The 144,179-nt window shown below is 29.8% G+C and overlaps 3 protein-coding genes and 1 long non-coding RNA gene across 6 annotated transcripts in view; 1 reads left to right on the top strand and 3 right to left on the bottom strand.

The window, feature by feature from the left end:
- Positions 1-1,178: 1,178 nt before the first annotated feature.
- Positions 1,179-8,262, bottom strand: LOC139425387 (protein D3-like). The gene is made up of 4 exons (XM_087164943.1): positions 8,058-8,262; positions 7,261-7,387; positions 5,626-5,769; positions 1,179-1,781 (listed from the first exon to the last, which is right to left on the bottom strand). The coding sequence occupies exons 1-4, from the start codon at positions 8,202-8,204 to the stop codon at positions 1,600-1,602; spliced, it is 600 nt and encodes a 199-aa protein (XP_087021069.1). The 5' UTR covers positions 8,205-8,262; the 3' UTR covers positions 1,179-1,599.
- A 4,667-nt stretch (positions 8,263-12,929) lies between these two features.
- Positions 12,930-21,439, bottom strand: LOC107446177 (26 kDa secreted antigen). The gene is made up of 4 exons (XM_043048028.3): positions 21,190-21,439; positions 18,319-18,445; positions 15,908-16,051; positions 12,930-13,230 (listed from the first exon to the last, which is right to left on the bottom strand). The coding sequence occupies exons 1-4, from the start codon at positions 21,334-21,336 to the stop codon at positions 13,022-13,024; spliced, it is 627 nt and encodes a 208-aa protein (XP_042903962.2). The 5' UTR covers positions 21,337-21,439; the 3' UTR covers positions 12,930-13,021.
- Positions 21,440-33,582: 12,143 nt separating this feature from the next.
- On the bottom strand, positions 33,583-80,184 carry LOC122270490 (uncharacterized). Of its 3 annotated transcripts, XM_087161460.1 has the most exons (5): positions 42,145-42,372; positions 39,066-39,192; positions 36,413-36,550; positions 33,731-33,910; positions 33,583-33,651 (listed from the first exon to the last, which is right to left on the bottom strand). In XM_087161460.1, the coding sequence occupies exons 1-4, from the start codon at positions 42,271-42,273 to the stop codon at positions 33,735-33,737; spliced, it is 570 nt and encodes a 189-aa protein (XP_087017586.1). In that variant the 5' UTR covers positions 42,274-42,372; the 3' UTR covers positions 33,583-33,651; positions 33,731-33,734. The 3 variants fall into 3 exon arrangements, with proteins under 3 accessions (XP_087017586.1, XP_071036134.2, XP_042903944.2); XM_071180033.2 differs by lacking the exon at positions 42,145-42,372 and adding an exon at positions 80,155-80,184 and having other exon boundaries at positions 33,583-33,910; XM_043048010.3 differs by having other exon boundaries at positions 33,583-33,910.
- A 48,928-nt stretch (positions 80,185-129,112) lies between these two features.
- The window catches only part of LOC139425385 (uncharacterized), a 17,214-nt gene continuing 2,147 nt past the window's right edge, over positions 129,113-144,179 (top strand). Inside the window, exons 1-2 of the long non-coding RNA XR_011636626.2 lie at positions 129,113-131,565; positions 136,799-136,982. This is a non-coding gene — a long non-coding RNA (uncharacterized LOC139425385). The remainder of the gene's footprint in view (positions 131,566-136,798; positions 136,983-144,179) is intronic.

Here is a 144,179-nt window from a genome sequence, read left to right on the forward strand (position 1 = left end):
TTCAAACTTACGACTTTTTTTATGATGAGTTTTTATTAATCTTATATTCCCTAGTAACACCTAGTACTAGATTACATCAGTGAGCCAGAAAAATCAAACGCTATCTTGCACAATTTTCGAATATAAGAAAGATAGAAAAGGTCGCTGTTTTATGATTAAGGATTTCTTTAGAGTTTTTCACGAAATAATTTCTAGTTGAAATTATCCTTGAACAATTCAGTTTATTGGAGGATGATGAAGTAAAAATCTTCGTTTATTTCGTAGTAGTTCTAGCCTAAACTTTATGACCGGAATAATTAAAATAACTTTTTAAACAAGGAATTCTTGGGTTAAATGTGTAAAAACACTAAGAATCTGTTTGAAACCATTATTTCAATTGAAAATCATCTTATTTAAATACTCACGAGAAAAAAATGATTAGTGACAGCCGGTTGTAACAATTTCTTAAACACAAAATTTTGAACTTTAAAAATATTTTTCGTTTTTACTGTATTTTTGTTTTAAGTCATTAAAATATTTCTATTTTAGACAAATGCCCCCCCCTCCAAAGATTGTCTAAGTTATTATGTTATAATGAAGAAAATTTTTATAATTCATATTTGTTTATTTTATAAATTTATTTTAACGCATATTTCGTGGATTTACATAAGCCAGTATTGTAGAGTTTTTTTTTTTTCTGCTCTGTTTTGTCATTTGACAACTTTCCAGTTACAAGTTTATATGATTTTATGTATATGGTATTTAGTTATGTGAAATATAATGAAAATTAAGTAAAACCATTTAGTTGTTAATCATTTCATTTTGCAAAAATTATAAATTACGTAAACAAACTTATTCTCTTTTCCAATTTAAATAATTCTTTTTTAATATTAATTCTAGTGAAAAAAAATATTTTTTTATTTTATAACATTTATTCACTCATAAAATACACGTTTGTTTAATTATTTTTAAATGAATAGTTTAAACTAACATTAGTAACAACAGAACAGCTAAATATTTGAACAGAAATAATGTTTTTCTTAACATCGTTTAAATTTTTATTACTTTTAAAAACTTTATAAAAAAAAGAGAGTTAAAAGAGTTCTTTTACCTTTGGAAAAAATTCCCAAAAATCTTTAAGCTTTGTTTATTAATACGAGTAATAAAAATTTTCTAAATACAAAAAAAGCAACACAAAATTTTTTTAAGCAAAATTTTTGTTATCTATTTAAGAAATATTTTATCCAAAGAGATGCATAAAGATAAGATAAGAGAGCAGCTTTAAAAGCATAGATAAGAGAGCAGCTTTAAAACAATGAAAATAAACTTATATTTCCAGATAACTTTTGACAGGGGTGAAAGGGAGACGGAAAAGAGGAAAGGCTGGTAGTAAAACCCTTTCAGTTAGAGCTAGTTTTTGGGAGGAGTTTACTTATTCTTTTTTTAAATTATTCAACAATACCTACCTTATCTTATAAAAGAAGCAGTTTTATATATATACTAAAATTATAAAAGAAATCTTGATAGTTACAGATATTTTATTTTTCTCGAAAAAAATGCTGGAATGAAATGTCTTACGTACCAGTTTTTTCTCTTTTCCGTCTTGCTATACAAGGGCTTTCAGCCGTGCATTTGAATAAAAAAATTGCACGCTACAGGGTTTCCCAAGTTGTGCGACTTCTGGAATTCTTTGGTGTCGAAAAACATTCTATCAAAGATATTCGAAATAACATTTCTTGGAGGTTTTTGCACTGGAACTTCATTAAGTTGGCAAAATGTAAAGAATGTGTATCGATGAGTACCTAAAAAAACAAACTTAATTTCCAAAAATTCTTTTAAGCATTTCGTTGTTGAGAGTTTAATTTTGAATATAGCACAGAAAACATGTTTGCAAAAATGGACGTATATCAAAATATGTGTTTAAGATGGACACAGCTCGAAATACATTTTTACAAAAATGGACTTGCCCATCTCAAAATGCACATTTGTGAAGATGGACAAAGCTCAAAATGCACATTTACACAATGAGCAAAATGCTCATTTTCAAATAAAAATTGCAGCTCAAATGCGCATTTATTAAAATGGACACAGTTCAAAATGTGCATTTACGAAAGAGGGCACAACACTAAATATTTTTTAATGTTTGACCAAAATATATCAACTAAACGAAGAATTTCAAACTTACATTTATACTTACTTACTATTCATCTTTTTATTTTGAGCACAGCACAAAATGCGTGTTTACAAAAATGAACATGCTTCAAAATATGTGCTTAAGATGGACACAGCTCAAAATACATGTTTATAAAAATGATCTTCACACAAAATGTATAGTTACGACAATGGACACAGCTTAAAATGTGCATTTACACAAATGAGCAGATATGGTGATCTCGAATATGCTAATTAATTAGTGCAGACGGTCTTTAAAAGTTACGAAATCAGACACAAAACGTACTTTCTCTGAATAAATATACCTTTTCTTCAACAGATTCGGGTATCTGATTTTTAAAATATAGGGAGTTGTTGCAATCAGGGAAATATGGTCCTCGATCATTGGTTTGGTCAGGAGAGCGATCCAAAATTTGAACCCTTGATTTTTTTGTGTATTTTGTTATATTTCGAGAACTTTTTAAGTGAATAGAAAATTTTTCGCTTAATAATTATAAAATTTATTTACTCAAGGATAATTCCATACTAAAATTAATTTCATAAAATATTTATTATTTTATTTAATAGTTGTCGGAAATTTTTTTTAATTGTAATGTATACATTTTTTTGCATCATTTCAAAGTATTTTATTTTATGTGTCAAAATAATTAATTTAAACTAAATCGGTTCAATAGTTTCTGAAAAATTGAATTTTAAATAAACGACGTTTTCAAAATTCGATTTTTCGGAAACTATTTGACCAATTTCGCTTAAATTTTGTATTTTGCAGTGTTATTTTACGTACTTTAAAATCATATAAAAAATTGCAACCTTTAAAGTTTTCCTACAATTATTAAATAAAGTCATAAAAAATAGTAAATATTTGATAAAAGTTATTTATTGCTTGAAATTGTCTTCGGATAAATAAACTTTACAATTGTATGCAAAAAATTTCAGTACGCATTAAAAGTTCTCGAGATATTGCAAAATATAGAAAAAGTAAAATTGCAATTATGGTATCTAAACTTTGGAACACTCACCTGACTGAAATATGGAGATCCTATTTTCCAGACTGCGGCTACTCTGAGTATTATTGGGGTCAGAAACGTGAATACGTCCAAAAAAATTTATGTTTACTCAGAGAAGGTAAGTTTTGGTGTCTGGTTCATAATTTAAAACATCGTCTGCACTAATTAATTAGCATACTTGTGGTCATCCCTTCGAACCCTTAAAATTGAATCCTAGAACGTGAAGATCTTATCATTAGATCAAAAGTTATTCTGGGTGGTCCCTTTTTTGTGTCACTGCATATTTAAACTAATTTGAAAATCTATGATTTATAGGTCAAATACCATGATTTGTTTCAGGTCGTTTTCTAGATCAGCCCAATTTATTAAAAGTTTATAAGGATTACCCTTAATTAGGGTATATTGTAATAAGCCTAAGGAAAAATTATTGATTGAGTCAATTTGATTGAGTATATCTTCGCACATATTCTTATTAGTCTAAATGCACATGAGATGGTTTAGATATGCCTAAAAACTATCAAATACCTCTGAAAATACTGAAATCTTTTTAAATTTATTAGTTGCATTGAGTAAAGCCAGCGATATTAACAGAGCAACTAATTTTTCAATTACCCTACTACATTATATGGTGTTCCAAAATTTGACCGAGAACGTCATAGGGAAGTTGAAGATTTTACTGAAGTTCATTACAATTAAGCTTCGCTCTTAAAGAAAATTAACGGCTGATAGAGAAATAAGAATGTATAAATTAATTAGCGATGCTTCAAATTTTATGGAAATTTCTTAGAGTATAAGTACTTATATATGGGCAGTTCACTTTATAAAGGTATATTGCTCTAAAACTGTTTAAACATATAATTTTGGGTATAAATGGTTGCATATATACTTAATATAGCGTAAATGAGATAAAAGAGTTCTTTATTTTTACAATTCAGTTCCACGAAGTCAAGCAACGAAGTAGTGTTGCACTTAGCGAAAATTGCTCTTATAAATTTAATACTTAAGAATGTTCTTTTTACCCTGCTAGTGATCATTGCTCTCGATTGAGATAATTAAGATATGCTCTTTAACTTTCAAATAGCCTTGTCATGAGTTTTTGTGCTTAGGTTGAAACCAACACACAACCGATGACAAAAGTAAATAGCTTTTGAGGCTCAGCCTTTCAATTCAAAAAACCTATAATTTTGAAATAAATTGTATTGTATTGTCAAGAAAAACAGTTGCATGAGACACAATGTAATAAGTGCCGTGTATGCGTGCAAGAAGACTGTTGTAGTCTTAGAAGGAAAGGAAAAAAATTCTATTTTTGTAGGTCCATCTTGGGATAACTCTAAAACGGTTTCTGATCATTATTGGTGTTGTTTGCATAATTATAAAAAGTGCTCATTTTAAGTAAAAGGGTAAAAAAGAATGAGCATCAGTTCAATACTAGGGCACTGTCCATTTTTGCAACTAGCATATTGAAACATATAACTAACATGCAATATCATATTAAACAAAACTGTTGAAACAAAAATTATAATAAATTAGTTGGTTAAAAGTTACCGTACTATCTAGCCACTATCTTGTATACACTTATCTATTTACACAAGAAATGATAAGACAGCGTACTTATTATTAAATTTCGAATTATATTATTACAAGAAGTTATCTAAAAACCAATAAGCATTTTACTTTCTAATTTTACACCACTTAACTGTTAAACAAAGAAAAGCATTAACTTGCTTTATATGAAAAGATTATATTATTTTCCTACCTTTACACTATTAGAGTTCCGACTCGTAAAATTTTTATTTACATTTAGTTCTTTGAATCTTTAATGTTTTGCAGTATTCAATAAGTATATGAAATCTCAAAAATATTTTATAAAACTTTTTAAAGAATTTTAAAGTTTAAAAAATCAAAAAAAATTTCACATTTGTTATAATTGAAACCTTTAAATTTTAATTCAAAAAGTTTTGATAAAATTTTAATTAATTAATCTTTTTTATTAATTTTTCTACAGTATTCTCTGCTATAAGTATTTAAAAACATTTATATTTATTTTATAAACTTCAAACAAAATCTGAATATTTTTTGGAATATCCTATAGTTCAGACAACATAACATTCAAAATATTACATTAAAAAATTATTGTTTTCTTCACTAGGTTTTGAGATATATCAGTTTGAAACTGTGAAAAAAAATTAAGTATTTAAGAAAAAACCTACTTAATTTTCAGCATCTGAAAAAGGCTAAATATGGAGAAGGCGCAAATAAGTCTCATATTTTATTCTAATTAAAGCGAAACTATCTATTTGTGCCTTTTTTTATTTATTACTGCACCTTTTTATTACTATTTATTGCACCTTTAAGTTTTTTTAACTTTAGGCGACTTATATTTTGTTGTTATTTAAGAATGTCTATACAAAAGCGTGACAACAAATTTAATTTGCAGTTTAATTTTCGTAAATATTTTTATTAATACCAGTTGAACTTAGAGGCACAATTGGTTGCCATGGGAACTCCCTATAACCTTCATCATCTCCGTGATAACCACGTAATAAAGTTTTAACTGGTATATTCTGCACCACCCAGTGAAGATATGGTCCAATAACATCTGCATCTAAATCTAAAACGAAAAAAAAAACATGAAACAAATAAGTCAATAATGGCGTTTCAAGTTGTTTTGATTTGTTATTATCAGAATAAATGCACTATAAAAAGAGATTTTTAGAAAATTTTTATCTATTAAATGCACCTTCAAAAACTTCGAGATGTATTAAAAAACAGCCTAATATATAATTTTTTTAAATCATTTTTGTAGCTTATAGGAAGTTTTGTATATTCATGTTTTTCATATTAACAAAAACCTGTCAGAAATTGCATATTAGTTGAAATTTTTAATTTTGAGGTGGAATGGAATTTTGAAAAATTCGATTCCACCTTGAATCATGATACGGTGCAAAATTACTATAACTTTAATCGGTGATAAATTGTACCATGCTTCTGTTCATGATGAACAAAAGTATCGTGTAAGTAAGTTTAAAAATTACGATGCTTCAAAAAACAAATTGAAAACATATCAAGTTTCTAAATAGTTGAACAAAATAATTATTTAACGTGTTTCAGCATTTTTAACACTGCAAAGTGTTCAAATCCTAGGAGTTTTTTCTTCAGTCCTTGTCCCTCACACTTTTCTGTATAAATCTTCATTAAAAATTGTTAACCATTACATTAATTAATCAATAATTAATTACATCCCATTTTATTAATCATTATTTTTTAACGTTTATTTAACGCTTCGATCATATTAAGTTGCAAAATACTCCATTATCACTGTCACAAGTTTTGAAGTGCTTTAAACTGTAATATTTTGTGAATTTATTACGATCTGAATACTGTGTAAAATTAACAAAGACTGCCGCAAATTTTTATTCTTAAAATTGATTACCCGATGAACAGAAAAAAAGTTCCGTAAGAAATTACGGTAAAAAGTACTGCCTTCAGGGTGCCAGTACGTTATACCAGTTTAAACGTAAAATTTTACGGAACAAAAATCTAATACACCGTAATTTTGACAGTGATATTTGCTGAATGTAAATATTAGTGCAATTAAATAAATAATACTGTAAAAAAATTATGCTATTAAATTTTTCAATAAAAATGGATTTTACGGATGTTGCATCAGTGTGCCAGTACTTTGTACTGCAACTTTATCCAGAATTTTTTTAAGTGTTGCTTTAACTATAATAAAGACTTGGCTCTATAGAATAACCAATATTAACACATTTACATGCATGCGTATTCCCGAAATCAATGTTTGAGCAGCTGAACACAAGCTCTAAAATTTTTTTATGGAAGCTCAGTATTCGCTAGAAGTTGTTGCTATGGGAAAATAAAATTGATGTCTTATGTGTAGACAAAATCTCGCTGATTAAAATTTTTCGGACATGGTTCAAATTGTAAACTTTATGGTTCAATAATGAAAAAAAAAATTTTAGTGCGTAGTAATTCTTTAGAAATTTTAAATGATATCATAGAAATTCACTTGACTTTTACCCATAGTATCACAAGGATATTAAGAAAGTAGCGTCTTTGCCGGTTAATGTGATTAACTTACCAACCATAATAACAGTTGCATATTTGCCGCATTGAAACAGAGCATCAAAAAATACTTCTGGGGGGTGCATGGTGTCCATTACAGAAACATTACTCCCACAATTCACCTGAGTTTTATCAAAATTCACCTGAAAAATATGAAGAGGAAAACCAAACATTAAAAATATATTCTGGATACTTGCTTTAACTGTAGAAATATATATATATATATATATATATATATATATATATATATATATATATATATATATATATATATATATATATATATATATATATATATATATATATATATATATATATATATATATATATATATATATATATATATATATATATATATATATTACTTTCTATTGAGTGCTTACTTTCTAATATTCAATAAATGTAGTCAAGCCAACAAAATATATTAATACAACACTGTGAGGAATAATCAAAAAAAAAATTTAACGAAAATGGAACATATACGAAATGAAATATATCAAGAGAAAAATAGTAAATAAAATGCAAGAAAACTACAGATCAAAATGCCAAATGTAAATGCAAAGCGAGTAGCGATTTCCAAATGAACTTGTTGGAATATATATGAATGAGCTGAAGTATATAATAAAGTTATTGTTATTTTATTTTTATTAGAATATATAATAAAACTGTCGTTTGTTAACTTGCATAAGATTCTCATTTCTAGTAATATTTAACATAAAACATCTCATATTAATTAATTCAAGTTTGAGAACAATAAAATCATTAAAACATACACTTATAATATTAAAACAATAATAATAATAGTTTTATTACTCGTAATTTGCCTTTACATGAATTGACTACTTCCGGGACAATATCATATCGAATTAATTCTCTATCACAAGCTCGAGCGAAGATGCCAGAAATTGGTAATAGAAGCACAATTATGAATCTCGAGTACATAATGGTGTAGTGACTCATGGTATCATTGCTGCAAAAAGTCGTACTTCAATTCATCAACATTATTTCATCCGAAAAACACGAAGTTATCTCTGTTTTATGGATTTATCAGAGCAAAAGATTTTTTAGATTTGTCCAATGAGTTATAATGAGAGCATATTAAACTATCTAAGCACCTCGATCGAGGTTTTTTTTTCGTGACTATTTAAACCTTAAATCACGAACTTCGTTTCCATGAACTTCACCGATTGTATTGTTTTTCAGATTCCAAAAATTGATGGTTTTGATAAGATAAAAAAGAAGGAAGAAGTAGCTTCGTAATAAAATTTCAAGCCAATTCCTTTATTGTAATAAATGCTGGGGCATTGATTGTTAATAAAATTACAAAAGTAGGCTTGAGGATTTTTTTAAAAGGATTTGTTTTTAAAGAAATTTATTTATAGCTGTATTCAACGAATGGGCATGAACGGGCTGCGACGAATATGGTTTCTAGGTCCATTAAATCGCCCCGCAACTTTTCAAAATATTTTGAAATTAACCTACTATGATTTAAAATTATCCAATTTAGTCTTTAACCTCTCGTTGCTTATCCTTCGATTTCCACGAGCAACGTAGAGTTATCAAAATTTGTGCATTCCACGACTTTTTGGGGATGCAATTTCTTGCATCTATTTAACTGTGCAACCCGTTATTTTCTCATTTATGGGTTCAGTTTGGCTTTTCAGAGATGCTTATTGGATTTTCTCTGGGTTAACAAAGGGCATTAGTTGTCCATATCTCTGTGAAATATGTTCAAGCATGTTGGCATTATTTTGTGAGCTCTCGTCAAATTTTTCTGTTTATTGCGCCCAAAAAATAAAAGAAAGAAACAAGCAAAGAAACGCAAATATGATGGGGTTTTTTTGCATCAAATTTACATTTGTGAGGTCAGGACTCTGCTCCAAGCCTTGTTTCGAAGTTTATCATGCTAAATTTTCATTCTAATAATAGACGCCCGGTGGCTGAGTGGTAGCGCTTTGCACTGCCGTGCCACAGGTCCTTGGTTCGATCCTTGGGCCGGGCAAGGCCGACTCAGCCTTTCATCCCTTCAGTGGGTCGATAAAATGAGTACCAAGCATGCTTGGGAACTAACACTGGGGGTTCCGCGTTCGGCTGACCACCTGACCGGAACATATGCTCCTGTACCCCAGAGCCCAAGGTCAAGAAAACTGAGATGGGCACAGTCGGCCTTGGCCCTCTTAATGGGCTGTCGCGCCACTGAGTTAGAGTTAGTTAAAAGTTTTTTAAGTATTTTACATATTTTTATTAACGTTTTATCTTTGTATTTTATAAAAACAAATCACAATTTTACCAATATTAGTTTTTAAAAATTTTCTTTTAGTCTATTTTTCTTCCATTTCAATTTTTCAGCAAAACTTTTTTGATGATCAAATTCTATACTGAAAAAAATATATTACAGTAGGGAAGCGATTATTCGGAACGATCGGGACCATCGCTATTCCGGATAACTGATTTTTCCGGTTTTCTGAATCGCTACAAAAAGCCGTTTTTTTATTGTTAAACCCAACTAAAAAAAATAATATTTGGAAATAATCTTAAAAAGAAAAAAAAACGAAGTAATACACTAATGATTATTTCCAAAATGATAGTAAGGTAAACATCTTTCCAAAAAGAAAGAAAAATCCTAAAATCTTGTGAGGAAAAAAAACAAAACAAATTTTTTAAAATGGCGGGAAAATTTATCGAATTTCGTTCCGGTTTTTTGGTTTTTCGGTTTTCTGATTTCCGGATAACGGGTTCTGTACTGTACTATAAATACTTGTAAATAATAAATATAAATAGTTTTTTAACATTTGATAAGTAATTTGAATTATAAATAATGTTAAATAATAAAAAACTCAAGGAATTTTAAAAAGAAGAAATTAAGTACATAAAAGTAATTTTCAATATATACGGTATTTAAATGTATAATAAATTATCGAAAGTAAATGAAATTGCTTTTAGTTCCTCAACACATGATTTCGCCCAATTTGGGATAAGTTTACGTTGTTTTAGTTTTTCATCGCAGGACTGTTCAAAGATTCCGACTATCAAAGAAACTATGATAATTGAAAACATAATGTTCTATTGATATCTTCGAAGTTTCCTGAATACTTCAAACGATGTATGACTGAAGCATTAACCGTGAATCACGAGTTTTTTGTAACTTAACTCTTTTCGTTGAAAACTGTTTTTTCAGCTGGGAGCGATATTTTTTTAAAACTGAAGGGAGATCTTCGATAAATAATCTCAATCGATTTCTATGAAAGATATACTCCATGAAATTACCAAGATTACAGATCTATGTAGTTATCTTTTGTGTGAAAAGATGTTTCTTTTTAAATCCAAATATCTTGACTTATACTAATTATAGTGAAATATTGTTTTGTTGTTACTAAATTCCCCCTGATTCCTATTGTTTAAAAATAAGCAGCATAATGGAAATTTCAGTCAAATATATATATATATATATATATATATATATATATATATATATATATATATATATATATATATATATATATATATATATATATATATATATATATATATATATAAGTTCAAAATGAAGATAAAACAAAGGAAAATTACAGACTAATGAAAAAAGGGGGAAAAGGAAAATTAATAAAAATAAAAATAACAAAAACTGGAGGGGGAAAAATCCGAAAAAAAGGATAGAATTCTTTTAAAAAATCCGGAAAATAAAAGATATAATCTTTTCATCAGCCCACACGATTATATCCGCAAGAAAGAGTGCTTTCTAATGTATCAATATAGCCAAAGTTCCTCCAGTTTTTGTTATTTTAGTTTTTATTTTTAATTTTATTTTTCCCCCTTTTTTCATTAGTTTGTAATTTTCCTTTGTTTTATCTTCATTTTGAACTTATTTTATGAGTTCTATTTACTTGCAGCTTATGCGCAATAAATCAAACTTATTGTTTTTCTTAATTTTCTTCGTGTTTTTTTGTACATATATATATTTAAATATATATATTTTATATATATATATATATTTAATATTATATATATATTTAAATATATTAAAATATTATATATATAGTTAAATCTTGAAATTTTGAATGGTGACTTTTAATTGTATTTCCCTTTAATTGAGGATACTCTTTTAATTGTATTTCCCTCTAATTGAGGACACCCTTTTAATTGTATTTCCCTTTAATTTAACACTCTCCACTTCTCTATTTTGTTTGGTGCTACCATCTGTTTATGAATGTATTAACTAAAATAGCCAATGACAAGATTAATATTGTTTTTTGAACTTCCCAATCTGTTAAAAAAATATATATAAATTGACATTATTATTTTATTATTTGCTATCAAACAAAGCCATACATTTTATGTAATTATAGGCTTCTATCTCTTTTATTCTCTTTTTTTTAAATAATATTTTCTTATAAATAATGTCAGTTTTTTAAAGATGTGTAATTGCAAATTCATGTACCATTCCTCTTTACACGCATTCAAACTTACGACTATTTTTATGAAGAGTTTTTATTAATCTTATATTCCCTAGTAACACCTAATACTAGATTACATCAGTGAGCCAGAAAAATCAAACGCTATCTTGCACAATTTTCGAATATAAGAAAGATAGAAAAGGTCGCTGTTTTCTGATTAAGGATTTCTTTAACGTTTTTCACGAAATAATTTCCAGTTGAAATTATCCTTGAACTATTCGGTTTATTGGAGGATGATGAAGTAAAAATCTTCGTTTATTTCGTAGTAGTTCTAGCCTAAACTTTATGACCGGAATAATTAAAATAACTTTTTAAACAAAAAATTCTTGGGATTTAAATGTGAAAGAACACTAAGAATCTGTTTGAAACCATTATTTCAATTAAAAATCATCTTATTTAAATACTCACCAGAAAAAAAAATTATTACTGACAGCTGGTTGTAACAATTTCTTAAACACAAAATTTTGAACTTTTAAAATGTTTTTCGCTTTAACTGCATTTTTATTTTAAGTCATTTAAATATTTCTATTTTAAGCAAATGCGCCCCCCCCCAAAAAAAAAGGATTGTCTAAGCTATTACACATTAATGAAGAAAATTTTTATGATTCGTGTTTGTTTGTTTTTTTAACTTTATTTTAATGCATGTTTCGTGGAATTATATAAGCCAGTATAGTATAGTCTTCTCTTTTTCTCTGCCATGTCATTTGACAACTTCTACATCAAAGCTTGCCAGTTACAAGTTTATATGATGTTATGTATATCAAAATCTAGCATTTATTTATGTAAAATATCATGAAAATTAAGTAAAACCATATAGTTGTTAATCATTTGATTTTGTAAAAATTATAAATTACGTAAACAAACTTATTCTTTTGTCTAATTTAAATAATTCGTTTTCAATTTTAATTCTAGTGAAAAAAATTATTTTATTATTTTATAAGATTTATTCACTCATAAAATACACATAATAACATAAAATATATGTTTATTTAATTATTATAAATAAATAGTTTAAATTAACATTAGTAACAACTGAAAAGTTAAACACTTGAACAGAAATAATAGTTTTCTTAAGATTCGATTAAAATTTTATTACCTTTAAAAACTTTGTTAAAAAAAAGAGACTTAAACAATTTCTATTACATTTGGAAAAAATTCCCAAAAATCTTTAAACTGTGTTTATTAATAAGAGTAATAAAAATTATCTAAATACAGAAAAATCAACACAAAATTATTAAAAAAAACGTTTTATTGTCTATTTAAGAAATATTTTATGTAAAGCAATGATGCAGTTTATATGCAAAGACTTCTTGTCAAGCAGTTTTAAAACAATGAAAATAAACTTATGCTTCCGTATAACGTTTGAATGAAAAAATTGCACGCTACTGGGTCTCCAAAGTTGTGCGACTTCTGGAATTCGGTAGTGTTGAAAAATATTCTGTCAAGGAAAATCGAAAAAATATTTCTTCGAGGTATTTGCTCTGGCACTTCATTATCTTGGCAAAATGTAAAGAATGTGTATCTGTGATTACCTGAAAAACATATTGAGCAAACTTAATTTCAAAAGCATTCTTTTACACTTTTCGTCTAAGCATTCTTTCAAACACCTCTGAAAATACTGAAATCTTTTAAAATTAATTTGCTGCATCGCGAAACACCAGCGATATTTACAGAGCAACTAATTTTTCAATTAGCCTACTACATTACATGGTGTTCCAAAATTTTACCGAGAACGTCATATAGAATTTGAAGGCTCTACTGAACGTCATAGGGAAGTTGAAGGTTTTACTGAAGTTCATTATAATTAAGTTTCGCTCTTAAAGAAAATTAACGGCTAATTGAGAAATAAGAATGTATAAATTAATTAGCAATGCTACGAATTTTATGGAAATTTCTCAGAGTATAAGTACTTATATATGGGCATTTCACTTTATAAAGGTATATTGCTCTAAAACTGTTTAAACATGTAATTTTGGGTATAAATATGGTTGAACATATACTTAATGTAGCGTAAATGAGATGAAAGAGTTCTTTATTTTTGCAATTCCGGACCGCGAAGCCAAGCAACGAAATGATGATACACTTAGCGAAAATTGCTCTTATAAATTTGATACTTAAGAATGTTTTTTTACCATGCTAGTGGTCATAGCTCTCGATTGAAATAATTAAGGTATGCTCTTTAACTTTCAAATAGCCTTGTCATGAGTTTTTGTGCTTAGGTTGAAACCAACACACAACCGATGACAAAAGTAAATAGCTTTTAAAGCTCAGCCTTTCAAATCAAAAAAACTCCTGATAACCTATAATTTTTGAATAAATTGTATTGTATTGTCAAGAAAAACAGTTGCATGTGATACAACGTAATAAGTACCGTGTGTGTCTAGGAAGACTGTTGTGGTCTTAGAAGCAAGAAAAATTCTATTTTTGTATGTCCATCTTGGGATAACTCTAAATAATCTCTCTTTTAATTTTCTACTAAAAGGAATTAATGAGTAATTTTTATTCATCATGGCTAGTCGAGGAGAAGAAAAAGAATATCGAATTACACTGTTTAGGTTAATGTAATTTCGTTCTCCCACCACATTTACGCGTAATCCATCGCCAATTCCAACAGCAATCGCCAAGTTTTCAGTCTATGGTATGGTTTGGCAATTCGTGTGCTGGAAGACTGTTGTGGTCTTAGAAGGAAAGGGAAGGGAAAAAATTCTATTTTTGTGTGTCCATCTTGGGATAACTCTAAAACGGTTTCTGATCTCATTATTGGCGTCGTTTGCATAATTATAAAAAGTGCTCATTTTAAGTAAGAGGGTAAAAAATAATGAGTATCGGTTCCATACTAGGGCACTGTCCATTTTTGAAACTAACATATTGAAACATGTAACTAACATGCAATAACATATTGAAAAGCTTTTAAATATTTATCTGTTGAAACAAAGATTAAAATAATTAAAATGGTTAAAGGTTTCCGTACTTGCGTCACTAGTCACTACCTTGCATACATTTATTTATTTACACAAGAAATGATAAAACAGCGTACTTACAAAAACTTCCACGTTAAAAAGTGCCGATTTATATTAAACTAAACTCAGCGGCGCGACAGCCCTTGAGGGCCAAGGCCTACTGTGCCCATCTCAGTTTTCTCGACCTTGGGCTCTGGGGTGCAGGAGCAGATGTTCCGGTCAGGTGGTCAGCCGAACGCGAAACCCCCAGTGTTTAGTTCCCAAGCACGCTTGGTACTCATTTATCGACCCACTGAAGGGATGAAAGGCTGAGTCAGCCTTTGCCCGGCCCGAGGATCGAACCAGGTTCCTCTGGCACGACAGCGCGAAGCGCTACCGCTCAGCCGATTTATATTATTATAAAAATGCCGATTTATATTATTATGAGAAATTCTCTGAAAGCAAATAAGGATTTTACTTTCTAATTTTACACCACTTAATTATTAAACAACGAAAAACATTAACTTGCTTTAAATTATTTTCCTACCTTCACATTATTGGAGTTCCGACTCATAAAAAAGCATGAAAATTTACATTTATTGCTTCGAATCTTTAATGTTTTGTATTATTCAATAAGTATAAAAAATCTCAAAAATTTTCTATTAAATTTTTTTAAGATTTTTAAAGTTTAAAAAATTAAAAGAAAATTTTAATATTTGTTATAATTGAAACCTTTAAATTTTAATTTAAAAAGTTTTGATGAAATTTTAATTAATTGATCTTTTTTTATTAATTTTTCTACAGCATTCTCTTCCATTAGTATTTAAAAACATTTATAATTATTCTATAAACTTAAAACTTTAAAACAAAATCTAAACGTTTTAAGGAATTTCCTTTAGTTAAGGCAGCATAACATTTAAAATATTACATTCCAAAATTAATGTTTTCTTCACTAGGTTTTAAGATATATCGTTTTAAAACAGTTAAAAAAATTTAATTACTTAAGAAAAAACCTACTTAATTTTCAGCATCTGAAAAAAGCTAAATATGGGACAGACACAAAATAAGTCTCATTTTTTGTTCTAATTAAGGCGAAAATATTACTTTTCAACCTATTTAAAAAAGATTAATTTGTATCTTTTTAGACAAAATCTCTAAGTTTTTAAACTTTATGCGATTTATATGTTGTTGTTGGTTACGAATGTTTTTACATTAACTTGACTACAGTTTAAATTTGCAGTTTAATTTTTGTAAATATTTTTATTCATACCAGTTGGACTTAGAGGCACAAGTGGTTGCCATGGGAACTCCCTGTAACCTTTATCGTCTCCTTGGTAACCGTCTGCTAAAACATTAACTGGTATATTGTACACTCCCCAGTGAAGAAATGGTCCAATAACATATGCATCCAAATCTAAAGCGAAAAAAAAACATGAAACAAGTAAGTAAATAATGACATTTCAAGTTGTTTTGATTTGTTATGACCAGAATAAATGCACTATAAAAAGAGATTTTTAGACAATTTTCGACCAAGGAGGAGTTGTCCGATTGAAACGAAAATTGGTGGATAGGAAGACAATGTACAGAATAGTAAATGACTAAAATTTCAGAACAATTGAATAACTTATTGCAGAGTTACAGTAACAAGTTCAATAAAGTGTTGACCCGCCTCTATCCTGGATACAAGCTGCCACACGGCGTGGCATAGACCGATAGTTCCCGAATGGTCTCTTGGGGTATTTCCTGCCAAATTCGATCCAATTGTCGAATGAGGTCATCAACATTCCGTGTCAGATGCAATCGCCTTCCCTTCATATCCCAGCAATGCTCAATGGGAGAGATATCAGGTGATCTGGCAGACCAAGGAAGAGTTTGACAAGCTTGTAGACAGTTCATAGCAACACGTGCCGTATGTGGTCTGGCATTGTCCTGCTGAAAAACCAACCCAGGGCGCTGCAAAAGGAACTGTAGCAAAACAGGTCTTAGGATGTCATCGACGTACCGCTGTGCAGTAAGTGTACTTCTAATGACGACCAAAGGGGTCCGGCTGACAAAGGAAATGGCACCCCAGACCATAATGCCTTGTTGTTGGCCGGTGTGGTGTGCAATAGGGTAGGCAGGATCTCCCCTCTGCCCTGTGCGTCTCCAAACACGTCTTCGATGATCGTCAGGACACAGTTGGAAGCGGGATTCGTCGCTAAAGACTATATGTCCCCAGTCGGCATCATTCCAGCCTGATCGAGCCATGCACCACTGTAATCTGGCACCAAGAAGCAATCGGTTGATTGCTTCTTGGTGCGTCGATATTTTTGTTATAGAGTGTATTAAATACACCTTCAAAAACTCTCAGATGTATGGGAAAAACTGCCCAAAATTTAATTTGCTTTATCATTTTAGTAACTTTTAAGAAGTTTTGCATTTTCATGTAACTCATATTAAGACAAACCTGTAAGAAATTGCATATTAATTGGAATTTTTAATTTTAAGGTGGAATCGAATTTTTCAAAATTCCATTCCACCTTAAACCATAATACGGTGCAAAATTCCTTTAATGGGTGATAAATTGTACCATGCTTCTGTTTATGGTGAACAAAATTATCATGTAAGTACGTTTAAAAATTATGATAAGTTTAAAAAAACAACTTGAAAACATATTAAGTTTCTAAATAGTTGAAGGATATAATTATTTAACGAGCTTCAACATTTTTAACATTACAAAGTAATCAAATAGTAGGTTCTTTTTTTCAATCCTTGTCCCTTACACATTTTTTGACTAAATATTTAAAAATTGTTAATCATTACATTATTTAATCATTAATTTATTACATCAAATTTTATTAATCATTTATGCTTAACATTTATTTACCGCTTAGATCATGATAAGTTCCAAAATACTACATTAACACTCTTACAAATTTTGAAGTGCTTTAAACTATATTTTACGAATTTATTACCACCTTAATACGGTGTAAAATTAATAAAGACTGCTGCAAAAATTTATCCTTAAAATTGACTACAAGATAAACAGTAAGAAAATTCGTACAAAAATACAGTAATAAATATTGGCATTCAGGGTGCCAGGACGTTTTACCATTTTAATCGTAAAATTTTACGGAACAAAAAAATCTGATACGCCGTAATTTTTACAGTAATATTTGCTTATTGTAAATATTACTAAAATTAAATAAATATTACAGTAAAAAAATACGCAACAAAATTTTTTAAATAAAAATTAATTCTACAGAACATCAGTATCCCAGTACTTTGTAGTGTAATTTTATCCAGAATTTTTTACAGTCTTGACTTAAATAAAATGAAGATTTGACTGAATAGAATACCTTATATTAACATATTTACATGCATACATATTCCCGTCACCACTCTTTGAGCAGCTAAGCACAAACTCTAAAATTTCTTATGAAATCACAGTATTCGCTAGGAATTGGTGCTATGTGAAAATAAAATTGATGTTTAATTAGAACATCGCTATTTAAAATTTTTCGGGCTTCAAATGCTTCAAAGTACAAAAATTATGGTTCAATATCGAAGCAATTTGTTTGAGGGCGTAGTATTTCTTTAAAAATTTTAAATAATATCATATAAGTTGACTTGACGTTTGCTCATAGTATCACAGGAATGCTAAGCAAATAGCGTTTTAACCGGTTAGTGCGATTCACTTACCAACCATAATAACAGTTGCATATTTCTTGCATTGGTCTGTCGCATCAAAAGCCACTACTGGAGATTCCATGGTGTCTATTACAGAAACATTACTCCCGCAATTCACCTGAGTTTTACCAAAAAGCACCTGAGAAATATGAAGAGGAAAACAAAATAATAAAAATATATTCTGGATACTTTACCTTAAATGCGTATAAAAATTGATCCAAATTCTCTCTCTCTCTATCTATCTATCTATCTATCTATCTATCTATTTATATATATATATATATATATATATATATATATATATATATATATATATATATATATATATATATATATATATATATATATATATAGATAGATAGATAGATAGATAGATAGATAGATAATAAGCTATATAGAGAAAACATGGAAAATAATAAATATTAACGAAAAGAGATGAAAAAAAATTATTAAAATAAAATATTTTTAAAAGAAATATAATGTCTTCATCAGCTCACACGATTATATCCTCAAAAAGGAGTGCTTTCTAATATTTTATTAATATAGTGAGAGGAGCACTCAAAAACATTCAAAGAAAATAGAACACATTAAGTAAAAAATATATCACAGAAAGAACAGAAAATAAAATGTAAAGAAAATACGCAACAAAACACAGAACGAAATCTAAAATGCAAGTAGCAAATTCAAATGAGCATACATGTACCGGAATCTTTCAAGAATGATTTAAAATATTTTCGTAATAAGATTGCCAGATTACAAAATATGAAAACAGAAGTATAAGGGTGATTCTCACGAAGCATGACAATTCACTGTCCCTTGCTCCAAGATCTAATACTATAATACTTGAAGAACTTTTTTTTAAAAAAAAATTAATAAATAGTATTGCTGTTAGCATTTTAAAATGACTTTGCACTAGCATTGACTGTTTTGTATACTTAAAAAATTTAATTGAATATCAAAATGTCATTTTCCTGGCATGTCCCAAACAATATTTCCAATAATAACTAGCTTCAAAACTTCCCATACATTTTTCAAAATCTAATTTTTTTACCTTATCCTACGTAAGCATTTCTAGAATATACCCAGAGGGTATTTGTTTACTAAAACTTCGCTTAAAATAATTTTTTCTGTCAATAATTTGTTTGTCCCATGAAAATCTGTCATTTTCCTGGCCTCACTTTTATTAAGTGATTTATAACCAAAATAGATAGCGCCAGGAATCAATATCTTATGTTAATAGATTGATTAGATACCCTCCTATCTGAACATGTCTTGTTGCATGAATAAAGAACCAATTTTCTGGCTAAAAATCTATTTCAAAAATTTTTTCAAGGTGAGTAGGTTTTTATGCTGTCATTTTCCTGGCTTCTTGAAATCATTAATAACAAAAACTACATAAATTTATCTGAGTTATTTTAAGAGATACTGTTGTTTTCTGCAGAATATAAATGTCTTCGGCCAAAAAATAAATTAAAGTTAAGTTATATGCTATAAAATGGCGAATTTGTCATTATCCTGGCTGTCATTTTCCTAGCTTATGAATGCCAGGACATTGAAGTGTTACCAGAAATTCTTTTTAACTGCTAATACTGTAAAGAGGGAAAGCAAATATTTACCTAATACCAAGTTTATGTATGATTGTAATATGCTTGAATATAATTATTTATTATAGTTATTTATTTATTCAATAATTGATTATTATACAAAATTTTATTCTGCACATATCAGCAGCAAAAAATGGTTTGTTTCTTTCTACATTGGATAAAAAGAATTAATTTAAGCAATATATGGCCCATCTAACATAAAGGCTTAAGTTGAGTTACTTACTATTAACTTAAAATGACTGTTTTTTAAACTTCTAAGGTAATATGTCATTTTTCTGGCATTCAAGATTTGGTGAATTTCTATTTTATTTTATTTTTCTTGAGCAAATGTCGATAAACTACACTGCTGTCTATAAGATATTAATAAGTGTAGCTAAAGAAGTATATTAAAAAAATTTAGATTATTTCGAAGACTTTAAATTTGACGAAATTTTTTAGTCCGAATTGTCATGTTTCGTGAGAATCACCCATAAGTGGAGTTATAAGCGTAAATAGAGGAATTTTGCTTTATGCATCTTTATGGCAATTCTCTCTGTACATATATATATATATATATATATATATATATATATATATATATATATATATATATATATATATATATATATATATATATATACATATATATATATATATATATATATATATATATGTATATATATATATATATATATATATATATATATATATATATATATATATATATATATATATATATATATATATATATATATATATATATATATATATATATATATATATATATATATATATATATATATATATATATATATATATATATATATATATATATATATATATATAAAAGCAAAAAGGAGTGCTTTCTTTCTAATATTGAATTAATATAGCCAAAGCAACAAAATATATCGATGCAATACTGTGAGGAGCACCCAAAAGCGACAATAGAACTTATAAAGTAAGAAATATACGAAATAAAACATATCAAGCAAAAAATAGTAAATAAAATGCAAGAAAAATACAGAACAGAATGCCGAATGAAAATATGAAGCGAGTAGCGGTTTCAAATGAATTTACGGGAATATGTATAAATGAGCTGGAATATATAATAAAGTTATTGTTATTTTATCTTTACTAGAATATATAATAAAGCTATTGTTTGTTTTTCTTGCATAAAATTCTTATTTCTAGCAATATTTAACATAAAACATTTCATATTAATTCATTAAGTTTGAAAATATCAAAATCATTAAGACATAAACTTATAATATTAAAATAATGATAATAATAGTTTTATTACTTGTAATTTCCCTTTACATGAATTGACTACGTCAGGGACAATATGATATTGTCTTAATTGTTCATCACAAGATTGGGCGAAGATGCCAGAAATTGGCAATAGAAGCACAATTATGAATCTTGAGTACATGATAGCGTAGTGAAGCATAGTATCATAGCTGCAAAAAGTCGTAATTCAATTCATCAAAATTATTTTATCCGCAAAACACGAAGTTATCTCAGTTTCATGGATTTAGCGATGCAGAGACTTTTAGATTTGTCAATTGAGTGATTATGAGAACATATTAAACAATCAAAACACCTCGAGTGAGGTTTTTTTCGTGACTATTTAAATCTTAAATCACGAACTTTGATTTTATGAACTTCATCGAATGTACTTTTTTTCAGATTTCAAAAATGAATTGTTTTGATAAGAAGTAGCTTCGTAATAAAATTTCAAGTTAATTCATTTTTTTGCAATAAATGCTGTGACATTAATTGTTAATAAAAATTACAAAGAAATGTTTATCGAGTCTTTTAAAAGGGTTGTTTTGAAAGAAATTTTTTTATTGCTAGATTCAAAGAATGGGTATGGACTGGTAGCGATAAATATGGTTTCTAGGACCATCAAATCACCCGGTCACTTCTCAAAATATTTTGAAATTAACCTACTATGATTTAAAATTACCCAAGTTACCAAATTACTAATTGCAGTCTTAACCCTCTCACTGCTTATCCCGTGATTTCCACGGGAGACGTAGAAATATCAAAATTTGTGCAACCCGCCATTTTTGTGGGGATGCGCTTTCTTAAGTCTATTTAACTGTACAACCCGCTCTTTTCTCGTTTATGGTTTCAGTTTGGCTTTTCTGATATGTTTATTTAATTTGTTCCGGGTTAACAAAGTTGTCCATATTTCTGTGAAATACACAAGCACGTTGGCAGCATTTTGTGAGCACTTTTCAAAGTTTTCTGTTTGTTGCTCCTGAAAAATAAAAAACAATGACAAAAAAACGCAAATTTGATGTTTTTTTACATCAAATTTATATTTACATTTGCGAGGTCTCCTCTAAGCCATCTTTCGAAGTTTATCAATCGAAATGTTGATTCTAATAAATGTTTTGTAAGTATTTTGCATATTTTCAAGTTAGTAAAATATATTTCTTTGTATTTCTTAAAAACAAATCATAATTTAACCAATATTAGCTTTCAAATTTTTCCTTTTAGACTATTTTTCTTCAATTTCTATTTTTCGGCAAAACATTCTTGATGATCTAATTCTACATTGAAAAAAAAAAAACTCGTTCGCATAAAAATATTTTTGTATTTTGTAAATCTAAAATATACATAAATTTGAAATATCTAATAAATGAAACATACAAAATCTGACCCTATTTTAATAAGAATAAATAAATAAATGAAAAATGCTACGGCAGGGTGAACATGGAAAAAACGGTTATTGTAGTTGATTTCCTCTTGTGTTTTTACCGTCTTATAATTTTTAGTCAATTTTTCAAATCAGAAGAAAAGAACATAAGAATAGAACATAACATAAGAACATAAAACAGGAACATAAAAATAGTTCATGGCGTCTTAAAGTCGTCTTATAAATATAGACAATCTCAACCAGTGTCTTTTGACAGAGTGTCATTAAGCAAGTAAAATTGCATCGACGCAAAAGCATTTAATGTTATTAATTATGATTTTCCTCAAAATCTCTTCAATGCAAAAGAGAAAAAATTATACTCTTAGAAATTAAAATTCACATGAAACAATTTACTTGGATCTAAATTACATCTCAAAAAATATCATTGAATTATAAAATGCAAATAATATAAAATTAAGCAAAACATCTGAACAATTTCTTAAGTGTAGTTAAATATATTTTTAAATCATTTTTGAAACCCCTAAAAAATCATAAGCCTAATACAACGGCGTTTCATCTGGTCAGTTTTCCCAGGCTTATGTACCTTCTGGCGTGATTGACAAATATCAGGTTTTGTCCTATTGTTCTCATGCATAACATCAATTTCTATATACCCTCTTACGGTCAGGGCATAGAGCGTTCGCCTTCCAATGAGGTGAACCGGGTTCGACTCCCAGCGATGGCTTGTTGATACGAATTCCACTCCCAGCTCCCACAGACCACAGTGCTGGCATAAAATATCTTCAGTGGTAGACGGATCATGCGTTAGAGTCCCCTTGCCACCAGGCTAACCGTGTGAGGTTTTCGTTCTTTTCCTTTCAATATAGCGCAAATGAGGGTTAATTCCATTAAAAAGTCCTCCACGAAGGAAAATTTCCCCGCAATACTTGATCCAGGAGTTTCCTTGTCTTCTGGATCGGGTTCAAAATACAAAAGCTACGGAGCTGAACTTTAATAGTCGTAAACCCAAAATTGGGTCGGCTGTTCAATGACGGTATTAAAATACCCTCTTACGGGCATTGGTATTGAGGTCTCCCTAATTTTTGATAATATTGTTAACGCAAAAATTGTTTTTGTTTCTTAAACTGCGTGGTTTGTGCAACCGCTTTACGTTTTAAAAGATGGAGTAAATCGTGTAATTTTAGAAGTGACCACTATTATTATAATTCTTCTTGACAAAAATTTTGGTTTTTAATTTTCCTGTCGAACAAACAATTAAAATCAGCATTTACTAAATGGTTCTATTTTCTTTGGCCTTGTTATCGTCAAAAATAAAAGTTATAGTGTTTTTTTCATCAATTTTATTGTTTCATTTCATTTTTTTTAAAATAATTTTGTCTCCATTTTTTTCATGTTTTCCATCTTCTTATATTGATTTTTAACCGATTGTTTAACTATTTTTTGAACCATATTTCAACACACAAATAAACATTGTTGTTGTTGTTACTTTGCGTCGCACTAGAGCTGCACAATGGGCTATTGGCGACGGTCTGGGAAGCATCCCGGAGGATGATCCGAAGACATGCCATCACAATTTTGATCCTCTGCGGAAGGGATGGCACCCCCGCTTCGGTAGCCCGACGACCTGCGCGCGAAGTCGAGCACTTTACGGTAGCACAGTTTAACGAGGACCAATACCGCACACCCTCGGTCCCTACGCAGACTGATCCAAGTGGTCACCCACCCGCACTCTGACTGTAGCCAATGATGCTTGACTTCACACATAAATAAACATAAAAACATAATTCTTGCATAAAAGTATATGTATTTGAATTCGGTGTTCTAAAATTAACAATAAACCGGGAGTAAAAAGCTTCACAAGCACTAATTGTTTGTTTTTCTTTTACGATGCCTGAAGCTCACTTTATAAATGGGAATTTAACTCCTTCAGCAACACTAGTATTTGTCAATCAATTGACATTATGTGTATTAAATACTTTATACATGCATTCAAAATGTCTTTTTTTTCATTTATTATTTTTATTTTACGTATTTCAAACTTTCAAATATATGTATTACATTAAATCTGAACTATTGCAGATATTTTGCGTTTTTCGTTAGCTTTTGATTACACAGAGCGATTCACAAATTCTTGGTCAAAATGAAATAACAAATCAGGCATACAAAAAGAACGTGGCATACATATAATTATAAATGATCTCTGAAGTCGCTAAAAGGGGATATAAGGGATTATCAAATTCACTGTCGTATTCTCAGTTTTTGTAAATTTTTATGAGCCCAAAAACATAGCGATTAGAGTAATTGTTTTAATATTAAAAAATTAGGCCACGAGCGTTTTTCATTTTCACAAAACTTTTCTCTATATTGACGTTTTGTGCCATTTTCAAAATAAGCGTAGATATCGCTGGCTTTAGATAGGCTTAACTTGGCGTCATGAGTAACAGTTGCAAACTGACCAGTTATCAGAAAAAATATTAAACTGAAATTTTTTTAAAAAAAAATGCTGTATTGTTTAAAAATTTGTTTTTCCTAAACAAAAAGAGAATGTATCGATGTGTACGTGATACAAAATATAAATAAATTTTATAATTCGAATTTTATTGAGCTCATATCGCAAATTCAAAGAAATTATATAGATGAATAAATAAGTATGTTGCAAAAATATAAAAGATAATAATGCAGACATACTAAGAGCTCCGCGGTACTGAAAATTACAAAAAGTTTTAAAATTGTTCGTCGAATAATGACATTTTGAAATCGAATTAAGTATTTATACCTTTTCCTGCAAGTTAAATTCTATTAATTGTTTTTTTTTATGCATGATAAATTGCATGTTTATCATAAATATGTTTTATATTTTTATTTAATGTATAATAAATAAATAATATCATAAACATACAAATTTATAAACTTATAAAATACATACATATCTAATATAATACAGATTTATCTTTAAAAAGTAGTACATGTTAACCGTAATGTTAATATTTTTTCGAATGTTCATTATTATTTTTTTAACAGTAAGAGATATTAGCAAAAATAATAAATTTAAAGAAAAGAAGAAGAAAAAGATAGAAGCGCTGGCAAATACATTTTCGTATATGGTGGCGCCATCTGTGAATTTCGGTTTCAAATTAATCATTTTGAAACAATTTTTAACTATACATTAAAATGTATTTATTAACCTAGAAGAGTAAGCTTATGCAAAATTCATTAAATGAATAGGACAAATTATTATTATCATTGTTTTGTACTGTGTAATGTATTCTATTTTCTTTTAATCATATTTACAAAACATTGGAATATTATACTTTCGTTTTGTCTCAAATTAATCCAGACCAATATAATGATATAAAATAAGATAATACGATATTTTTTTCATAATTTTTAAATTTATTTATATACAAGTCCTTAAGTATTTATTTTAACAATATATTAAAAGCTTTACCGTGAAAAGCAAGAGGAGGAAAATACCTATACTGGGGATCTCCTATACTTAAACCATTCGTATATCCCTAGTAGTACCCCAGTATCTCTAATATTCGTGTACCCATTCGCTATCAAACCTGCCGGTACATTAAATACAGTCCAATGCTAAAATCCCTTTATGAGTGGCACATCAGGATCTGTAAAAAGAATTCCTTTCGCAGTATACTTTTAAAACTATACTTTTTTAATTAAGTGTCATAATCAGAAAACAGCAAACCCATCAATTGGGTTTTAAGTAGCATTATTCAATTTTGTAAGTTATGTAGCATTTATTCGAAACAATGTTTACCTGTAAAATGATTTAAATGAGGTATTTTAGTGCTGATCTAAGATAAAAATTTTTGCAGCTTCGCTTCTTACCAACAAAATAAATAAATGATAAATTTGCCGATAAATAAAATAAAATGATAAAAAAAAGACTAACTTGAACAAATTTTGATCTAAAAAAGGAAATCTCACGTACTAAGATGTCTGTGATTCGAATTGCATTAATATGCTAGTTTCTTATTACACTGCCTTGCTATAGAAAAAAATAAATTGTTAAGTGATTTGCGATAGATTTAGGAAAATGCGACTTCACATCGATTTTACGAACGCTAAAGTAGAATTTCGAGAAACTGGTAAGAAAATGATTTTTTTTTTAAAAAAAGCAATTAAGCATTACATGAAACTTATCAGACAAAAATGTCAAATAAATAAAAATCTCAATTCTGAATTTTTTTTTTTTTTTTTTTTTTTTTTTTTTTTTTGTTGCTTACTTTTGTCTTTTGCTCTGCAGTACAGATCTTATTTATTGATTTTATAAAAACTGACATACAAAAACATACTTCCACTGAGAAACATTATTTTTTTTCTTCTGTTTTCAGACTCTCAAAATATGCGAGTTAAACTATCATCCAAGTCCCGTGACTGCTTCTCATTCATTATTGAAAATCAATAGGAAAACGCAGTTTGGGTCCAATTTTTTTACAGAAATTACGATTGAATTGCCATTTGTTGTATTTTGAAGATTACTAAGTTTTTGCAATGCAATTACATGAAAAAAATGGGCAATGCTGTAGAAAAACAGTTTCTGTCCGTGTGCTAATTTATTTTTGTCCGTATATGCCAGGCAGTTTTACGTATGATTTCATAGACTTGACATTATTTCCTATTTCTTGATTATTTACTTTTTATTGCATTATACAAACATCAGATATCTAGCAATTATACTTATTTAAAGGTGCTAAGCTGAGTAGAGATGATAAGTCTGATAATATTTGTTCGTTTTTTAGTTCAGGAAATGGTATCTTATATTGTTTCTTAATATGGTAGGGAAATTAATAAATATATGAAATAGGTGCTTGAGTAATTAATTGAATGGACCTACATCTCCCTTTAATATTGACCCATAATATTTAAACTGGACCACGTATTATATTACCGGGTACTAGTGTACCATACCAGAAGAAATAATTATAGGCGTAATAAGGAGCCCACAATGTGGCCCTATAGGTTACTACGCATGTATACATATAATAGTGTGTTGAAAAACGTTAAAATGAAAAAATACAATGTCAATTTTCTGTGGAGAATAGACAAAATATCAATAAATTAACGACAGTTATCAAGTTCTTTCTTTTATCACGTTAAACATTAGCACATACATTATTAGGTTTACTTTAATTTCCAATTAACTCTTTAACCTTAAGCCTTTAGCCAAATTAGTTAAATATATACACGAGATATAATGAGTTTGGCTGAATTGGCTTTCCCTTTGGCAGTTGCCTTGCTCCTTGATACGCTAATAATGGATCACAATATTAAAAAAAATATTTAATAACAGAACACAAACCACGTGTATTCACAAAGAGCGTAAGCAGATGAGCTAAGAGTACGATATACATATCACAAATACATGTATTTGGATAGTACTGATTGACATCTGGTTTGAAATAAACTAACCATCTCCTGTTAGATTAAAAAATAGTCTGATGCAGCCATCTAGAGTGTAAAATTAGAATTAAAAAAATCCGAGGGACAAGATATGAATATATTTAAACTGTTTCGGCTCATTATTTTTGAACACTGTACCCATGAAATATCACGGGCACGAGAAACGGGAGACGAAAGCTCACCCCGTGATTTTGACGGGAGAGAAAGGAAAGGGGTTAATTAAGTAAATTCATTACAATTATCTAAAATAGCGTTGGGTAAACTAAACACATTACCAAATAGTTTAACTCTTTTCTATAAGTAAACGTTTTTAAATCTAGAGCTTACTTTCCTCTGGTTTTATTTTTCAAATCATCTTTCATTTTTAATGATTTCAGAAATACTTTTTGCTGTACCATAAACTATTAGTTAACTGTTAACATTGAAAATTTTGTTTTAATATTCAGAGGTCTTGGGAATGTTCCGTGTTGACCTTTTTTTTAGGACTCCTTCTTTTATAAGGATAAGATAAATAAAGTATTGATTGTTTTCAACTATTATAATGAAAGGAAACGTTTCTGTTCGTGAATATGTGGGAAAGGTTCATGACATTTTGGGCCGGCCATTTCGCAGTTCCAGTAACGTCGTTAATATCGTCATTTCTGTCCCATTGCCATATTGGTCCCATTACCGTTTCGGTCCTGTTGCCATTTCTGTTCATTCCAGATTCAGTCCCGCTACTGATTTGATTTGTCTACTTTGATAGAGATATTCCATTCCATTTCTTACATTTTTTTTAATTACCGTTGTTACGTTTCATTGGCCCCAAATATATTTCTTTTAGTTTATTAAATTATTTATTTATTATTTCCAGTGACAGAAAATCAGGAATTTTAACTGGTTATTAAGAGTTTTAAAATTATTAAGCGAGGAATTAAATGTCTAAATTATTAAGAACATTCACGTGGGAATGCCAGCAATTTTCTACTGAATTCTTGAAAAGTTTCAAAGAAAACTATCCCTTTTTTAGTATTTTATTATTTATGTAATTATGTTTCTTACAGTGTAATAATTTACTATGATTCTAAAGTTTGGTAAATAAATAAATAAATAAATAAGGATTTATGTGTTAATTGCATTCAAGTGATGCAATATGGAAAGTTTTCTGAAAAAAGAAAATGTTTGAAAAGAGGCTAAATGACAGGAGCCATAGATTAATAAAATAGAAATAAGTATCATTAAACAGAATGTTTTGCATATTTGGTATTTTTTTTAAAAATGTCGATGTCTAAAAAAAATAAAACAGAAGTGGCTAAGGAAGAAACGTTAACGGAACCGAAATTGCCGGATCGAAACGGCAATGAAATAGAAACGTCCGGATCAAAACATCCTGCTTCAGTGTGCAGGTGATTCTATAATTAATCAAGAACCGTTCGCCTTCAAATTTTGACAACGAGTGCGAATTCAAATGTATAGCTCCTTTCCCTGAAAGTAGTCTAGCCTGTTTTAAAAGTGAATTTTTCGCTTAGGTTTAGTGCAAAAACTTTAAGTGCTAAAATAAAGAGATTTGAATTAAAATACTGACGCTTTTTCCCCCCAATTATTTTAAAGATAGGATAACTTACTGACAACTTTACTTACAGATTTATTCAATCAAAAATGTTATTTTAGAATAATTGTTTATAACCATTCACGTCAGGTTAGGGCTGAACTAAATCAGTTATTTAAGGCTGTTTTTCAAAGGCTCCGTCGTTATATGAAATGATGCTTTTTTGCGAATAATATGCTATTTTAATAACTGCTGTGAGTTTGCAACTGTTACTCATGACTGTTAGGTCTAGTTTAGTCCATTAAAAGCCAGTACTGTCTGCGCTTATTATGAAAATGGCGCAAAACGTCAATATGGAGAAAAACACTGTTTTGTGATAATGAAAAGCGTTTACTGTCCAATTTTTTCATATTTAAAAACTTACTCTATGTTGCATTACATGGGCTCTTAAAAATTTGCAAAAACTGTGAATAAGACGGTGATTTTGATAATTTTCATTTAGGTAGAAAAATGTTAATTTAGTTATTTGTTGCTCTAAAGCCCATATAATTCTTCACGGCAAGATTATATATCTAGTTTTGAGTGCATTTCACTTCAAGTGTAATGCACTCAAACTATGGCTCCTGAATTTACCTTGATTCGAAAAACAGCATTCTACAACAAGGTGGAGGCTTATTTATGGTGTGGGGAGGATTTGGCCATGCTGCTAAAAATGCAAATGCCATGCAAAAAAAGATGCTTCTGTTAGGAGGGTCACGACCTCTATGTAAACAATGGTTGAAGCTATCTGCTATGCTCAATCAATATTTCTTACTACATATACACAAAGCCAATTTATGAAATGAGATATTTTATTTAAAATATAAAATATTATTTATCATGTTTTAAAATTATTTGCGTCTTTTACGTCAGCATTAAAAAATAACAGGAGAATTTAAAACATAAATTAAAAATATTTTCTTGAATTCCTGTCGTTTTTAATAATGTCTTATTCATCCATACTTATACTTATTATAATGATAAAATGCTCCCATGTTTCCTCTATGCTTATTATAATTATAAAATCAACGAAAACATTAAAAGTAACAAAGAATGTTAGCACCAAATATTGTTTTATTTTTAGATGGTCATTTCTTATTTCAAAGGCACTATATCGTCCTTTAAAACATCGGAATTTATCATTCCAAAACTTCTTTTTAAATCTAATATTTATATGATCTATACGGATTGTACGTACGAAGTAACTAAATTAAAAAAAAATTCTTCAAAAAGACTTCCTAAACATACAGACTTTCACAAAAAAACAATGTTCTTTACAACATTAAAATTTCAATTCATTTAAATTCAAAATATATTTTTATTTAATTTTTCATTGCCAAGGCAACTGAAACAATATTTTTATTTGCCGAAATTTAATGTGCTATGCAAAGAGTAGGACTGGTTTGTTTCACTATATTGTTAGCGCTCCCTGGATTACAATTGTTGATAGATCCCTCTAGATTACAACAGATTAAATTTAAGTTTCGGACAGGCCTGAACTTAGATGGTTACAATCTAGATCAGCCTTGGTCAAGTAAGCTCAATTATTAGTGTGGATGGCATGTGAGGGCTACATTACTGAATTAGTATTTCTAATGTCCTCTGAAACCACGTGCTCATTTTGATTATAATTGGGGAATTTAAAAACTCATAAATAATTAAGATGATTATGCCTAATCATGTAATTTAAATCAGATTTAATTGAATATCTCAATGAAGTTACTCGTATGAGACGAACTTGATTGGCGTCTGTATCGACAAATGCCACGATTAACTTACGATGACGTCACTTGCATTGATTGATTAAATTACTCGTTTGGAAAGTACTTCTATGTTACTAAATAAGTTTATAATGAAATATTGATGAAATAATTGAAAATTAAGTTGTGTACTAAAAAGAAAAATTACTAAAAAAAATTGTCTGATGGTGGTAAATTTTATCATGAAATTGCTTTGACGATCATACTATATAGTATCGTACCGAATGGTTCTGACCTAAATCTTTTTTTTTTAGTTTTTTATTTTATTTCCTACGAGCTGCACAATCAGTCTTTCGATGAGCAGACCTAGTGAGTTCTCCAGAAGTAGTATCCACTCTTTCAGGACCACGACAATGGGTGAGATACCATTGGCCATGTTAATTTGGACGTCTAGTTTCTGCCGCACTAGATGGTAGCACCGAGACTCTATTTGGATGCTAAAGTGCACTAGGAATTTTTAATTTTGCCGAAATGCCAAGAGCCAATAAGGCACTCCAGGGATCTTTTACATGCCGCATAATCATACGACATGGCCGCTGAGGATTTTCTGCATCCCGAAAATCCGGTGTCTGGGCCGAGGATCGAACCCGCAGACTCGGACTCAGAAGGCCGACGACAAACCAACTGCGCTACCCAGCCACCTGACCTAAATCTTTAAAATGATAAATTGGAATCTTAAAAGCATGTTTTGTTGAATTTAATAAGGAAATTCACAGGGAAGGGTTACAAATATTAACAAATTAAATTAATGGAATTATTTTGACTTCAATAATTGTGTCTGTATATGCCGGCAGTTTTGCGTATGATTTCATAGAGTTGATATTATTTCCTATTTCTTGATAATTTACTTTTTATTGCATTATGCAAGCATCAAATATCTAACAATTATACTCATTTACCGGTGCTAGGCTGAGAAGAGATGATAAGTCTGATAATATTTGTTCGTTATTTAGTTCAGAAAATGGCATCTTATATTGTATCTTAATATGGTAGAGAAATTAATAAATATATGAAATAGGTGCTTGAGTAATTAATTGAATTGACCTATATCTCCCTTTAATATTGACCCATAATATTCAAACCGAACCACGTATTATATTACCGGGTACTAATGTACCATGCCAGAAGAAATAATTATAGGCGTAATAAGGAGCCCACAATATGGCCCTATAGGTTACTACGTATGTATACATATAATAGTGTGTTGAATAGCGTTAAAATGAAAAAATACAATGTCAATTTTCTGTGGAGAATAGACAAAATATCAATAAATTAACGATAGTTATCAATAGTTCTTTCTTTTATCACGTTAAACATTAGCATATACACCGAAGAGCCATTACATTATGACCATCTTGCTAATAACATGTAGGACCACCATTAGCCCTCAAAACTGCTAGCACCAGTCGTGGCATTGATTCCACAAGGTGCTGATGGGTAGTCTGAGGTATCTGATACCAAGCGCTCACCAACTGGTCCTGCAATTCCCTCACATTGCGAGGGGGTAGCATGGCAGCACGAATTTGGTTTTCCAAGTAGGACCACAAATGCTCTATTGGATTAAGGTCAGGTGAATTTGGGGGCTAAGACATGACTTGAAAGTCACTGGAATGTTCCTCGAACCAATCCATGACGATTCGACCCTTGTGACATGGTGCTTTATCCTGTTGGTAAACACCTTCCCCCGCAGGAAAAACTGTTGCCAGGAATGGGTGAACCTGGTCTGCAACTATGTTCAAGTAGCTTGCAGACGTCAGGGATTGTTCTATGAGGATTATGGGTCCTAATGTGCCCCATGAAAACATTGTTCCTGGGCGAGAAACCATGAAAACCTGGGCGAGCCCATTGTTATAGATGGAGGGTGATCATAATGTAATGTCTCTTCGGTGTACATTATTAGGTTTACTTTAATTTCCAAATGACTATTTTGCCTTAAATCTTTAGCCAAATTATTTAAATATATACATGAGATGTAATGAGTTTGGCTGAATTGGCTTTCCCTTTGGCAGTGGCCTTGTTCTACAATAGGCTAATAATGGATCTCTTCCGGGCTATGAAGCGTTGATTAAATACCACTTTCAATTTGGTATTTAATTATGCAGGTCATGGGGGATTCATATAAGCAAAATTTAAGATTCTACCTGATATGTCTCTTAGATAAGAATATTCTTTTTACTTTTCAACTCGAGATTTTAAACATAATAAACACTTTTATTATAATTTACATCCTGCTTTTCCTCAGGTACTTCAGTTAGTGAATCCACACTTACTACTACATATTTTCCATAATTTTATTTGGTGATTCACAATACAAACATTGGTTCAATTACATTATTAGGAAATGACCTAAAAATATCAAAAATAAAAAATTATTCAGATTCTTCAATGTGTACAATAATTATTTGAAATTTATTTAGTTATTTACTTTTTTAAGTGAGTGTTACTTCCATAAAATTGCAAGCAAGAGGATTTTGAAATTTATGCTTGATCTGGAATTGGGTTGCATTAAAAAACATCCTGCTCACACCTGATTCATATTTATTTTCTGGCTCCACCACCATTTTATTCTTTTGGCAAAATAACAAAAACACATATCTGTGGGTATCTGGAAAAAAATGAATCAGTTTAAATTACATAATTTTACAAAAAAGAAAAAACTAGATTGAGAAAAAAGTCTACCAGAATATAGTAAAATTTAACATGTTTTTTTGCTCAATGAAAATACTTGATAATGATTAGATTAATATTACCAAACAAAACAATTCAGTTTTATAATCATTGTGTTCGATAATAAATTTGGTAAGATTAAAGTCAACAGTACTAAACAGTAAATTTTATAAATTAACCCTAAATTTACCATGTCTAACCATGAACTTAAATGCCCATCTTTCTAAAACCTCCTGGCTTTTAAAAAATTTTTAATATTTGCAAAAAAAAATTGGATAGAACTATAGAAAATATTTAAAATAAGCATTTTTTTTTATTCTCCAATTTCACCCTTTTTTACTTTGAATTTTATTTCCATCACGCTACTTGTTCTTGGTATTAAAGTATAACTTCTCTGAGCATCGATTTATCAGTGATCCAAATATTATTTGTCTCGGTCAAATGGTTCAGGAATCTGTAAAGGACAAACAGGCAAATATTCATTTTTATGTAGAGGGATTTTTTTTAACTGTCAAAATTTGATATTGCTCTAACTGTCATAAATTATCAGGTAGTAATTAAAGGTCAGGTATCGAGGCCTTTTCTTATTCTTAAAAATATAAATCAAATGTTTCATTAGTTGAGTCCTTATTGCTGATGCTGCTTCCACCATCAGAAAATATTAAATATAATAATTAAATAATCAAGTTTTAAGAACTTTCCTAAACTATGAAGAGAAATGTTTTATTTGTCGAATCTTTTTAACAACTTCAACTATTATAAAGTCAGTGATTAAATAACCGGTGTCCAAGAGCTCATTGTTTCTTAACAATGAAAATTTAGTGTTCAATTTGAAATGAATAATCAAAAGAAACTGAAACGGAAAGGTATACTAGTTCATGGAAAAAATTTCCATAGCGTCGAAAAATTGCAATGGAAAAGACGACATGTTTTAAACTCTCAAAACAAGGCAATTATTCTCATTACCCACTGCAAATGAATATGGTGCAATGATTAGATTTTTAACTTCCGTTCGCTTTCTTCTATGGATATCACCCTTCTATGATTGATTTAACCCAGTGTTCCCCAACCTCCGGTCCGTGGATCAATTGGTACCTGACCGCCCATTTCATTGAAACTGAGTTTAAATTCCTGGCTTTATTCCCCAAATTAAAAATATCTGTGCTCCATTAAAATTTTATTTATTTAGAAAAAGGAGCCCCCGAAGGTAGTGATATAAATTTTTTAATGTTTCAAAATTAAAAAAAAATTAAAAACACCGCAACTATTTTCTCTTTCAATAAATTTTTAAAAAATCATCATAACTGTAAATATCATAAATGAAACACGAAAGCGCGACTCGAAATTTACATTGGAACTAATGAAGAACAGTAACAGAAACCAAAACAAAGCAACGGAAAAAACTGGACGTAAGCAACACACTTCGGGTGTCATTGTCTCCGATTACCCCTAGATGGAACCGTCTCATTGCAAAGAAACAAGCTCAGGGTTCTCATTGATTTAACGTTCTAGTAAAGTTAAAATGTTACATCACTTTATATTTATTCTTTGGTGTAACTGTATTTCATTTTGGGGGCATGTTTAAACACTATTAAATTAAAATTAATAAACCAAAATAATCTAAAATATAAATAATCAACGTCCCCCGATAGTACCGATAATCGATTATTGGTTCTAAAAATCGATAATCGATTGAATCGAATCGATATCGGATAGATTATCAGTGATAGGTAAAAATTGAATACATACCTTTTCAATGCATTCCCAGCTCCATTCGAAAAATCTGAAGTGCTGTGCAAAATTTAAAGTAAGGGAATACCACATGTAAGTCCGTCAGAAAGAATATAATAAATTATTTACTGTTGCACATCGTCGGAACCTTGGACATAAACTTAAATTAGATCATGCCAAAACACCCAAACCTGTCACAGAAGTTCATAACGTGATGTTGTGAAATTTTGTTTCATTTGAATGCTGATTGCTTATAGATCAGTGGTTTCCAACTTACACGAGGCAGTGGGCCGCAATTAAAAACACTAGTCAAATGGCGGGTTGCAATTTTATCAGAACTTTATATATGTATCTTTTAAATTTAAAAGAACATTAAATATAATTATCGGAATTTTATCAAGTTGTATGAAACAAAAGTATTGTATTACGAATTAAAATAAGAAGTAGATTTTTAAAAAGATTTTTTTTTCTATTTTTCACGTTGCTTAATCTGTCGAGTTTTTATACGATTTCAACTTCCACAATCACTATAAAACATTAAAAACAACAATTAAATAACCAACGGACTGGAGCGTCCATTACTCCTGATCAGTCAAATTGATAATGGCCAATAGGTCCGAGAAAATGGTCTGTTATTAATTGCCAATAAAAGAATTTTTGTAGAATTATAGTTAGGAGTCGGAGTTCATAGACATAGAAGATTTCTTACTTATAGGAGCAATAGGAGGCACATATGAAAATTTTGTATCACCCATGTTGCCTTTTTCCCAACCATTTTCCATTTGGCTGGTAGGTATGTTGTGAACTATCCAATGAGCAAAGCCTTGCAGCATTGCCAAATCAGGATCTAAATAAGTATTAATTTCTGATAAATATGAATTTAAACACAGAAATGCAAAGTGAAACATAAATTATAACTGCTATTTATATAATAATATGCGTTATTGATTACGATTAGTGTGCTAAGAAGAATATTGATACATGATTGAGGTACCTTGTAAATCAAATGTACAGTGCACCAAAAAAAAATTTAAAAAAAATAGAAAAATAAATAGAAAAATAAATAAGAAAATAAAAAAATAACGGACCACTCTGAATAACTTTTGATTTAATGATTGGATCTTCACGCTTTAGGACTCAATCTTAATGGTTCGAGGGGGGCGGGACTTCAAATATGCTAACTTTTAAGTGCAGACGATATTTTAGATATTTAGAAGACATTTTAACTTGCGAAATCAGACACAAAAACGTACTTTCTTTGAATAAATATTCCTTTTTTTAATGAATTCGGAATTCTGAACCCCAAAATATAGTTTATAGCCGCTATCAGAGAAATATGGCCCCAATAGTTTGGTCAGGAGAGTTCTCCAAAGTTCGTACTCCTTAATATTAATTTTTCTTTTTGCGTATTTCGTTATATTTCGAAAAAATTTTAAGCAAATCCAAAAATTTTTGCCCGCAATTATAACATTCATTTATTCAAAGACAATTCCATGCAAAAAATGACTTTTATTAGATATTTATTATTTCGTTATTTTATTTGATAATGGTCAAAAAAAATTTTTATTGAAAAATGTACAATTTTCTTCATAATTTGAAAAAATATCATTTTACATGGCAAAATACAAAATTCGATCAAATTTTTATTTCAATAGTTCCTAAGAAATTGAATTTAAAAAAAGTCAGATATTTCAAATTCGATTTCTCAGTAACTATTAGACCGAATTTTCTCAAATTTTGTATTTTCCCTTGTAAAATTATATTCTTTAAAATGATAGAAAAATTTGTGTACCTTACTATTCAAGATTTTTTCGACCATTATTAAATAAAATAATAAAAAATAATAAATATTCACTAAAAGTTACTAATTCATCATACTAATAAAAATCAAGACTAGGCCCCGTTTTTTTTTGCGCACTGTACATTTTATAAATACTGTATAAAAATATATATATATATATATATATATATATATATATATATATATATATATATATATATATATATATATATATATATTCGCCACCTCGCCAAATGCGATTGATGAATAAAATTTTAAGATTTGCATTTGGCAAAGACTTATGAAAATTGGCGAACACTTTTGATATTTGGCTAATTTACAGGCTTGTAATTTGAAATCCTTAGCGCGACCCTGTATAGATATATGTATGTTCCCATAAGCATGACAGTCTAGTACAAGCCAGCTGTCCCAACTAGTCGTCTCCATCTGGCTCAACCAGATTCTATGTTTCTTCTTCTATTGATTCCCATGGTTTTCAAATCTTTTTCCACAAAATCATTCCAGCTGGTGTATTTGGTCCTTACCTTTCTCGGTTGTTTGTAAACTTTCCAAAAGTCACCATCATTCCTTCTATCGATGTGCACCAACTATCACATTCTATAAGATTTAATGACTGAAATGATGTTTGGTTGCTTACATTTTCTGTATAATTCATCATTACTTTTCTAAATTCGCCAAGCACTGTCAATGATGGCTCTGAATATTTTTCTTTCAAATATTAAGAGCTTATTTTCTTTTTTTTTAAAGACCAGCTTTTGCTGCCATAGATAAGTACAAGTTTAAGTAGAGTATTATATAAATTTGAATTAGTTTTGCAGATAAAAGTCAAAAATATTTCAAAGTTTTTTATTTATTTTTTATTTAAGACAAATTCTTGCCATGTAACTTGTTTGATTAGTAAGAATGTTCTAATGATAATCAGATTATATAAGTCGATATTTATCTTACTTAGGGAAATTAAAAATATATGTATATAGCATTTAATAAAATTTCAATTCATTTCAACACTTTTTTGTTGCTTAAAAATAAAGAATGAAATTTTTTACATGAAATCCTAAAATCAATAAACTTGGTCATAAACCCCCAAAAAGTTTTTCATTTTGAAAAAATTTTTTTTGTCCCACATTTGTTTGAAGTTTTACTTAATCGAGTATTAAAATTTTTAATAAATCAATATGTTTTTTTTAAACAAATGTTAAATTTGAACTCACTTTTCAGTACCTAAATTGTTTAATAGTTTTAATTTCTTCGCATCTTTCGCGTATTTTTTTAATAACAATAAAAATAAAACAATCTTTCAGAAATCACTTTTATCGAATATAATATAAAACAATTATTTTATTTTATCAAGAATCTGTAATTAAACCGAAAACCGACAACATAATTAAACCTAAGTCTTTAGTTTAATATGTAGCAAATCTATTTCATTTTCAGATTTTAAATTTTGTTTCAATTTATTGATAAAAAATACTTTACTGCTTAATATTACTCTATAATTACTCTAACAATAAATTTTAATCAAACTGAAAATAATGAAAGGAGAAAAAAAAAAAGAACTCACCAAACAGGACTAATGTTACATATTTACACTTCTTTAAAACATTAAGTTTTAGAAGAGGGGATGTTGCTGTTTGATAAAATGAAATATAATCACCACAATTCAGCACTGTATTGCCATTGTATACTACCTATGAAGAATAAAATATTGTTTGTACACTTTGCACATTATCAGAAACTTTATAATAAAACTTAAACTAATTGTAAATTAGTTCAGAATGAAAATTCCTGTTTAATTAATATTGGTGATTGAAATGGGGTACAGGTGGCGCAGAGCAGAACTTTCTATCTACGGCAACACTTCAGATACTTTCTACATTAGCGTGTGGACAATCATAGAAGAAGAAAGTACGTTAGTTTCTATCTTGATTTTCAAATAGATTAAAAGCTACGAAACTATATGCAATTCAAAAATGTTCAAACTATGTGCAAAAAATTGCATTAAACATAGTTTTTAAATAAACTGTAGAAATTTTAGAAAATATTTTTAACAATTAAATACGAAAGTGGTTCCATAGTTTGCGTTCGAATACCCAAAATGGTGTATTTGTTAAGCGCTGCGAATATGTATATATATATATATATATATATATATATATATATATATATATATATATATATATATATATATATATATATATATATATATATATATATATATATATATATCCAAATCAACATGGCCAACGGTATCTCACCCATTGTGGTGGTCCTGAAAGAGTGGATACCACTTCTGGAGAACGCACTAGGTCTGAACATCGGGAAGACTGATTGTGCAGCTCATTGGAAATAAATTTAATTTAAGAAAAAAAAGTTTTTGAAATGCCAATTAACATTCACTATTTTTTTTAATTATAGAAAAATAGAATAATAATTATAATCTCTTCCAGAATGTAGAATAATTATAATCTCTTCCAGAATTTCTACAGTTTTTCCGGAACCTACTTTTTCGAAACCTTTCTGCCTAGAAGACTCGATCAAAGATGTGAAGATGATTTGCCTGCAATTCTTTATATAATTAAAAGAATCAAAACGAATTTTGGAAATTTGGTTTTAATTTAAAATCTTCGTACTTAAAAAAGTTAAAAACAATGTAAAAACACTAATAACGTCATATAAAAAGTTTTTGTGCTCAAATTCTAAAATCATGGAGAATTCAAAATAATTTACTAATCCATGCAAATTCTGTTTTCAAATGAGACAAAAAAAGGAAAATAGTCTTAGCGTTTTGGTCAGAAATCAACCCAAAAAGTGTCTGTTGCCTAAATTCTGCGAGATATTTTTCTACTAATAAATAAGCTTTCTTAAGTTAAAGAAGTGAGGAATGAAAAAGTTTTAATTTCTATTTCATTATTTTCGATAGTGTCATCTTGGCTGTTAAGCAACGGAAAAACACTGAGTATTTCTCTTATATCCATCATATAGTTTGTTTAAATTTTCTTCTACTGATACGGCGATATTATATGACTTTTTGAGGGGGGGGGGGGACAACGCCGAATATATATAGCTTCCTAGCACTCAAATTTATGGCACAATTTTTTCGAAATTTGGACTACCTCCTATATTTTGAGGGTCAGGAATCCAAATATGTAAAAAAATATCTATGTTTATTCAGAGAAAGAACGTTTTGTGTCTAATTTCGTAACTTACTTAATAGTTAGTGCTAATTAATTAGCATATTTGAGGTCACTCTCTTGAACCATTATGATTGACACTCTTCAAATAGCATGATTGGAACAAAAGTTATCCCGGGTGATATCCTTTTTAGTTTGCGTACTGTTCAGTGCGATGCACAGATGCATAGGGCGGAAAAAAACAAATTGCCTTAAGTAACTTTTGATCTAATGGTCGGATCTTCACGTTTTGGGACTCAATCTTTATGGTTCAAGAAGGTAACTTCAAATATTTTTACTATTATTTAGTACAGACTATACTTTGAATTACGAAATCAGACACAAAAACGTCTTTTATCTGAATTAACTCCCCCTTTTTTGACGGATTTGAATTTCTGACCCTCAAAGTATAGGGGGTGGCCGCAATATGGAAAATAGGTTACTAATAGTTTTACCAAAAGGGTTGTTTAAGGTTAAAGTTGATCCTACTTTTATCATAGTCGCAATTCATTACATCTCGGGAATTTTTTAAGTGAATTGAAAACTTTTGCGCACTTTTTTGTTTATTAAAAGAGAATTCAATGCATAGAAATATTTTGTTTTTATAATTATTTACTTTAATCTATTATTTCATTTAATTATAGTCAAAAAAATTTGAATTTTAGGATATAAACATTTTGAATTATTTAAGGAAAATATAAATTTATGCGACAAAATTTAAAATTTGAATGAAATAAATCGAATAGTTCTTGAGAAATTGAATTTTAAATACATGAATTTTTTTTAAATTTGATTTCTCAGGGACTATTCGACCGAATTCGTTACAATTTTGCACTTTGCATTATACATTTACATTCTTTAAAAGGATATGTAATTTTGAATACGTTGCGATTCAAAAATTTTTCGACTATCATTAAATAAAACGATTACAAATTAAATAATAAAAAGTATAAATAACACTTAAAAACTATTTTTTTTCGCACTATTTTTCTCGCATAATCGAAAATAAAAAGAATTTTACATAGATTTTATTAATAAAGGAAATAAATCCTTATTGATTTTTATTATGATTATTAACTCTATTTATTATTTTAATTAAATTGTAATAAATTTATTTTCATCATTTATTCTTATGATTGTTCTTATTTTTGTTTATTATTCCTACATTACTAGTACATACATTATAACTGGCAGTACTCTGAAATAAACAGCGCACAGGTATAAACAAAGCATTAAAATTTAATAATATGAAAATAATTTTTTTTCACATCATTTAACGCGAATTTAAATATCAACTCTGAATTCTAAATTAAATTTAAGCAATTTAATGTATTAGTAAAAGACAATTATAAATAAATTCGAAAACAAAATTATTAAATTTCGTTTTTCTAATTTATTAAATATCGAATTTATTTTTATCATTATTATTGTAAGTGAAATTATTACTAAAGTATTAATAATTATCATTACCTCTAAATCATAATCACATGATTTAATAACATCAGGAATTAAGTACTGTTTTTTAAGTTCTTGTTCACAAAGTTGAGCACTTCCTAAGCGGATAATACCAATCAGAACAAAATTAATTAATATTATCATTTTGTAAGAAAATCGCTCGAAGCAGAATTATTTCAAATTTTTCATTTGACAGTATGTGTAAGAGCAACGAATTGGGATTTTTTCTTAATATTTCTTATCAGAAATAGGCTATTTCAGCTGTTACAAAAAGACTATATTATGATTATAAATGAAGCGATTTGTTAAGCCGATTACTGGAAAGGCGGCAAGCTGTATTTATTCATCATTTCAATTTCGTTTTGTACGTTAGGGCTTTGAATAGTGTTAGTCTTATATATTTATATAAGGCTGAGGAATGTGAAAGATTAAAAGAATTTAAATCTCGAAATATTCAAGATTTAAATATATAAATATATGACCAAGTAATGCTAAATATTTAAACTACACTGAAAAGCAATTTATGAGCCGGGATAGTCTGGTTGGCAGGGTTCTGGACTCACGCTCGCGGAATCTCGAATCCAGATGGCTGAAGACTTTTGACTGGTTTGTGTTGTAACTTTAGACTGGTGCTTGTTAAATCCATCGGGTCACAAAGTCCTTCATGTTCCCATAACAAATTATACCTCTGGGGGGGTACAAAATCGAAAATTGATCGCTCTCTGGTTCAGGTCAAAATTACGATCTGTGGATTGAGTGGATGTATGGATGAGTCCGCATTTTAAACAGGTATTGCGTTTAGGCGTGGCAGAAGTCGACATCTTGGCCATATATGGTGCCACTGGAAAACAAGAACAATCGTACTCCTTGCCTGAATGGCCCACGACAACAACGAGCAATTTATTTTCTGTAAGCACGCGTTTCTTTAAAAAACCTTAGATACTTCCATATAGCAGATTTCCAATTTCCAATGGGTTTCTCGAACCAAGTTACAGTTTTTTAAAATGACATCTTCAGTCTTTTTTATGTCCGAACTTGCAAGTTTTAAAAAGTTTTACATAACAGCTGCTATAAACTACATGGAAGTTACGGCACATGTTCAGTATTAAAATTTCATAGGATCCCATGCCTGGAAATGTCACCATATGACGCAAGGATAAATATTATGAACTGTTTCTTCATCTGCTTTTGACTAGGTGATGATAGGAGAAGTGCTCCTAGCCGCGTACGATGACAATTAAGGGCATAGATTCCTATTCAATTTTAATCTTGATGATGCATCCGAACTCCCAAGGAAGTGTATCGCAACATTTACACTACCCAATGCTATGTATAGCGGTTTTAAGCTTGTACATTTAGACAAAGAAAATAGACTAAAAACTTTAAATAAATCTACAGTTTTAGGAGCAAAAATAGTTTTTGATTTGAAATCCCCATGTCCGAATCAGGTAAGATTAAGTTTTTACTCTGAAATTTTTGAAATTCTTAAAGAGCCCGGCATTATCATAAGTATTAAAATTAATAGAATGATCTGGGCTACCTATGCTTCCAGAATAAATAAAAAATTCGAAAAAAGTGTTTTTTTTTTCAATTTATTTATTTATTTACTTTTGTGAGGCCCTTTTCTATTCGGAAAAGAAGAATGTCAGAAAGGGACTCTCAAAATTGAGCAAAAATGTGTCAAAAAAGCTCAGAATTAAATAATTATTAAATCTGAAAAACATTATGCACTGAAACGGCATAGTCACATTTTTTAGCAAAAGTGCATTTTCTCAAACGTGATGTGGAGGAAGAATTGCGGGAGGGAGATGTTCGTCGATTTCGTTTCCCTTTGGCGCCGTAGGTTGAAGCCTCGCTCGCACTTCTGATACAAGAGTTCGAGGCAGTGGGGCCGATACTAGCTACTGGCATTTGGGTACACGCAACAAGGTCATACGCACTTTTGAGACAATTAATATTGACATTTTGCTTAAAAATGAGTACATGCTGATTCAATTTTGAATACATAGGGTTTTCAAATTCGACTTTTATTTGTTTCGCAGTTATTTTGACATATTTATGCTCGATTTTTAGAAACCTTTCTTTACAGGGGGATAGCTAAGGCCTTATTCCATCTTGGGCTGTCACAACAAATATGATGGGGGCTGATCATTTTCGGTGGTTTTGTTTGAATTATACAGGTTTTCGTATTCATATATGTTAAATTAAAAAAATTTTAAAACAGTATTTAGTCAAGAAAAAGATTCAGTTATGACTTACCTTTCTTAATTTGAATTCAATTTTATTTCAATTTGAATGTTCATGACTTTTCTTTTTTCTTTTCTTTTCTTCCAGACGTGGACACGTACCTAGGTTTGCAAAACCCTTAACCGTATAGTCCACGGCTGGACGACAGTCTAGCTCGCGCAAAACTCGGCACATAAGTAAACCATTACAAAATTCATAACTGCACAATACAGATGATACAGATGACAATAAAGATGACAATAATGCGTATCACATTAGTTAAATTTATAAAAAATAAAAAAAAGGAAGAAAAAAAAATTTTTTTGAAGCAAAGAGAACAATAAATGAAGCGAATTTTGTTATATACATAATAATTGGAAAAAAAAGAAGCAAAAAGAAAACAAATAAAGAAAATGTAAACGAGGACGAAATGTATAATGAAGGACAAAATCAAAAACTGTTAAACACTATCAAGATTACATAAAAAGTCAGGTTTAATTAAAATTTAAATAAGGAGTCGTTTTCTGCTAGAAAATTCATTACGCTAATTAATTTAGAGTTTAATGTTTAATTTGTAAGAAAGTTTTTTTGCCAAATATCTAAATTATTAATGTTTGAAAGTCGTGTATGCCATGATATTGTGTAAAGACAAGTTGATAAGTAATGCAATGTTCATGACTTACTCATGCCTTCCAATTCAATATTTTTTCGCCTGGTTGGCAGGGAGCTGGACTCACGTTCGTAAGAACGGGAGTTCGAATCCAGCCAGCCGAAGACTCCCCGTGTAAAAACAAAAAGGTGACTGGTAAGCGGTAATATGTCGGGTCACAATGTCCTCCATGTTTCCATAACAAATTATACATCTGGGGGTACTGAATTGGAGATTGATTGTTCTCTGATCCAGGTTAAAATTACGATCTGTGGATGAATGAATGGATATTTGAATGGGTCCGCCCTTTAAATGGCTGCGACGTATGGGTGTGGCAGAAGTCGAATTATTTGCCATGGATAGCATCACTGGAAAAATCGAACAATTGCCTCCATTGCCTTAATGGTCTACGACAACAATTCAATATTCAAACTTATGGAATCAACACAACAATAATTTATGTAAGAAATGAATGTAAGGGACATTTTTAAGTGATGGTACCAAACTGCATTTACATTGTACCAAACTCATCATAAAATGATTTACGATGCTACGTATTCAAAGCAACAAAATTAGACGGTGCTGCAAACTATGCTTCATTTAAAAAAAATTTTAAAAAAAAAAAATAATAATAATTTTTTTACGAGAGTTAAATGAGGTACTAAACGCATAGCATAAAAGCAACTATAAAAGATGAAAAGGTCCCTAGGATACCTCGCCGCGAAGAAAAATGCAAAATGGTTAAATAAAAAGGGGATGAAGCACTGCTGTGAAAATAAATTTCCTTCAGAGAATTTTTTTTTTCTGAATTAGGAAATTTAATTTAGTGTGTTAGTATTCAGTTTAATTTTTTATCTTTCATTGAATTTTGAAAATCTAATTTAATATTCTGGTATTCAGCTAAATTTAATATCCTTACGATGTAGTTAGAAAATGTAAATAGGAGCAATAACAATTAGTGTTCAATACAGTTAAAATATCTATTTTCTTTTAATATCAGTGCAATAAGATTTTATTCTCCATTGCTCACTAGGAAATTAAGACAACGATTTAATTTGTATCCACAGGTTTACTTGTTTGGATAAAAAATTGCCATTGTTCGTTCAATCGAGAGCTTAGAGCTTTTACCACACACAATCCAATGTAATTATCATAATTATATATTTTTTATATATTTGAGTATTCAGTGCATTGTTATGCAAAGCAGCGTAATCACCATAATTATACGACATGACACGATAATTATTTTTTTAAATGATAATATAAATATGGCTTGAAAAAAAAACTAATGTCTCTTAACTTTTAACGCTATTTAATGCAATTTAACCCTCTAAAAGGAATATTAAACTCAGTTTATGCAATGCAAAATGAATTATAATCCGGGCTGGCATGATTTAAATCAATTAATTTAAATCATAAATTTAATCTTGATTTAAATGAGCAAACTTTTTTTTGTTGATAATAATACGAAAGACTCATTGATTTGTATCAATTGTGATTTTTTAAAAGTCATTAAGTTAAACAAGCTTTTTTTTTTTTATTTCCAATGAGCTACACAATCGGTCTTGCTGATGAGCACATCTAGTGTGTTCTCCAGAGGTGGTATCCACTCTTTCAGGACCACCACAATGGGTGAGATACCGTTGGTCATGTTAATTTGGACGTCTAGTTTCTGCCACACTAGATGGCAGCACCGAGACTCTATTTGGATGTTTAAGTCCAAATAACCTGCTAAACCAAATAATAGTCCCATTTAAACAAGCTGCTTTAAAAAAAAAAAAAAATAAGTCTGAGTTTAGTCATATTGAAGTGATATGAAAGGGATATACACATAATTTAAATTTACACGCATTCCTTTCCTTATTTTATTACAAATAAATATACTAATTTTTTTTTCCGAAAAATTAATACTATATTACTTATTAAATAAAAATATTAATTTAAAACAATTAATGTTATTATTCATTTAAATTAATTATACTATTAATTTAAATAATAATATTAGCAACTATTATTTAAATAACTGATTTTTTTAAAATATTAGCTTAAGAATAAAATATTTTTTATATAATATAATTAAAAAAATACATCATTTAGGATGTGATTTTTTTGTATATCTTAGATCATAATGACGATTTCTTACTAAAAAATAAAGGAATTTGCATGTAAATTGTATATTTTAACATAGACTAAATATAAAAAGAAAGGAGACTAAACGTGGATAAGAGTGTCATGAAACTTAAAAACTGTAATTTTACATTAAATGTTTGCAAAAAACTTAATTCAGCGCACGCCAAAAGCATTTTTATTACATCAGTCAAGTTTTTATTTAAGTTCAGTGCTTTGAAAACTAATGAAATTTGCAGCTCGTGTTTATCAGCCAAAGTGATTTGAAGGGATTTTATTTTCAGTTATGATTTCTGATCTAAACTAATGTATTCTTCATTTGATATCTAATTGACAAGTAGTCTATCAATCTTTGAATTGCAAGCAAGTTGAGATTGAAAAACATCACTATAATTTATTAATTCATTGATTAATTTTAATAATTAAGAATTAATTTTAGCCATTTTAGTTGGAATATTTTTTTTAAATAATATTAAGTACTAGGTATACATGGTATCCCCTTGACGCACGATTTTTGTTTAAAATATTTTTCGTACTTTTTCTATTTCTATTTAGTACAGTAGGGAACCGATTATCCGGAACGATCGGGACCATCGCTATTCCGGATAACTGATTTTTCCGGTTTTCAGAATCGCTACAAAAAGCCGTTTTTTTTTATTGGTTAACCCAAATAAAGAAAAAAAATTTTGTGGAAATAATCTTAAAAAGAAGAAAAAACGATGGAGTAATACACTAATGATTATTTCCAACATGATGGTAAGGTAAACATCTTTCAATTATCGAATTTCGTTCCGGTTTTTTGGTTTTCCGGTTTTCTGATTTCCGGATAACGGGTTCTGTACTGTATTTTGATAACTTATAGTTAAAAAATACAGCATGAAAATTTGGTGTTTTTTTTTTGGCGTTAAAGATAAAATATTTCAAACACGGATCACTTCCAAACGATTGTTCTTTAAATTTGTACTTATTTACAGCTATTTAGATCTGAAGAGAAACAGTTATTCATCATTGAAATTTCCTAAATTTTCAAAATCATCTATTGTGATAATCTCTGAATCTCTGTAATCTCTGAATATGAATGAAAACAAAATTCCAAACCACTTTTTTAAGATTTTTAATTCCGATAATCAAACAGATTTTCTTAGTAACTATTAAACTGTTTCTTTAAGAAATAAAAAATTGCAAAATACATTTTTTTCATTTATTGTAATTAGAGCGTCAGAAATAAAATGTATAAAAAGGACGCCGATGTCCTATCTGAGTCAAAGGGTTGTCAGATTTTTTCTTTGGCAAATGTAAAAAAAAAAATCAAAATCTGACTTAAACAAAAAAAGAAGACCCAATTTCAACCAAATAAATCTGATTTTTATCATTATTGTTGTTTTTAAAAAAAATCATATTTTGTCATCCCTGATTATAGTTATCTTTCACACTCTGTAGTTAAAAAACCTGTCTAACTGGCCGCAAAAACTTTCGTTAGTTAGAATATTTATTTTAAAGGAAAGAACTTTAACACAGATTGACAGCTTGCTATAAAGCATATGCCAAAATAGACTGCAAGAAAATAAAAACCTCCAAAATTAATTTTCCTTTAATACTATAATCCACAGATTGTGAAAACGTGAATTGTGAAACAAAATATTTAATTAAAATATTATTATTACAATTCAAAGTAAAAACTTTATAAATAAACGTATAATTTTTAATATAACTAAATATTTTATTAATAATGTAACTAAATTTTTAACGTACTATCATTCATTATTTATTAAAAAACATGATGAAAATTTATATTGAAATAAAACAAATTATATTTTCGAAAAAATATCTATCTTTAAACATTTTTACAAAAAAATGTCTATATTTCTAATCTACCCATTCGAGTTTTTGTGGGAAATAATTTTAAAATAAATTCACAATTATAAATAACACGGAATCACTTTTACATTTAAAAATTTAAATCAGGACATTTTTATTTTTTATAATTCATTGATGGTAGCACCTTTAAATAAATTGTTTACTTAAGAAAATTCAACAACACCGTCCCGAATTATTGTTGACATTTTTGTTTCAAATTGTTATTTTATAATGAAACTGTTATTTAGAAAATGATTTACGTGTGTATGAAGAAATTTTCAAATCTCAAATATACTATATTTCAAATAAGAAATACTGATATTTTTTAAGTCTCATTTCTATAATAGATAGCAGCACTAACGCTGCAGTGCGTTTATATTTATATATCATTTTGTTTTCATTTTAAAACTTTGATAATAGATAGCAGCACTATCATAATAACGTAATAATATTATAATTTTTTTTACGCGTTAAAAATTTGCGCCTACTGCATTTTTCGAAACATTCTTCTACTGATAACAAAAAATATAGGCATTTTGTTATTTAACAAAACTCTTTTATTTTTGACGTTCTTCCAAAATTGAGGTCAAAAAATGCATTTTGAACATTCACATTTTTCTAAACTGTCCAAAAGATATCAACAATAAGTTGAAAAGATAGCATCAACTAAAAAAAGAAAAAGAAAAGCAGTTTGTCTTTTAAATTAGTTGTTTTATTTTTATCCATAATGCAGTGCTATTAATGTCTCATTTTTTTCCTAAGCGAAAAAATAAATAAATAATTTTTCAATTGCAAAATAAAATTAAACAAGAATTTATTTTTTAAATTAATGCAATACATTTATTTTAATTTACCAAACTTATACAATGCATACAATACAATACATACAATGCAATACATACAATACAATACATACAATACAATACATACAATACAATACATACAATACAATACAATACAATACAATACAATACATACAATACAATACAATACATACAATACATACAATACATACAATACAATACATACAATACTACATACATACAATACAATACATACAATACAATACATACAATACAATACATACAATACAATACATACAATACAATACATACAATACAATACATACAATACAATACATACAATACAATACATACAATACAATACATACAATACAATACATACAATACAATACATACAATACAATACATACAATACAATACATGCAATACAATACATGCAATACAATACATGCAATACAATACATGCAATACAATACATGCAATACAATACATGCAATACAATACATACAATACAATACATACAATACAATACATACAATACATACAATACAGGCTCTACCCCATGCTCGCTTCACTCGTCAACTCCCATGGTTGTTTATCATTCATTATTGATTTTTTCATAAAAATGCATGTAATACTGTATAAATTAAATATACTCAATATCATTAGATTGATTGCAGTCAAGATTTAGTACAATAGAGCAATTTTCTGGATAAATTTGTACTTTAGTATCGATTTTTTTAAAAATTTTACTAACTTCCTTTCTTGTCTTTGCGCTATTTAAATTAATCGAAACGCGTATCAGAAGCGTAACTTTAAACAAATTAAACACGTGGTTTTAGATAGTATTCTAAATATCAATTGATTGACGTCACGCCACGGTGATTTTGTCAGTGCTAACCTAGCATTATCTATCAAAGATAAATAAGTATTGAAAAATGCGTAAAACAATCTCCGTGAAACTCTTTTTTGATCAAACAGCAACGATGTTGAAGTTGGATCGGTGAAGTTTGCCAACATACGCTGGAAAACTTCACCGATGTTATCGTCTATCTAAATAATTGAGGGAAAAAACAGAATCATCTGCAGTTTAATTTATAATTATGCTTAGTTATTTGATTATAATTATTTAATTTATATGCTTATTTAATTATTATTATTACTAATTTCAATGCTTATTTAATATATAATTATCTTAATTTAATTTATAACCTATGAAGAAATTAATTTTCAAATATCTTTACCGAACGAATTATTTGAAAGTTTTAAAAGATTTTGAAGATTGTGAGCTAAAAGTTTCTGTTCCATCCGCCTTTCAAATTTCAGGATTCTGGCTAAAAAAAAACTAAAAAAAACGCTATTTAAACAATTTCTTTGTATATTTTTCCGTTAATATGCTAACGGTTTACAGGAAACTCTGGTATTCAAATTTATAGTTACTAACACACATTCAGTAAAATATGAAAAAAAATTGTTTTTAAATTGAATCAGAAAAATGGTTTTCATGTTTTGCACAAAGGAGTCCTAAGGATAAAATTTCCGAATCATTACATTTAATAAACTTTATTACTTATTATAAAACCATATGGTAATGTTAATTTTACCAAAATCATTACGAAAACACTAAAGTAAAAACGGCAGAGCCTTTTGGTGTTCCGATTGAGACAGAAACACGGTAAATATTATTATATTCTGGTAGCTTTGATCATACTTTTTATCGCTGTGAAAGTATACTGTATGAAGGGTTCCTTGGGATATTCATCCACTTTTCCTTCGAGGTTAATATGTTCTTTACCAGTACTATGCATGATTCTTTATCGCCTTACGAGATCATCGCCAACAAAACCAATTATTTTTATTTTTGGAAATGCCAGATGCTATTTAGGGAAAGTATGAAATAATCGTCCTGATGAGGTTATTATATAAAAGATGTACATGTTACTGTGAATGACCGAAATCGGTGGTTGTTGACTTTCCCCGGTGAATGTTGACAATCAAATTAGTCGCTTTGGTGAATATCCGAAATATTTATTACATCCGATTTGATATTAATTTATTCGCGGATATAATTACATTTATTCGATATTTTAATACTTACTGACGATAGATTAGAGCAAACATCAGTGTAGGGTATACCGGGCAAATGTATACCGGGCAGTGGCACTTGACCTCAAAAAAACATCAGTGTAGGGTATACCGGGCAAATGTATACGGGGCAATGGCACTGAACCTTAAAAAAACATCAGTGTAGGGCAGTGTTTCCCAAACTTATGACTTTTGTGTACCCTTTCTAAATTTTTCGTTACGTTGTGTACCCCTAATAAAAAAATGAATGTATTTTTTACTATAAAAAAATTGCACATAAGTTCAAAATCACAACTGGCAGTTGACACTACTAATTACTAACTGTTAATCTCTGCAAAAAATAGCCAGTAGAAAAATACGTAAATTTTCATGGCTAGGTTTGTTTTTAAATAAAAAAAATTTTGAAATTTTCGTTTCTTGCAAGATATTTCGCATAAGAACACGTACCCCCGCTAAACTATTCCCGTACCCTTGGGGGTACGCGTACCACACTTTGGGAAACACTGGTGTAGGGTATACCGGGCAAATATAAACCGGGCAGTGGCACTGAACCTTAAAAAAACATCAGTGTAGGGTATACCGGGCAAATGTACACTAGGCAATGGCACTTGACGCTAAGAAAACATCAGTGTGGGATATACCGGGCAAATGTATTCCGGGCAGTGGCACTTAACCAGACCTAGTATGATTAGACCTTTGGTAAATGTCCGAAATATATACTAGGTCCAGTGCCACTTTTGCTATAGCTTAAATATTTAAAAAAAATTAAACAAAGCGTTTGAATCAATTTTAAACTGATAACGAAGTTATTGCTTTAAAATTAAAAAAAATAATAATCAAAACTGCGCCAGATAAGAGTAATTGAAGTAGTTGCTTTATACAGCGCATGTGCGGAAAAAAATTTTTAAAAAAATTATCCAGGTGCATCTAAAAGTAGATGAATATCCCAAGACAACTGTATGAAGTACTTTTTTACCATTTTGAGTACTTTTTACAGTGTACCACTGATTCAATAAATATGAGTTCAATTTATAAGTTATGATTACCATTTGAGTTCAGGTATAGCAATATTTTTTTATTCTGCAGTACAACCGAAAAAAATATAAAATACGACGAAAAAAATATAAAAAACATAAATTTGGATGAAAAAATTTATTAAAAATAGCAAAAATTTCACCATATGTGCGATAACAAATCATGAATGAATTAAAATTCATAGGGAAAAAAACACAATTTTTAGCTATTTTTTGTTGAATTTTTGTGTGTGTGTGTGTGGACTTATAAATTCATAACTTAATTCTTAACTTAAAAATGTAAAAAAATCATGAATTAATTAAAATTCATTGAAAAAAAACAATTTTCGGCTATTTTTTGTTGAATTTTGTTGTGTGTGTGTGGACTTACAAATTCTTAACTTAAAAATGTAAAAAAATCATGAATAAATTAAAATTCATAGAAAGAAAAAACAATTTTCAGCAATTTTTTGTTGAATTTCGTTGTGTGTGTGTGTGGATTTATAAATTCTTAACTTAATTTTTAACTTAAAAATGTAAAAAAATTCTTAACTTAAAAATATAGTAATAAAAATTGCAAAATGTATATTTATGCTTTATCTTTAGAATAATGGCCTAAAAAAATATTGAATTTTTATCTAATGTAAATAAAAATATACAACACACTTGAGTTCATTATTTTTATATGATTATCAAACAAAAAACAGGTTAATAAAATATAATCTTTATTGACAAATCAAGGAAGTGTTACCAAATAAAATTATTTTATGTTTATCTAAGTTATTGTATATATAGACATTCGTAGCAGTGTCTTTCCCTCAGTTTTGGATCGTTATGCAAATACTTTTTTTTAAAAGTTTACATTGCCCTTGACATTTTGTCCTTGAACTTCTAATTGTATTACATAGTTTTGACAACTAAGATAAACAGCTAGCATAAAAGGAATAATTATTTGCACAGATTTCATTATATGCGAAGTGCAACGAATTCATCTGCATGTCAATCATACAAGATTTATTCATTATCAAAGATTTATAATTTAGGTACTCTCATGAATTATTTTTAGAACAATACAAGTGCAACTGGCAATGAAACTAACAAATAAGATTAATACAATTTGACTTCTCTAATACATTGTGTTGCACATTTTATGTACAGTGAGCCAAAAAACGAGGACCACCGTGAATTGATTGATCTTAATGATCGGATCTTTACGTTCGAGGACTCAATCTTAAAGGTTCGAGGAGGTGACCTCAAATATTCTAATTAATTGGTGCAGACGATATTTTAAGTTCTGAATCAGAAGCAAAAACTTACTTTCTCTGAATAAACATAACTTTTTTACAACGGTATACAATTTTTTACGTCATTTTGAAGTATGTTATTCTACATGGCAAAATAGAAAATTTGGGAGACATAGGTCAAATATACGACTTTGTTAAAATTCTATTTATCAGGAACTATTTAACCGATTTCTCTCGAATTTTGTATTTTGCCATATCTTTACATACTTTAAAATGATGCAAAAATCCGACGAAAAAGGGTATGTTTATTCAGAGAGAGTACGTTTTTTTGTCTGATTTTGTAACTGAAAATATCTTTCACGCCAATTAATTAGCATATTTTAGGTTACCCCTTGAGAAATTAAAATTGAGTTCTAGAATATGATGATCCGACCATTAAATCAAAAGATATTTAGGGCGGTCCGTTATTCTTATTTTATTTATATTTTTTCAGAGCACTATACCTACATTTATTATAAACGCATATTAAATATTATTATTTGTTTACGACAAATTTCAGACTGTGAGCCGTGGTGTCTCCGGTGAGGTGAACCGGGTTTGAATCCCAGCGATGGCTTGTCGCTACGAATCCGCATCTGACTTGCACCGATCACAGTGTTGACATGAAATATCATCAGTGGAAGACGGACAGTGGTTAGAGTCCCCTTGCCGTCAGGCTAACTGTGGAGGGTTCTCATGGTTTTCCTCTCCATGTAACACAAATGCGGGTTAGTTCCACCAAAAAGTCCTCCACGAAGGGAAATATCTCCCAATACTTGATCCAGGAGTTCCCTTGTCATCTGGATTGAGTTCAAAATTACAAGACTACGGAGATGAACATTAGTAAACCTAAAACATTGGGTCGGCTGTTCAACGACGGGTATAAAATATAAAATTTCAAACTGTGCAAGAAATTATTTAAAATTATTTCTAAAAGTATAATATATACTTTTCTGAAATCTTTATTGAAACCTTGCAATAATATTTTTGAAACATGTATTTGAAATTTTACAATACACTTCAAATCAATTCAAAACCTTCTGGCGTCAGAATTTTGGACATTACATAAATTTCAAATTATTTCTAATAGAGCTACGAATTGTTCTCGATTTCAGTACTAAAATTTGCTCTAAATGTTCTAAAATCAATTGTTATTGAAGTAAAATAATGTATATTATAGAGTATTTAGAGGAAAATTTGAATTTTATATTATAATATTATTTCACTGAGACAAAAAGTCTGATCATAACTACCAGAATATGATAAAATTTACCATGTTTCTTGCGCTATGGAAACACCAAAAATTACGGTAATTTTTACCAAAGCCTTTTGGTGATGATTTTTGGTAAAATTAACAATAAAACATGGATTTATTGCCATATTGTTTAATAGCAAACGCAGCAATTTTATCATGAAACAGTAGTGCATAACATAAAAATAATTGTTAAATTTACTTCAACAAACAACGGACAAAGTTACTTTTCATTTTTGCATTTTTTTAAATGTGTGGTAATAACAAATATAATTTTGAAAACCAGAATTTTGAGTACACCGTTATCATACCAACGGAAAATTACCATATGAATGGTTTAAGTACCGCATAGTTTGGTTTTATAACCAGAATCATGTTTTTCTCTTTCGTTCTTTATTTATTTAGCTTAACATTAGTTTTTTTTATCTTTTTATTAATTAATTTTTTATCAAAATGTCATTACCATACAAGCACAGAAATTTTATCAAGATATTTTCTGTTTTAATTTTATTATTATTTTGAATCTATAAAAAAATGAATAATAAGTTTCAGAAACGGAAAATAATTATTATAGACTTAGATGCAAGGAACTGAATGAATAAAAAAAATATAAATGTAGTACATTTTCAAAAACTTTTTAGACTGGATAGCTAGTGTTGTACGTTAGTGTATTTAGAATATAATTTATTTCTGAAATTTGACGGCATGAACATTTGGACAATTTTTGAAGTATTTTTCTGGTATGCTTATAATTTTTGACGTAACTAACTATATTAAATTTTGGCATTAATAATTTTAGATTTATTTTTAATGAAATTGTATTACTTTCGTTTTCTTTTTTCGAATTTCTTACAGTGTCGTGAAAAAACGATCCTCAGAAGAAAAAGATTTTTCAAGAAGCCGTTATTTTTTATAAATGAAGCTAGAAAAAATGTAATAATTTTAATTCAAAAGTATCTTGTGATTGAAAGTGTTTTCGTTCATTTATTTATTTTAATCTCGCTGATATTTTTATATGTTCACGGCTAAGTGCTCAAACTGCGGGTCAAGCTCCTTAAAAATAAAAATTTTCAATATAAGATTCTTGAAGTGAATAAACTTTATTCATTTTTCTTATACTATAAATGAAATTCAGAAAACAAGTCACTATTTACTAACAATCAAATCGATTCAGCCTGTGTCACGTGCCACAGCTAAAACGTGCGATTGCTAATAAATACAATTTCATAATTCAAAATTCAAATGAGGCTGATGTATAAACAAGCCAAAAATAACAGGACCAATTCATTTCAGAAAACCTTGAATGTCTGGATTTTTGCAAGAAAAGAGTAATTATTGCTCCAAGAAAATGATGGCGCACAACATGCGCATTTAAATTATATCTTATTGGGTCCCCAAGCAAGTTTTTAAGATACTTAAAGGAAAACCACCGATCGAAAACATTATAATCATGTTTATGAATGGATGAAATATGTCAATCCCTTCTTTCATGCATTAATGCAATATTGCTAGTGAATTTTACTAAAGTAGTAAGCACATTACTTTTTTTTTTTAACCCTATCAAACTATGGAAATTTGTGTTAATAGCAATTGTGCTATGGTTGTTCTTCTTTCATTCAATGTGGCAATAAAATAGAATGAATGATATTTATTAAAATGTCGTAAACAGATCCTAATTATTTTTAACAATTTACTCTCTTTATAAGAAGCAAGTGCTACTAGTAAAAATCAAATATGTGAACTTCGTTTTACTTGTATTGATGCAATATTGCTACTAAATTTTACTGAAGTGATGCCTATATTAATTCATATTATTTCTATGTAACTTTTAAACTATTTTTGTATGTTTTTTTTCGTGTAACTATCAAACTAAAGCAAAAGGTGTTTCTGTTGCACTTGTATTTGGGGTTCTTTTTCCCCCTTCATTTTTGTTAGAAGGGTGAAATCTATTAAAATGACAAAACAGATAAAAATTATTTTGATTCTTTCGTATTGCTGATATAAAGCAAGTTATGTTTGTAACATGTATTCACCCACGTATGAATTTCATTACTAATGAATACTATTAAAATAATTCGTACTTAACCGATTTTTTTAAAATCCTTTGCACCTATTTAATAAGAACTAGTTGTGACAAAAACTACTAAAAATGAATTAAAAATTTCAAACACCTAAAATATTTACTCTAAGAACAACAAGAATTTTAGGAGACAAGTTATTCAACTCTGGTCATAAAAATTATAAAAATCAATGTAAAATGTACCTATATGTTAAATACATATTTGTTAATTTAGCACATATTTGTTGCTGTTTCTAATGCAACTTGCCAATCCAGCAAGCTTGTGTGGTGTAATCAAGTATATTTAAGGCAGAGGGTGCGTTTCTTGCTTTTCAGTGGCCCTATTTATGGCCAAGAATACGACTTCAGCCACACACACACGTTACAAGGCGGAGCCATTCGAACACCCATTCATTCATCTTCAGATAGTAATTTTAACCTGAACCAGAGAACAATCAATCTCCAATTCAGTACCCCTAGAGGTATTATTTATTATAAGAACATGGAGGACTTTGTGACCCGATAGATTTTACGTGTGTCCGTCTCCATTTATTACTTTCAGCTTTCTGAGAACGAACTCATGACCTCTTGGACATAGGCTATCCCAACCAGGCTATCCCGACCGAAACATATATGTTAATATAGCTAGCGGATACTTCTCTCTATTACCTACCACTTTAGATTTGAAGAGGAACATCATCGTGTCTTCACATGAAAAAATATTTATATTATTGATATATGTTAGAAGGAAATATTTCCTTTCTTCAAAATAATACAAATAATGAAGCACTTATGCTGAAACTTTTTTTTTCTTTTTTGTACAAAAGAACCGTCTTTTTAAAGACAACTCGCTTATGTATAACATACAAAAGAGACTTTTTTCTTCAAATTTTATTTATTTATTTATTTAAGAATCTTAAATTAAACTTTCTTTTTAATGATTAAAGTATATTTTAAAGTTTATTACCCAATAAACATTTGAGAAGTTTACCCAACCCTTTCTTGATGCCACTTACTTTTATTCTTTATGCCATGTTTTGGCAAATGGAAAACAATATTGAAAACGCTTACGCTCCCTATTTTTGTACATTTATTAACATACATACATAATTAAATTATGCACAAGTTTAAAAATTTAAATAATTTTGTAGAGTGCTTTGATGCCTTTAAATTTAAGCAATTTGCACTGAAATAAATAAATTACATCCTCTATTGCTTGTTAAATGGCTCATCGGATCAGATTATTTTAAAATTTCTTTTTCTTAAGAATATCAATCACTAATATTTAAGTGCAATAAGTATCTAAGCAAAATATTTTTTGATTATTTGTTATTTTAAAAAATCTTTATTATCGATAATCCTCCCAATATATTTTCCATTTATTTTTTCGTATTTTATCTTGTATATTAAAAGATTTAAGCGTGACCTTTTCTGTAATAAAATATTTTTCTTTGCCAATTACATTATACAATGAAATGTTTATTCAACTACATATTGTATAATATCTTAAATGCTCTGTAACTTAATTAGCAGCTTTTTTAGTGACATGTAAATAAGTTATAAAAGTTCTTTTTTTCCTTATCCCCTTCCACGAAAAATTACTACTTTAAAACCACAGGTTATGTTTGTTTTGAAGACAAATGGAAATGAATGTTACATATTCGCTCAAGGCAAAAATTAATTTTTTTACTCTTAATCGCATTTTCAAGGTCAAACATAATGTGGTTTGTTAAACCCCATGGTCAGTTTGCTTGACTTAGATGCATGCAATTTTCTTGTTTTCCCCTAAATCAATATTAAAAATATGGATAACCAGTGTAATAAATGTGCTAAAAAAGAACACGGTACGTTCGCTTTAGTTTTACAATACTACAATTTATTTAAAGTACCTAATCCTCCAGACAACATTAGATTTTCTTGTAACTATTATTACATTGTTAATTCATAATTCTTTTGATTTACTTCTTCAAGGAAATGGTGGGCAGGTGGGCAATAAGTATGAATCTGTATACATTTTTCTCTTATGTGGCACCATAAACCCTGCTATTTCTCTATCTAAATTGGCAACACCATATATATTAATCTATAACAATTCATTTTGTTGGGTTGTTTTAAGTAGTGCTGATTAGTTAGTTATATGTTAAGTGTATACTTAGAATCATTTTGCTATGTTTTTTTAAGTTATAATTTAAGTACTGTTGAGTAATTAGTTATGCGTTGAGTATTTATTTAGAGCAAATTTGTGTATTTATAAAAATAAAAACTTAGTTACGAAGTTATTATTTAGATTTGATTATTATTATTATTCGATGGATATTATTAGTTAGTTATTATTAGATGGATCCTTTCTAAAATTTTAGTAGAAAATTTAAACGTAAATGGTGCCATGTTGTATCAATGATTGTGGATGGAGTTTGCATTTTTCTTTATTATATTATTCACCCAGTATCCTAAAAAAAAAAGAAGAAAGAAATTGAACCGGAATTCTTGCAGTCTTCCTATGACGTCATAGCAGCTCAGTTAGAGCCCCTGAATCGAGTTCGCCATTCCGGAGCAAAAAATTTAACCAATGCGGAAGAGCTACAAGATTTGGCAACTTATCGCTGCAAACGACGCTAACCTTAACTAGGATAATTAGTAAAGAAAAGCGTGTTTGCGTACAGCGATTTACTTTGCTTTTCGGAAGCTTTTTTTTTTTAATACTTGATCAAATTCATTAAAAAATTTACTATTTTGTTATTTAAAAGAAAAATATTATTCATTACTAGATGGAAACAGTTTATACACATTTTTGGTTCTTTTATAGGTACTAGAGGGCTCCGCCCCCTGCTCGCTGACGCTCGCCAACCCCCGGAGAATTGCTTCGCAATTCTTGCTTGGTTTGCTTCGCAAAACCAAGAATGCTTTGATTTCATATATTTCAATATTAAACTGAATATTAACTGTTATCATCGAAAAGAATTAATTTTCTTAAATGCAGAATAAGCAGTGTGTCAATATCAATGTCACTTTTTTTCGTTGACTACAGTTCCTTCTATGTCCTATTTGTTCTTTAAATGAGCCAAAATTGTCAGAAATTAACATCAATGTGCAGATATAATCTTAATATGAAACTTGTTTAAAAAAAATGATAATCACAATAATACAGACTTTGTCCCAAAGAAATGAATATATTTTTAACACATTTAATTCAATATATATATATATATATATATATATATATATATATATATATATATATATATATATATATATATATATATATATATATATATATATATATATATATATATATATATATATATATATATATATATCGTATATATATATATATACCTTCGTTGTGCATCTTGACAATGCCACATATAATTGACCATGAGAAAAAATAGGCCGTTCAATATATAGCCCAACTTTATCGAAGGTTTGGCCCTGGGCCTTATTAATTGTTAAGGCATAAGCTAATCTAACAGGAAATTGTCGTCGATAAAGCACAAATGGTAAGGAAGAATTACTTGATAATGTATTTAATTCTATTCTTGGAAGATTGACAATACTACCATTTTTATTACCAGTAGCAATTTGACAAGTCAATACTCTTTTCCCTATTTTAAGAACAGTCAATCGAGTTCCATTGCAAAGGCCATCAACAATAGATATGTTCCTGATCAGCATTACAATGCATCCAACTTTTAATTTGAGCTGATGAGGTGGCAGTCCCGGCAGATTTATGGAGTTTAAATATTCAATAGAATACCTTAAAGTAGCTTCTTCTTCTTTCCCGTCTGATTTATCTACTCCATATAGTGTGGCCTTATCAATACTATAACTTATAACCTCTTCACCTGGCACACGTGATAAAATATTTTCATTAACTTTGTTAACTTCATCATTTTGCGGTGATAATATGATATGATTAATGAAGTTAGTATTAAGACAATCGATTTTTTCAAAAAACCAAGAAATGATATCTTTACAATAAAGATCAGGAGTGCTTGCATCAAGATGTAAAAGTTCTCCATTGCCAATTGTCAACAACCAATTGGCAAATTCTTGGTTACCAGCTTTAACTCTCATATTAATTGTCAAATGGAGGATTTCAAAAAATGGCCAAAGAAAAGAGTATTTTATAGTTTCATTAATAACCTGCATATGTGTAGCTTTTTTAACGACAGGTAACACTTGTCGAAAATCTCCACCTAAAATGATTATCTTACCACCAAATGGTATCTCATTAGCTAGAAGATCACGAAAAGTTCTATCGATCATTTCTATTGCTTTTCTGGGAATCATACTTGCTTCGTCCCATATAATAACGTCAACATTTTTTAAGCGAATCTTATCACATTTTTTTAAAATACAAATCCCATCGTCACTTAGATCAATAGAATGTAAGGTTCGCATAAGTCTAATTTTATTATAGCAGAGAATAGTTTAACTTTCATAAAAATAGGTGGCAACATTCAGAGATGTAAATAGAACGCTTCGCAAACGCATATAATTCGCTGTTATTATTTTTCATTAAATACTTTTATAAAATATCTCTTCGCTTATTTACTGTATTGCATATTAATTAAATTCCTTGTCATTCAACTTTATCTTATATGCCGGAACCAGATTAAACTTACGAATTAACGTTTTAGAAAATAATCAGATTAATCAATATATCAATACGAAATAAGTTGAGATGTTGTAAAACTGAAGAATGAAATTCTAACTATTTTGTGATTGGTTGCATCTCTGAAAAAGAAAATTCAGACTTGTAAATCGCTTTTTTAAGCTTGCCGTCTTCAGACATGTGATTGGCTGTTGTGAACGGCGGTTATTCTTCATTATTAACTGCAAAATCGTGCTTTAAAACTAAAATAAATAAAAATTTAAAATTATGTAAAAGATTTGAATGCCCTAAATGTCTTCCCTGAAAGATTCTGAATGAATTGATTCCTTAATCTTAGATTTTCATCACGTAGTTAAAAAGTTTTTCAGGGGACAAAATTAACTGCAAAAACTTTTTTCTAGAATAGAGAGATAAAGTTTAAATAAAAACCAAGCAAAAATGGAGAAGAATCAGTAAATTTATATTTGCATTAGATTTAAGCTCATCTAAAATTAATCCTAGTTTTGAGCAACTTATCCATTTTGGACTTTTTGGATCAATTTTTAAAGGTTTTGGAATAGTGATAGGCCTTAATTTATTGTTACAATTTTTTGCTTTTCACTTTAAAGTGGGATTCTACAAAATGAACAAGCATGAAAATTTGAATTACTGCTTTGTATTATCACACTTAAATTAAACGATTCAGAGTTCAAATTTTTTATGCATACTCCCAGTAATTTTAATACAACAGAAACTAATTATTTCATCAATTGATCACAACAATTTTAAAGAAGAAAAATAACATTTATAGATCCAAAAACGCATGAAAGATCGCATATTAGATAGATTTCTAATTATATATGTAACCAAACCATTTGAACTTTAAGCGATATATTATAAATAACTAAAAACCAGGGTTAAAAAGCTAACTATCTGATATATTAGTGAATCGAAAAGAAATACAATTAGAAACAGATAAATATTTATTCCTGACAAAACAAAAGGAAGTACTTAAAAGTAAATACAAAATTTGGTGATTCTGAGATAAGTTTGGCGAATGCTTATTCCGCCAATCTCTTGCCTTTATTTATTTGGTTTTATACCACACATAAACTCAAAATTGTTGAATAATTTATTAAATGTTGTTTAAAGGCCATATTTTAAATAAATATTTACGTAAAAAATGCAATTTTCAATAAAAATTCTTATAATATATTTTTAATATTCATAATTTTTATATTATATTCATAATTCTTATATTCATAAAATAAAACATTTAACCAAATTATTTTCTAAAAAATAATTTAAATTATATTTCTTGAAAAGTTTTTAAAATTTTTATGTGTATTAAGAATTTACACATATTTTATTTAAATCCCTAAAAGCTTTTATCTTTAAAAACATTCTTACCAGACGAATATTCTCAATTCCATTGAGTAGAAGATCTGAAATAACTAAACAGTTCCGAAAAATAATGAAAATAAATTCTCATAAAAATCGCCTTTGAAAAAAATTTAAATAATAATTAGCTTTAAATTGACTCATTTGAAAAAGATTAATCAAGGTGTAAGCGTAACGTTTATATTTGAAGGTCTGCGCATGACCTCTAAAATTCTTGTCTGGAATATTCTACAAATGCAATCGTTGTGAAAACATTTGGAACATTTGGTAAATTATTATAAAACTGTTATCTTGTGTTAAACTTATTAATATTTCTTTCGCATACAAAGTATTTGAATAAATACATTGAAAGTATACAAAGAAAAATATCTTTGTGCTATATTCAGAGAAAGACGAGTAGTTGTAAAACGATTTGTGCTTTTGCTTTTATTTTTGTTAATTTTTTAATTTTGTTTTTTTGGCGAAATTTGCTGACATTTCGAAGTTTCATTGAGAGAGAATTACTTTATAGGAAGAATTTCATTTTAAATAAAAATTTGCTGGCTAAAATAATGAATTTTATTTGTTAACTAGTGGGCTGCGCCCCCTGCTCGCTAACGCTCGCCAACCCCCGAAAATTGCTACGCAATCTTATATGGTTTGCTTCGCGTACCAAGATCGCTTCGCTCGCTACTAACTTAGGTGCATTGCAAATGCACACAATTCTAAGAATTCAAAACAATCATTCAAATCCATATAAAAAAATTACATCTTTTTAGTAAATACTAAGTCATTAAAATAAATTTGAATTCAAATAAATGACATGTAATTCGTTAAACCTATTAGAAATGTGCTATAGTATAATTCGTGATGTAAATCAAAAATCGTCAAATAAATTCGTAATGTATAAATTCGTGAAAAAAAGCGCTTTCGACAAAATACTAAAATAGAGATCTATCGACAAAGACTACTCACTTCTGCCTAGCTTAATAGTATGAGATTGCCGCAGCTGATGCTCTCTGGTTATTTCAGTTTCCGTTTTTAAAAGCGCTATATGTTGAGTCACCTCAGATAGATTTGGCATGTGACATTTTTAGCGGCAATCATGGGTCGATTCGCCGTGTAACAGAAATAGTAGCGTAAGCAAAACAAAGCAAACGTTGCCACCGGCGGAAAAGAAATACAGCCAAAATTTGGGAGCCACGTAAGAGAATTATATATATTAGATATTTAGATCTATTGGTAAACAGAAGTGATTTTTCTAAATATTTTTTTAAATAACATTTATGTTGTTATAACGTTATATTGTTGAAACAAATTTGATGAGTTCACATCCTTAATTTAATATTTTCACTTACCAAGCGGTAGGATATATTAAATACTTTTTTTTTTTGCCTGCATCTCATTGTGCATGAAGCTGATCCTTAAGTTCTAAATCATTTAACAGATCTCTTTAACTGTAATTTATAACAGTATATTAATGTCATTTGCTCAAAAATAATAATTGTTAGACCACCTTTCTAAATAACTTTATCTTAAAATGTAAGGTAGATTTACATTATAATACTAGTAAAGAAACAGCAATTCTCTTAGTTTTAAACTCTTGAATTAAAAGCGTAATAATAGCAGTACAGGAAAATAACTTTAAGTTAGGGATTCAAAAATATTTATAGAAAAGCATGACTTTTATTAATTTTATGCTGACTACAACCAAAACAATAAGGAGACGAATGAGGAAAAACTGGATCACACCACGTGATTTTCTGGCCAATAAAAATGTACCGACAACAATGGAAAACTGCGACACCATCATTAGAATTTTATATATAGTAAGAAATAACAGTCTGCTTAAAAGTAGGTGTCTGTTTAAATGACATTTTTGTAAAATACAGTGTTTTATATTGGCACAACAAGTGAAAAAAAAAATTTCAGAAATTTAACAGATATTTTTAACAGTGTACGCATCGTACAGCGTTTACAGCGTACTGAGGAGACCCGAGTTCGAATCCCACCATTGACCGGTAGTATTCTAATTGTGGCTCTCACTGACAATAATTACAACATAGTTATTTCATAGAGTTTCTTTTTGTTCAAATAAGAGGATTTGTTTGTTAAAATAATGAATTTTATTTGTTAAAACAACAGTCTGCTTAAAAAGGTGCCTGTTTAAATGATATTTTTGTAAAATACAATGCTCTATGTTGGCACAACAAGTAAAAAAAAATATTTTTTTCAAAAAGTTGACAGATATTTTTTTACAGTTTACGAAAAACATAAAAAAAAACATAAAGGGGTCCAACCATTAGATAACTCATTGCACTATGACTATATACTATTGGAATCATATTTTATAGATTATAGCTACCACTGACATCAAGCCTGTTGGAAAAAAAATATGTTTATTCAAAGAAAATGCGTCTCCATGCATTATTTCAAAACTTAATTAATACTTAGCAGACTTAGAATACTTAGAGTACGGTCATTTAGCCAGAAAATAATTCTGGTAAAATTACCGTACTCTACAGTAATGACATTTCTAGTTAAAAAAAAAATAATAATAATTGTGGTTAAATCAAATGATATGGTATTTAAACCATTCATTAGATTATTTTTCATTCATATGGTAGTGGTTTCCGAAAATACTGTTTTACGAAATTATAGTTCTTATTACCACATATATAGTTTAAAATACAAATCTGAAAATTAAACTTTTTCGAATAAGTGGTTCTTAAGGCATGCTCTAAAGTATGATGATAATCGACCAAATTTTACCACATTTGCTACCTTTTACTAGATATTATAAAACCATATTTTATAGTTAATTTTACCAAAATCATTACCAAAGTTCAGTACCGATCACTTTGGTGAGCGAGAAACACGGTAAATTTTACCATATTCTGGTTGTTTTAACCATACTTTTTTCTCTCATCGCACTGATGATTTAGTAGATTTCAGTCCTTTATACCATTGGCACTAAATAAGTAAAAACCCGATCACTGGAACACAAATTAATGAGGTAGACAGTTTTTTTTAACTTTCTTTTAACTCATTGCACTTACAGTTTAATTATAAAGAGTGACGAAATAGTTGTCTTGAAAATTTCACATCCTCTAAAAAAACAATACCAGCATTTATTTATAATGTAAAACTACTTAATAATCTAGTTACTGAACTAATTATATTTTCATGACATTCAACTGATGCTAAACTTGCTCATTTATGTAATCAATATTGTGAATGTTAAGAAGTATTATTGAATGCATAGTTTTTGTTAGATGTCTCCTTCACATGTTCAGTTCGCATGAATTAAGATCGGCAGCTGAATGTTTGTCTGTCAAAAATATTGACGTTTTTTATAGAAAAATAAAAACTGTGAATGTATAGATTAAATATTTATTGTTTGTTTCAACTTGTACTTTTCATGATGAATGACCATATCAATGAATTAATAAAGTTCCGGACAGAGAAAAAAAAATTCTGTTAAAATTATCGTACTGTATAATAATGAAATATCTGCTAAAAAAGAAAACAACATAATTCTGGTTAATAAAACCAAAATATACGATATTTAAAACATTCTTTACGTAATTTTTCTTTTCATATGGTAACGGTTAAATGTTAAAGATTTTAAGGTTTTAAACGGTTTTTTAGTTTTCAAAATTAAAAGTTTTTATTACCACACATTTAGTAAAAAATACAAAATTGAAAATTAAATTTAACTGAATAAATGGTTTTCATGATATGTTCTAAGGTATCTAAGGAGCCACATTAACCCGACTATACCACAGATTAAGAAATTATATTTTATTTCTAATGTTCCCAAAATCAATACCAAAGCGCTTCGGTAAATATTACCAAAATTTTTTGTGTTCCTATTGAACCAGAAACACGTTACACTTTTTTAATATTATCATAATGTTTTCCAGTGAGAAGATGCATAGACATTATATAATTAAAATGGATTTCTGATCCCGTAAAACTAGTCTTAAAGTCCTTTTTTACTTCCGTAAAAATAGAAAGTTGGAAACAAATTAATAAATTCAGCATATAGTGTGTGATTGTAACTAACATAACGGGAAGAAAAAGAGATTAAGTATGAAAATTAATAATTTACAGAATCCATAAACCTTCGGAATTTGAAATTTTTAGTTTAGAAAATTTTATTTGAATTTATGTATGCATTGTACACTATAATATGATATGAATACAAAAAAATAAAAAATAAGTTTCAAATAAAAAAATTTTTGTTAAATGTGGAGCAAAAACAGGTCAAAACAGACCAAAAGTCGACTTTTTTTTCAAAATTACATGACTTTGTTAAATTTTGTACTTTCATTATCCTTTTTACTTTATATTACTCATAAAAGTTCAACTTAGGGAATAGATTACACGTTTGACTTAATATTAATATTTGCATATTTTACATCAAATATCGAAACTAATTTATCAGAAAAGACCAAATATTTTGCAATATATTATTTTCATTTTAGCAGCAAAATATAAAATATTAGTTGCATCAACTAACTAATTATCAATTCTTTAGACATACGAATAGAAAAAATTAGTACAAGTAATTTGAACGAAATTATTTTGAGATATTTTATATAGATCGAGGGAAAGTAACAAAAATATTAATTTGGAGAAGATGGACAGTTTAATAACCAATATAGATGTTTTTGTAAATCTTCATAACATCTATTCAATTTAACTTAAAAGCGAAACTCAAACTGCTTTATGAAAAGAAAAGTTTATAAATTTGTTTTATAAAAAAAGCAGAAAAAAATACATTTTTAAAAAAAATTAAAAGCACAGTCAATTAACTTAGTTTTTTCTTTGGAATTCAAGCAATTTGTATTGATATAACACTTATATTCCTTTACAGCTCTTATATAAAACAAGTTATTCATATTTTCAAATAAAATACAAAAAGAAAAAAAAACAGGTAAGTGATGATGAAAATTTACATAAGACTCAAAATCTTTCATTTTAAATTCGATCGATTTTTTCATATTTTTTTTAAAGAAATAAAAATAAAAATAAAATTTCAAAAACAAAGATATCTACACATAAACATGCAATTAAAAAATCCCTGAACGCAACGGAAGTTCTTTTTAACGCAGTTAGAACACATTGATTCATTTGTCCAAACTAATTAATGAAAATTAGTAGAATAGGTTTGCAGTTTACTTGATGCATATAAACACAATGAGTGATTTAAAATAAAACTACCCTATTGAGATTTCAAAGAAATAAAACATTAGGAATTTTTATCAATGATAATCTTTGTTCTAAATAACTCAATGATTAATTTTCTTCCCTGAACGCCTGTTTATATTATATTTTTAAATAATCTACATGGGGTACTTTAAATGTGTTCATTTTTTATTGATGATCTTTTAAATAACATAAGGATTGACTGTTTGGCTGTATTTCTTAAGATAAAGATAATTCTAAGAAATCCCATTGAATCGTCAATCTTCCTAGCGCACTACTTTCTTGCCTAAAAAGACATTTTTTTTCCTGATTCAAAATATTCTATGAATAAATCAGTTTAGCATAGTAATGAATCAATATACACTCTATAACAAAAAAAATCGACGCGCCAAGAAGCAATCATCTGATTGCTTCTTGATGCCAGATTACAGTGGTGCCTTGCCCGATCAGGCTGGAATGAAACCGACTGGGGACGTATAGTCTTTAGCGACGAATCCCGCCTTCAACTGCGTCCTGACTATCATCGAAGACGCGTTTGGAGAAGCACAGGGCAGAGGGGGGATCCTGCCTTCACTATTGCACGCCACATCGGCCCTCAACAAGGCATTATGGTCTGGGGTGCCATTTCCTTTGACAGCCGGACCCCTTTGGTCGTCATTAGAGGTACACTTACTGCACAGCGGTACGTCGACAACACTCTAAGATCTGTTTTGCTACCGTTCCTTTTGCAGCCCCCTGGGCTGTTTTTTCAGCAGGCAATGCCAGACCGCATACGGCACGTGTTGCTATGAGCTGTCTGCAAGCTTGCCAAACTCTTCCTTGGCCTGCCAGATCACCAGATCTCTCTCCCAACGAGCATGTCTGGGATACGATGGGAAGGCGATTGCATCTGGCACGGAATGTTGATGACCTCGTTCGACAATTGTATCGAATTTGGCAGGAAATACTTTAAGATACGATCCGGGAGCTTTATCGGTCTATGCCACTCCGCGTGGCAGCTTGTACACCTTATTGAACTTGTTACTGTAACTCTGCAATAAATTATTCAATTGCTCTGAAATTTTAATCATTAACTATTCTATACATTGTCTTTCTATCCACCAATTTTCGTTTCAATCGGACAACTCCTTCTTGGTGCGTCGATTTTTTTGTTATAGAGTGTATATATATATATATATATATATATATATATATATATATATATATATATATATATATATATATATATATATATATATATATATATATATATATATATATATATATATATATATATATATATACACCATCAAAAAATAAGCTTTCTACAACTTTGTATAAAAATGTGAAATAAAAAGATAACTTTTTCAAAGTAAAAGAGAAACCGAGAAGAATTGAGTAGTATCCTCCTAATGCAGTGTTAAAACATAATTTATTCTCTATTTTGTAGTGTATTGCAGCTAAATTTAACTGGGAAGACTGTAAGAAATTGAAATCCCGAAATCAAATAGCATCTAAAATTGAGGCCAGCACCTCAATACAATAAAATTTCATGTCAATTCATGAAACTATTCATTAGACCAAAAGTTGTACAGAACAGTTGTACAACAGATCGCACAGGACAAAAGAAAAACCTTGAACCGTGTGATTGCTCAGGAAAATCTCACGACAGGGGGCAAAGAAAAGGTGACTTTCTCGTTAAAAGAGTAAGGGCAGCGACCATTCAGAACAAATTTCAAAGTTTTCCAGAGGTCAAAATATCAAATTTAGATGGTCCTGTAGTATGTAAATTATTGAATCTGACATGAAAATAGCAATCACTTTCACTGCTTACGTCAAACTGTGCAATAAATGTGAATAGACTTTCTCTTTAACGAATACATAATTCGAAATACACTTGTTTGAAATGTCAATCAAAAAATGTGGCTTTTACGTCATACGCAGCGACTATAAAAATTATTCCATAATAAATCCGTTGATGATTTTAGTGTGAATAAACTTTTGTGTTTGTAAATAGAAAGGAAAAAGTGTTTAAAATGTGATTAGTTTGCCCGTAGCAAAATCAATTGGTGAATTTGATTATACAGTATAGAGTCCCTTGTTACATCGTGCTTCCTTAAGGAACAAAAATAACAAGGCTTATTCGAATGTTCGATGTGACGAAGGTAAGTGTGAAAGAACAAAAATGATAAAGTGAAAGTGTATACGTTTCTTTTCTTTAATAAAAATGTCCATAAACTCTTGCTTTTCTGTGAAGGTGGAATCTCACACTGAGAAAGAAATTCTGTTGAAATTACCGTACTTGTATGGTGACTTGAAGCAACTGCGCATGCTCCCGTTGATTTTAGATGCTACGTTACGTCATGTCGGTAACGCTACAAAGACAAAGCTACAAGCACGCTATTTATAGCTGTTAAATTTTGTTTTCTGTTTAAGCCTACCTTTGAACTAAAAACATGGACAGGGAATGCGAATTTCAAGAAATGTATTGGTAAAATTTAGAAATGAATCGTGCTATATTACTACTGTACAAACTAGTGTAAGTTGCGGTTATTTGTAAACCTCATGCGCAAACTAAATTTCTTCAATCTTCAGCCACAAATAATATGCTTCATTTTTTATCGCTGAATTCACCAAAATCTATCAATTTTTTCAGCTACAGAACCTCAGTTTTTCGTTGAGCAAATCATCTTGAGTCGTCTGCCAAAGCTTTTTGGAGATCGTCTATATCCATTGTAAATATTTGTTTTGATTTTGTGGCTAAAATTAAAATGATATTCCAACACGTTAGGATTTTTAACTTTTTCTAAATTTCTTATTTTCCACTACGTAAGTTTGATATTTTTTTCACGTGCTCTTGCGCGTTTCTCCAGAACTGATGAATGCTCACTAGAAGTGGACATGAGCAGTAACTTAAAACCTTATTGACGGGAGCGTACGGAGCTAACTAAAATTTGAAAAATCTCCCTAATAATAATTTTGTTTAAACAAGCTTGAACAATTCTGTCGAAAATATGAATACAGTCCTCCAAGGAACTGACCACTCTGAATAACTTTTGATTTAATGGTTGGATCTTCATGTTCTTGAACTCCTTCTTAATGGTTTGAACGAGTGATCTCAAATATACTAATAATAAGTGCAGACGATATTTTAAGTTACGAAACTAGACACAAGAACGTTCTTTCTCTGAATAAACATAACTTTTTTTCGACGGATTCGGATTTCTGATCTTCAAAATAAAGCAGGTAGCCGTAATCAGGGGAATATGGTCCCCATAGTTTGATCAGGAGAATGATCCGAAATTAAAATCCCTAAATTTTATTTTTTGCTTATTTTGCCCTATCTTGAGGAATTTCAAAACGAATTGAAAAGATTTAATTGCAAAATGCAAAATATGAGCGAAATCAGTTGAATAATTCTTGAGAAATCGAATTTTAAATTTCGTTCCAAATTTTAAAATATAATGACCGAACATTTAAAATTCCATGCATGCTTATATGCATAAAATGCATGCTTATACAATTAGAAAACTAAACCCGCTATAATTTTTTTCATCATCAGAAAAAAAACAGACCAAAAGACCTTAGATTGTCATTTTCTTACTAAAAGTAATTAAAATATTTCAAAAATATGCAAATTTAAAAGTTCGTGCATAATCAATGTCATTTAGAGGTGTTTGCACGTGGAAAATAGTTAAGAGACGTGTTATTACACATTGAAGTAATACTAGACGAATTTTCAAGGTGTTTTTTCTTCTTTCATCTTATGAAGCAATGACTGCTGAAAACGTATTAGCTTGGTGCCAAGTAGCCGCGAGCATTCACTGAAGAAAATAATAAAGCTTAAGGCGTCGACATACTCTTGATAATTAGAAAGAACTTTTGTAACTTCAAATATGAGGTTGATAGATTATTTTATTTGGCTCAAAATTTACCATGTCTTAATCGAACTAAAATAATAATAATAAATATAAATTAATGAAATGATATTAAAAATAAATGTAATTATTAGACAAAGAGACAATTGAAATAAGTCACTAGTTTTCATACATTAGTTTTATGATTTGTGTATAGAGTGAGCAAAAAATATAAATGGACCATCCTGAATAACTTTTGATCTAATGAACAGATCTTCGCGATCTAGTCACATATTTCAATTCCTCAGAAAATATTCGACTGATTTAGCTCAAGCTTTGAATTTTACCATATAAAATTACATTATTTAAAATGATGTAGAAAATTTTATACCTTGCAATTCAATATTTTTTCGATATTTGTCAAATAGAATAATAAAAAAATTATAAATATTTACTAAAAGCTATTTTTCTGCATGGAAATATCTTCGGATAATTAAATTTTAATAGTGTGCAAAAAAATGTTTCAATTCGCTGACAAAATTCTCGAGATATGGCTGAAAACGCAAAAATTAAGAATGGTATAGAAAGTAGAATGTCTCATACGCGTTAATACGAGATCTTAATAGTCCAATCTCTTAGTTAAAGGATTATTTTCTAAATTCTGTAGTAATGGTTTGTAAAATTGGTAATATTGTTGGGTTTTCCCTTTCAAATACATTGACTGAAGTTAAAGAAAAATCTAATAACCGATTCATTTTCAGAATACCTAAGTAAATAGAAAATTGTCAGAAATTCGTCGCACAAAGTAGCCACACAAATTGCTCGAAATTTGTCTCACTTTTCCATATTTTCTTGGTAGGATATCTCTGTCCCCCATTTCAAATTTCAGCACATCCTCTTATGGAAGTATAATGTAGTACTATATGGAAGTATAAATGTAACTATGGAAGTATAAATGTAAACTATGGAAAAACTCTTCCTAGGCTGTGAAATAAAGTTAACCTAAAATAATGAAATGTTTTTTTTTTAATATGAAATAGCTTAATTATGTACTTGCACTTCGAGAAGTAAAAGAAGATCACGGATATCAACACATGTGTTCTATGACATCAGTGCCAGCTGATCGCTTATAAGCAAAATAGTGTGTTAAAGTTTCTCCACATAAGTTGGAATGTTAATTAATATGAAGATTTCCTCTTCTACGTTATTTTATTTGACTTATATTTATCATTTGTTTGTGAATTTTATTGTAACCATGATACATTTTTGTTTTGTGTACGTGGCAACTTCGATGCATAATTAGTTTGTTTATGTTCTACATGGCTCCGTGCCTGTCTCCGTATTATGTAAGTATTATATATTGAATCTTTGTGAAAGAATTTAGAATGTGTCATTCAAGGGAATTGAAACTTGACAGGATTGGTTTACTTGACATGGAATGGAAAGAAGAGTTGCTAACGTAAACGAAAAGCCACGTTTCAACAATCAATCAGTATCGAGTTACCCACACTACGTCACCTGCAGAGATTCCATTCTCTTGTAAAGCGCTATATATATATATATATATATATATATATATATATATATATATATATATATATATATATATATATATATATATATATATATATATATATATATATATATATATATATATATATCAGTCCTAAATTTCATAAAATTCCAGTAAAATTTATAACTATCACATGTGGGTCTAATACTTATTTAACTAAACCTGGTACCATTTTCTTTAACTACTTAAATAAGATTATTAACTATGTTACTAAAGAAGGTTTCTCTTGGATTATCACTAATAATCAACCGATTTTAGATTACATTAAATATAATAAAATTAATTCTATTGCGACTTTTGATTTCCAGGATCTTTTCAATAGCATTCCCCTTTCTAAACTAAAAGATGTCCTTTTGAATTATTACTATGATTTTAAAAATATCCTTTGTTGCGATTTTGATTATTGGGAAATTCTGATTAATTTTTGTCTTTTTAGTAATTATCTTTACAAAGGAAAGGATATTTTTCTTCGAATTAATGGAATGCCACAAGGATTTAATTATTCATCTCTCTTAGCTAACTTATTTTTGCATTATTATGAAAAAAATTATTCTCTTAGTATTAAATTTGTTTTTTGATATATTGATGACTTAATTATCTTTAATTTCCAAGATTTAACTATTTTATTGAGTGATATATACCCTGAGGAATTAATCTTACTTCGTAATCATGATGATAATATTAATTTCAATTTTTGGGATTTGGGTATTATAAAAGTTGAAAGCATCTGCTTTGTTGATTTATACGATAAAAGAAATGATTTTTATTTTAATATCAATAAACTAGTTACTTGGAACTCTATTGTTTCTAGGAGCATCTATTTAAATACCACTTTTAATGAAATGAGCAAAATTAAAAGAATATGTAGTAATATTTATTTTTCCAAAAAACAAATCGATAAACTCTTTCAAAATTTGATAACAAACAATGGATACCCAACTAAAATAATAAAATTTTATATAAAATCATTGAATTAATCGTATATTTTTGTGGATATTTTTACTAAACATTTTTTTGTTAGTTTTTATAATTTTCCCATGTGCAAATCCATTTCAGGTAAATTCATTACCAAAATTATTTACTAAATAATTTCTTTGTTAATTTGTATAATTTTTCCATGTGCAAATCCATTTCGGGCAAATCCGTGGTTAGAATTATTTACTAAAAATTCCTTTACTAAATAATTTCCTTTGTTAATCTATACAGTTTTTCCATGTGCAAATCCATTTCGGGCAAATACGTGGGTAAAATTGTTTGCTAAAAATTTCTTTATTAATTTATACAATTTTTCCATGTGCAAATCCATTTCGGGCAATTCCGTGGCTAAAATTATTTACTAAAATATTTTTTCTTTGTTGATTTTTCCATGTGCAAATCCATTTCGGGCAAATCCGTGTTAAAATTATCTATTAAAATTTTTTTCTTTGATTATTTAAATAATTTTTCTATATGCTAATCTATATCGTGCAAACCCTCGGGTAAAATTATTTGCAAAAACAGGCAATTTATGTTTCTCTTTTCTATTTTATATGTTTTCTTAAATAAATATATATCTTCTAAAACTATTTATGATCAATTTCTAAAATTATCCAGTATAATATTACCTTGCGCACATCCATTTCGGGCCCATCCTTGGTAACTAACAAATCAAAGCTCAGAATAACAAATCACTTCAGCAGTGCAGTAAGAACGACACTTTAAAACCCTCTTGTTACACTCAGTTTGCGCTTTTGTTTTCATCTTTTGTTTTCATATTTTGTAATCTGGCAATCTTTCTGCGAAAACATTTTTAAATCATTCTTGAAAAATTTTCTGTCCATGTAAGTTGATCTGATTTTGCTACTCGCTTTATAGTCCCCTTTTTAATGTTTTTTCTTTTTATTTTATTTTATTTTCTGTTTTTACATGTTACTTATTTTTACTTTTTGTGATCTATTTTATTTGTTGTTATTTTTATAAAAAAAATTTTGAGTGCTCCTCACACTATTGTATTAATATATTTTGCTTCGGCTTTATTGATACAATATCAGAAAGCATTCTGTTATGCGGATATAATCGTGTGGGCTGAAGAAAAGATTATATCTTTTTTTCCGGTTTTTTCCGGTTTTTTAAATAAAATTTCATCCTTTTTTCTTTTTTTTTAAACTGTTGTTTGTTATTTTTCTACTTATTATTTCCCCCCCCCCTTTTTTTCATATGTCTATTATTTTTCTTTGTTTTTTTCTTCATTTTAAACATATATTTATATATATATATATATTAATTCTTTCTGTGGCTCTTTTTATAATATGTGTCCTATGTACTTACTCTTTAATATTTAATTCATGATTGTCTCTTTGTTGTGTTTTTATATACGTATGTGTTTGTGAAATAATAGCTTTTCACTGTTTATTGGATTGATTTTTGTGTTGAGTGAATAGAACATTTAGAATTCACGAAACGTAAGCTTAAAACTTTTCATTTTGTGAATATGTAAGGGACTAACTATTTTTTTCTTTTTACGAAAACTCGGAATTCCGTCATTTAACAGTCTAGTAAAGAACCATGGTTTGCCCCAATTCTTCAGAAGATTTTTTTTCTTTTAACTGACATTAAATTGATGGCTATATGTTCTTTTTGCACTTTCTTAAAACTTTTTACTTGTAGGAAAAAGGCTTCAAGCATAAAGTTACAGACTGTAAGGTTGAACTGTCGCAATTAAAAATTTCTTTCATGCGTAATCAATCTAACTATTTTGATGAAATAATTTGACTAGTAGTCTTAATTTGTTCACTTTTTATAAGAAGTAACAATGCACAAAAAAATTGGAATACAAACGTAGAACCTGAAGAAAATATATAAGAAATTCTTTTTTTTTAAAAGAAGGAAATTTTAGTACAAAAATCACCACAGTTAAATTAATTGATCCCTGAATATATAATTTTAAGAAAATTAATTACAACGGAACTTATAAATAAAAGCATCTGTCATTTTTAGAACGTTTGTTAACCATTATACTAAGCGTTCACTATTACTTATAGTCGTAATTAATATATTGTCATGTGTTGGTCACTGGAAAAAAAAAATTTTTCTTCAATTTATTGTCAGATGTAAAGCGTTCATGCAAGTATATATATTTTATTGGAAGAAATATTTATAATTTGGTCAAGAGAAGAACTTAAAACAAAAAGAAAAAAAATATCAACAAAAAAGTTGTGATCACCTTTTTACTGGTTACCCATTGGTTAAATGCTTTTTCTTTCTGGATTGACTCCGATAAACACCACAACATTTCAAATCATGGGTTGCAAAAAGTGTCTCAACTGATGTTTGTCGTCGGATTGATTTTCATATCCTGCCTATCTACGTGCTTCAAGAGGACACAAAATACTTTTGCTTCTTCAGCATTCATATTTATATTAAAATCACCATCCAGCCAGTAATTATACCTTAATAATAAAAAGAATATTAAAATACTTTAAATTATTATTTTGGAAATGCATAACATGGGAAAATAAAAAGAAAAACAGCAGCGGTCGCCATAGCAACGCATGCAATAACGGCGCATGCGCACTGTTTACTCTTGAACACGGTTGATAAGTGTATGGACGCCATCAAACCCAAACCAAGACCCATTTTGCCAATGGGTGAAACAATAAACTGCATTCACAATTATTTCTGGTAACATAACTTTTTTGATATATTTTTATTTGTATATTGCTTTGTATATTATATTATTATTTTGTTGTTTGTTTTCCCTAAAATTAAATAAAGAAATCAAGTTGCTTTTTTTAATAAAAAAATGAATGCTTACAGTTTGAAAACTAAACCCGTTATACTTTTTTCATCATCAGAAAGAAAAACAGACCAAAAGACCTTAGGTTGTCATTTTCTTACTAAAAGTAATTGAAATATTTCGAAAATATGCAAATTTAAAAGTTCGTGCTTAATCAGTGTCATTTAGAGATAAGGTGTTTGCACGTGGGAAATAATTAAGAGACGTGTTGTTACACGTTGAAGTAATACTAGAAGAATTTTCAAGGCGTTTTTTCTTCTTTGATCCTTACTTACAAAAAAGAAAGAAACACGAAGAAAATTTAGAAAAACAATAAGTTTTATTTACTGTGCATTAAGTTGCAAGTAAATAGAACTCATCAAATAAGTTCAAAATGTAAAGAAAACATGGGAAAAATTACGGAACAATGAAAAAAAAGGGAAAAAGGAAAATAATAATAAAAATAACAGGAAACTGGAAGAAAAAAATTCCGAAAAAAAGGAAAAAACTTAATAAAAATCTGGAAAATAAAAGATATAATCTTTTCATCAGCTCACAATCAGCTTTCATTTTCCGGATTTTTATTCATTTTTGTTCCTTTTTTTCGGAATTTTTTCTTCCAGTTTCTTGTTATATTTATTATTATTTTTCTTTTCCCCCTTTTTTCATTGTTCTGTATTTTTTCCATGTTTTTTCGACATTTTGAACATTCACCAATTAAAACTGATTTCAATCACACGGTTAGGCAAAATCAGTTTCCTTTTTCTCGAATTGCAAGTACCCAAAATGAAAAAAAAAAGAAATCAAAAATCTTATAAAATATCCTTTTTTGTGTGCCGAATGTTTAGCTAAAATAATTATTATATTATAATAAAACAGTGGTAAAATGCACTTAATTCGTACTTTTTTTTTTTTATCTCCAGTTAAAAGCTGTGTTATGAATGCAAATTGCCTGCTTATAAAACTTTGGTCCAACGCTTAATTATGCATTAAATTGAACAATGAAGTGAAGTTAAGTTGAGCCATATTATCAATTAATGAATTAAAGATGAATTAATTAACAACATTGTATGGTCAAATTTATATGCATATTATAAATTTATATACACACCAACAAACTTTTTGGGAAGGAAAGACACATAAGGGTTAAAAGTTGTATAGGAATCCATGACTGGAAATCTGGAAATGTCATCGTATATGAATTATGGAGTTTTGCTTATTATGAACTGTTTCTACGCGTGCCTTTGAGTAGATATTTGTTATCTAAATTATCTTAAATCCATGTTAATTTTATGTTTGCTAATAGTTGTCAAAATTGGCATTTGAATTGATTTAGTATTAGATTATTAGCCTTAAGTTAAAATTTGGGTACAAATTTGATAAGCTCTCCAAATTTTTAATTAGTGTAAAAAATCTAATATATATAATTCTCTTACGTGGCTCCCAAATTTTGGCTGTATTTCTTTTCCGCCGGTGGCAACGTTTGCTTTGTTTTGTTTACGTTACTATTTCTCTTACAAGGCGACAAAAAAAAAGCTTCATTACAACTCCCCGAATGGCAACGCTAGAAAATCGACCAATGATTACCGCTAAAAATGTCACATGCCAAATCTAGATGAGGTGGCTCAACATATAGCGCTTTTAAGAAATGAAACTGAAATAACCAGAGAGCATCAGCTGCGGTAATCTCATACTATTAAGCTAGGCAGAAGTGAGTAGTCTTTGTCGATAGATCTCTATTTTAGTATTTCGTCGAAAGCGCTTTTTTTCACGAATTTATATATCACGAATTTATGGACGATTTTCGAATTATATCACGAATTATACTATAGCACATTTCTAATAAGCTCAACGAACTACATGTCATTTATTTGAATTCAAATTTATTTTAATGACTTAGTATTTACTAAAAAGATGTAATTTTTTTTTTTAAAAAAATGTTTTTATATGGATTTGAATGATTGTTTTGAATTCTTAGAATTTTGTGCATTTGCAATGTACTTAAGTTAATAGCGAGCGAAGCGAGCTTGGTTTGCGAAACAAACCATATAAGATTGCGTAGCAATTTTCGGGGGTTGGCGAGCGCTAGCGAGCAGGGGGCGCAGCCCACTTGTACCTAATAATAAACTAGCTTAAATGACCTTTTCGACAATAATTATTATAAAACATAAAATTAAGGTAATTTAGATAAGTAAAAGTACCTGTTCAAAGACCGTGGAAATAGTTCATAATAGGGAAACGTCCCCTAGTGGCCCACGAAGATATTTCCATCCATGAATTCTTGTGCAATTCTTAATCCTTGTGATATACTTATAATTACTCTATCTGTACTCATTTTATGTGCAATTTTGTAACTTTCTGGGCAGTAGGCTTTTTGAGGGTAAGACGTCCTGAAATATTTTCCAGTACTCTTCGGTTAGTCAATCGTAAGAAAATGTAACCATTTTTCCTAGTTCTTTTTTAAAATTTCTTTTACATATTTTTGTTTCATTTAATTTTTAGTGTTTAAAAAATAAATAAAGGAAAAAGAAGAATGAAATAATAAAACAAAAGTTGAAGTTGATATTTTTTGGGTGATATTTGCTTGCGTCTGGCTAATCAAAATGTAACCAAATGTACCCATTTTCCTTAACTTTATTATCAAAAACTTATTGTTTATACTTCAGGCAGTTTCATTATTTTAATTATGGAAAGCAGGAAGTAAATAAAGCTTAGAGCTACTTACAAATTACTTTTATCTACATATTTCCTTTTCTGCTTTCTCAAATACTGACTTGAAGAACTATTGAATGTCAAATCCATGACAGTTTAGCGGGATTAACGTAAAATCACATCCATGATCAAGCAAGGTCAGCATTTTCATTATTTATTTTTTATATCGTGAATCAAAACTTGTTTAACAAATGAAAAAGCAAAACGCAACTTCGAGGATCTATCATTTATTTAATTTGCTTCTTTTGATCTTAAGTGACTTTGGGAAACTGACAATTGTCGATACTAACAAAGGTACATTGCCGATTTATTTTGTCCCAAATCGTGTTTTCCTTGTTTGAATATAAAAGAAGTAAATTCACATTTGATTTTTAATGTCTATGTTCTTCCCGGAAGATTTAAATATTTAATACATGCACGTTGTTAACACGTGCAGTTTATTAAATAATCAGTTTGCGAATGAATTGTGTTTTTAAAGTTATTATTTCCTTGGTTCGTAATGCTTCAGAATACTCTCTCAAGCACTACAGCTAATTTATTCTTAAAAATATATTTGAAACAAACTGAAAACTGGATTGGAAGGAAAAAAATTATTAATCAAAAAATCGGTGTTGATCAACACATTATGCGCCAAAACTGAAACACATATTACCGGCACAAATAATTTCAGCTAAAAAAACATATCCACATTTTTTTTTTAATTCATTAGTATCTACTGCCCTACTCAGTGTCTTCAAATCGTTAGATTAAACGAAATATGTTTTTAGAAGTTTCTTCTATGAAAATAAATAATACGCATTATCATTTAGCATATTCGAGATCAAAGTTGATAGTAAAAAATTACCAAAATCAGCAACTTCCTCTGTCACGTTGGGCCGTAAGAAGCTTATTTCAATAGTGTCTATTGTAGGCATCCTAGTACCATTAGTCAATGTTAGTATACTTAGTACATATTAAAAAACACCGATGCAAGTAAAAATAGTATTATCTATCACCAAAATTAATTAAGCACTATTGGCGTTAATAACAGAATGGCTATTTTTACAGTTCTCATAAACAAATAAGTACCTTTTCTCCATTAATTTAACTTTTTAACGCGAAATTTATTTTCTTTATTGCAATTTGTGCTTATTTTTCTTCTTTCAAGGCACTATAGCCTGTTACAGGCCAAGTCCGTCTCGAGTACTTTTTACCATCTGGTCTATCCGCTGCAAGGTTCTTCCAGTTTCTCTTATTTATCATATTCATATACTTTCACTTTTTATATCATTTCATATACTTTTTAAAATACTAATTCAGTAACGTCATCACCTAACATGGCAAAATGGAGTGCCTGCAAATAACGTAGTGTAGGTATATCGATTCTGATTGGTTGTTGAAACGTGGCATTTGCTTAAGTTCGCAACTGTTCCTTCTATTCTATTTCGAGTAAGCCAAGCCCGTCAAGTACCATTTCTCTTTAATGACACATTCTATATTCTTACACAAAAATTCTTTCTCAAAGATTTCACTTCTTTAATTGTATAATTCACTTGACACAATGAGAGGCGTTAAGCCATGTATAACATAAACAAACTAATTATGCATCAAAGTTACCAGATACTCAAAACGAAAAAATATCAAGGTTACAATAAACTACATAAATAAATAATAAATCTAAGTTAAGTAAAATACTAGACGAGAAAGAATTATATTTCATCAAATCCGAAGTGTGATAAAGCACTGTATTGAATTAATTTCATGTTAAATAACCTTCTAACTTAAGTGGAAAAATTTAGCTCAACTCTAACACGCCATTTTGTTCATAAACGATCTACTGGAGCTGACGTGAGAGGTCACATGTGTGGGTGCCGTGATCTTTTCCTCTTCTTCTTGAAGTGCAATTACCCAATTATTTCCGTTGATTTTACTTGTGATAACCAACCAAAGGAAACCAAAAATAAATAATTCATCAAAATGTGCGATAAAACTAATTTTTAATTTATTAGAGCGATTCGCTTAGTATACTATAAAATCTTTATCAAATCCTGCGAAAAAATCTTTTTTGGGGATTTAGCGCGCGAACCAGCTGTCGGAAGGAGTTTTTACACTTTGTGGCAGAATTTTTATTAAGCATATTTTTTCATATTTTTATCATTATTTGGATTTCATATCGGTCAAAATAAGTTTAAAATTCTATATTTCGCATTTTAATGATTTATGGTTATGAAATACGGCATGGGATGCAGATGCCTCTAAAGGCGTTAAAGATTAAATCTTCTAAACACGGCTTACTTCCAAACAATATAATCTCAAATTTGCACTTATTTGCAGTTATTTAGATCTACGAAAAACAGTTATTCATCATTGATTTTTTTAAATTTACGAAATTAATTATTAATAAATTTTTGAATATGAGGAAAAAATTTTTTTTTCAAACTACTTCTTTTGGATTTTATACAGGGTTATTCATAATTCCCTCCGCCTGTAAAAGCCATTTTTCTTTACTACAACTGGCGTCAGTGGTACATGTTACTGCCATCTACCGACAACTGCTTAAATTAAAACTTGAATACTTTCGGAATAATTTCATGTGCTCTTTTCTGCCATATTCGTCTTCGTTTTTTTACTATAACGCTTCGAAACCCCGAGGGAATAATGAATAACCCTGTATTTTAGTACAAATAATAATTCCAATGATCTAACAGATTTTTTTAGTAACTATCATGTAGTTTTTTATAATTAAAATATACCAAAATATATTTCTACTGGAGATTACCGGGTCCAAACAAATATGTAAAAGGGTCACCGTTGTGCCATCTGCGCCAAAAGTTTAATGTAGATTGCTAGGTCCACAAAATTTTCGAGCGTATATTTATACCAAATATGGTATGAATCGGTTAAAAAATGTGGATTTGTACAAGGTACATACACGCATACATACAAACATTCTGATTAATTTATTAGATTTTCAATCGTGATTTTAAGCACGTTTTCTCACAGACACGTTAATGTAATTATCCTTAATCCATTATTTCTTAAGTGCTTCTAGAAATATTTACTTTTTATAAAAGCATATTTCACTTGTTAGACGTCTTGTTAATTATAGACATATTGTTTCAAACGAATAAGATTTTTTTCCAATAAAGCTTCAGATAAGTTCTTTGGAGGAAAATTTCAGTATAAATCTTATTAAGGGTTTATTCTCTCTAACCATTAAGAATATACATTTTGAGTTACCATAATCAATTATATTTTATAATAAGTTTAATTAAGCATCATAATTCTGTTTTTTAAAATCATTATTTCCTTATATTTTTACAGCTCTCAAACGTTCTATCTTGAATTATAGTAATTTCCTCTTAGATTAGAAAAATATTTATACATTTTGTTTCTGCATGACCTCTGTCAGTCGTAACCTTTTACAAAAGAAATAACGCAAAATTCTACAAAAACTAATTCACCATTTTATTATTCTTTTTCATCCATTCTTCCAGAAAACCAAAACAAGAAAAAAATGATCATATCTATAATATCAAGCTTTTAGCTCGCAACATCAGAAAATGCGTGTTATTACATCACGTGACCCTGACACCTTCCCCCCAGAGTCATATTAGATCCAAAGATCGAATATGGCAAATAATTTAAGGGTCACACTTTACACATAAACAAACTATGTTTCACATTCACCCAAATATTCACTGAATCTTAGGTTTAACTTAACACTAGGTATTTACTTTAATCACCTAATAATAATAATAGGAAAAAATGTTCAGAGTCTTATTTTAGTTTATATTTACAGTCTGGACAATGCATCTGCATTACTAAGTTTCGATCCTTTGATGTGACTTGCCTCAATATCATGGCGTTGAATGGCTAACGCCCATCTCTGCAACCTCGGGCTTTGGGGTGTCGCACTCGTCAGAAATACTAGGGGATTATGATCAGTTAATAAAATAATCTTAGCACCACAGAGTAAGGTTTCAAATCTCTGCAAAGCCCAAATAATAGCATAAGCTTCCCTTTCAATTGTAGACCATTTCTGTTGAGTTGAATTCAGCTTCTGGCTACCGAAAGCTATGGGACGAATATTTCCTTCTTCATCTAACTGACCTAAACAACATCCGACCGCATTTTGAGATGCATCCGTATGCAAGTAGTATGGTTTCTCTATGTCTGGGACTTGTAACTCTGCGATCTTACATAGCAACGTCTTCAATTCCTTGAATGCCTTCTCAGCTTCTTCGCTCCAAGGAATCTCATTAGGAACTTTCTTTTTAGTAAGCTCTGTTAGTGGAAGAGCAATCTTTGCGAAGTTTGGAATATACTGCCTGTAAAAGTTGCATAATCCCAAAGCACTTCTCAGTTGTTTTTTGGTTTTGGGTGCCTCTGATTTCTGTATTACTCTTATTCGTTCTTTGTCAGGAGCATGTTTACCTGAACCAATAATATGTCCTAAGTATTTAACCTTTTGTCTAGCAAATTCGCACTTTCTCAAGTTCACGGAGAAATTAAAATATTCCAATCTCTTAAAAACTTCTTCAAGATGAATCAAATGTTCCTCCCACGTATCAGAAAATACTGCTAAATCATCGATATAAGCACAAGTGAAATCAGACATGAACTGAACCACTTTAGACATAGCTCTTTGGTAGGTTGCAGCAGCATTTCTTAATCCAAAGGGTAATACATTCCATTGGTACTGGCCTCGGTGAGTTCGGAATGCTGTGAGGTGTTTGCTGCCGTTCTCCATCGGTATGGCCCAATATCCCTTCAACATATCTAGCACAGTAATGAATTTCTTCTTTCCTACTAAGAAATTCAACTCCATCATATTTTGCATTGGATATGCATCCGGAACGGTAAGAGCATTCAAACTTCTGAAATCAATGCATAACCTGATTGTTCCGTCTTTCTTATGAACACATACTACCGGGTGTGCTATCTCACTTACCACCGGTTCAATCAGTCCTAACGCTAGCAATTCATTGATCTGTGCATCCACTTTCCCCTTTAACCCTTTCGCGACGCAAAGCGCGAAAGCGCGCTTACCGCTGAGGCCGGCAGTCTCTCTAGCGTGTGTCTCCCCAGGGCCGGAGGGTTTTTCGATGTTAAGCCTAATTCCATGAAATACTGAAATATCAGCGCGTTGTTTAATATTGTTCTGTAGAGTATTAAAGTGACATATGCTTTATATATAATTCTATGGATACTTTATTTACTTAAGTTATTTCTTGTTTAAATGTAATATAAATATTAATAAGTTTAAATATTTCGCATAATTTCCTCTATTTCCAGCTCAGTTAAAAATTTTCGACGCTTCGACATTCTAACGGTAAAAAGAAAAAAAATTCAAGCCTACAAGATCTAATTATCCACTAAAAACTAATCCGAAAATCGAAAGTAGCGAGAGATAAAAAAAACTCCCTTACTTACTGTAAATAAATATCACGTGCTAATTTAAAGAGCCCTCATAAAACATTCCCCCCCTCCTCTCCTTCCCCTAAAAACCACGTGAATGTACTTTCATCTTGAGTAGAAGGTCAAATCTACATGTATCTGAAACCATATGGACATACAATGCCATCTTTTGGAGGAAATTTCATTTTTTAAAACGTTCCGAAACGCTGGCACAAATATGTGACGGTCGGGGGTGAACGAGAAAACTCTCTGACACGCGGGTGTGTCGGCCGGGAAGTGAGCGCGTTTCTTGCTGTCACATATATGTGACAGTCGGCTCGAAAGGGTTAAGTTTTCTGGTATCTTATACGTTTTTGGTTTCATCGTATCCTCCTCAGCTTTCAGCTTTAACGCATGTTTCCCAACTTTAGCTATCCTTATCTTCCCCGAAAACAACGTTTTGCGTCTATGTAAAAGATCTTTCAATTGATTTTGTTGCATTTTGGGTAAGTAATCCAAATTTAATCCTTTCAATGCTTCATAGCATTCCACATCTGTAGGAAGAGTTGGTGTTTCGTATATTTCACCAAATTCATCATCAATATCATAGACAACTCCAACTGTTTGAATTCTCGCTTTGTATTCTCTCATTTTGTTAACATGCAATAATCTTAAATTTCCTTCAGGCATTTGCAAATAATACGAATTCGGTTTCACTCTTCTAATTACCTTTACTGGACCTATCCATCTGGCATATAATGAATTGGATGAATCATGCATTAGCACAAGTACTTGATCTCCTGGCGCAAATTCCCGGTATTTTTTCCTTCTATTGTAATATTTGGCATAATTACTTTGTTGCACATCACTTGTTAACCTTGCCTTTTCGGTTGCTATTTCTAATTTTCCTTTTAACTCTTTTAAATATTCCTCCGCTGATCCTTTCATATTCAAAGGTAAAAACATATCTCCGGCCCAAATTGACTTCAATATAGATAACGGGCCTTTCGGTTCTCTCCCGTACATTAGCAGAAAAGGTGGTACTCCTGTAGTTGCATTTGGAACTTCTCGATAAGCCCATAGTACAAATGGTATATGTCGATGCCAATTTCTTCCTACTTCTCTAATAATGTGATGTAGCATATTTTTGAAAGTTTGGTTCCATCTTTCAATCAATCCGTTCCCTTCCGGATGGTATGGCGTTGAAAATCGCGGACAAGCTCCTAAAACCTTCAAAAACTCTTGCGTTAAACTTGCCGTAAAATTTGTCGCATTATCCACCACGATTACTTCTGGAATTCCTGTCCTACAGAATATTTCGAGCAGTGCTTCACATGTATTCCTTGCCGTTAACGATTTGAGCGGGACTGCTTCAGGTCATCTTGAATGTTGGTCCATCAAACAAAGGATATATTTATGTCCTTGTGCTGATACTGGATCTAGAGGACCAATTAGATCTACGTTCACCACTTGGAATGGAAGTTCAGGACGTGACACAGGTGTTATCGGAATTTTGTCTACTGAACGAACAACTCTTCTACCTTGGCACCCATGACATGAGCTACAATAAGCTTTAATTTCCTTGACCATCCCTGGCCAATAAAAGGAAAATTTAATTCTTTGAATTATTTTACGAGCTCCTAGATGTGCTCCGAATACTGACTCGTGGGCAATTTCTAGTATTTTACCTTTTCTAATTTCGGGAATTACTAATTGTTGTATTCTATTCCCGTCCAACAGCTCTTCATGGCATAGTATATTATTTTGTATCACATACCCTCCTTTATTTTGCTTCCCCAATTTCCATGCTTCTTGGAGAGTATCGCAACTTTGTTGTTGTATCTTGAATCGTTCGGTTTCATTTCCATTCTTTTTATCACCGCATTCACCTACTGTTGGCTCCTGCTGCTCTTCTCCGTCACTTGCACTCATATATAACTGCTCCTTTCGGGAATCTGATCTTAGCTTCATAGCAGCAGTAAAACTGGGATTGTATACTCTTTTTTGTTCTAATAATGCCTCATAAGTTTCAGCATCCAACAAAATGTCAGCATTTAACCCATTGACGGCTGCTATCATCGTTTTAATTATAGGCGTAATATATCCTTCCGTTACCAAAGCGATTTCCACTTCTTTTAATTCAGCTTTTAGACTTTCGCCAAACGCAGGTTGTAATATTATATGCCCTTTGTAATCCACTTCCTTACCCACTATATCGTTTTTAAATACACTTATTTGTGCACCAGAATCTACTACAGCTTCGTATTCATTTCCATTATATGAAATTCTAACTTTCTTAAGGGCAGCTATTTTTGGTTGAACGCCTTTACATTTTTTGTTTCCTATCATGACTTCACCGTTAAATCTTGCAGTGACTACTTTGCTTTCGATATTTCCATTTCTGAGTACCTTAACTTCGGATACTTGCCCTTCCGATACTTGAACCTCGGCCACTTTGCCTTCAATGTTTCTTCTCCTCTCTTTATTATCTCGACAAAATCGTGCCAAGTGTCCTACTCGTCCACAATTAAAACATGTGACTGGATTTTGGGAAGAACTCCGCTTATCAATTCTGCCATGGTTGTTATGCTCATGTTTATATCCTTCACCAAATGTATGATATCTTCTACTAACCATGTTTGGTTTTTCCCGGTATAAGTTCCTATATGGTTGAGAAGCAATGAATTTAGTAGTTTGGTTATATTTCCTTGCATTCTCGTACTCATCTAACTTCTCAGCAAGTGTGTCAACTGAGCAAATTCTACTCCACTCATCAATAAAATGATTTTGTATGTCTCCAGGTACTCGTTCTTTTATCTGTTCGACAATGACAAGTTGTTTCAGGCTGTCGAAATCATTAATTTTTAGTCCCGAAACCCATTCGTTAAAATAGTTCGCCAATTCAAATCCAAAATCTCGCCAAGTGCTCTCAGCCGCTTTACAATGTCTCTTAAACTTTATTTTAAATGCTTCTGGGCTCAATTTAAACCTTTTCAATAACATACATTTTACATGTTTATAATCATTTGCTTTTTCTTCAGGCTCCCTTGCAATTAAATTCGCCATTTCTAGAGGCAATAATCCAACAAGATGCGTTACCCAATCTTCTTCTTTTATATGGACTCTTCGTGCTTGTCTTTCAAACAATATTAGATAAAAACTTATATCACCTTCTTTTGGATCAAAAGTACGCATTAATTTTTGCAATCCACCAGATACATGTTCTCTTGTTTCTTCATTTCGAGAGCTGCTCGTCTCTCCTATAGTACCAGTATGTACCAATGAAGCTTCTATCTTCAACCTCTCCAATTCATATTCCTTTTCTTGCCGCTTTAATTCATCTTCCCTTTCCTGTTCTCGCCGCTTTAATTCGCCTTCCCTTTCCTGTTCTCGCCTCTTTAATTCATCTTCCCTTTCCTGTTCTCGCCGCTTTAATTCGTCTTCCCTTTCCTGTTGCTTAATTTCATATTCTTGTCGCCTAATTTCATCTTCTTTTTGTTGGCGCTTTATTTCTTCTCTTCCACTAACTATTCTTTTTAATAATTCCTTCACAAACTCCTCTTCGTACTCCGTACTTGCCAATATAATCTTCTTTAATTCGGTAACTCTCATGTCTTCCGTTGCCGTTTCTCCTAACTCTTCCGCCAAACACTTCAAATCTACTTTTAAAGCTCTTCCTAAAAATGCCATTTTTCACCTACTACTTTCTAAACTGCACCTTCTTACAAAAAAAAATGCCACTTCCTAAACCAATTTCAAGACAATCTAAATAACTCACTATCTTCCATCAAACAACTTGAAATTCATAGAACAAACAACTACCAATCTTTTATTTCGAAATCCATTGGGGTTTCCCCGCGCATTTGTCAGTCGTAACCTTTTACAAAAGAAATAACGCAAAATTCTACAAAAACTAATTCACCATTTTATTATTCTTTTTCATCCATTCTTCCAGAAAACCAAAACAAGAAAAAAATGATCATATCTATAATATCAAGCTTTTAGCTCGCAACATCAGAAAATGCGTGTTATTACATCACGTGACCCTGACAACCTCTAACCTACATTATTATGTAATTTAATTCCAGATTAGCTTCTAGAAATATTTTTTTTTAAATCCTATTTTTCAAGTTTAAGGACTGGTTAATCATAGACATATTTTTAATTCAATAAAACATTGAAGTAAAAGTTTTATTTTTTAAGCAATTGTTTTATTTTTAACATTACGCGTTATGCTGTTTTAATTGCACAGTAAAAATATTAGTGTATCTTTTCATCAAAAATTGTTGCAACTACTTTACAGCAAAGTGTTGTAGAATTTTCTGGTGTAGTGAAACACTAAAAATGTTTTTTACACTATTTGGTGTAAAAGTAGCTGTCCCATCTTTGGTATTCTACACCAAGGAGAGTTCTTGGCGTAATGAAACAGTAAAAATGTTTTTTTTTCCAATTCCCGCCTGGGGAATGATTTACGTCATACAGGCATCTGAAGGGCAGATTTTTGGCCACTCTTTCAGTGACATCAATTAGGTGGGCCAACGTTGCTCCCACAGTGAGAACAGAAAAGGAAAGAACATCCATGCCTTGTCCGGGATTCGAACCCAGAACCTTTCTGGTGCAAGGGCAGTTCCCTAACCCCTACACAGGCCAGTCGGCAAAACTAAAAATGTTCTTTATACTATTCGGTGCAAAAGCAGCTGCCCCCATTCTTAGTATTTCAAACCAAGAACACTTCCTAAAGTAGGAAAGCATCAAGAATGTCATTTACGCTATTCTGTGTAAAAGTAGCTACCACCATTTTTGTATTCTTAACCAAGGAAGCTAATTCCTTGGATACAATATTTGTTTTTTCTTCTGGTGTTAGCCACTTTTCTTACAAATAAGTATTTTTTGTTTCTTTGATTTAGGAAAAATTTTCCCAGAATATGTGAGCAACATAAAATTGGGTACGTGCACTTCAAGAAGACAATCACAGACACCCACACATGTGTCCTATGACATCAGCACCAGCTGACCGAAGCAAAATGGCGTGTCAAAGTTGAGTTAAGTTTTTCCACATAAGTTACAATGTTAAGGGGGCACCCCCCGCTGAGATGGTAAAATATTAACGTTTTTCTTACATTTTTTTAAGTAATAGAGACAATGCAGAGATTCCTTGTTTTTTTTTATGTTATTTAGCTACAATTTAATTCTATTTTAAAATTTATTCTTTTACAAAATAATAAAAAATAAGTTGGTGGCAGCTCCTTGTGTGGCTGGTCATCAAAAAGTAACACCTCACTGGCCTCATGGATTTAGAAGTCCTGAAACTTAGGAAAACGATTCTGTTTAGTTCTTCTGAAACATAAAGGCATTACCTAAAAAGTAGCATAGCGGTTTTTTGATATTCGCAAAATTACCAAAATTGCGGCAACTTAAAAAAAAAAATTTACTTTTTCATTAAAAAAATATTCATAAAATACTAATATAAAATCGAAATATAAAAATAACAAAAAAATCCTATGCTACTTTCTAAAGAATATATTTTTACGTAATTTAAAATAAAGAACAGCTTATTTCGTTGTATAGATCATGAGAAAAACATTAGGCCAGGTCAAAAAACAGCGTTTTGAGAAAAACGCGTTTAATGTTTTGACTTATGTTCAATCTAGTAAATTATTAAATTAGTAATGACTAATCTTTATTCTGCAATTCCAGGTCCATATATCTTCTCCGTCAACAGAATGGATGAGACACAAACAGAATGTCGCCCCTCCTAATCCGGCTGAACGGGCCTTTCTACCTGCTTAGCGACGACTCTCTATTGTCCGATATAACTTCTAAACGAAGTTAGGTACCGAGAAATCGTTTTAGACAGACATTAGGAAGGGTACAAAAATTCGAAAAATGCAACAAAAAAAAATTCGAACTTTTGAAATATTCAGGGTGGGGTCCCCCCTTAATTAACATGAAGTTAATTATATACAACGCCATATTAAGCATATAATTTTGTTGAAATATAATTCTTTCCCGTCTACGCCTTTTACTTAACTTAGATTTGTCATTTGTTTTCTTATAGTAATCGTCACATATTTTTGTTTTGTGTTCCTGGCAATTTCAGTGCATAAATAGTTTGCTTATGTTCTACACGGGTCCGTGCCCACCTTTATGTTAAGTAAGAAATATATAATAAAAGAATAGAAATCTTTGTAAAAAAATCTTTGTGAAAGAATCTTTGCGAAAGAATATTAAATGTGTCACTTAAGAGAATTGATACTTGACGGATTTGGCTTACGCAAAATAGACAGGAAAGAACAGCAGCTAACGTAAACGAATACCACGTTTCAACAACCAATCAGGATTGAGATACCCCTTCTACGTTACTGAAAGGTACTCCATTGTCATTGCAAAGATGCAAAGAATGCTTATTTATATGTGTACAAAGTGTGTTGCTTGTAGCTCATCGATAGATAGATAGAAATTAATTTTATATTCTGCTCTGGAATCTCATTTCGGTTAAAATGTTTTCTTTAAATATAAGAGGAATTATAAATTAATAATCGCAAACAAACTTCTTACGTTTCATTTGGAATACTTAAAAATTTCATTTATATGAGCACCATCTAATTTGGAGGTGGCATTTTTAAATTCGACATTATTTTTGGAGCTATTTTGACAGATTTTGGTCCAATTATGAAAAAACCATATTTTTAAAGTGTACTCATCTCTACCTATTATTATTTTTTTAATTTGTAAAACATAAGAATTCTCTTAAAAGTATTGTTGAGACAAAAACCCTCTATAAAATATTGTGCCTGTGTGAAATTTAGAATTTGAAGAAAGTACTAGAATATATATTTCATCAATCGACATATATACATGAACACCATTGATTTATGGCTGAAACAATAAATGTGAAGCACATTTTTATCCATGTGACGAAAACATGTTAATTTTTTAATGATGAAGCACATGGTTTCAAAATGTGACCATTATTGAAATACGTAAAAAAGACAGAAATATATATTTTTTTATATTCTAACACCATTATGTTCTATTATTCATCATTTAATTATGTTCTAAACCAAACAACATGGTAATTTTTCAACGATAAAACACATGGTTTCAAAATGTGTCCATTATTGAAATGCGTAAAAGAGACAGAAATATATATTTTTTTATGTTCTAACACCATTATGTTCTATTATTCATCATTTAATTATGTTGTAAACCAGACACATTTCACGAAAACATGGTAATTTTTCAATGATAAAACGCATGGTCGTAAAACATGTTCATTATTGAAATCCGTAAAAAGAGAGAGGGAGATTTTTTATATAATATAACACACTATTCTAAACTGAATTTCTTAGAAACATTTCTTTATTTCAAGAACAACTGCGCATTTGTCTATTAAATGACAAGTTAAATCACACTTAATAATTATTTTTCGTTCTCTGTGCTTTATTCCAGTCATCAAACTTGTAATTCCACATAAAAAAAACTTAATGAACTAAGGAATACTTTTCTTTCATTTATCGAACTTAGTTCTTGAATTCAAACTGAAAAATCCATCTGACATCTGTCAATCCAAAAGGTGAGAACAGCGTTTCAAGGTCAGTGGTTTTCCGCGATTCAATCAAATTCAATGCTTCTTTGTGTTCACTGATGGATTGTCCAACTCAGAAATTTTCAATTTAATTCAATGACGTCTTCGGATTTAATCTTTGAATTTCTGAATACTATGTAATATACTCATGACGTCACAGCGTGAATACAATTTTAGTTCCTACTTTAAAAATAACCGATTCTTTAAATATTCTATTAAATTTAAACATGTTTTTAATCTTATGGGTACAAATAATGTATTTCGTTGTAATGACGTTGTTTCCCGTTGTGAAATAATAGTAAAATCTACCATCAGTTTTCTATAAGAATTAAATTAAAAATAGCTCTCAAATCACAAAATGTTTTTCTCAGTGTAACACCTACAAAAGTATAGTAAAAATTACTAAAATATGGTACAATTTACATTGTTTCTGGCTCTAGGGCACACTAAAAACCGCAATGATTTTTACTCGAGGTAGAGTTAACCGTAAAATTAACAATAAAATCTGGTTTTATAATATGTGATGAAATTTATTAAATGTGGAAAATTATGCTAATTTTATCATGATATCTTAGAGCCTGGCATATAAACCATTTATTCGACAAAATTAATTTTTCAGTTTTATATATATATATATATATTTTTAGTGAATGTGTGGCTTTAGTTTTGAAAATCAGAATTTCTGGTATGCCTATACCATATGAACGGAAAAATTACCAACTGATTGGTTAAAATACCGTATATTATGGTTTTTAATAACAGAACTATGTTTTTTTATACCAGAATACCCATTACCACACAATACTGTAAGTTTACCAGAATTACTGTTTACTGCAATTTTACCAGAATACATGTTACTGTTTAAACTAAACTTTCTTGCACCTAATAACATGATACTATGATTTTAATAACAATGCAATTACGATTGTGGAAAGAATTTGAACGTTATATTTAATGGCTGAAAGCTCTAAAATTTTATTTCAAAATTAATTAAATAATTTTGAAAGTGAACAAAAAACAATAGTTAAAAAAATTGTCCTAGTATATAATTCAGTCATACAAACATTTAAATCATAAATCGATTCCACTTCCACTTAAAAAAGAGTTCTGATTCTTACTTTAAAATAATAATTATTTTTAAATAGACACAAAAAACACACCCAAGTGCAGCATCTGTTAATTAAAATATTAGGTAATGCGAAATTTGAAGAAATATTGAGATTTAGAAATCATGATCAACGAGTAAAAATACTTTCATCTTCTCAAATTAATTAAAGAAAGTGTAAAGCAGATAGACAGAGTATTTTATTCCCTCCAAATTTAAAAATTGATTACTGAGTTCGTCAACAGATAGCTCTATAAGTTTACAGTATCTATATGCTTTGTGTCACTTCAACCGAAAAATTTATACCAGTGTCAGCTTATTCAGCTCTCAGATTGCTACACGTTTTTGCTGCAAACCTTGATTATTTTGAATGCACTGCATTGCAGTTTTTTCTCAATTAGCTGCTCCATCTGTTGATGTATTCTGCAACCGATTTTGCAAAATAATTTCCTATGCAGAACTCAGCTAACCCCCAATTTTTTATCTCTTACTATATTTCTTCACTTGATTTTTTCAAACTGTTGGACAACTTTGGGGCATTCGATAGAAATTGTTTGTGAAAGAATGCGCTTGAAATATTTCATTTAAAAATAGTTAAACACGTTTTTCACTTTAAATTGATTAAATAATTAAATAAGTATTGCTTTTAAATAGTTATTTGAACTCGTATTGCTCCAAAATTAAGAGCCTTCTGAGATCGTGTTATAACTACCAATAAGTAAAATATGTTCTTTATTTGATTATAAAACGAGTAACCAAAAAAGGAATAATAGTCTTAAGTGTTAAAAATACGTTTGTTAATTATTTAGAAGATAATACGATTGAGAATAAATAAATTTTTTGAAAAAAAAATTTTAAGATCTTAATGTTTTTAAATGAATTTCATTTCACTCCGAACTGTTTTTACAACTCCGTTCGAAAACCAACTAAAAAGTTTAATCGGTTTCACTTAAGAGATGAGTGGAGATAATCTTCTCTTCTCTGCTTGTTATTTGAGTAGAATTCAATTGTTTTGAAAACAAACTTTTCATCTTTTTTCAACATTGCTGCGATAATGTCACTTTTTTGTCACTTCTTCATCAGAATAAAAATTTATTTAAAATATACATTCAGAAATTGAGAGTTTCATCGGCGCATTTAAAGTAGAACAACCAAACCACGTTCAGAGGGAAGTTCCCTTGGTTAGTAAAATTCGTAATTGTATTTTATTATTTGTTAACATTTTAACTTTTTCACTATAGCTAAATTTTCTAAAAGAAATATTTAAAGTAGTGATAGAAGAATTATTAGTCAACCATCTTAACCGTTTAACGATGAACAACCATAAACCATTAAACGATAAACTTCTCAAAAGTTGAAGAAATTTAGAGCTGGATCAAGAAGCTCCGTGTCACGGAACAAACCCAATATAAAAAAGATTTTGAAATCACACAGAAATTTGGAACGCGATTCAAATGTAAACCATAGTGTTGATCATTTGAGAATTCATGTTGTTAACGTGAAAAATAATATTAATGCTTTGAACCATGCTGGCGAGCCTATTTACTGCAAACAATTATTATAGTTGCGAAGTTCAATTATAACAATTGCAATCGCATTTCTTTTCAATGTGATTAATAAATATCGTGTATCAAATTTAGAAAGAAGTATTTTTGCATTTTAATATGGTGCTATATATTCCAATTTACATAATTGGCTATTTTTTAAAAAAAAATAAAGGAGACATAAACTCCACTTTTAGGTGTGTGAGTTTGATCTAAAAAGCATGAATTAAATTTTAAATTTTTCTACTTTTTGGATCACCAAAATTTTTGCAATGTTTGAAAGAATTAGATAGATATTGTTCCGCCCTTTTTTGGTTTGACTCTGTTATCATAGAGCTCTCTTATAAAACCAGGTTCACTTTTGAGCCATAATATGGTGCAAATTTTATATGGTATAAAATAGAACCATATTTCAGTACATACTGATCTCCCTTATCGGGCAATAAAGTTTAAGAAATCTGATAACATATAGTTTATTTTAAGACCATATTAAGTTTATAGCCAAGGGCATCCATATTACAGACAATTTCCATAACTTTTAACAATGTATAAAAAATTTAAATAATTTGAAGTGGTATTGATAATAACGAATGCAATACCATTTGTGACGAAATAAACAGAAGAAAATTTAGTTGCTTTATGAATACTTGTTAAATTTATAGCTTTTTCATAATATTTTATGATTTTTAGGCAGTTAGAAAAGGCAATTTAGAGACACATATGACAGTTTCATTTTGTATTTCCGTTTATTTTCTTTAACCAATCATTGTTTCTTTTCCTATTAATAATTGTTTATTGCATATTGTTTTTTACTTTTTCAAAGACACGATAATATGGATTTACGAAGGAAACAGTTTTTTTTATCGATATCCAATCTTTATATTATAATAATTTTTAAAAAAAATAAGAACTCTTAATTTGATGGGAAAAAATATCGAAAGCGTTTCCTAGAAACAGCTACGTTTTATTTTAATGTGTTAGATTTTGAAGAAGCATTTTTGCAATTATTTTATATAATGAAACTTATAAAGGTAAGATTCTTTTGCATTTCTTATAACTCCAATCTTGTACAAAGCTGTAAATTACCCAGAAATGAGGAAAAAAAGCGGTTAAGTTTTTTTTTCCGAAGGAATAATAATTATAATGGTTACATTTTTTATCTGGATATATTTTACTGCTCTTAAAAACAAGCCAGAATTAATACAGAAGCTCCCTACTAGTTTTTTCCCCCGGGGTATTTGTGATAAATTTATTGCACTTTCCTTTTTAGTTTGAATAAAATTCCCTTTTAATAAAAATAATATTTGTGTAAATTAAATATAATTTAGTGTAAATTTATTTAATCTGAATAACGAGTGATCTTTTCAAATACATTGAGAACTTGACACGATGGCTTTTCGCGATCTTTTTGGTAACTTCATGATCTCTCGTTCTTAGAACATTCGTTCGCTAACAGAAAAAAAAACTTTGAAGTGCCGTTTGAGATCACCGTTATTACTGAAATTTTTTCCATTTAAATAATTTTTCAATTTTCAATTAATAAATGATAATCCGATAATAATTGAGCAGTCAATAACAAAACATAAATAAATGATAATCTGATTGTGCAAGGTCAGAAATATATGGCGGGTGTGCCATCACTTCCTAACCAAACATCAATAATTTCGCTATAGATGTGTGAGGCTTCGTATTTTACGAGACCTCATACGATTCCTTTGCGATTTACGATGCCCCATATATCCCTACTTTGCACCAATGGACTATTATTTATTTTAAAGTTTACAAAACTTTTTAAATGATAAAAATTTTAGTAATAACAATAACTTCAAATAGCACATGACTGGGTTTTTTTGCTGTTGCACGGATGTTCTATGAGAGTGAAATCATGAAGTTACCAGAAAGATGGCACAAGGTCATTGGAAAGAATGGATTATAATTAATTTTTTTAGAAAAAATAAGTTTTATTTCATTCTAAAAAACAGAAATTACTTTCTTGTCAGCCCAATAGTATACTAAAATAGTATTGTGATTTAAAACAAAAATCAATCGAGTTATCCTTGTATGTCGTAATAAAATTTTTAAATTATAATGTTTCCTGTTCATTCGAAACAATTACAAGATCAAAAATATTTATTAATCATTTCGCATACCGTACTATCCTTGCAAGGGCTTACTCTTTTAAAATGATATAGACGCAACTACTGTTTAATTTTAATACAAAATAAATCACTTTGGAGGAAATGAGTATTATAAACTGATATAACTTTTTCTTGATTTTCAGATCGTTTCATTTTTTCGAAAAAACCTGAAACAGATCAAAACTTGTACATTAAATAAACAAGCAAAACAATCAAGGTCTACATCTAAAATACTAGTTCCATTATTGTTTATTCATTCTCACATTGAAATTAGGTGATTTTATCAGAAAATACTATAATTTTAGTAACGTATTAAATTGTAATAGTGATGCATATTTATCTTTCTTCCTTTCTTTAAAACAAATTGAGTCGAAGTCTATAATATGAAGTCCTTAATTTCCTGACACTTAATCAAAAAACAATTCTTCTATAATGTATCTGATCTCCTACAATTACTTATTTAAGTTTTAAGGATTTTTTTTTTAAAAATTGCAACATTTCAAAAAAAAAGGAACATGATGCACAAAGGACAATATTAAATAAGAGAAGTAATATTAACTTATATCTCGTGTTCTAATTCAAATAAAAAGCAATTTTCAACATCTGATAAGAAAGATTTAATAGAATTTTTATAATTTAAAAAAAATCTAAATTGTTTTTTCTTTTCATGTCCCAGACCGATGACAGTTTCTCAAACGTGGCGTTTTAAAAAATAAAAATAATTTCCTTCCATTATTTTTCCTATAATGTCCAAATACTACTAGTATCACAGGAAGGTAGCAAATAACTTAAATTTTTCAAGTGTACAATAAATATCACAGTAAATGTAATTATGTAAAATTGGAGACCCAAACCTTTTGACTCAACTTAATTTTTTACAATGGAGCCAATTCAACACTTCAGCCGATCAAAATCTTTTAACGTTAGTCTGTATACGCTCTCAGAGAAGTTTGTTCAATATTCAACCCTAATATCGATATCTCAGAACATAAAATTAGATTAATTTGTGCCTCATTTATATCTTGTTAAAATTTAAAGGTTGTAATTAATTTGAACTAAATAAAGGTTGATAAAAAAAGAAGTAATCACTCATGGGCATCATTTTTATATCTTATCTACGAGCTGGTAAAATGGGCCCCCACAGTAAACTTGAGAAATATCATTACCATACAGAACGGTAATTTAACCTGAATCTTGCTCTCCGTGTGGATCAAAGCACCGATATTATTACTCAAAATGGAATCAATTTTTTAAGAGTATAAAGTTAAACTCAACGCGCAAAACACAGATATCGAAGATACTCATACTTTCAGTTAACTTGGTTCAATAGTGTCTACCACAATTGGAACTGACGAAGATGTTACTTCCAGACTGATCAAAGTACGCTGTGTTTTTGGAACATTAAGTAAAATCTGTAGCTCTTCAGAGTTAACAATCAAATTGAAACTACTCATCTTCAATTCGACAGTTGAAGCCGTCCTACTTTATGGATGCGAAGCTTGGAAACTTACTAAATCTCAAGAAGAAGCCGTGGTGGTTCAGGTAATAAAGCGTTCGCCTCTAAATGCGGTGAACCGGGTTCAAATTCCAGCGATGGCTGGCTTCAAATCCCATACCCGTCTCGCACAGACCACAGTGCTGACTCTAAAATACCCTCAGTGGTAGTCGGAACCTGGGTTAGAATCCCTCTGCCGTCAAGCTAACCGTGAAAGGTTTTTGTGATTCTCCACTCCATGTAACACAAATATTGGTTATTTCCCTTAAAAAGTCCTTCGCGAGGATAAATTTCTAATACTTAATCCAGGAGTTCCCTTGTCTTCTGGATTGGGCTCAAAATTACAAGACTACGGAGTAGAACATTGGTAGTTGTAAACCCAAAAAAATTGGGTGGGCTGCTCAACGACGGTTGTAAAATAAAATAAATCTCAAGAAAACTCCTTGAACTCATTTCAAACTAAAGCTCTGTGCAGGATTTTCAAAATTTTTCTTGTAATTTCAAATGAGCAAATATACCGAAGGGCCAAAACGAGACTTATTGAGAAATTAAATGGCGAAGATAGACATGGATACGACACATTCTGCGAATGCCGGCCACTGAATTTCCTCGTGTGGACATCTGAGGGACAAAGGAAGCGAAACTAACATGGCGAAAAATAATAGTGTGTGAAAGAGATGCGCTTGGATGGTCAAGCTGGAGCTTAGCTAGGGAAGCTTCTTCGGACCGCAAGCGATGGAGGACGAGACTTAAAGCCTTATGCTCCATACTGGAGTAAAAAGAATAATCTTAATGAAGATGATTAAAAAGATATATCATATCAAGATCATAAATATATTCATATACCAACTATTCATAGAAAAAAGGAGAATAGGAACACCTATAAAATCTTATTTGAAATTATATTAACCCAATAATGTCCACAGTTACATTTTATAGGTTGTTCTAAAATGTATAATATTTACAGTGCTATCATATTTTTTAAGTACTTTTATAATAATATTTTTTAAGTGTGTCATGAAATATGCTTAGTTTTCATTTAATTCATATTTTATCAATTAAAATTCATATCAAGAGTTAGTTTGTTTTTTTCATTGCCGAGTCAAAAATCAAATTTAATCTGAAGAAAAATGCGCAATCGCTTAATTGTTATTTGATTAATTTATTTGAATTAAATATTTCAATGAAAAGAATATTTCTTCTTGGAATCTGGTGTATTGTTACACTTAGACCATTTTCAAAATTTTTAGCTACATCTCCAAATTAATTTTCATTTTGAAAAAAACAGATCTCTCAGAAGACATTTCTCAGTTGATTTCAGGACATTTAGTATTTATGTTTTCGAAATATTATTAAAATTTTAGGACATTATCATTATTGGATTAAATAAGTCAACAAACATTATGTCATAAAATATGTCTAAAATTATCAACAATCAAATCGTTCTTTTTTTATGCATGAGCACCAGTTTGGAAAATGATCCCCTTTTTTTCTTGGTGATTTCCGAGCTAATGAAAGGAATATCTTTTTTCCTCTTATTTGTTTAAAGTCAGTTATTAGGTTTTTTGCTTTTTATTGCGATAGCAATTTTATGGAGAAAAAAAACACTATTTTTAAAAGATTTGTAAGAATGATGTTATTTATAAAAACTGAACAAAATTACAAACAAAAAGAGTAATTTCACATTAATTCTTGGCAGAAAGCGACAGAAAACTATTGCCATTAAAAAATCACCATTTTGCTTTGAGAAAAATGCTGCTTATCCGACCATTATAATTGTATAATAATGATAATTAATTAATTTTCAAGTCAAGAAGTAAAAGAAGATGATATTACACCTAATAATCTAAACCTCATATATAATTTAGCAATAATTTTAGTTGAGATTGGGTGAAATTATCCACACCTAAAATATACTTATTTGCTTAAAGTGTAGAAAAAATACTCCGTACACCTCAAAAATAACCTCTCTAAGCTGGTTGCTCTAAAGTAGATTTCCATCAACTTCAAAATAACCTCAAGTGTGAATAAAACAACTTCATACACTTTGACTACTCACCATGGGGGATTGATCTTTATGGTTGTTTGTGAAGTCAACTTCAAATAAATAAACCTTGACACCTCAAAACAGCCTCAAATAAACCTTAAAAACGTCTTCAATTTTTGACTCATCTTTATACGTAAAAGTACATGTCTCTCTACGACTGATCGCAATTATTCTACTAATAGTTTACCCTAAACTAAAGTAAACCGCTAAAAAAATAAAAAATATATATTAAAAACTGTGGATAAAATTACCTAAAAACAAATAGCTCTACACTTTCCTATCAGAATGTTTATAACATATTCCTTTAAAAAATTGCTAAGTTAATTTTTTTTTCGTCCCTTAGTTTAATATTGTGAGAGTGGAAAGCGCGGATGGGGCAAAATTTCTCTGAAACAGCGGTAGTGGCTGACAGAGAAAAAAAATTCTGGTAAAATTACCGCATTGAACGATAAAAACTTTTCTTTCAAAAAAGTCCTAATTCTGGTAATGAAAACAAAATATACAGTATTCAAAGAAATTATTCGGTAATTTTTCAAATCATATGTTAATGATTTACGGGAAATTCTGGCTTTTAAAATTATAGTTCTTACTACTACACATTTAGCAATAAATACGAAACTGAAAAGTAAATTTAACCGATAAATGGCTTTTATGCCGTGCTGTATGGCACAATTATAAAATTAACAAATTTTACCACATTTATCTAATTTAAATATATATTATAAATTGATATTCTATCGTTAACCAAAACCATTACCAAAGTGGTACCATTACCAAAACCATTACCAATTTTGGTGTTCCAAAGTGGTAACCATTACCAAAACCATTACCATTTTTGGTGTTCCCATAGAGCCAGAAACACGGTAAATTTTACCATATTTAGGAAGTTTTGACCATATTTTTTTCTCAATGCCATAATTTTTTTATTATAGAAAGGCATGAAATCTTATAATAATCAGACTTTATCATTAAAAAACAACGCTATTAGTCTTAACCTCAATTGATAGTGCAATAAATTAAGTCTATATAGCAAAACTAATAATAAAACTATCCCTAAAGACGGCCTAATGCATTGTATAAATTCTGGTTCAAATTATGGTAAAAAGTACTGACGCCTTGAGAAGTGGTACTTTTTATCGCAAAGTATCATTTAACCAAAATCTGTTCTATAGTAATTTTTGCAGTAATATTTTCTTTAAAGTCGCTCAATTACTGTAACACTCCTATCAAAATTACGGCATAAAGTTTACGGAAAAATGGGTTTTAAGGATGCTCCACTCAGGGTGTCAGATACTTTATAGCGTAATTTGCAACGTAATTTTTTAGATGCAGTCCCTTTAATTATTCTCAAAATTTAAAAACAATGTTTAGGTATTTTTATTCGATGTTAATAGGTCTATTCCGTATGGGTGTTTTTAAGTTAAGCATAAAGACGCGTTTATAGTTACTTATGTGATGGATAAAAAGAATCTCATCATGCCAATAATACTTATAATACAAAAGCTACAGTAGCTTGTAGTGTTTTTACCATTACAAAAATACAATTCCAATTCATTAGTATATAAAACATGTTAACTTGGTTCTATGATTTAATACTTTTTCATAGATGAATCTTGACATTATCCATATGACTCTTCCCATATTTCAAACGTGATTTGAACTCGCTTACATTGAAAGTAATGCCCACTTCGATGTATGGTCCATATTGAACAGTTGACTCGCTATTTGTGACTGCGTCGTTGTCCCTTTCGTGCTGCTGCTTCTCGGTCTCATTTACACACTACGGGGTCTTGCAGACACACTCGACTGCTAATAGTAACACGGGAGAGACCGCACACACAAAATCAAGAACTTAATACAGCTCTCACGACAAACGCTCAAAACGCGGTGAACGTAATACGGCTTTCACCACACTCAAACTTAACACAGCTCTCCTGGCTTGTCACAAAACAATGAATCAACTAGTAGTATTCGTGCATCGAACTCCACCACAGATAAGAATCTGGTGGGGGAGTGTTATAGTTTGTCTACCACTACAAAAATACAAATCCAATTCACTAGTATAAAAGACATGTTAACTTGATTCTAGGTTGGCGTACCTTTTCATAGATGATTGTTGATAGTGTTGATATGACTCTCTCCACAAGCTTATAGAGTATGATTATGCAACATGTAAAAGATCCCTGGAGTGCCTTATTGGCTCTTGGCATTTCCGGCAAAATTAAATTCCTAGTGTACTTTAGCATCCAAATAAGAGTCTCGGTGCTGCCATCTAGTGTGGCAGAAACTAGACGTCCAAATTAACATGGCCAACGGTATCTCACCCATTGCGGTCCTGAAAGAGTGGATACCACTTCTGGAGAACTCACTAGGTTTGCTCATGTGTGCGCACTTGTGCAGCTCATTGGAAATAAAAAAAAATTTTAAAAAAACTTAGAGATATTTGCATTGTTATTAATATTAATACTTGTTTTACAAAAATTTTCCTTTTTAACACCTATACCAGGGGTGGCGAACCTTTATACACCAACGTGCCATTTTCTCTAAAAAAAATTGCTTAATGAGGTCATAGACGTGCCGTCAAATAATTTTGACTTCGTGATTATTGGGAAAATAATAATACATACTAAATACTATCAACTCAAAACTCTTTATTTACATTGAAAAAAAATACATTTTGCAATATCTCAGTTATACGCGTAATTCAACTTTCAAGTAACATCAGTGTGACTTCTGTTGTTGCAGATTAGATGACAAATAACTTATATTAGATTGTAAGATGTTAGTTTAAGCAGGACTGTTAATTTTTTTCTGCTAGTTATTTATTGTTAGCTTGTTTTTTATGGTTATTAATTGTTTTTTTAGCATTAATTTTAAATTTTTTTATTAATATTGTTTGTTATTCTGTTCATTTTTCGTCAATTTTAATGTAATTGTTATATATGCTTCAAAGTGTAACAACAATTGTGATCGGTGGAGTGCCCAAAATATTGTGTCGCGTGCCATAAATGGCACGCGTGCCATTGGTTCGCCATCCCTGACCTATACTATTACAAAACATTTGTTCTCTTTCGACTAAAATGGTATAACAAAAAATATTTCACCATGGTAGTAATCCACGTAATAAACTATTCGTCTCTTACGATGATTTTATAATTATTTCAATTATTATTATACGCAGCGAGCGTTTAAAGTTAGTTTTTTTTTCACCTAATCACTTAAAGCATTAAAAATATTTTTCTTTTGCTGACACAAATTCTTTTTTTAAGAGAATTAAAACGCACGAGCAATACGTGTAATAAAACTATCATGCCTAAAATGAACTTGTTGTTGTTGTTTCTAATACCACTTGCCACACTAACAAGCCTGCTTGGTGAAACCGAGCAAATTTAAGGCAGAGGGTGCGTTTCTTGTTTTTCAGTGGAGCCATTTACGGCCAAGAATTCGTCTTCAGTCACACACACGTCACACCCGTTTATAGGGTGGACCCATTCATACATCCATTCATTCATCCACAGATCGTAATTTTTGACCTGGATCAAAGAGCGATCGAATACCCCCAGAGGTGTTGATTTGTTATGGGGACATGGAGGACTTTGCGATTCGACAAATTTAACGTACATCAGTCACCATTTACTACACGGGAAGTCTTCGGCCGGCGGGGTTCGAACCCACGAACACTCGGACATGGGCCCAGCGCCCTACCGACCAGGCTATCCCGGCAACAAATGAACTTATGGATCATATAAAGCTTTAAAAGAATTTTTTTCTCACAAAAGTAAATTTTAGTTTTAATCTATCTATTAAAAATAAAAAACCTGCTTATTTTTTTTTACAAATATGGATTATGTAATAAAAGAAATCTAAATATACAGCTATACAGCTGTTATCTCTAAAATTCCGCTTATGATTATTTTAAATATTCGTAATTTTAGGAAAACAATGTTAAGGGTATCATCTTAATCAGATCATATCTACAACACCAAGAGATCTTATCAATAACAAAAATATATTTTTATCTACAACAAATAAACGTAATATAAATAAAAGTTATGATCTAAGTTATACGTACTAACAACATACTCATTAAAACTATAATCCCTTAAGATGAGCTTATTATTTAATGGCCATTTATGTTGTGATTAATTCGATTTAAAAGACATTTTACCGCCTCCTTTTAAGTGAAAGTGATTTAATTCATTTCGAGAACATGCTTATAACAAAGAATCAAGGTAGACATGATTCAGTACAAACACCTCAAAGTTTAGCCTTAACCTCCATTCTATGATGAATTACTCTTTTTTCATCTTTTTCTGTTAAATTTATACCTTATGGGGTTTTCGTCAGACGATTTTCAATGTTACTACCAAGCCCTGAAACTAACTCCAGTAGCTGAAGTGCTATGAATTTAAGTTCTTTTGTGTGCGTGTGTTTGACCCTGATCTCTTCTTTGGTCTTTCCACTTGCGAAAGTGCCCAGTTTGTTGGAAGAAAATAAAAAACTTAAACTTCATGATGAGTAGGAAAAGCAACCACAAAATGTTTTGTTATTGACTACCCAATTTAAAATATTTCGCAAGATTGTTTTCGTATGAAAACAGGCCTTAAGGTATAATGGCGTTATGTTCCTCAAACCTGCCAAATAATTAATGCAATCGAGCCGTTATTTATAATAATGAAAGGGAAAGTTTTTGTGCCTGTCTGCATATTATAATACCAGGGCCATTTGTTCTGGGGCATACACTGTAAAAAATCCCAGATCAAATTACGGTAAAAATACCGGCATCGTCCAAAAAATTCATTTTGTATTAAAATCCATTTTCACCGCAAAATTTGACTGTAAAAATTACGGTACATCAAATTTTTTGTTACGTACTCGGAGAAAAAAATTACGGTAAAATTACCGGACTGTATGGTAATGACATTTCTAGAATTAAAAGAAACATAATTCTGAATAATAATACCATAATATACGGTAAATAAACAATTTATATCGTAATTTTTCCGTTCATAAGGGCTTACCGGAGGCGTATTGACAAAACATACCGTAGATTATAAAAGGGTAGGCGAAAATTTCTATTGGCGTTGAAGGAGCTCCTCGCAAATCGCCAAACAGCTGTGTGCTTCTGTTTTTGTTTTGTTTTCGGTATCACGTAACATTCAACAAGTTATATATGGAAGCGGATCTTCCAAACAAATTCTCAAATATCATCACCAAAAATGATGGTGAAATGATGCAAATCCGCTCTTCCATATTATATCTTTATATATATATTTCGACTGTTCGTGTGTATGTCACTGAACTCCTCCTAAACGGCTGGACTGATTTAAATGAAATTTTCTGTGTACCTTCAGAAGGATTCGAGAATGGTTTAGATTCACAATAGAACATTCTGCCACAAACCGTTCCAGCGGTATCAGCGAAAATCGAAATGGAATTTTCTGATTGGTTAAAAGTTAGCCATTGTTTTAAATTTTGCTGTACACGAATCAGTTTTCAAATATCTTGAAGTGACAGTGATATTTTCTATCTTATAGCTCTATTCTTTTAGAAAACTAAATTACATATACTTTAATATTTAATCATAATTCGGTTCTTTATTTCAGGTGAGCACAAGCACGTAAAATCAATGAGAATAAGTTTCGTAATTATTGGTCGTATCACGGATTTAGTATTGTGAAAACTGTTTAATAAAAATCAAGGCAAAAGCAAATTTTATTCATCTTGCACGCTTTTAATAATTATTTATATTTAGTATGCAATTTTAGCTCAATTTAGTATGCAATTTTTCATTGCTGACAGTTGTCATTTGAAAACTATTAGATTGTTTATTATTACAAAGTTTGCGAATTCACATTCATTTTAATTATTTTATTTAAAAAATAGGAGTAGACTATATTTGAGGGTGCCCCTTGATTCTCACCAAGTTGTGATAGCGGTTGATCTCCAAGCTGGCCGATGTTGAATCCCAATCGTGATTCTGATTCGTTTAAATTTCAGCGTTTGTTCAACGGTATATGTAATTTCAGAAGTTCGTTAGTTCTATGTTGGATACCGGCTGGTTAGGTTACTTTTGCTTCTGATCAATAGGATCGAAGGTATGTGGGCAGTCATAAAAAAAGGACTTTAGAAAAAAATGTCACCGCCATTCCGATACCACAGACGCAATTTTCAATTCGTATTTCGCCGAATTTATGTGGCGATGGAGGAACACAGATTCTATTCATGATAAATTTAGACAGTATCTAACTGCTATTAGAGAATTCTGTGCACCTAAAACTGAGGAAATTCAAGCTTAATGAATAAGTGAGATGTTTTTTTTTTCCTTTTCTTTCTGTGCTTACTCCATTAATTTTTATTTCGATTCAAAATGCATTTTATTGGGTTTTTTAATTTTGCTTACATTGGGTTCATTGCAATTTTATAAAGTTTTGGCCGATGTCTTGCTGAAATTTTCCAATGTATTATTAAAATATCATTATGTTTTGGCAGCCATTCCTGTTACCGCGGTGTTCCGCTCAAACAGGAATGGTGGTAAGCATAAGTTACCAATTTCGTCAAGGGGCACCCACAATTATATTTTTACCAAAAATAGATTTTTGTTTTAAATTTTATCATTATTATATTTCTTATTTAATTTATTTCATTTTTATTGCTTTTTTATTATTTAAAATAAATACGTGAATTTTCGAATTAGCAAATTTGCGACCACTGTCAACTTCTACATTTCTTTTTGTTTGAAAGAGAATATTTGCAAAAATATGCCGCCTAAACGAATCGCTCTTAGTCGATCAACATCTCAAGCACGCAAGAAGAGAACTAACCGTGTTTCAGAAAAATCGGAGCAACGGGAAGAAAGACTTGAAACTAATCGAGAACACAATGCTTTAGCCCGTTCCTTAGAAACGTCTGAGAAACAGGAAAGAAGACTGTTAACAAATCAACTACGCACTTATCAAGCCCGTTCGTCGGAAACATCAGAGCAACGGGATGCAAGAATAAAAATCAATCAAGAACGCACTTCGCTATTCAGACGCTGCCAATACTCTGATTTGAATCTCAGTGCATTTCACTATGATCCGACAACCAACTATAGTCTTTCCCCAAGCGTCATCATCGAAAAAATGGATCAATTATGTATGTTTTGTAGTGCTCTCAAATTTAAGAATGAAACAGCTGGAATTTGCTGTTCTGGAGGCAAAGTGTAACTACCAGATTTAACGTCGCCAGCCGAGCCATTATCAACGTTGTTATCGGGTCAAGCAAATCAATAGAAACTTTTCTTGGCGAATATAGGTCAGTACATTCGTGTTTCCAAATGACTTCATTCGGTGCTGCTACAAGTATCGGTGCGCATATGGACAGCTAGAGTTATTTATTACATTCACATGCAATCCTGCTTGAGCTAAAATTAAAGAGCTTTAGTAACTTAGGCAAACATCATCGGATCTTCATGATGCATTATCACACGTGAGTTAAAACAAATATTAAGCTCTAAACTTGGTTTTATTGCGAAAAGTCATGTTTTTAGAGAGACACGGTGTTTGATGCATTCTATTGAACGGCAGAAAAAGAGAATTGCCACATGATTTGGCTTATTGAAAAACTCACACCAGGACAAATTGGTCAGCTCATATCAGCAGAAATATTCATGACGCCATTGATCCAGAATTATTTCAGATCATCATCCAAAATATGTTTCATGGTCGGTGTGCATCACCATACATGTCTGTTTGAAAATGCACTAACGATATCATAGAGAATTAACTGTTGAGACTATCACTGGTTTTTTCACCATTAAATAAAATTCTCTATTCAAATCATAATCACAAATCTCATTTACACACTTAAATACAAAATTTAAATTCAAACTGAAAGCTTTGCAACGCACGCAGGGTACAGCTAGTATGTATATAATATAGAACGAAACGAACTTTTATTATTTTAAATTGTTTAAGTTACGAGAATACGCGGGTCTAAAACAGTTGATTATGCATTACTAATCAAATAGTATTAACCATCATTTAGCTTGTTGATGACAGTTAAATACAGTAGTTTTTCAATGTCCTGAGCCTGTGAATTTGTTTCTGGAAAAAGTATTTTTTTATCGAATTATTTAAACTAAAGGTATAGTGATCTTTAATAAGAAATTCATATTATTTTCGACTCCTTTTTTAATAAGACATTTTGTAACGATATTGTTTATATGACAGCAAATATTATGAGTAATATTTCTTTGTACAGCAAATTTAAAATTTCTTATAATAAATATTTCAAGATGAGAATGATCTCTTTTTTTTCATATCTTTGGCAATTTTTTCTAATTTACGGATAATGAGAAATTTGAAACTAACAACATTAAGGTTATTTACTCGTTTGTCTGATTTTAATGATTTACTGCAAATTCTAAAGGTATTTAATGTTGGAAATTCTTAGAGAATTGTTTTAATATTTTATGCTCAACGAAGATGCCATCAGAAATTTGGCACTTCCAGATTACTTTTAAATAGAATAAGGGAAAGGATCGATGTGGTGAAAACTCGGAGTACAGGGGACTCTTTTCAAAGTACAGCTGGTGCTTACATTTCTAAAACCTCCAGAGGTAAAATTAAAGTTCAACCTTCGTCAATAAGCCGTAGAAGAGTCAGAGTTACTAGGGGTAGCTAGAGGATACCCTCTGAGCGTCCACCAGTTCGTGAGCAGCACTCAAAGAAAAAAAGAAAAAGAAATCTCGCTGAAAATGTGAGAAAAAATCAAAGTAGTGCTACATCGCATTAGAAAATTTTAATTATCCTTCACTATATATATATATATTTTAATTATGTTAGTTTTTTAATTATATTATTTATATTATATTAATTATATTACTATTATATTATATTAATTATATTACTATTATATTATATTAATTATATTACTATTATATTATATTAATTATATTATTTAATCATGTTATCTTTTTCAGTTATGTTATTTTTTATTTATGTTATATTTTTAATTACTCAAAACATTTAATTGATACGTATGTATGTTACGTATAAACCTGCACGCAATATTTGTAAATGATAAAATATATTTTTGAAAATGTGCATTGTCTAGCAATTGCATTTATTATTCTAATATTGAAACAGTATAAAGGTATCTATGACCTCCGTAATAAATGAAGTACTTACGGACTTTTATGTATATTAAGGAATTGAATCAATTTTTCACGTTCCTTAATATACATAAAAGATATAAACTTAATATACATATTAATATACATTCTCATCCCATTGAAAAAAAAGTAATTTAATAAATATTTTTTTTTCCAATAAATGCTTCTAGTAATAAAACAAACGCGACATATGTCATTGAAGAAACAGCGTACATCCCTTCATTTGCATATTTTTTCCTGCTTGAAATTATTTCACATATTTCTTTTTTCGCTAGCATACATCCGATTACCTTAAAATTTTAAAAATATCTATTTTTTTATTTGCAAGAAAATTTTACTTTAAAAAACGTGATAACAGTTTTAAATACTCTACATTTTTTTTCTAGTAAATAATATGTGTTTGTTAATTTCTAAAAAAAAATTTTCATGAAAAAGTTTACATTATTCTTTTATCAAGATTGATTTAACAGTATCACCAAAATATCACTAAATCACTAAATATCACTAAAGCTCACTATATCACTAAAATAAAACAGGTTATGCTTTCTTACAATAGCGTTATTAATAATTAGCGTTATCAATAATTCTTCAAAATAGCGTTCCAATAAAAAAAAATTTATGATTGGTTCATTAATAAATAATTTCTATTTCTTCGCAAACACAATTTCTTGAAAAAAAATTTAAAAATTAAATCTATTATATCCAAAAAGTAGATCATTTTAAAAAATATAAATTATTGCTTTTAATAAAATATAAATACAGACTATTTGTAAAGTGATCCTATCAATAAAAAGGTATTATTTTCTTTTTTATTTCTCTACTAAAAGGAATTAATGAGTTATTTTTATTCATCATGGCTAGTCGAGGAGGAGAAAAAGAGAATATCGAATCACACTGTTTAGGTTAATGTAATTTTCGTTCTCCCACCACATTCACGCGTAATCCATCGCCAATTCCACCTGCAATCGCCAAGTTTATTCTACGGTATGTTTTGTCAATACGCTTACCGGAGATTCTGGTTTTCAAAATTATCATACTTTTTGCCGCACATTTGGTAAACATAGTCAAAGCTGAAAAGTAAGTTTAACTAAATAAATGGTTGTTATGACATGCTGCGAGGTATTCGCGATAAAAGCACCAAATTTTACCACATTTACCAAATTTTATCACATATTATAAGATCATATTTTATTGTTGATTTTACCAAAATCATTACCAAAGCGCTTCGGTAAAAATAACCGAGTCTTTAGATGTTTCCATAGAGCCAGAAACATGGTAAATTTTGCCATATTTTGGTAGTTTTGACCATATTTTTTTCTCAGTGTAAAATTTTACGTTAAAAATGTTTTTTTACGGTAAAAGGTACTGTCAGCTTGAATGCCGGTATTTTTTATCTAAATTTTTAACAGTGTTAATTTTCGACCAAATTACCGTTCCGATGTAATTACATGCAAACACTATTGTCTCCCACTAGACGGTGATGACCTTTAGCACTAGATCATTATATGGTAGGCCTAGAGTTATTGGACATTTTAATTGTGTGAGAGATTTCTGGAGGTCTAGAGGGTCATAAACAAACTTTAGATGAAATTGGTATTAAGTAAAAATTATTTTTAATTAATTAATTAATTATTAATTAAGTAATTATTAATTAATTTATTTCTTGTTTATTATTAATTAATTACTTATTAATTACTTTATTACTTTATCAATTATTAATTTATTTACTAGATTTATTAAAGTAATTAATTGTTATTAACTACGTAATAAATTTTTTAGTGTGTTTTTGAAAAGTTATTTACGCTTCTAACTCTGCGTAATATAAATAAATTCCAGTATAATTTTTTTCTTGAACTTCTCAATGATTACAAAAAATACTATGATAACCACTTAAAGATTTAAACGTTGAACGGTGCCAGGATTTTTGCATAAATTCATGAATTTGAAACTCTCTTCGGAAATTTTCCTAAATTTTACCCAAAAGATTGTAACTTTAACTTAATTGAATATATATTTTTTTAGCCAAAAATTTATAATTCTAAAACTTTAAAGCATTTAAATTTTCGTTTGCGGTTACTTTAAACTCTTTTTATATGGAAGATTTAAATATATCATAATGCTAATTTATGCATGCAATTTAAGTGCATTTTCTTCCTTTTTTTTTAATAATTCAAAGAGAAATTACAATTAATTTTGGATTTCTTATTATTAACTAATAAAATGTAACTATCTGATTAGATTAAGTAGTTTCACCTAATATTAGATGAGCTGAGAAACACGGAAATGATTGATTTCAGGTCGACCTGATTACATTTATATACGGCAACACTAATTACACATATCTGTTTTCAAAAATTGAGGAAAATTATTGAGTAAGTCTGGATTAGATGACCGCAGAGGAGAGATAGCCATTTTAAATATCTCCGATATTTTTTTATATTTTGTAGCTTCCTACGAATGTACACTATATAACAAAAAAATCGACGCACCAAGAACGCACTAAGATGCGCAAAATCGACGCTCGATCAGGCTGGAATGATGCTGACTGGGGACATATAGTCTTTAGCGACGAATCCCGCTTCCAACTGTGTCCTGACGATCATCAAAGACGTGTTTGGAGACGCACAGGGCAGAGGGGGGGGGGATCCTGCCTTCACTATTGCACGCCACATCGGCTCTCAACAAGACATTATGGTCTGGGGTGCCATTTCCTTTGCCAGTCGGACCCCTTTGGTCGTCATTAGAGGTACACTTACTGCACAGCGGTACGTCGACGACATCCTAAGACCTGTTTTGCTACCGTTCCTTTTGCAGCGCCCTGGGCTGGTTTTTCAGCAAGACAATGCCAGACCACATAGTTCACGTGTTGCTATGAACTGTCTGCAAGCTTGTCAAACTCTTCCTTGGCCTCCCAGATCACCAGATCTCTCTCTCATTGAGCATGTCTGGGATATGATGGGAAGGCGATTGCATCTGGCACGGAATGTTGATGACCTCGTTCGACAATTGGATCAAATTTGACAGGAAATACCGCAAGAGACCATTCGGGAGCTTTATCGGTCTATGCCACGCCGTGTGGCAGCTTGTATCCAGGCTAGAGGCGGGTCAACACCTTATTGAATTTGTTACTGTAACTCTGCAAGAAATTATTCAATTGTTCTGAAATTTTAATCATTTACTATTCTGTACATTGTCTTCCTATCCACCAATTTCCGTTTCAATCAGACAACTCCTTCTTGGTGCGTCGATTTTTTTTGTTATAGAGTGTAGTTTAACTCGCTTATAAATTTGAACAAAGTATTGCTTTTCGAGATAACGAAAGGTATATACAATTTAAATGTTTATTTTATTCAGGGCATGTAAAATCTATAAATTTATATTACGGAACATTCTTCAGTTGTAGCTTGGATCTCTGTAAACAGCACATCTTTATATCTGTACATTTACATTGAGAACTTTCTCAATTATAGTTTTGGTGCTATGTAAGAGACAGTCATCTTCACATTTTTTTTCTTTACCTTTTTAACCGCTTTATTAATGATGTATACGTGATGTTATGGTTCATCTTTACATCTAAATGCCTTCATTTATAAATCATGTTAGTATATTATGTTCCATATTTCATTGTGCTGTATTGCTGCTAGAGTTGACCATATTCCATACTGAACTTTTCTTTTTAACTTTAAACTGACACATTTGATTTATTTATTTCATACACATGCTAATTTTTGTAACACCATAATTGTCTAGTTAATACTTTTTATATTGTTTTATACATTTTTATGTGCACTATAATGTGTGTCAATTTCTTTTAATTCTGTGCATAACTTTTTGATTTATGATTATTTTTGTGATTTTTTATGAATTTATGATAACCAGTATAATTATACCTATATTGATTTTATGTGTTTATCTAGATAGTTATTTATTTATTTTGCAAGACAACGATGATTTTTTTTCCGTTTTTGACATACACAGTGGGTAATCCTGGGAATATGTGTCCAAGTATCTTGAAGTGTGGGCAGTTTGTTCGAAAGAAGATTTTAGTCTTTCCTGATGTCGAACATATTTTCCAAAAATTTCAATTAGTCCATTCAGGAGGGACGATTGTAAAATGCATTTTTTCATCAGTATTGCATTACACCAGCAGTTCCAAAATGGTGTTCCGTGGAGCCCTAGGGTTCCAAGGACGAGTTAATGGGGTTCCACCAGCTAGCATTTTTTATACCAAGTGATAATTTTCGAAACCTCTGATTATATTTAGATCCAACCTGTAATTCATAATTTATTTAATGTTCCAGTTGCCCTTATAAAATCATTTCCAGTAAAATGCCAATGAGATAGAAAAGTCATTTTTTAAAAGAAAATATGATATTTCTAATATTATTAATTTTATTAAAAAATAACAAGTATTTATGAAATATTTCATTAATGCTTCCTATCACGCTTTTCAAAAAAAGATGAAATAACTGAATTTTTTTAATGTTTCCCTAATAACCATTTTCAGCGTTTATAGCAATTCCTTTCAGCTTTGAAGTCCGAGTAAGCCATTGTTTGAATTTTTTATTCATTTTCGGCTAATTTTATTTTATCCAATTCATGACTAGACTAGACTAAACATTAAAGCAACCGGACTAAAAATTTGACTGTTGGAAATAATACCTAGTTTAAGATCATTAATGATATAACGATAAAAAAAGAGAGTCTTCATCCCTTAAATAAATATTTTTAAAAAATCAATCTTTTATGTGGTAATGCGTTACCTTAATACACTTTATAGTTGCCTTAATACACTTTATTTATAAAGTCGAGTTTCCACCGAAAGTCGTTTGGTTATATTTTGGGTTCCATGGCCGATGGGAACCTTTGCTGTAACTATTTTAAATAGGATATTAGCTCTCTTTGAATAAATTTGTAATTCCTTGAGGGTTTATAGCACGTTTTTTAATAATTATTTATCTTTCATTGGTCATTTCATGCGGTAAAAACAACGTGGAAAGATACCCCAGTATTAATTGCTCAAAAAATATTTTAAATCATTTGTTTATTTCATATGTGCTTACGCTTTTGAAGTGTTATCCTATAAACATAAATGTAAAATTATTGGTAATTGTTATAAGCAAACTATGAAGTGAAGTGCAAAATTGATGGTGAATATTTTAGCAAACTTGACTTGTTCGGGAATAATTACATTGCTTTTAGTGTTGAATAATACTGAGTCTACTCCAAGAGATTCAGCTCCTAAAGTCCTACCCCAAGAGACTAAGAGTGAGTTAAAATTCTTAAAACTTGTTTCTTCTAAACTAATAATGTAAAGTTCCCAGAAAAGGCAACAAATAATAGCGATGAAAAATATTGGAATTATTTTAGCTTATTTTAATAGTGGTAGTATATGCCTTCTAGGTTCTCTATAATTGCGTATTCTTGAATAATATAGATTTATTATTGACTTTTTGATTTACATTATCCATACGCAGAACAGGTCTTCAGGTAATTAATCATAAAATGAAATAATTAAATGATTATTAGTTGATAGATGAAAATAATCTTAAAGTTCTTAGATAAAGGAAAAATAATAACCTCGCTTACAACGGTATAATAATGTCGTGAAGCAAATTAGTAACATTAATTTGGAGATAAATAATTATTTAATTGTAAATTTAGATGAAAAAACCAGTTTTCAAAGCAATTTACTGGTTAAAGTTTTGAAGATTTCATAGAATTAAGCGCTTGCACGTGCATTTCACGTGAATTTAAAAAGAAAATTTTTGACTGATTCCAGTTTTATGTTTTGATATTAAAGCTAGATAAATTTGTGTCGTCACCTAAAAATATTTTTTTTTGCTGGCATTGCATAATTATGTTAAAATAAAAATGAAACATTTTAAGGAAAAGTACGTTATCTCACGCTTATGCAAATTAATATTGTTATTAAAATTGTAATTAATATTATATTCGCGATCGCAACGCTCGAGTACGCCGTCTAGCGGGAGCCTGTAAATATCAGACATTAATTTATCACGTTTTCATTTAGTTCCATCAAAGCCATTGACTGAATCAGACGCCATTTTTTAGCAGCAAATAAGAAACAAAATTTCCCTAAGGAAAAGGCCGAAAAACTTGAAAAAAATCTCCAGAATATTAGTAAATCTTTCAAGAACAGAACACGCCAAACATTTGAAGAAAAATTCCTCAATAATTTTTAATTTCTATTATCAACAAACTTGCAACTGATGACTTCCGATTTCGGATACTGTTACAGATGTGTGTATTAAGGTAAAATGCATTTCTTCTGTCTTCAATTCATTACGAATTAAAGTGAAGTCAACATTGCTTTCGTCATTCCAGTGAATAAATATGAATTCAGAACATACAGAATTGTAATAGTTATAACATATTCTTCTTCGTTATAGAATAGTATATATTTCTGTATCCATATAATTCGGAAAAACAACAATAAAAATTATCCAAGTTACTTGAAATAGTGCCATTTGTGCTGATTCTTAATTCATTTTAATCGTTTTCTTGGTAAGTATTTTTTTGTTTTGAAAGAATAAGTTCAAGTAGAATTCAGCTATTCTGTTTTTAGCTACATATTCAAATTCATATTAATTATAAAATTTTGCTGTGTAGTATGTTATCTAACAGTAATGAAGGGATAAACTATGTATCTATTATTTGAGAATAAAGTTTTCAAACAAGGAACTTATCATTGTGGAATTCTCCGGGAATTTAAATCAGGTAAGTGCAATGATTTTTACAATAAAAAATTTGCCTGTAAATATTTTTTTTTCATTTGATGATGGTTCTCTACTGAATGGTTTTTTACGTCTGATTAAGAACTATAAGAATAATAAAAAAAGAAACAATATGAAAGTTTTTATTTCAATGTAAAGAATTCTTAAAATCGTTTTTTTATCCTAAGAATTCTTTATTTTCCGTTTTTTAGTTTATAATTTTTTGATAAAAATTGTTCTCAAAATACTTTTTTTGAAAAATTAAATGGTATAACATTATGTGTTTATGTATACTTCTTGTATATTCCAATGTTTGAAGTAATATGATTCAGAAAAGTATGAAATAAAAATTCGGTACTTACGTATTAACGCCACCGCCGCTACAGATTTGGCGGTTTTTAAGTGCCGCTAATCTACGCTTAAAATTTTTGCGACAATTCATAAAATAAAACACTTTATTTAAAATCAAAATAGTCAATCGGATTTCGGTGGAAAATGAGCCGATATAGAGTTTAGCATAGATTCAAAACAATCATATCGCCATATGAACTCTGATAAATAAGATTCCAAATGAAATAACATTTCTAAAACGTACGTTTACCAAGATAAAGTTTTATGTTGCGGGAATTGGTACATTTTCGTTTTTTCGGTAAAATATTTACCTCCTAAAAAAATACAATTGCGTCTTGTCTTGTTTTTGGCAAAACCCAAAGACGAATTTTTGAAGCACTAAAAATGGCGACAAAAAAGAATTGTTTTTTTGTTTTTGTTTCGTCAGCATTCTTTATTTTACGTTTCTTAGTTTCTAAATAATGATTTTTATTGAAACTTGAAATTTTTTGATAAAAATTGTTGTCAAAAAACTTTGTTTACAAAATTAAATTTCATAAAATTATGGGGCTTATGTATACTTTTTGTTCATTTTAATTTTTGAAGTAATATGATTCTTAAAACTATAGAATGTAAAGTTTAAATGGGCCTTTCATGTTATATCATTAAATTTAGTAATACTATTTCTCGGGCATTAGGTTTTAACTCTTATAAGAATATACATATTTTTTTCTGTTAATGTACAAATATTTTTCCGATGTGTTTTGGATATTCCTTTTCTAATAAAAAGAGATACCATTTTGCTTTCGTTTGCATAAGAAAGAATATCAAGCATTTTTCTTTTTTAAATTTAATTAGCCACAATAAAGAAGGAACGTTACAATGCTACGTGCTACATCAACGACGTCTCTAGAGTAACTGAATGACTGTTCATATAGAAATCGCAGGTATTAGTCTCATACAACAACGCCCCCTATAGTTCGTTGCGATCGCGAATTGAAAATGTAGTTATTGGAAAAAAAGTTTTTTGAAAACAATATGCATTTTATTTTATTTCAAATTAAAAAAGGATTATTAATTATACACAAAGTAAAAATAATAATACTTTTTTCCTAGAAATTAATTTCAGTCATCCATGATATTTTTTACGTTTTCTTATATTCTATCGTCCTGTGTATGTTGATTAATTGAAGCATACATTAAAACACTATAGCTGCAGATGTACGAATTTTTACCCCTACATTTTCGGGCAAAGGAGATTTTATTGCTTGCAAATATCCCAAGCATTGTTAAATTGATTTAAATTTAAAATAAAAATCATATTTAAAACGTAAAGGGACAATAGACTTTTAAAATGATTATTTTATATATTTAATAAAATACAAAAATGTAAGCAGTTTCATGAAATTATCTAAAATGCATGTAGATGTTAATAAAGATATGTTTTCAGATAGATTAAATTTGAAGGACATGCATAATTTTTTAAAGGGTTGAGTTTTATTAAAGCTTTTGTCTCAGTAACAATTTAAAACAAATGTCGTTCCAGAAATCTTTAGATATGAATTAGAACTATAGAATAAAATCTATCTCAGATAAAATTCTTATTTCCAAAAAACTCTACTTGAATTATAAATTTGCCAGCAACTTTGGTTGATTTTTAATGTTACTTATTTTTACACATTTTATAAGTTACTTATTTTGAATTTTAAATAACCAAAAGAAGAAATATCGAGTGATTAACAAGTAGAATTTATAATAAATGATATCGATGTTTTACAACAATATTTAACGTATTTTAAAAATGTTAAATTTGTCTTTATTTAGACTTTAATACTTTGACACGGAATTTTAAATAAATATTGTGAAAATTGATAGTTTTAAATGCCACTCCAGCTTTGCTTTCGCAATTTATACGTAAGCTGTCAATTGGGTATTTGCAACTCAAGAAGAAGTAAAGTGATAATGCCCAAAACAGATTTAATTGGATACCCGTGAGTGACGTCATGCATGAATGTCGAGCCTGATTGGCTTCTGAATCGACAAATGCTATGATTTACCTACCATGACGTCACTTGCAGGTATTCAATTGTTAATCTTAATTGCATTTTACTAAAACTACAAAATATTACTTTTTAAGTACAAAACACAATGATAATCAATTATTATAATGCAGATAACAGCATTCTATCAGTGTAGGTATATTAGTATGGGAAAAAATAATTTTTGATAGTAGACTTAAAGGTTATATTCAACATAAATATATGCAAACAAGTTAAGCCTGAAGGAACGTTATAACCTTATACTATCCCTTCCTACCTTGTATTTCCGTTCCTAATTTAATTTTTCAATAAAATTTAAATATTGTATGTTTCATTATAGCTGTTAACGAAGCTCAACTCAGTTACCAAACTAAACCTTTGAAACTCAGTTACCAAACTAAAATTTAAAATATACCGTTGTTTAAACGATAACGTTCCTACCATTTCAATGGAAACTTTATTTTAACCTAGTTCGACGCAAGAAAATTCAGTTGAAGCATATCAATTAAATGCTTCAACCTAATTATCGCATAATCAATTGCAGACATTGATAGTGCATCTTAAGGAAAGCTGCATGTATTTCAGCTGTTTGCTGTTTCAAAAATTACAGTTGTTAAAAAAAGAGGAGATTCAGAAGCAAATGATTTTATTCTTTAACTATTTGGCATTATTTTCGAATAAGTAGTCCCAAAATGGAAACTCTACAAGGTTGAAGATAAACTTGTAAAAAATGTATCACAGAGCTGTGCAAAGCAAAATTTATATAGTTCAACAGTTGCACATAGTTTTGGAAGATCTCAAAAATGTACGAATTTCTTTTATCAGCTGCATTACTTTATTGACAAATTATTTAATAAAACTACTATTTTCTAGTAGGATTGCAAATCAAATAGCTATTTCTTAAAAATGACGATAAAATCGTTTTGTCCCTGTAGACAAACAAAATTGATTGTTTTAATTTCAATTTTACGAATAAAAGATTTGTCCTAAAAAAATTATACTTTATAAAATAATAAGCACACATATAAAAATATACCTAAAGATATATCTTCAATCGGCAAAACAATGAAATCTGAAAGTCAAGAGAAAACATATGTTAAGATTTTAACTATTTAATTTTGCCAGAAGAATTGGCGGATAGCTTGCTGTTGTGCATCGTACACGCGAAAGAGCATTATAAAAAGCTCGGAAATCAGGTTGTAAAATAAAAAAGCGAACACCCTGGATAGCTTTTAATCTAATGATCAGATTTTCACAAACTAAATCAATCTTATTGGTTCATGTGTATTGCCTCGAATATGTCAACTAGTTGGTCCGCTCAATATTTTAAGTTAAGAAATCAAGCACAAAAACATACTTTCTATGAAAAAAGATGCCTCTTGCTCGAGGCATTAGCATTCCTGACCCTCGAACTATAGGAGAAAGACGAAATTTTATTCATTTTATAACCGTCGTTGCGTAGCCGACTCAATTTTGGGTTTAGACGACTAATGTTCAACTTAATAGCCTTATAATTTTGAGCCCAATTCAGAAGACAAGGGAACTCCTGGATCAAGTATTGGAGAGAAATTTGCCTTCATGGAGGACTTTTTGATGGAACTAACCGGTATTTACGTTACATGAAGAAGAAAATCACGAAGATCTTCCAAGGTTAGCCTGACGGTAAGGGGACTCTAACCCATGATCCATCTACCACTGAGGATATTTTAAGTCAACACTGTGGTCGATGCGAGCCAGGTGCCAAAATTTTATCGACCAGCCATCCCTGGTATATGAACCCATTGGAAGGCGAATGCTGTATCTCCTAAGCCACCACGGCTCAAAGCTGAAATTTGGAAAATAAGGTACTAATAGTTCCAATTTCAAAGCATTCAGAAAGTGTAACTTCGAAACACGTGTTTTTTTATTTGTTTCTGTTTTTTTAAGTATTACGAAGTTAACGATATGTACAAAGTTGTGGTTTTAAGTTAGCAATGAATACTTTTTATGAAATACAAATTTCGCTTGATCTAGTTTATTTGGTTATTATTAATAACCGATGGTAACTATTATATAAATATCCTATTAGTGCATGTTGGGGAAAATATCAGAAAAGGAAATATCGGGCAATGGCACTTAAACCAAAAAACACCATTACCAGACAAGTGTGAACCAGGTGATGGCGTATATATACCCCTACCTTTTCTTTTATCCCGATAATAGTTAGCAATGCACGGCAAATATAACATAACAATAACCACTTCACTATAACCCGTATTCAATTCTCAGAAATTTTCGCGAATGTATCTTTAAAATGTCGTTAAAATAAAAAATAAAAATTATAAAAGCAATATGTCAACATATCAACTGCAAAAATATAAAAAATATTATTTTTTTACAGAATTTCTATTTGAAGCACATTAGTTGATTAAAAAACTCCATTCACTTCACAAAAATATACAGATTGGAAATAATGGTAGACATGTTTTAAGCTCTCAAAAAAAGGCGCGCATTTTAAAGACTCGAAAATGAGTCTTGAAAAATGGGTGCCTATTTTTGAGCACCCATTTTCCATGACGGCTCTCATTTCAAATCTATATTTTTTTCAAGTAAATAAAAAATTTTATCCAGTAATTTCTTACTGATTCAGTTCCTTGGGACTATTTATTTAATTTAATTTTATTTTAAAACCGTCATTGAACAGCAGATCTAATTTTGGGTTTCTGACTACCAATGTTAAACTTCGTAGCCTTGTAATTTTGAACCCAATCCAAAAGATAAGGGAACTCCTGGATCAAGTATTGGAAGAAATTTGTCTCTCTCTCTCTCTCTCGTTCTCTGTTACTCTCACTCACGCACATACAATATGTGCTTCAGATCTTTTCAGTTTCCATTTTCAGAAACAATCTATGCTCCAAATACTTTCACTTTCCTTCAGTAAATTTCAAATTCTCAAAAGAATTCAACGAAACGAAAAATCTCGAAGAAAGACCTGTTAATGTATCACTAGTTCCGTTATTCTGGATTTTTCACGTCCGGCATCCGGGGAGGGGTTGTTTTTTTTTTATCTGTACTTTATGTAACTCTAGTTATTGCATGGTACGAAGCATATTGATGATATTGAAGTTTAGTTCTATTGCAAGAAAATGCTGCAACACGGAGGAAATCTTTAATGAAAAATTCTATTTCATCTCCGTAGATCCTTTAACATTTTAAGAACAGAAAAAAAAAGTGAGTTCCGGAAGATTAAGAATAACCCATGAAGCTAAAAACTAAACTAAACTCAGTGGAACGCCAGCCCATAGAGGGCCAAGCCCTACTGGGCCAAGCCCTACTGGGCCCATCTCAGTTTTCTTGACCTTGGGCGCTGGGGTGCAGGAGCAGATGTTCCGGTCAGGTGGTCAGCCGAACGCGCAACCCCCAGTGTTTAGTTACCAAGCATGCTTGGTACTCATTTATCGACCCACTGAAGGGATGAAAGGATGAGTCAACCTTGCCCGGCCCGAGGATCGAACCAGGGACCTGTAGCACGACAGCGCGAAGCGCTACCGCTCTGCCACCAGGCGTCAAACCATGAAACTACATGGTGTTAAAAAGTTTGGTAAAATTGCCCTAGTGTAAGTAAAAAAAACATAGCCCTGCTTTATAAAATCACAATACACACCATTTAAACCATTCATTTGGCAATTTTCCCCTTTATATTATAATGATTTACCGGAAAGAAGAATGTTTTTGCTTCATACAGTTTCCATACTCAACAAATAATCACATTTTAAAAAATTTGAAACAAAAACAAAAGCTGATATTTTTTTATACTACCCCTAAATAAAATAGAAAATGTATGTCAAGGCTCGATGTCTTTTTTGTGAAGAATTATCTTTTTTATGTTGTGTTGACAAAATATTAAAAAAGAACTTTCAAATTTGTTTTTGAATTACTATATTATAATAACACTGTAAACAATGTTGTTTCACTCATTATTGATGTTGACACCGAGATTAGTTCAATCAGTTTACGAACTTAACTGTGATTTTATTAGTTCCTCAAATGGGGAAACAACTTTTCCATTGAAGGCAACTCTTAGCCTAAATTGTTTTCTTTTTTTTGACGAAAAAAAACTCGTTCCTGTCATCTAGTTCTTTCTTGACAGAAACACACGTGTGGAGAAAACGTGTGTCTTGGTTTATTTCCTTTACTAAACATGTGTGTTACAACCTGCCATAAAACTCACTTTTTAAAACTATGAAACTATTTCCAAAACACAAATCAAAATACGATTCTGAGATTGAAAAAGGAAATTTTTATTGCAGAAAACACTTTCAAAAACAGTAAATTTACTTTCAAATTATAATTTTATGTCTTTTTAAAACCTATTGAAAATTTAAGTGTTGCAAAAATGATTTGTATAACAAAATCGATTCCGTCGAACTTTACAAGATGTTATTATTAAAAATTGTTTCTGCTCTGACTATTTGTTTGAATATTGTATGATCAATATATGATATTTGTATGATCAATAAGAAAGATAGTCAATAGTCAATAGACTTTTTCTACCCAATGGAGCTCAAATAAAATATCGTTTAATAATAAAGAGCTCTGCGATCACTAACCTTCATGATTTTCACACAGTCATCTTAGTTTTTTTTCTCTAAGTCGATATTTTTTTTAAAATATCATTTAGTTTATAAACTATGTCATTATTATTATATTACAAGAGGCTGCATTCCCTGTTCGCTTCGCTCATCAACTCCCGTAACTGCATCTCATTAATCATTGCATCGTTGAAGGTCAAAAGGGAAGAGCGGCTAATGGCCATTTTTGTATTGGATTGCCATCGATTGTTCTTTGACGATGACTAAAGTTTGACAAATCGATAACATGGAAAATCAGACCTCCCGAGAGTTATTACTCATTGAAGAAGGATCGTACAGTGGAAAAATGGAAAAACAGTTCCTGCGCAAATACGGTTTTTCTCAGAGTCACAGCTTTCATGTACAGAAACCCTTTTTTCACTTGATCTTCTTCTCTTTTTTTTTTCTTAAAAGTCGATAAAAAAATATCATTTTGTTTAGAAAATATATAATGATTATAATTTCTTGTAAGCATATTATAATAATTTCCAATCGTAAAAAATCGTAATCGAAAAAAACTGAATCGTAACAACTAATTGCAAGTAAGTTTTCATTTCCATAAAAAGCAAAATTATTCTATACGAATACTTAACGTATGGAAATTATACAACACTACCTGAACTATCATTTATGATTACATAATAAGATGAATCTAAATAAATACTTAACGTAAAACTATTTAACACTACTTGAACTATTGCTTAAGGCACCTTAAGAAAACGAATTGTTTTTGATAACTATTTAGAAATATCGAATTCAGAAATACAATAACTGTTGTTGTTGTTGTTGTTGTTGTTGTTGTCGTCGTAGGACATTAAGGCAAAGGGTGCGATTGTTCTTGTTTAAGAGTGGCTCCATCTATCGCCAAGAATTCGTTATCTGCTACGTCCATACGTCACACCCGTTTATAGGGTGGATCCATCCATTTGATCGCAACATCCACAAATCATAATTTTGGCCTGATCCAAAGAACTATCAGTACCCCCAGAGGTAAAATTTGGTAGAATAACATGTAGAACTTTGCGACCTGACATATTTAACGTGCACCAGTCACTTTCTATTACATGAGAAGTCCTTGGTAAGCTGGATTCGAACTCCAGTTTTCACAAACGCGAGTCCAGCGTCCTGCCAACAAGGCTATCCCGGATAATTACTAAAAATTAAATACCATTTCCCGGAAATTACGATTTCAAATACAATTTATAAATAGAGAAATACCAGAGTTTTCAGTGTCTCATTAGAGAAATATATATGTAGATGTTCATCATTACAAAAACACAGTTACTTGGATTTCAAAATAATCAAGTGTACTTGAAAAAAATATTAAACTTAGTAGAAAGAAACCTGATTGCAGATTTGACGTGAAAATATGTAAGATCAAAAATATCATGCAACAGACAATTAAAAAATTTGTTCCCCCATGTTATTAAGAACGAACAATTTTACTGCTTAATATTTAAATTCTCTATCTCGAAAACAAATTGATTTTTGTCTCTTTTTTTTCATTTGCGAAGCAATAAAAAATTTCAATATCATTAAAATAATTTTCGAACTGAAACAGTAGTTTTAGTTTTAATAAAGATGATTTCAGAATTTTTTTGTTCGAAGTATTCTTCAGGATATAAAAAATAAGAAGAAAGATAGTTCTATACATTTAGTTTTATAAAAAAAAAATTTTTTTTTTAGAAATGTTCTTTGTTTGGAAATTTGTGAAAATATCCATTTTGCAGGAACCAATTGATTTTTGCATTTATTTTAAAATTTCTCTTTCTGGTAAATAAACTTTTCCCCTTTAGCTCTTTTTTCTTTTTTCAAAAAATAGTTTTCTGGGTTTAGAACTAAAAATCTTTTCTTTCGGAGTTCACAGAAATTGAAATTATTTTTGATTTAAACTGTTTTTATTCATTTATATTTAGACTTAATTCTTTATTTTATACATTCAATATGTTTTATGTGCGTTTTTTCATTTATTTATATATTTAATTTTATTTATATATTTAGTTCTATGTATTTATTTTATTTATTTAATTTTATTTATTTATTAATTCATTTATTAATTTATTTATTAATATATTGATTGCAAATTTAGGATAAGACCTGTGATTTTGGCACAACATAAGATAAAGTAAGTAAATATATCACATTTAAATCAAAATGGTAGAAATCTCTCTATATTTAAAAGACGTAAGAGCCGCCGCCGATCTTTTGAGTGTTTATTTTAACGTAACATTTTGTTTTGTTTTTCAAAAACTAAAAGTCTTAGGAATTTGAAGTTGCCAATGTTTTTAGAAAAATTTCTAGGGAGTAAACTTAAATAATAAAAACCAACACTCAATAATTAGTTCGATAATTGTTGCTGTTAAACTTCTGGGAAGAAATGCTGTGTGGACCGCTGTAACGCAACAACAGGAATGAAATTTTTAAGTGCTTTTTGCGAATTCTTTCTCACTTTATATTTGATTTACTCTAGATTCTAATTTGTTTCGTAAAAACTAGACTTAGAACTTTGAAATTACGAAAATGTGTAGTAAAATGACGGAATAAAAAAAATTCGAGGGAATAAAAGAAGCTAATATTCCCTAATTAGTTCGAGAATTGTTAAACTTGTAGTAAAAAAATGGCTGATATACTAATGGCTGATAAAAAAATGGCTGCCTGCTGAAATGCTACTACAGAATTGAAATTTGACTTGCAGAAAGGGACATTTAGGCCATTTTCAATTTAAACTTAATGCGAGTTTGTTTTTTAGTAATTCCAATTTGTTCGAAATGCATTTCAGTTATAAATGTTTTTTTCATAATTTTTTAAACTTTTTTTGTCGTAAATATTAATTATTTCTCGATTGTTGTCCCAAAATTTATTTTGAAATTAATTTTATTTAAACAGCTCATGATGTCAAGAGTAACAGTAACAAAAATGGGTAAATAAAATAAATAATAAAAGAAAATAATCATATGTTTCAAAAATAAATTATAATATTCATAGAGATTTTTTACACGATGTTTCTTCGACCAGCGGAATTCGAACTCCTGTTCTCAGGCATTCGCACCCAACGGCCTACTAACCGGGCTATGCTGGCCCGCTAGCTATGGATAGTTAACAAGTGAAATTACTCCTGAATTATTACTTCTTATTGTTTCACACATTCTATATTCTTGAACTCAAATAAAATTGATTATTTTTCCAAACTCAAATAAACGTTCATTTCGCATCGATTAACATATTAATAACATGTGCTTATATACAATTCTAATAACCTTATATTTTACAAACAAAATTATCTTTTTTCTAAAAAATATAAACTAATGGATTACAAAATTTTAAATTATCAAAAAACCAATACAATTTTAAATTAATTTGATTAAAAAAATATTGGAACCAAAAAGGTGCACTGTTAGAAATTTTTCGGAGAAAATGGTCAACTAACAATTTATTTAATTGTTATCTTACAATACTCAAAAAAAGCAGTCAAATAACCAAATATGGTATTTTAACTCTACGAAAAACAGTTTATTAGCTGCTTTCACCTAATATGGTTAAACAGCCATAATTTTATTTCACCAGTTAGGCCTTCTTAATGAAGCCACTTAGTTCCTTAAGTGGTTACATCTGTGTGCATGTTAAAGTCGAAAAGGCTAGACTGTCTATCTCATGTCCGAGACCCGGGGTTCGAGTCCCAGTGTTGACACCACAATATTTCACTACTCCCTTCTATATATGAAGAGTGCCCTGCACTCCCAAATTCTGGACTATTAGAACACGATTCTCTCATTCACGCATAGATGGCAGCACCATAAAGCCATTTTTTTTCTTACGATTTTGAAGCCTTGTTAGTTGTAAATGGTTGAAAAACTGTTTAGTTTTGTATTCAAGGTTTTTTTAACCATACTAGTGGTAAACTGTTTCAAAACCGCAATGGTAAAAAATGTTCTTTACCGTAAACTTTACGGTTGATTGGATGGGCAGACTGGTGCCGGTCTTTATTATTACACTGTTTGAATTTTCATTCTATTTCAGAATGAAATTTCATTCTATTTATTTATAAAGAAATTTCTATTATAAAAAAAATGTCATTCTATTATGAATTTTCATTCTATTTGGAATGAAATTTCATTCTATTTATTTATAAAGAAATTTCTATTATAAAGAAATTTCATTCCATTATGAATTTTCATTCTATTTTAGAATGAAATTTCATTCCATTTATTTATAAAGAAATTTCTATTATGAAGAAATTTCATTCTATTATGAATTTTCATTCTATTTTAGAAAGAAATTTCATTCCATTTATTTATAAAAAAATTTCTATTATAAAGAAATTTCATTCTAGTATGAATTATCTTTCTATTTTAGAATGAAATTTTATTCTATTTATTTATAAAGAAATTTCTATTATAACGAAATTTCATTCTATTTGAATGTAATTCTGTATGTAATTATGAATTTTCATTCTATTTTAGAATGAAGAATCAAACAGTGTGGAAATAAACTGGACGCATGCTGCTACTACAAAAAAACAAAAATCACTATTTCATGAAGTTCAAAAACAAATAACACTGTATTTTTTCTATGGTTATGGGTTCAAACTGAATCTAAAATGAACAGCAGCGTGAAATGTTTATTGATTTTCAATTAACAGCTTTCAAACTAACGCATTCTAAGAAATAACAAATTTGTGTTTGCAGATTATGCTGAACACTCTTGTGGAATAATAAGCATGTTTACTTTCCGGGAAGTGGAAAATATTTTGAAATAATTACGGAGAGATTGCCTTATAAAATAATAAGAAAGAAAAAGCCCTAATACTCAACAGTTAAGGCATAGCTGAATTCGGATAAATTTGTTTTGCTAATGCGTCACGTGATTGTCTCAATTTTATAAACGAGCAGACCTTGAATTTTTCCTGTAATTGTGTTTTTTTTTTCATTCATGTTGTGCTCTGTTTACATGATGCTACCGAAAACTAAAGTAACTCGCTGTTTTCATTTAGAAAATGTCAATTGTGTATTTTATTTCTTTAAAATCACTAGTCTGTGTATATAATTTTGTCGTGTAGTAAAAATAATAAAAATCAAAGCGCGGATTAAGTGATTTTCTAAAAGTAATTGCAAAAAAAAATTTGAAAAAATGGACGAAGTTATTTTTTAAGCTGTTAAGTGTATTAAAATATTTTTTCTTTCATTTGTTAATTACACAAGTTAAATTTAACAACTGTCTCTCCATGTTTTAACCGTCTCTCTCAAGGGCTTGATTTTGATAGTTTTTTAAAACGTTACTGATCTTAAAAATAATTTGTCAAGCCCTTTGCGACCTTTCAGCGTTATTCTCGGATTATTAAGATTTGTTAAATATAAATTTTTTTTTAAAGAATTAATCGTTCGAAAATTCAATCGAATATGTGTTAAATGCGATAACATTCCCTGTCAAATGTCATTGAACGACAATCTTTTAGTTTTTTTGATAGCATTGATATAAAAGCCATAAATCACAAAGGAGTATTATCTGTCCATGTGTATTAATGGTGCAAAAACTATATCAAAACAAAACAGACAGAAACACTAAATTACTCAATATACTGAATGGACTAACATTTTCCTTTTAAAATAGGAAGATGGCGCTGCGCCCGTTTGGGCAAAAAGAAACTTTAATAAAAGCATCATGATTACGTCGCAGTGGATCTAGCAGATTGATAAATAACCGATGAAATTTATTTTTCGCAAAGGCAGCAAAGAAAGGAAACACCAAGCGAGTTAGCATTCATAAGCATGAATGCTTAAACGTACTTTATTACAAATTTTTGAATGAAAATTTTCCTGCGTGAGGAACAAAAAGGTGAAACAAACTCAGCTATAAATTAGGTAGATTTTGAAATTTAGATTGAACAGTAGGTAAGAGTGGGAACCAGAGTGGGAAGAGTGGGGGGGGGGGTGTTACAGAAACCAATTATGTACTATTATATCCTCCATATCTAATTTATTATTAATGCTATTATTCAACGACAGACTTCTTAACAATGAAATGTGAAAAAAGGATGTCATCTTATCCGACTCTCTAAAAAGATACAGCGATACAGCTTTTCAGGGCTAAAACACAACCGAAAGAAAAATGCAGGACAAATTAGAGGATGTTATGCAAAAGCAAGAAAATTAATTCTGAAGATTAAAAATGATTCCGATGTATTGTTTGACGACCAGTACATATGTTTTGTGTGCTGTGAAAGCCACAAGAGCAGAAAAGTCAAAGGAAAGTCGTTGAGGTTGTTGAATGCAAAAGATAGGTATAGAAGCCTATTTAGCGAATCTCAAATCAATAACGTTTGCAGGATAACGAAATTCGACTGTTAAATTTAGAGGGATGATAAAAGGCATCAAGTGGATTAGAGCTTTATAAAGAACTTGGATCGTAAACCATGTTGGTAGGATGAAAATCGCAACAACAAAAAAACGCAAGAGCGAGATACGTTTCATGGCCTCTGCTTTCACTGGATCAAAATCCTTGTGAATCTTTCACATGAAGTCATGTTGCTTATGCGACGCCTAGAGACGCCCTGGGGCACCTCATTGCTGTCGCTTCGGCTGACATCAAAAACACACCTTTCATCTTCCAGCGCTACCAAGAATTGTTTTCAATCGATATAGACAGCGCGATGATATCAGCGGGTGGCATTTCGAACAACTCTTGCCATAGTTGTCACAAAAATATTTTGTGGCTAACAAGTTTGTAATATGTTTTTGTTTTCCTTTTCCAGGATGAGGTCGAAACCTACGTGGAATTTTTCGCTATTTTAGGATATCCTGTATTTTATTCAACTGTGAAAGCGAAGACAGTTACTTTAGATGGTTTATGTATAGTTAGTAAAATCCCATTTATTCTTTCACTTATATTTTACAAAATCAATGTTTTATTCATGGCGTGCCAGTATAAGTACACCTAGGTTTTAATTTAAGCAAAACCTCCATTGTTTCAATTTTGGTCATTCTCCTCTACATTATGTTACATTTACACCCATCTATGGGGAAATGTAATTCTTCCTTTTTTATTTCTTCAATTACTTAGCAACTTATAACGCAGAACTTACAAAACTTTAAGGTTTATTTGAGGTTGTGTGAAATGTTAAGTTTGATTTGAGGTTTATTTGAAATTGGTTTCAAGAACAACCCTAAAAAATCTACCTTCCAAAGTTTTTTAATAAAGGTGTAGGAAGTTTTATTCATATTTGAGGTTGTTTTGAGGTTAATGAAAATCTACCTTAGATCAACCAGTTTAGTGCGGTTGTTTTTGAAGTGTACAGGGTTTTTTTCTACACATCAAGGAAATAAGTATATTTGAGATTTGAATAATTTCACCTGATTCCAACTAAAACCATTGGGGTGTTGAAGGAGTTGTGAAAATTTATCGTAATAATACTTGAGCTTGTTTTGAGGTATCCAACCAGAGGTGTTTCATCACACATTTAAGAAGGTTGTTTATAAGGTGTAAAAATGCATGCAAGGTTGTTTATTTATAACCTTTAAAGTGCGGAATAAAATATCTTAGATTGTAAAAAAATAAAAAAAACGCACTAGAGGCTGACATCTGACCGGAAAATCGACCAAGTTCATTGGAGGTTAAACGTCTGACACGTGTAAAGAAATACTCCAGAGGTTAAAAATGAGGTCATATTTTGCACCAAAAATAACCTCATCAATATCATTCATATTCAGCCTCATTTCCATCACAAAATCAACCTCATGTATACTCCAGAAACACCTTATTTTTTTTATCAGGGCTTAATAATTTGTATCATCCTAAAAGATGAGGTTAAAAAAGTATACTATTCAAATGCTTATTTTTTCGTCAGAAAGGTTTTCTATAAAGAAAAGTGTAAAATTATTCCACCTACCCCTATTTCAAATTTCACGTTCCAAATTCAGAGGTGATTCAAAATTCGTTTTTGAATTTAAGTTTTTCTTTTAAAATTTATATAGGAAACTTATTGATGGTAAAATGAATATCTTAAAGTAAAAGAACGCATATCTAACTATCAAATATTTCACAAACGCATAAACATTATTTATTTCAATATAGTATAGGTACAGAAAAATTTAAATTTTACAGACTTTATATTCTGAACCATGTTTCTGGCAATATTTAATTAAGATAATTTAGACAAAACGTAGCTTGCAATTCCTTAGATTCTGGCATATTTTATAATGAGATAGCTTAGAACAGGCAAAAGAAAATAATATTTGTATTTACATTGATCTTTTCGATTTTAATTGCCGGCATTACAAAACTAAATAAAACAACCCAAAATTAAATGAGAAATCCAAATGCAGTATAAGCAAATGGAGCCACTAAAAAACAAGAAACACACTCTCTGCCTTCAATTCGCTTAGTTTCATCAAGCAAGCATGCTGGCATTGGCTAGCAGCATTAGTAATAATTACATGAATATTAGCAGTATTTTATAAACTACCTAAGAATAAATATTTTATGTCATTTCTTTAATCTATATGCATACGTTTTTAGGTTATTTCTAAAGTACTTTTATTGAAAGCAAAGGCATGTCCTCTTTTCTTGTTTCAAAAATTCTACAATTGTGGACACATTCGAGTAAATGAATACCAAACTAATCATAAAAAATATTCCATGATGAATTCTGCGATTCCTATTAGTATTTAATAAATATTTCTTGACGTTGTTATAATCAAAACTCTTACCTTTTATTTCTCATTTGTAAAATACTTTATTTAAAACTATCAGGATGCTGTGTTCTTGAATCAGAAATTCCATAACTAGTTGTCAACTGCTATAAACAAAATTCAAACTGGCTTAAAAATTCCATATCAAATTTTGTGATTCCCATTAGTATTATATGAGTTTCAATGTATTTTTCATAACGTTTTTACTATCAAAGCTAATTATATGCTGGGCCTCCAATTTCACAACTATAAAGCATGGCATGAATTCATAACACTAGGTTATTATTATTTCATAGAAATGTAATAATTCTGATTTCACTTTCATATAAATTATATTGGTCGGGTTATTCCCAGCGCGGTTCAGTGTCCTGTTAGGCAACATTCGACGACGTCATTAGACTAAAACCACAGAATGCCTAAAACAGAAGATCTACCCCCAAGGAAAAGAAGAGGGGCCACAAGGTATCTACTACTATAATGCTTTAAGTTCTTGCCAAATACGACCTTCTGTGCTATGTGAACTGCCTAATTGTTGAGCTTTATATATATGAGACGCTCTGGAGGTCAATAGACTGAAGGTGTCGAAATCGAGACATGCGACCTTCTTGCTTTAAATGCGAACCATCAACTTTTTTACCTTTCACTTTCGTTTGGTTAGAATAACTCAAGTTCTATGATATCGGTCAATCGCGAATGAACTGACGATCCCTTTGTTAAACCGTTACAGTAATCTAACGCTTCCATAAACTTACTTTTTTTCGCGTGTTTGGAATTCTCCTTCTCCAAATATTGAAGTTGTAGACAGTAGCGTGCATAGACTTAGGTGCACCCGCACAAGATTTACAAGAGCGCCTTATCTTAGACTTACCATAAAAAAATTTAAAATTGTAATATGATACAAAAGCACTGTGGTGAAGAGGTATTAGAATATTTGTAATCATTAATTTAATTTTAGTTTAAGAAAAGGAAAATAGCAATTGCGATGAATAGATTTATTTAAGGGACTAAATTGAGACACTGTATACATTTAAAATATTGAAAGGAGTTTTTTAGTAATAGAAAACAACTTACTATGTTGTAGTAATTATATTCAAAGGTTAGTTAAAGGTTGTTATTATTTATAAATTAAACTAAAAATATTTTATAACTAAAAAATAATTTGATTTTAACTCAAAGTTTTATTTTTTTTCTGACCAGTGCGCCCTCAAACTTCGTGCTCACCTCCTACCGCCAAGGTTGTGGGAATGTTATAAACGCCACTGGTTGTAGCAATCTGGAAAAAAAAGGATTCCATTGATTTGGTCAAGTTTTTGGTGAAACATCAGTTTAGTTCATTAATTGGTTGTGTTCGTATCAGACAAAAATTTGAGCCCTTTGATTAGCATATTTCATTTCATTTAATGAAATTTAAGCTATGTAAGAATTTTTACACACATCTTTCAAAGAAAATTCCACGTAAAAAATAATTTTTAATAACTTTTCATGATTACTAAAAAAAAGTATTACATTTATCCATAATTGGCTCCTCCACCGACAACCCTTCAAATCAAGGTAATATTCGCTTTATTCATTACTTTTCATTGCCTATGCGATCCTAAGAAAGAAATAATATTCAATGCTAAAAATGAACATTTGACAAGCAATAGTAATAACACTTGGCAATGTAATTTTTTTATGTTGTAAAGCTAAATTTTCAAGCGCAACTTAAGGTTGAGATGGAATGATCAATATTTGTTTCAAATAAGTCTTTGATATAATTAATTTACGTAAATTTCAACCTCTAATTTAAATTGAAGAGTTTAAGTACCAAAGCGTGTGGAATAACAATGTTATAAAGCGCTTACAACTCTAAATAGCTTTAAGTCCAAAATATAGTTGACGTTTTGACTTATATTTATTCTATAGAAATAATAGTGATTATTGTTGTATTAAAAGGGTAAATGCTTATTTTAATTGTAATAAACCTCATTAAAGAATTTATGGAGAAAATCTGAAACACAATCTTCATAAATTCAAAGGTATAGTCAGATGGTGACTATTTTTGAAAAGTTTAAACTTAAGCTAACTTAAGTCATCATACCAAATCACCAGAAATTTTTTAAATTACTCCAAAAAAAATTATAACTTTTTTTAATTATTTTTCGTTTGCTTCTTAAGTTCTTTTCTTAAAATAACTGGGTTGAAAAATAATCTGCTTATGCTGTGATAATCTGCATAGCCTACTTCTGAGCTTCGGAGTTTCTTTTAGCAGGATAATAGCATTAACCATACGATCTTTTAACTCTAAACAACCAGTAAAAAAACGGTTATTGTATGTTATATTTTATTGTATTATAAAGTATTGGTCCGTTTAGTGTTAAATATGTTAATTATTTTCAACTGGAACTCTTAAATTATCAGATGAAAACAATTAAAAAAAGGTTTAAATAATTGATTTTCAAATTTTATTTTTCTATACTAACATAATAATGCTGTGTTAAAAATAAAGTAGCGATTTTCAATTGCTACTTTTAAAAAGAAATTACACTTCAATGTATTAAATCATGCTTTTTTTTCTTTTTTAAAATTTAGATAAAAATTTGAAATTTTTCGTCGCAGTGTTTTCTTTACAAACCTTTTTAAAACAGTCGACACGTACTTAAGATATTTAACAAAAGTTTATGTTCTAGAAACCTATGATCATTTTGATACATTTAGAGAACAGAAACAAAAGTACTTAATTTATTATTTGTTTGACTAAATTGCATGTAATAATTTTAGACTAATTACATTAATTAACTTTTTAAAACTAATTGCAAAACAAGTGCATAAATATGATCTTTTGCGAAAACATATTTGCACGATTAGCTTTGCATTCTTATTATTAAATCTTTCTTAAGAAAGAGCATTACTAAAACATAATTAAAAAAGAACTTACTTCAATTAAAATTAAAGAAATCACCATTTTTCCAAGCATTAACCTTCAATTTTTCAGCTAGAAATGCGTAATCTTTCCTTATTGTTACAGCATTATTTTTTTAAGTTTTTAACATTATATCCTGGTATTTTTAGTTCTTTTGAAAATTTATTTAAATTATATGACCTTTTGCAATCTTGTTCGTTATCCTTGGAGAAAATTCTCAGAAATTCAGGAAAGTTCAGAAATATTGAATGAAATTTATTAACAACTCTTGACAAAGTTAATTATGAATAAGGTTACATCATTCTCTCGTAAGTTCATTGTTTAGAATGAAGCTCTTAAAATTATCTGTCATTGACTTGATTTACATTTTTATATGATGTTATTCTTAATTGATATGAGACAAACATTTAATCTCTTGCTGTTATTAACTGGTTTTATAACTGATAAACTAAAATAAGGAAAAGAATACTACAATCAGTATTTTTGTCCTTCCATAGAGCTGAAATAGAAGAAGAACATGTCTGCTGCAACATTCCCTTGTCTATCTTCTATCGAAACATTAAAGTTTCTCCTGTCACGTGCTCATTTAGCGATTTTGGCGGAGAAAGAAGGCTGTCGTGCCACATTCGAATTCGAAACGAGTTCCCTTCTCTGGTCAATTCGTATTTTGTACTTACAAAGGTAATGAAGGAAAATTTAAAGCTTCAGTAACATTAAGATTAGTGACACAGTAATATATTGGATCATTTTTCAACTACACTTAAAAATTATTCAAGAATTTAAATTTTTTTTAATATGTATAAACTATACAATATTCTTTATAGTTTTAAAAGATTTAAAAAGTTTAAGATTTGAATTATTTTTAAAACGCATTTCGAAAAAAAGTTGAGAAAAATGTCGTTGGAGTTGGGGTACTTAAATTTAATAGTTTAGTATGGAAATTTTCTGAAGAAAAAGACCAAAATAGAGAAGCAAGGTACATTTTTAAACTTTAAAATTTTAACAAACATTTAGTCAAAATTTATTTCAGTAAATTATTTTGATGTTAATATTTTTTCTTAATGAAATTACTTACACTAATTAAGGCTTTTTAAATTTGTTAATTATTTATCTATATCAGAAATTTGTATTCCAATGTCAAATGTTCCCTTAAAAGCTTAGGACAAAATAATTCAAAATCGTTCTCGGAATCCTTTAAACTAAAGTTGCAATGCTACAAAACTTGCCATTTATTTTCAAATTTAAAGAATTCCTTTATTTTTTCTAATTTGCATTTTCGTAAGAATAATTTTTTAATGTAAAAATTTTATTTCTCAAAGGTATGGAATAAATGACTAAAATTTATTGCAATTTGATTGAGTTATTTTTCAGCAATAAAATTAGAAACATCCAATGTTGTTTCATAACAACTATGTACAATATTTTTATTGATTTATCAATTCTGAAATATATGATATAAAAAACGTATTTAAACATTAATCTAATATATCAAGCAATAATATTAAATCATGTAAAATTATATATATATATTTTTGGGGTATTAGAAATTACTCAAAATATTTACAAGAAATGATTGCAAGTGTATCAAGAAATCGAAAAATATAATGAAAATTGGGGGGGAATGCTGCATCACATTGAAATAAAAAAATAATGATATGCTTCCTTCTTTTTAGCTTCACACTTGCTATGAGAAAGCTATATAGCTCTAGTGCTATTGACAGTATTCTCGTTTTTTTCGCGAATTATTGCAATTTAAAAAGATCTGATAATTTAAATTAAAGAAAACCTAATGAATTGACTAAAGAGCTAGCAATTAAGTGTTAAAAACTTAGCTCTACTTTTCGAATCATTTTTTATTAATCTTCTTCAACTCCTTTTTTGTAAATGAAGCCACTTAGTTTCTTGCAGCCGGTTACACATTATAGCTGAGAGAACTAATCTGTCAATCTTATGACGACAGAGCAGGGGTCTGAGTCCCGACGTTGGCACCACAATATTTCCTCCTTTTCCTTCAACACATGAATAGTTTCCAGTGTACAATTTGTGACCCTGGTCTATTAAGATATGATACTCTCATTCACGCATTTATGGCAGCACCATAAGACTGTTTAACACAAAAATACCAGTATGTCCCATCTTTTGCGATTGGTGAAATAACCAAATAAATTAATGAAACCGCATTCCAAAGTTCATTTGATAAAGCACAACTTAACTCCATAGTCCATTACCTAACAAAAAGCTCATCTCAAAAGTCCAGTTGAATTCTTTTCTTATGGTTTGGATACCATGCTAGTTTTAAATGGTGAAAAAACCACGTAGTTTTAGTATTCATTGTTTTTTAACCATACTAGTTGTAAACGGTTTCAAATCCTTAAAGGTAAAAAATTGGTCTTTACCGTAAACTTTACGATTAATTGGATAGATAGACTGCTGCTGTCTGTTATTTTAACGTAATTTTAGAATGAAAATTCGAACAATGTGTGTCTAAATGACGTTAATGATGAAGAAAACATTAATGTCCTAAAAAGAAAATTTAAAAAATAAATTGTTATGTATTAGCTCCCAACTATGGAGACTAAATATGAGTCACCAAAAATGCCAACTTGAAAATATCATTATCTTGAAATAAGTTCCTCAAAACATTTTAAATAATGCCTCCTATTAGCTCCCAACTACTGGAGTTATTATGAGACATATATGAGGTCAATGTATATTGTTTAACTTATTTAATTTTTAATTATTTTTTTAAAAAGTTTCAATGACAAAAAAAATTTTAAAAGTGAGCCATATTTGCCCCTAGATATGATTTTCCCAATAACTGAATATGAGTTCCACGTTGTTCAAATTATTAGCTTCAAAATTGAATCAAATTATTGTTCAAATTATTAGCTTCCAAATCCTATTATGAGACATCTTACGAGTTCAATTGTTATGACATAATTATATTTAAATGTATGATTATAAGCTCATGCAGAAAAAAATTAAAACGGATTTTATATCATTTCTCAATAGCAGGAAGACGATAAGGCAATATGACGAAAAACATAGTACTTAAAATGTTTATATTATCTCCTTTATTCAGCTTTGATCATTATATTTCATTTATAACTTATAAAAATATTTTAAAAGGTTCATTTTATCATATGTCTTAATGCAAATAAGCAGACACATACTTTCCTTTGTACTGAAAAACATGAATCTTTCATAAGCGGCTTTATTAAACTATACGAGTTTGTATTAAATCCAATGCAGGCGTTTCTAAAAATATGGAATGCATACAAAACCGAAGCTGATGAATTGATCAAAACACTTGGATCAAAATCGGACGTTCAAGTAGAATCTTTTATTCAAACAAAATCCCAGCTGAGAGTTGTGATAGCATCTAGTAAGCTATGGTAGAATGCTCATGGTATTAGCGGTAACAGAAGATAAGAACAATTAATACAAATATTATTGCACGATGAATTTTTTGCACGTTGTAAAATTGAATCAGAGTGCATGTAAAACTTTCATCTTCATTTGTCTCACCTTCTACTCTAAAATTAAAACAAAACCCCAATTCCTTTAAAGCTTGCTTATTTAACTTTAAAAAATAATAATCAATTGCACTCAATAAGAATTCTCACTTGTGCTTACATGCACAAAATTAAACTACTAAACTCAGTGGCTCGATAGCCCATAGAGAGCCAAGGCCTACTGTGCCCATCTCAGCTTTCTTGACCTTGGGCTCTGGGGTGCAGGAGCAGATGTTCCGGTTAGGTGGTCAGCCGAACGCGAAACCCCCAGTGTTTAGTTCCCAAGCTTGCTTGGTACTCATTTATCGACCCACTGAAGGCTGAGTCAACCTTGCCCGGTCCGAGGATCGAACCCAGGACCTGTGGCACGGGAACACGAAGCGCTACCAGCATAAAATTAATAAAATGAAAATAATAATCCATACTAAAAGTTAGTAAATAAGTTACTGGTAATGGTAATATGACGTTGAAAATCTATATGTAGAAGACGAGTTATTTTGTTTCTAGCGAACTGCGAATATTTCTGGAAGATGAATATTTCTATTGTGCGAATATTTCTGGAAGTTATCTCGATCTTCGCGATGATAAAGGTTAAAAACAGTGTTTTGAGCAAAATTGCAATGAAAAAATTTAAATTTGTTAAAAATTAATTAATATTCAAGCAAAATGTTAGTCCTCTACTCATAATAAAAAATAAACAATGCTAGTCATTTGTTAAATTTAAGGAGGATTCATAAATCTTTAAACCCATTTACCACAAGAAAAAATTTCAAACTAGAAAACTCTCTTTTACAACGGAAATAAGGAGCCTCTCTGGACGAGTCTTCAACTTGAAAAAAGTTTACACGCGTACTTTGTAATGAGTACACAAGCATACACATTAAAGTATTTATTTACTGTTGCACTTTCATATAGGCCTAAGTTTTTACAAAGACGGCTTATGAGGCCTTGTCAAGTTAAATCGAAAGGCTTAAAGTCAAAAAGTAAATTAATTTGAAGTTTTGCGACAAGAATATACAGCACAAATTAGGGAAAATCGTCATAAAGATACATCCAAGAGTCGCGGTGGCTCAAGGGATAGAGTGTTCGCTTCCCAATGAGGTGCGCGTCAGGTTCAAATCACAGCGGTGTCTGGTTGATACTGATTCTGCTCATGGCTCGCATCGACCACATTCCCGACTTTAAACATCATCAGTGGTTGTTGGATGTTGTTGTAGTCGCACTAGAGCTGCACAATGGGCCATTGGCGACTGTCTGGGAAACATCCCTGAGGATGATCCGAAGATATGCCTTCATAATTTCGATCCTCTGCAGAGGAGATGTCAGAGGTTGTCGGATTATTGGTTAGAATTCTCTTGCCATCAGACTAACCATGGGAGGTTTTCACATTTTCCTTTCTGTGTAACGCAAATGCAGGTTAGTTCCATCAAAAAATCTTCCACGGAGACTAGTTTGAACCCCAATACTTGGTTCAGGAAGTTTTTTTAAAATGCATTCAAAATTACGAGGCTATGGAGGTGAATATTGAAAGTCCTAAACTCAGAATTGAGTCAACTGTTCAACGCCGAACGAAAAACAATAAAGTAAAATATACATCAAGTGTTATGATGAGATTTGAATTGGCTACCCCCATGCCACAAAACGTTTGACGAGACCACTTATTGAGGGAGGCATCCCCTTATTTGTCTGTGTAATAATAAAATGAATAAAAGTCCTAAAGATGATTTTAAATAGTCTGCAGAAGATAATTAGGAAGCATTTAAATAAAATTAATTTGATTTTTATCGTAAAAATAATTATTTCTTTTCGTAAAATCCGAAAAAAAAATTGATCGAATGTAGCCCATTTAACAAATATTTTGTTTCAAATAAGTATTTGAAACTTCATACCGTAGTTACTAGCTTTCTGAGATTTTTTAAAATAGTTCAAAATATTCTAGAAAGTATGAATTTCAAGATGACTGAGAAGCAAAGGTTCCTATGTTTTTTTAAAGCACCACAAACTATTAGACTCATATGAAGTCTTTGCTTGAAATTTGTTAATGTGCTAACCAGCGCTTAACAGTCGGCCCAATTCTGCGTTTACGACTACCGATGTTCAACTCTGTAGCCTTATATTTTTCAAAATCACCCATAGAAGACAAGAGAATACCTGGATCGAGCATTGGGACAAACTAACCTTCGTGAACGCCTTTTTTTTAAAAAAAACTAACCAGCATTTGCGTCACATGGAGAGAAAAACCACGAAAACTTTCTATTGTTAGCCTCACGTCAAAGGGATTCTAACTTATGATCCATCTACCACTGAGGATATTTTACGTCTGCACAGTGGTCGCTGCTTGTAATGTTTCCTACTATCTTTGATAATTGCCGGTATCATCAATATTCTCCTTCTTTTATCACGCCGAATATTTTAAATGTTCTTTGCTTACATTACAAGCCCACAACACAAAGTAAACTTTCTAAATTTCCATTCTGATTTTTATGAAAAATTCGGTACTTTTCAGACAGGCGAACGCAAGAAAATTTGACTATTTTTCTTTGTTTTTTTATTTTATTTGAAATTTATGAGATTAAAAAATAAATAAAATAAAAAAATATTTTAAAAAAAGTTAATGGAGGTCTACATTTTTTGGCGACTTTTCGTCTGCACCTGGTTAATCTAAAAGTACGGTAGTTTTCTTAGGTTAATTCATTTTAACATCTCAGCTTAAGTAAAAAGATTTACATTCGAAAAAAAAATAAATTTTCAGTATATTTAAATAGAAAATTTCCCAATGCTCATTTTCGGAGTGGTTCATGATACATTAACTTATAACAAAAAATTCAATTATATTATAAAATATAAACGTTGACAGACATTGGAACGTTTTAATTTGTACGCAAGATCACATTAATCACTAAATCACAGTTTAATAAAATTTATAATAAAAATTTAATAAAGCCTGATAAAAAGTTTATTAAGTCAGAAAGCTTCAAATACAAAATTATTTTCGTTTTAAAATTTTAATGTTGTTGTTGTTGACGTATGCCTGTTTAGGCAGATGGGGTACGATTGCTCTTATTTTCCAGTGGCGCCATCTATGGCCAAAAATTCGACTTCTGCCCCACCATACGTCACACCCGTTTATAGGGCAGACCCATTCATACATTCATTCATCCACAAATCGAAATTTTGACCTGAATCAAAGAACGATCGATCTCCAATCCAGTACCCCCAGATGTATTGATTTGTTATGGGAACATGGATGACTTTTGCGACTCGACAGATTTAACGGGCATCAGTCACTTTACTACACGGGGACTCTTCGGCCGGAGGGATTCGAATCCACGAACTCTCGAACATAGGCCCAGCACCCTACCGACCAGGCTATCCCGGGCCCTAACATTTTAATGATTACCTTATTTATTTCGTTAAATTTACTTTGTTAGCTGTAACATTATCTAAAGCTTACTAAAACAGGAAGCTCTGTTAATGTTTCATTATTCAATTAAAATATATCCATCCTCAATTTGTGGTTTTAATAATTCAAATTATTTCACGATCCAAAGAGCATACTAACTATAATATAAGTGATAAACTGGTTGTAAGATAAACTGGTACTAGTTTCAAGGGCAATTAAAAAGTAATAATGTTTTCAAAATTGAAAATATGAACGCCGACAAATAACTTCAATTGATTTGAATAATTATGTAACTCGGTAATGCGTAGATGAGAGAGAAAAAAAAGTGAAGAATCAATTGATAGAAATAAATTGTCTATTTTTCACTTACAATGATATTAAAGAAAAGGATAAAGATTTTGTATACGTAGAAAAAAAATACTTAAAATTAGCTTTTAAAAACTTTTTAAGCAATATATATGTATACAATCCCTTATTAGTGCAATTATTGAAAATATGTTCCTTTTTTGCTTCCTAATTATTCGATAACGTGACGAGCATGATGAATAAAAAACACAGCTGAAAGGAAATATTTGATAAATATTATCGAAAATTTGAAAATTTGTTTGGCTTATTTTTTTTTTTTTTATTATTTTATTTTACGTTTAAAAAGTAAACGCCTCGAATTTTATGAGTGTTGTACACACCTTATAACTAATGGTGATTTTTATCTTATTTCTAAATCAATTTTTTTCAATTCTTAATTCTAACACTTTCTATGAATCTTTATAGTAAAATAAGAGTGTAATCGATTTTAAAACCGTTGTTTTTAGAGTCATTAGAAGGAATATACATTTGTAAATGTTTCCCAAAATCGAATTCCACTTAAATAAATCGATTAAAATTCATATTAATAAAAATCTTTAAACAAATTTTTCGCTAATAAAATTTATTAAAACACTTATAGCAGTGCTTTGTAGA

This window comes from Parasteatoda tepidariorum, chromosome 1, assembly GCF_982258835.1.
Source record: "Parasteatoda tepidariorum strain Cologne lab strain chromosome 1, Ptep-v5.0, whole genome shotgun sequence".
NCBI classification, from domain to species: Eukaryota; Metazoa; Arthropoda; class Arachnida; order Araneae; family Theridiidae; genus Parasteatoda; species Parasteatoda tepidariorum.

Coding starts and splice junctions, on each gene's coding strand:
- LOC139425387 (XM_087164943.1), bottom strand. CDS start 8,204: ATGAGTCACTACACCATTATGTACTCGAGATTCATAATTGTGCTTCTA. Junction 7,388..8,057: donor CATGTAAAGGCAAATTACGA/GTAATAAAACTA, acceptor CATATTTTTCAG/GTGAATTTTGATAAAACTCA. Junction 1,782..5,625: donor TGTGCCTCTAAGTTCAACTG/GTATTAATAAAA, acceptor TTGTTTTTTTAG/GTACTCATCGATACACATTC.
- LOC122270490 (XM_087161460.1), bottom strand. CDS start 42,273: ATGATAATATTAATTAATTTTGTTCTGATTGGTATTATCCGCTTAGGA. Junction 39,193..42,144: donor CATGTGATTATGATTTAGAG/GTAATGATAATT, acceptor TATTCTTCATAG/GTAGTATACAATGGCAATAC. Junction 36,551..39,065: donor TGTAACATTAGTCCTGTTTG/GTGAGTTCTTTT, acceptor ATACTTATTTAG/ATCCTGATTTGGCAATGCTG.
- LOC107446177 (XM_043048028.3), bottom strand. CDS start 21,336: ATGCTTCACTACGCTATCATGTACTCAAGATTCATAATTGTGCTTCTA. Junction 18,446..21,189: donor CATGTAAAGGGAAATTACAA/GTAATAAAACTA, acceptor CATATTTCTCAG/GTGCTTTTTGGTAAAACTCA. Junction 13,231..15,907: donor TGTGCCTCTAAGTCCAACTG/GTATGAATAAAA, acceptor TATGTTTTTCAG/GTAATCACAGATACACATTC.